The sequence below is a fragment of the Eschrichtius robustus genome, chromosome 16 (assembly GCF_028021215.1).
Source record: "Eschrichtius robustus isolate mEscRob2 chromosome 16, mEscRob2.pri, whole genome shotgun sequence".
NCBI lineage: Eukaryota > Metazoa > Chordata > Mammalia > Artiodactyla > Eschrichtiidae > Eschrichtius > Eschrichtius robustus.
In genome coordinates, this window is record NC_090839.1 from 89,596,447 (window position 1) to 89,699,489 (window position 103,043).

The 103,043-nt window shown below is 54.5% G+C and overlaps 3 protein-coding genes and 1 non-coding gene across 8 annotated transcripts; 3 read left to right on the plus strand and 1 right to left on the minus strand.

Annotated features, from left to right (window-relative positions):
- The first annotated feature begins 7,691 nt into the window (after positions 1-7,691).
- Positions 7,692-68,854, plus strand: RADIL (Rap associating with DIL domain). Of its 3 annotated transcripts, none has more exons than XM_068565504.1 (15): positions 7,692-7,790; positions 11,881-12,479; positions 44,078-44,325; positions 45,356-45,988; positions 47,998-48,035; positions 53,903-54,063; positions 58,045-58,157; positions 58,817-59,054; positions 59,742-59,914; positions 64,670-64,820; positions 65,806-65,978; positions 66,122-66,473; positions 67,493-67,632; positions 68,024-68,163; positions 68,656-68,854. In XM_068565504.1, exons 2-15 carry the CDS (start codon positions 11,945-11,947, stop codon positions 68,759-68,761), a joined length of 3,201 nt encoding a protein of 1,066 aa, XP_068421605.1. In that variant the 5' UTR covers positions 7,692-7,790; positions 11,881-11,944; the 3' UTR covers positions 68,762-68,854. The 3 variants fall into 3 exon arrangements, with proteins under 3 accessions (XP_068421605.1, XP_068421604.1, XP_068421606.1); XM_068565503.1 differs by having other exon boundaries at positions 7,707-7,790; positions 58,940-59,054; XM_068565505.1 differs by lacking the exon at positions 7,692-7,790 and adding an exon at positions 10,750-10,771.
- On the plus strand, positions 21,838-26,018 carry PAPOLB (poly(A) polymerase beta). The gene has a single exon (XM_068524821.1). The coding sequence runs from the start codon at positions 21,999-22,001 to the stop codon at positions 23,925-23,927; it is 1,929 nt and encodes a 642-aa protein (XP_068380922.1). The 5' UTR covers positions 21,838-21,998; the 3' UTR covers positions 23,928-26,018.
- LOC137750805 (U6 spliceosomal RNA) lies at positions 40,108-40,214 on the plus strand. The gene has a single exon (XR_011070588.1). It is a non-coding gene; the product is annotated as a U6 spliceosomal RNA (small nuclear RNA).
- Positions 68,855-68,870: 16 nt separating the features above from the next.
- Positions 68,871-92,439, minus strand: AP5Z1 (adaptor related protein complex 5 subunit zeta 1). Of its 3 annotated transcripts, XR_011076889.1 has the most exons (18): positions 92,318-92,439; positions 79,062-79,199; positions 78,784-78,970; positions 78,353-78,494; positions 78,102-78,214; positions 77,542-77,710; positions 77,114-77,254; positions 76,888-76,925; positions 76,641-76,803; positions 75,996-76,174; positions 75,003-75,145; positions 74,505-74,645; positions 73,886-73,997; positions 73,550-73,647; positions 73,006-73,129; positions 72,712-72,926; positions 70,043-70,538; positions 68,871-69,761 (listed from the first exon to the last, which is right to left on the minus strand). XR_011076889.1 is itself a non-coding variant. In XM_068565507.1 (17 exons), exons 1-17 carry the CDS (start codon positions 92,356-92,358, stop codon positions 70,517-70,519), a joined length of 2,166 nt encoding a protein of 721 aa, XP_068421608.1. In that variant the 5' UTR covers positions 92,359-92,439; the 3' UTR covers positions 68,871-70,516. The 3 variants fall into 3 exon arrangements, 2 of the variants coding, with proteins under 2 accessions (XP_068421608.1, XP_068421607.1); XM_068565507.1 differs by having other exon boundaries at positions 68,871-70,538; XM_068565506.1 differs by lacking the exons at positions 68,871-69,761; positions 70,043-70,538 and adding an exon at positions 71,861-72,471.
- Positions 92,440-103,043: the final 10,604 nt, after the last annotated feature.

Below are 103,043 nucleotides of genomic sequence, written 5' to 3' on the forward strand. Positions count from 1 at the left end.
AGATGCGTGCGGGTTGTGGAGGGGATGCTGCGGGATGCAGACGCCACCCTGTTTGACACTGTCAACCGCTGGTGGGAGGTGAGACGTCATTGAGGGCACCAGTGTGCTTTACATGCGTGCGGTGCCCTGGAGACCGAATGTTAGGTATTCAGGAACTTGGAAAGTCCTTAAACCATGGCTAGTGTGAGACTGGCCAGGGTGGGAATATTTACACCGTGGAAATCGGCAAAGGCTGCACATCAGAGCTTGACGTTTTTGGAAGCTGGTTTACCAGCGGGCTGCAGCCTTCACCCCATGTACGCTTTTCTGTGTTCCGTCCCCTCTTCATAATTAACAGGTCAGATACACACAGTTACCAACATGTGCTCCTTCTCATCCGTGTTCTCGTATATTTCTCCCCGTAAAACCTGGCAAGATTAAATTACTGTTTGCATATTACACGGGGAGACTGAGACTGCTCAGAGAGGTTAAGTAATTTGCCCAGGGCGGTCCAGCGGGGCAGGGCCTGGGATCCAGGTCGTGGTCCTTGGGTATTGCATCTTCTTCCTCCCATGGTGCTGGGCTGTTTTGCTCCCGAGGGCTGAGCTCTGGGGCAGCAGGTGAAGGCATCCTCTTAATGTCCTTCTGGGGCCTCGTTGCCACCAGGTTTCAAGAGGAATCTGCCTACTTCTGTGCAGGTGTAGATCCTGCTGCTTGTGAAGGCCTTTCTTGAGGGGGAAACAGGAGCTCTGATTGTCTTTCCTACTGACTTTTATATACCTATCGTGTCTACAGTGTTGAGATTGGCATTTGTGGCATGACTTTTAAAAACTGTCCTGCTGGTATTGGACCCTTTCTGTGGTTGTGAGATTGCCGTTTTTGTATTAACAAGATATTTGATAAACATTTGTATTAAGAAGAATAATCCTGCTGGTGAACGTGATTGTCTCCAGTGGAGTAGAAAGAACTTAAATAAATAAAAATTCAAGATGCCTCACGCTTGCCCAGTTGTCTTCTTAAAAGTAACATTGGTCAAATCTTTTTATAAAAGCAGCCACTGTTCATGTAGAAAACTTGGAATATTTAGAAAAGTATAAAGTAAAAACCCTGTATTAGCTGTCTATTGCTGTATAACAAATTATCCTAAAATACAGTCTTAAAAGAACAAATAATCATCAATGTCTCTCATGGCTTCTGTCAGTCAGGAATTCAGAATCTGGGCTTCAGCTGGAGCAGAGAGTCATCTGAAGGTGTATCCGCTCACGTGGTGGTTGATGCCGGGAGCCAACTATAGCCCTCACTGGGGAGGTTGGCCAAACACCCTGCTTTAAAACGTAGATTTTACTATTATTCAGGTATGGTGAGGCCAAAAGATCAGGAGATGACTGCCACTGAAAAGATAGTTTGTTACTCACAGATTCCCAAGAGAAGGGGGCCTGTGATACCAGGCAGGGCCACACAGGGAAGCACCAGGGTGGGTCAGGAGGCAGAGGGAGGGGGGAAAATGTGGGCCAGAGCCTTTATTGTGGTTTTCCTGGGAAGGAATGGGAGAGGTAGTGTAAGTAGTCTTGGTATTGGCTAGTTTGAATCATTTCAGTGGGCTCTGGGGCATAGGGGCTGTCCCTAGTCGTGTGGTACTTTTACTGGGGTGATGAGGACAGGGCATGCTAGCCTAGGGAATAAAAGTCCAATAGAGAAGGTGGGGAGGTGTGGTCTCCAGGTGGGTTGATTTGCATGTGAAAGGTGTGCTCACAGGTGAATTGCTTACTAGCTCTAGGGATGGTTTACCATCTCCACTCTGCAAGGGGCAGTCTCCCCATGGTCCAAAAGGCCCCAGATGTCAAAACACCAGAAGAAAAGACATACTTAATACACACCCACAAGCGTCTTCCTCACATGGCCTGGGCTTCCTTACAACATTGTGGCTGGGTCCCAAGAACGAGGCAGGTGGGAGACATAATGTCTTTTATGACCTAGCTTTGGAAGTTTGCATCGTCCATGCTGCCATGTTCTGTTGTTGGACACAGCCAAAAAGATCCTGCCAAGACCGAGGGGAGGGAAGGCAGACCTCCTGCCCACCGCCTGGTTCAGGAGAGTCCTGAGTAAGAAGACTGTGTGGGATGGGGTATGTACTGCTGTGGGTGTGTTGACGTGGCTATCTTTGGAAATTGCAATCAGCCACAAGCTCCATCGCCCAGAAATAATCACTGTGAATATTTCCTACTATCCTGCTTGACCACGTTTTTGAATGTGATATTACAAGGGAGGAATAATCTGTTGTTAATGAAATTTTGTGATCTTGGACAAGTCCCTTAGCCTCTCTTGGCTCCTGTTCCACGTCAGTGCAGACGATGGATTAAATTAGGGGCTCTCACACATTTCTTTCCTTGGGTACTAGAAAAAGATCTCCAGCTGGACCAAGCTCTTTCACCCCAAATTTGAAAAATGGCCACTTGTTCTCAATTCTCAGTTAAAAATAGAAGTTAATATGTAGTATTTTCTCCATCTTAATTATTTTTTGTAGACATACATCATAAGCCAAATGGTACCTTCTAAAACATGCTTCCAGGTAACAAATCAAGTAAACAATAAAAAAATTAATTTTCATGGAAATGTCAGACCCAACCAAGGGTCTGACATTTGGTTCTTCAACAATATGTTTTCTTGAGGCCATATTTGCTCGTATTTGTGATTTTGTGTTTATCACATGGTCATGTTTTTGGCTAATGAAATTAATCCTGATTCCTACATGGCTTGAAATATAACTTTTCAACATACTCCAGTCCCAAGAGCACGAGAAACTAGAACTGAATAGTTTCATAATCACTGGGGTAGATGATTTCTTAAATCCCACCCAGCCTAAAATTTTTAACAGTTAATTAAATGTGACTCAAGGTTCTTTACAACAGACCTGGCATTAAAAGGTAAAGTAACTTGACATGATCTATTTTAATGGTGTGGTCCTGGCAACCTACACGTTACTCTGTAGCTCTGGCACCCCACACTGAGCTAGGCTGGGACCCTCTGCTGCAGGGCTGGCACCTGGACAAAGGTCTCCTCAAGCAACAGAATACAAAGAAACTAAAAGGGACTAAAAATAACTGCAGGCATGCGCAAATGGGGCAAATTAGGAACAATGAGATACAAAAAGGCCACAAACCAACTGCCACTTCTGAGGTGACTGGAGCAAAAGCAGGGTCCTGTGCATGATCCCTGCACTGGGCACCACCAAGGGGGTGGGCAGACCCCCTAAGCCGCCCCTTCGGCCGCTCCTCTGCCCCTCCCCCAACCGTTACTTGCTTTCACTCCCTTGTGCTGCAGCCTGGCCTGAACTCCTCGTCTGGCCTCTTATCAATTTCTGTTGATGAAAGAGCCCAAGGACCCGGGTGGGTAACAATACAACTCTGAAGTCCTGGCATCCCATACGTTACCAGTGCCGGGAGGTACTCACTGTCAACTGGAAGTTGTTCAGCAGAGGATGTGGGATGAAAAATAACACTTGCAGAGCTTTTGGCTGATGAGCCTATGGGGAATGACCAGGCCCGAAGCACTGCTATTATGGGTAGTGATGCCGACATCACTGAGAATGAAACCTGAGCGTTAAACCGCTTGTTTCCAGCCCCTTCTAGGGATGGGGATATAACAGTCTCTGAAAGAAAGGCTGGGATCTAACGTCCTCCCTGTGCCTGCTGCCTCCTTCCCTTCTTCTCTCCTGGCCTCCGACAGCCCAGTCTCTCTGCCCCTGGACCGGCCATCCCGTGGGAACCTGCCCTTTGACCTTAACCAGATGCTTTTCCTTTGGGCTCATTTGGTTTTTTCCTAGATTGAGTCCCAGGACTCTTCCGCCCTCTGGTGGCCACAGAGGGCGGCTCAACACTCCATTTCTGTCCCATGGATTTCCAAAGATATTTAACCCCACAGTTCAAAAACTTGTTTTGCTCACCTGCCAGTGGGGCAGGTGCATGAATACAAAGATGAATAAAATTCAGTACTTGCCCTTGAGAAGCTTCCAGTTGAGGGAGGCGGTGAGAGGTTGAGATGGGTGGAAATCTATTCATTCCTTTGTTTATTCTTGTAACAAATATTTATGGAGCCCCTATTTGGTGCCAAGTGTAGCAGTAGACAGATGAGGCGCCTGCCTTTACAGAACTCAAATCCTAGCCTGTGTTAAATACACAGACAAATAGTGATAAAGGCCTGTGAATTAAACGAGACAGGTTATGAGACAGAGAATGGCCACAGGGGTGACCACCATGAGAATGGTCAGGAGACGATAGCGGAGATGGGTTTTCATGAGAGGAAAATGGCACCATGCCAACACAACGGGACAAGCATTTGGGGAAGAGGACACAGCAAGGGGAAAGGTTTCAGAGGAGGGAACGAGCTTAGAGTGTTCGAAAACAGAAGTTTGTCGTGCTGGGGCTCCGTGGTGGAGGGAGAGAGCAGGTGGAGTGGTCCGCAGGGGCCAGCTGGAGTAAGGGTAGCGATTAGAGGACTACAGCCCAAGGAAGAGCAACATCGGATCTGCATTTAAGGAACATGGTTCGTTATAGTGTGGACTTGGTTAATAAAAAGGTAAAAAATAAAAGTCTGTGGGAGCACAGAGGAGGGGCATGTAGCCAAGTCTGGGGGTCAGGCAGGCCTTTCTGGATAAGGGGTGTTCGTTTGTCTATTGCTGCATAACAAATTGCCCCAAAACTTAGTGGTGCAAGTCAGTAATAAACATTTATCATCTCACATAGTTTCTGAGGGTTGGGAATGTGGAAGCAGCTTTGCTGGGTGGTCCTGGCTGAGGGTCCCTCATTAGATGCAGTCAGGATGTTGGTCAGGGTTGCAGCCCTCTGAAGGTTTTGCTGGGGCTGGGGGACCTGCATCCAGGATGGCTCACGCCGACGGCAAGTTGGTGATGTCTGTTTGTGGGAGGCATTGGTTTTCTCACCACGTGGACTTCTCTAGGGCTGCTTGAGTGTCCTCCCAACATGACGGCTGGCTCCCTCTAGAGGGAATGGTCCAAGAGAGAGCAAGGGCAGAAGCCAAGTCTTTTTTTTTTTTAATTTATCAATTAATTAATTAATTTTTATTTTTGGCTGCGTTGGGTCTTCGTTGATGTGCGCGGGCTTTCTCTAGTCACAGCAAGTGGGGGCTACTCTTCGTTGCAGTGCGGGGGCTTCTCTTGTTGTGGAGCACGGGCTCTAGGTGCGCGGGCTTCAGTAGTTGTGGCACGTGGGCTCAGTAATTGTGGCTCGCGGGCTCTAGAGCGCAGGCTCAGTAGTTGTGGTGCACGGGCTTAGTGGCTTCGCGGCATGTGGGATCTTCGAACACGGGATCGAACCCGTGTCCCCTGCCTTGGCAGGCGGATTCTTAACCATTACGCCATCAGGGAAGCCCAGCCAAGTCTTTTATAATTTATAATGACACTGTCATTTTGACAACATCTTACTGTTTACACAGGTTAGCTCTGTTCAACCTGGGAGGGGACTACACCCAGGTGTGAAAACTAGAAGGTGTGAATCACTGTGGGCCACTTTGGAGGGGAGCAACTACATAAGTAACACCTAATCTGAGTCTTAAAGGATGAATAGAAATTAGCCAGGTGATGAAGATTGGTGTTAGGGGCTGAATTGTGTTTCCTTAAAGTCCGTACGTTGAAGCTCTAACCCCCAGCACCTCCGAATGTGACTGTATTTGGAGATGGGGCCTTTAAAGAAGTGATTAAGTTAAAATGAGGTCACTAGGGTGGGCCCTAATCCAGTCTGACTGGTGTCCTTATAAGAGGAGATTAGAACACAGACACACACATAGGAAAGGCTGTGTGAGGACGCAGGGAGAAGCTGACCGTCTACAAGCCAAGGAGAGAGGCCTCAGAAGAAATCAACCCTGCCGGCATCTTGATCTCGGACTTCTAGCCTCCAGAACCGTGAGAAAATAAATTTCCACCATTTAAGCCCCCAGTCTGTGTTATTTTGTTATGGCAGCCTTGGAAAAGGCGGAGGGGGTGGCCTGAGCAAAGATAGAGATGTGTGAAACAGCATAGTAAAAGCAAATAGTTGGCATCACTAGATCCTGAAGAGCAGGGGCCCGTGAATTTTTCTGTAAAGGGCCAGATAGTAAATATTTTAGGCTTTGGGGGCTGTAAAGTCTCTGTTGCATGAAAGCAGTTTAGACAATACGCAAACAAAAGGGTGTGGCTGTGTTCCAATAAAACTTTATTTACAGAAACAGCAGCTCAGATTTGGCCCACAGGTGGGAGTTTGCCAACCCCTGCTGAAGAGGGATGCTGGGAGGGGTGGGCTTTGGGACAGGATCATGGTGAGGAATGCCTTAGGAGGAAAACACAGGTTTAAACCGAGGCTCTCCTTCCAGCTCTGATGTTTGCCTGTTTGGGGTCAGAGTGGGGTAGGTTGTACATGTTTATGGGGAGTCCTGAAAGGATTTTTTTTAATCACACAGTCCAAGGCTCAATTCTTGGCTCTACCTCTAGCTGTTTGACCTCTCTGGGTGTAACAACATCTGCTTCACAAGAGTTGATGTGAGCTTTAGATGAGATGACCAATGTAAAGCCCCTGGCATAGAGTCTGGCATACAGTAGGTGGTCAATAAATGTCTGTTCCCTCCTCCCCACTTTCCCCTTCGCACATTTAGCGTCATTACCATATAACTTTATACCCCAATTGCTGTCAACAAAAAGATTCACTCTCAGGGTCAGAATTCAAGAATTCATCTTTTTATCCAAGGCCACGTGAATCCCCCAGGTCTAGACCATGAGCAGACAAAGGGAGCTGTCTGTGAGAAGCCTTTCTCCAAGGTGAAACCCCAGCCCGACGACCGGTGCCAAAGTGAGCTCTAAGGACACAAACTTCTTTTAAAACAAGTTACCCGAGGAGGGCCGTTGGGCCAGAGCCCCGGAGCTGTCCTGGCCCCGTTTTGCATCGTTTTAAGGAAAAGAGTGCCATGATCTGATTTGTCATTTAAAACGCTGGCTGCTGGGTGGGGGACAGATTGTAAGGGAGATGGAACCTGCCACCCTTGTCCTTTTTCTGTGTTTTGGATGTTCATATATGTCACAGCTCTGTACCGCCCCCTTCTCATCAGCGATTGCCTTACCCTGCTTCCTCTTTTCCTTGGCCTTGTCCGCCTAGGGACTAGAAGGTGGGGACAAAACAATTTGCCAGTCCCCGCCCCCAGCCTGAGGCTGGCACGTGGCCCCGGAGCTTAGCACTGGCCCCGCCCCCTGCATAGGCCCCGCCCCTTGAGCTGAAGCTTAGGGGTGCGCCGCACAGCCCCGCCTCTCCGCAGCCAACCCCGCCCTTCCCTGCCTTAAAGGCCACGCTCACACCCATTAATTGGTTGGCCGGTGGTGCAGGCGCTCAGCCCTACCCCTCATCAGCTCCGCCCCCTCTAGGCCCCGCCCCTTCCAGGCCTTGTGTACGTCCGTTGGGTGGCCGCAGGAGGAGCCAGGGCCCAGCCCTTTTCTTATCGCCCCGCCCACCCCGGTGGCCCCGCCCCCTCGAGGTCTCGTCCACGTCCATTGGGCCTGTAGCTCGTCCCTCGGAGGCCCCGCCCCTCCCCAAGGCCCCGCTCCATCTATTGGGTGGCCGCAGGAGGAGCCCGCGCTCTCCTCTTCCAGCCGCCGGCTCCGCCCAGCACGAGGCACCACCCACATAGGCCCCGCCCTCCCGAGGGCCCGCCTGGTCTTTTGGGCTGCCGGCAGGAGGCGCCGCGCCATGCGCCGGTCCGGAGCACGGGCTCCAGCTGACGGCGGGTGTGGGAGCCGCTCGGGGACGCGGCGGCGGCGGCGGGCTGTGTTGGAGGTGAGTGCGGGGTGCGAGAGGAGCGGCGGCGGCGGCGGAGGCGGGGGTCGCTCCGTGGCGTACGGGGCTCCCGGGCGCAGAGGCTGGCCGGGCGGGGAGGCCGCGGGCGCGCGCTGGGGCAGCTGGGCCCGCACGGGGCATTTCTCTGGCCACCCAGGCTCCGCTTGTCCGGCTGCCATGGAAACAGGCGGCTCTCCTGGTGGGGGGACCCGGGTGCGGCCTCGGGGGGCGGGTCCCACAGGCTGGCTACATGGGCGAGGGCGGCCCAGCCTGCGGGTTCCAGGGGGTCAGCTGCGGCCACCCCCCCTGCGACCCCTGGAGCCTGGCACCTCAACGGCGGGGTCCCCCGGGCCTCAGTCTCTCTGGCCCCCTTGGAGAGAGGTCTGCAGGTGGGCACAAGGCGCCGGAGTCCGTACGTTCCCTCCAGGGTTGGGGGGACATCCCCCGGCCCACAGCCTGTCCCGGTTTTCCTGTTCACACAGCAGCGCGTTCCCCACTCGTGTGCCAGCTGAAAGCATTGTCTCCCAGCTATTTCTGTACCACTTCCAGCCGCTCGACAAATAGTGCATCTAAGGAAACATGCAGAGCTGGGGCTCCTGGGGACCCCTGCAGAAGAAACTGGATTCTTTCCCATTAGGGACCCAGTCGCTGGGGCTCGGGAGGGGCTGCAGACCCAGACACTCGGGCTCCCAGCACCTGGTCAAGTGTTTGATTAATCTGAATTGCTGAAAAGAATTTTCCGAGTCCCCGCCCACCAGTGATTACAGGTGTCTCTGGTTAGTTACAGGTGTCTCCCGTTAGCACGGGCCACCTCTCCTTCATTCCAGAGAGGAGCCAGCCCTTAATCCCGCTGGCAGAAAAAGTCTGTCCTCTCTCAAGAGGCTAGCATGTCAGATTTAAGTCTGATTAAATTATTTTTGTATTTAAAAGCGTTGCTCTGACTGGAGTTGTCAAGATAGGATTTATGGCCAGTGGGGATAAAGCAGAGCCTGTGAATCTACCCTCTTCCCTTCCTGCCCTGGTGGAAATTCTAATGGATCCCACATTGCTGTGTTGGAATGGCCATGTCCCTCCACCCATTTGGTCAGCCCCACACTGACCTCACTCGCTGCTGTGACTTGAGCTTGTTTTCATCAGAAATCGGACTCTTCCTTGAGAACACGAGAAAAACATTCTCCAGGAGAAGCAACAGCAAGCGACCTACAGCCTTGGGCCCCTGTTTCTCGGAGTATTTGTGTGAAAGAGGAGAGAACTGAGCAGAAAAGGAAAAGGCAGGTCATGCTTCCGAAAAAACAGATCTGGTGACCCCGGGTGTGCTCCGCTCTGTAGGAAACTCCTGCACTCCTCTTGCCCTTTGCACAAACGCATCTGGCCCATTTTGACGGAGAGGCCGTACTCTGCATTTTGTGATTGTGGAGGAAGGGCACACGTGAGCAAGTGGCCACGCTCTGTGGTTACTCTCTGAAGATGGCCACAGAGGGAGTGACCGTGAGAAGAGAGCCTCCTGATAAAACTGATCAAGTAGATCAGGGTCTGTGTTTACTGGGACTTCTTTGGGCTTATGAAGCAGTTACTGGAAGGGAGTGAGTCACAGTCTGTCCTACATTTTCTACCCCCTTTTCGTGATGCCGCTAACTTTGCCCTAGAAAAGGAGGGAGTGGGCTCTCTTCCAAGGCCCTGGGAGGGGACCTAGCAGCTGTGTATTTGTAATTTTCTATTTCTTTGTTAATTAAAGCAGAATTGAATAAGCTTCAGACCTTACAGAACCTGTAAGGTTCACCCCTGGGTGCAAAACAGCATTTTACTTCTCCGTTGTATCTGAGGGCCTTTTAAATCCCCGTGTTTACTTCGTGACTTTTCTGGGAGTTGGGCTTCTGCTGAGACCTGGTTTTCTACTGTTTCCGCCGTTTTCCGCATTGTATTTGAATTTACACTCGGCATTATCTCCAAAGGCAGAGGTTTCCCAGCCAGACGCTGCCTGGTGGCAGGGGCTGCCCTGGGGGCCCCTGTGGGTTTGGCTCGGGACCGCCGGGGCTGTGCCTGACGTGAGCCAGGTGTCCGTGGAGGGGTCAGGTCCGCCGGGAATGCGTGGTGGCCAGAGGCACGTGCTGGAAATTTCTGAGGCGGGTTGTGTGACTTTCAGACGGCGCCGTGGTTTGAAGCTGCCGATGCGGTGTGCGAACCCAAGCCGTGTGCTTGTCATGTGAGGACTACTGGAAACGCTTCTGTTGTGAGTTCGGCCGGGGCCTTGGACTGGTCCAAGGGGGGAGCCACAAGCAGCCCTGGGCTCCGCAGCGTCTGACGGGGAGGCCTGTGCACTTTCCTCGGGGGAGGGGAAACGGCCTCCGGCTAGATACTCCTTTGTAGCTTGACTCCCCGAGCCCGGAGGCCCTCGTATGCTCCTCTGCTTAGGACACTTGGCTGCTCTCAGCAGGCTCAGGCTTCCAAAGGCTGGTCCACAGTAGAAGGCTCTGCGTGGTAAACGGTGAGCTGCCGGCTGCAGGCACAGGAGGAGTGCCGCCCACCCTCCCCCCACCGTGGGGCAGACCTTAGTGTTTGGAACCGAGTCTTTGGTGCGTGAAGTTGTCAGAGCATTTTGAAGAGTGCAGGGTTCGCCGAGGATGTCTGGTGGCTGGTTCCAGAGGAACTGAAGGGCGGGTCCGCTGCTCGTTCCCGACAGCCCTGGTGGGAGTGATGACGTCGCAGGTGTGACCGAGGCCCAGGGGCCAGCCGGGAAGAACCCAGTTCAGTGTCAGTGTCGAGGCTGGGCCACTTGCCCTGTTGGGTCCCTCGGGGTCGGGTCGGTCCTTTTCTTTGGGGGGCTCCCTAGACATTTTTCCCGCCCTGGGCAGTCCCCTCCCCTTCCCGAAAGCCTCTCCCAGTGCCTGTGACCACGAGTGAGTCAGAGCTAAAGAGAGGACCATAGCGGAGTTCAGTGCTGACGTTCGTCCATGGCAGGTGCCCAGAGCTGTTCTCACCAGGTCCTGGGCCACTCTTTCCAGAGCCTTCTAGAGAATGGACCTTTCTTCTTTGGTCTGTCTGACTGGAAGTGGGGCACAGAGTCGGGAGATGGGCGGTGTTCAGCCTCCACCAACTCGTTGTGAAGCCTTAGTTTTTGTGAAGCAGGACATCTTCCTTTTACTCTGCCCGCCTGCTCCCCCAGAGCTTTGGGTGGGGGGGATCTGATGAACTATCTCTCTGGAACCCTGCGCCTTTGGGGCACTAAGTGCACGAGAGTCATGACTTTATGACACACCTTGTTGTCCCAGAGCTGTTTTCTAATTTCCCCGGCAAGACTGCCTCTCCGGCCTGGCCAGTGCCCGAAAGCCAGGCTGGACACCGTGGGTGGACACATGCATTCCAGCCATGCCTCCACTGCTTCTGGAAGGGCCCTTTTGTGTGCATTGTGGTCATGTGTCCCTTCTAGTGCTGCCGTCCCAGGGAAGTGGCTCCTCCAAGCCAGGACCAATCATCCGGGAGCAGCGTCCTGGGGGGTTTGTGTTTTGAATGCCTGGTCGCTTACTGCCCTGCTCGTGTGGCTGCTACTTGGCCTGATTGCCTAGTTCCACTGCTGTTTGTGATGAATTTTCTGTAGCATAGGCTGTGGTGTGGGGGAGGTGGAGTTTAGGAAGACGGGGCTTTGTGCGCTCTGAGTTGTTTATAACTTTTCTCTGGGTGCAATGGGATAGGTGGGGGCTGACTCAGATGAGGCCGGGCAACCCCGCCGGGACTCTGCCCTGCGAGCACCACCCAGCCCCACCCTGGCCGGCCCAGTTTCTTGGCAGCTTGCTGCGCGGAGCGCGTGGTGCCCAGGCTTCTCGTGTCTTGCCTTTGGGTGACCTCACTGTGCTTCCTAGTAATGGCTTTCCTTGAAGGGCGTTTCAGCCCCTTCAAACCTGCTTTTTCCCCCGCGGTCCCGCCGGCTTCGGCTGTATCCTCACTGTTGGACCCGGCCGAGGTGCTGCGTCCGCGGCTTCTGCTGGGGCGCCGGGCCCTAGACGGCCGGTCCAGGCTGTTGATGTTCCCCTGAGCCTCGTGGGCTCCCGCTGCCCTGCTGGTCGATGGTAACCCGCCTTTCGTTTTCTCCCAGGACGCGGCCTCTTCCCTGCCGTTGGCCAGAGCCCTCGGTGCTCGTCCGTGAAGACGGGCCCACCATGTTCTATGGGACCCACTTCATCATGTCCCCACCCGCCAAGAGCAAGCTGAAGCGGCAGGGCCAGCTGCTGTCCAGCGTGCTGTCCCGGACGCTGAGCTACAAGTACCGTGACCTGGACGCCACCTGCTCCAGCCTGGGCACCGGCGACGACCCGGCCGAGCTCTCCACCCAGCTCTCGGCCCCTGGGGTCCTGAAGGTGTTCGGGGACAGCGTGTGCACGGGCACCCACTACAAGAGCGTCCTGGCCACCGGCACGTCCAGCGCCCGGGAGCTGGTGAAGGAGGCCCTGGAGCGCTACGCCCTGAGCCCCGAGCGCGCCGGCCAGTACGTGCTGTGCGACGTGGTGGGCCAGGCCGGCGACTCCGGGCGGCAGTGGCAGGCCGAGGGCTTCCGGGTGTTCGGCGACAACGAGAAGCCCCTCCTGATGCAGGAGTTATGGAAACCCCGAGAAGGCTTGTCCCGGAGGTTTGAGCTGAGAAAGAGGTCGGAGATGGAGGAGCTGGCAGCCAGGGACGTGGACACCGTGACGGCAGGTGAGGAGGGGCGAGGAGAAGGCGCGGGCGCCGTTCCGGGAAGTGCCGGGAAGGCGTGTTTGTCGGAGGAGGACAGTTGGCCTCTGCCCCGGCGGCGGCGTTTGGGGACTGACTCTTCTGCTTCCCCCTCTGCGGGGCTGTCTTGGCCGTGCGGTTTGTGTACACTGCAGGGCACCTGCTGGTGGTCCTTCCGTGCTCCTCATGGCGTCTTGCAGTGCCGTGGGGCGATTTCTCCTTTCGGTTGAAAATGACCGTCCAGGGGTCTGGCAAGCGTGTCATTGGCCGCAGAGAGGACCTTGTCCCCTGCAGGCGGCACATGCGGTACAGAAAGCCCCTCAGTGCCCGAGGCGCCGGGGCAATCTCAGGGGCAAGCGGATGCGAAGCCGGTGGGGGAAGCGGGTCTCCGGAGGTGCGGTGCGTTGGGGGGCGCACCGGGGCAGTGGAGGTCGTGCTGGGGGCAGCGCTGAGTCCCTGCCCTGGGCCGGGGTGCTCCAGGCCCTGCGGGCCACTGCTCTGCATCTGGCTTTTATTCACTTGGTGGAAAGACACTCATTATCTTAATAGGGAAGCGCCATAAAAAATGGGTTTTTTTCCAAATGCCCAAAGACTCTTAAGTGTATCTCAGGTCATACTTGACTTTTTCTTAGTTTGCTAGAGAAAATGGTGGCTTTACATGAGCAAGTGCACTGGTCTTACGTGTGGCTCAGAGCAGAGGACGTTCAGTGGCCTCAGGAGACTTGTCACTCGGTCTCGTGGTGCTGCGGGGTCGAGGGACTTGAGCCCTCGCTGACGTTTTGTGTGTGTCCCCAGGTGTCGTGAATGCTCATGTTCTCTGGTTCTCCTCTGGTGTGAAACCCACGTTGTGCCTTTAGGGTGTGAAGACGAGGTGTGGCACGCTGGGGCCTGACAGGGCCACTGCGGTTGGTGGTGGGCTCTCGGCGGCGCTTCTGGCCTCAGTCTCGTGATCTGGAGGATCCAGTGATCCCAGAGCTGGTGCAGTGGTGTGTGCAGAGCTCTCTGCTCGGCCGTGCGTCCTGACCGCCTCCTGCGTGCGGTTGTTCTGTGCGCTCACAGGCAGGGGTGGACCAAGGACGGGGTTGGGGGTCCCTCTGATGGGGGGGGTGGTGGAGTGTTTTATCACTGATGTGCAGAGTTGCAGGCATGGGGGATAAGGAAAAACTGACCAATGAGTAGCTGATGTTACTGGGTTGTTTTTTGTTTGTTCGGGTTTTTTTTTTAACTATTTAAAAAAAATTAATCTTTTTGAAGATAGTTGACTTACAATGTTGTGTTATTGTGTGTTTTTTTTAAATTTATTTATTTATTTTTATTTTTGGCTGTGTTGGGTCTTTGTTTCTGTGCAAGGGCTTTCTCTAGTTGCGGCAAGCGGGGGCCACTCTTCATAGCGGTGCGCGGGCCTCTCACTGTCGCGGCCTCTCTTGTTGCGGAGCACAGGCTCCAGACGCGCAGGCTCAGTAGTTGTGGCTCACGGGCCCAGTTGCTCTGCGGCATGTGGGATCTTCCCGGACCAGGGATTGAACCTGTGTCCCCTGCGTTGGCAGGCGGATTCTCAACCACTGCACCACCAGGGAAGCCCTGTGTTATTGTTTTTAACTCTCCTTGGACACGCGCCTGAACGCCCCGCCCACAGGCCCGGCTGCACGGGTTTGGATTTTGTCCTGACCCCGCCTCGCCGTGCTCCGGAGGCCGGGTCCCTTCCCCTCCTCGCTCTCGGAGCCCTGTAAGGGGCTGCGTCACGTGGGTGGAGAGGGCGAGCGTTCAGCTCTCCGTCACTGTCCTGCCCCGTGTTTTCTCTGCTGAACGGGGAGCAAAGAGCGCGTGGGCCAGGCCAGCCCTGCCTGTCCTGCAGGTCGCTGTGCCTCGGGTCCCGGGTGGGCCCTGGAAGGCCTGCTCTGTGTCACATGGGTGATCGCTCCGGCCGGGGGGTGGGGGGGAGCAGGGTGACCACGAGGCTGGCCGCCATCTGCGGGGAGCAGGGCTTTGTGCTCCTGTTCATAGACCCCTTTTAGACCTGTTCCTTTTACGTTCGTCCAGGCAGGAGAAGGCCTGCAGCGTATTCAACTTGGTGGTGGCTTTGCGAAACCTTTCAAAGAAAGAGTCTATTGAACCGGACAGGTCTCACTGACACACTTCTTTGGGCTGGAAGTGGGTTGTGTTACCTGCCTGGAGCAGGCTTCCCGGGCCCCAGGGAGTCGGCCTTCCTGGCCAGCCTCTGACTAGGGCGTGGCCTGGGTGCTCTGTGCCTCCTGGCCGTGCTGTCCCCTTCGCCAGCTACCGAGGCGCAGAGCCCGGTGCTGAGGACCCTGCAGTGGGGCCCGTCCCGTCCAGCCCTGCTCCACAGGTTGCGGGCGGAGCTTCTCCAGAGCCCGGGACCTTTGCATCAGGGTCTGTCTGGGGATCCTGATGATACAAGGATGCACACACGTGCTGTCCCACTCATGCACGTGAACACACACTCACGCTCTGCCTTGTTCCCCTGTGTAAGGAATCCAACGCGGCCCCTCCCGCTCTGCAGATGCCCGCTCATCTCCTAGCACACCCCCAAGGTCCCAGACCCCCTGCCTCCTCACGACGGTGGGAACCACAGAGAGATTTGAAGGAGGAGGAGTGAAGGGTGCTGGTGTCGGGTGGGTGCCAGCTGCCTTACGTTGATGATGAGACGGAACCTCCAGCCCCTCTGGCCGCTTTTCCCCCGGCGGCTTCTGCCCACGTTCCTGACACCTGTGGTCTTGTGTCCAGGGAAGGGGGCTCCTCACCTCCTGGGCGGCCTGTCTGCGATGAGCCCCAAATGCTGCTGGCGCCCCGGGCGGCCTGAGTGTCGCTGTGAGGTGGCACCGGCTGCGGGGAGCTCGGGGTCCACGGGGTGGGGGGTTTACTGTTGCGGAGGATGGGGACCCAGCGCAGAGCAGGCTCCAGGCACCCTGATTCCCTTCTTCTTTCCCCGAGGACACGTGATGTTGTCCCCGTTCCCCTGGCAAAGCGTGCAAAAGGAAGGGACCGCCTGTGCGGGCACGCGTGTGTGTGCGTGCACACGTGTGCGTGTGCGAGCACGCGTGCATGTGCGGGCACGCGTGCGCACGGGAACGAATGCCGGCCTCCCCAGGCTTCAGATTACTGAACAGTCACAGTGATCTTCTTCGTTCCCGGATCGTTCCCACGGCAGAAGACCCACCCCGTGCCAGTGAGCTGGGGCTCGCTCATTTCACGTTAAAAGCCCACTGCGAGCGTCCTCTAGGCTCTTGGGGCTGGGAGCCCACCGCAGGCCCCCTCGGGTGAACTGGGACACGCCCCAGCAGGGCAGGTGGCAGAAGCGGCTGTACCAGGCACTTCCCGAGGGCACTGAAGGAAGAATCCACCCGGTTCCCCTGAACGGTTTGGGCCATGGTTTTGCGCCCGAGGTAATGCGCTCAGGCATTTTGGCGTTTGTTTTCCATAAATATTGCCTTTCCCAGCTGCCAGCTTCTCAGTGATCTCCAGAGGATCAGAATGTCGTGAGTGAGCGAGCCCCGGGAGCCGGCGGCTGGCGTGGGCGGGGCTGCAGAGCCCTCGCGCGTGTTCCCAGAGGGCTGGCTTGTGGGGCCCGTGCCCCGAGCGGGCTCTGGGCTGGTGCCCAGAGATAACGACAGTAATCGCTTCTGCTCCCTCTGGGGAGGGAGGGCGGGCCATGTGGTTTTTGTCAGCGGCTGGGGAAGGGCGAGAGGGCAGGGTTTATTTGTGTTCCCAGGATGGAAGAGAGCTTGTAAACTGGATTCTCAGCCTCAGCCCCGTCGGCACTTTGGGCCAGCAGTTCCTCGCTGTAGGGGACCGCCCTGTGCCTTGTAGGGCGTTTAGCCGTGTCCCAGGCCCGGCCCGCTAGATGCATGCGGCACCCCTACCAGTCATGACAACCACAGCCGCCTCTGGGCCTTGCTGAGTGTCCTGGGGGCAAGCTCGCCCACGGGTGGGAACCACCGATTTGGACCCGGTGGCCTGGACTCTTTGGAGGAACTCAGTCTGTTGGCCACGCCCTGCGCCTCCCGTAGGGGCCGGTGGCCTTGTGCCCCGGGACCGTCAGCCCAGGCTGGCTCTCATGGGGGCGCCGTCTGAGGGACTTGGGTGCCTTGAGGAGGGGAAGTGCGAGCTTCTTTCTGTGCCGGTGGATGCGTTCCTGGGTGGCCTACCACGGCCCTCAGAGGCCGGCCTTTTTCCGATGCTGGAAGGCAGGGCCTCCTTGGCTCTGGGTGCCCTCTTCCGAGGAGACGAGCTTAGAGGGTTTATAAAAGCCGCCGAGGCTTGAGGTTCTCTCTGCAAGGACATTTCTGCATCAGCACTGGGCTTGTCACAAATTGCCCTTCAGTGTCTGTGTGGTCTGGCATACAGTAGGTGCTTGTTAAATGCCTGTTTAAGGGTGGATGCAAATTAGAAGAGCAAGCTCCTCTGTGAGTCTCGGCTGCTTCCGGGAGCATCCAAGACTCCAGGGATGGAATTGGTTTTCTTTGCGGGGGTGGGGGGATGGGGGAGGGCAGGTTGGGAGTGGCGTGCAGACGGCATGGCTGCCCACTAGTGCCGGTGGGGGCTTGAGTGAGGAGGAGCGCTGCTCTGGCGCCGACGGTGTGACCCACCAGCCTCCCTTCTCTTCCAAGGCCGGCTGGAGTGGTGGCGGCAGGTGTGTCGTCTGAGTGCCTGACTTTGGGGGTGTTTGCCGTCATCCACAGACGGGCAGATGGGCCTGAGCCCCGACTACACAGGGATGTTCAGGCGCCTCGCAAAGCCTCCGCTGTCTCCATCTGCTGGTTGTGCGCCGTGAATTCTGTCTCCTTGAGTCCCCCAACCTCTCTGTGCTGTTTTCTTTGGATGTTTTTCTCCTCCCGCCACGAATCTGATTTTCAATAACACTTACCTCAGGATGAACGAGGCGATCTGGATTCTTTTCTCCTTTTATTGAAGAGTAGCTGCCTGTTGAGTGAGACTTCCTCTGAGCATATTCTCAGTGATACCGTCGTTGAGGGGAATGTTTATTTTATGTAGTTTGGGGGAAACAAAACAATGCCCAACTTTTTCCATCAGTCTAAAACTAGAAAACTAATTGAACTTAAAAGACATTTTTGAGGACTTTCAATTCAAAGAGAACATAAAGTTGAATGGTTAGCTGCTAATAGCCAGTTTCATAAAAAAAAAAAAAAAAAAAAAAAAAATTCCTAGTTTTCAGTTTCACGTAGGAGCGCGGTGTCGGAAGGAGGCCTAGCAGCCCCGTTCTCCCGAGCCTGGTGTTGCCCACCTGGGGCCTGGCTGGCAGCACCCCGTCCTCGCTCGGGAGACTTCTGGCCAAGGAACCTCCGGACGCTCGGTGCTGAACACAGGGGGAGATCAGAACTGGCATAAAATGTTTGAAAGACACAAAACATAATAGGCATTGGCCAAAGTACGGCCAGGGTGGACATTGCAGGGAAGGAAAAGTCAAGTGGGATCCTTATTCCAAATGCATTAAAAACCTACAAGTCAGAGGTAAAGTTATACAGCCAAAAGAAAGATTTCATAAATAAGGCTTCAAAGGTGCAAACCGTAGGGGGAAGGGTAGATGAATTCGACTGTATCAAAGTTTAAGCTTTGTTTTTAACTAAGAACATTCTGTAGCTAAGATTTAGCTCTACCCATGGTGCTGTATGTAAATCCAGCTCCTTGCTTTTTCTTGAGACATAGTTTCCCATCACTTGCGTATACCCCATTATCCATTCTCCTAATCATGGGCTCTCAGGTTGCATCCAGCTCTTTCGTACTACAGACAAAGGCATGATGACCCTCTCGAGGGCCTGTGCAGAGTTCTCTGGGGGTCATCTCCAGGGAATGGAGTTTCTGGATTATAGATATGTCTGTTTCATTTCTTAGTAAGCACCGCGGGACAGCAGCTTCTCCAGAAAAGCTGCCACGACACTGGCATGCTTTCTTGTGTGGCCCTTCCACATCCTTAAGCATTGGGTATGAGCCCCCGACCCTCGAAAATCTCCCCTGGGAATATGTTAAAAATCAAAAGGAGCTGCAGGATAGTGAGGTGCTGGAGTCACGCAGCCAGAGAAACTCCCTGCAGCCGACTGACGCGAGCAGCGTGAACCGAGTCGTGAAATGATTTCCCCAGAGTCACAGTGTGTGGCTTTGAAACTGTCCCTCTACCTAAACTAAAACTCAAGAGATGGGTCTTTTGGATATTGATTAGCCAGTGATTTGAAGGTGAAAGAATTTTCTTTGTTGTGCTTATTCATTTATTTATTTGTCAGCAAATATTTGTTGAGTGCTACTATGGTAGGTAGTTGATCAGGTACTGATCAAGTATATAGCAGTTGACAAAACAAACAGATCTTGTTCTCATGGCTCTAAGGGTCTACAGTGGCAAATAAAGACAAAGAAACAATCACTCGAAAAACGGAGACTTACAAATTGTGATATGTTCTATGAAAGAAAAGTACAGGTGCTAATTTAGCAGGGAGGTTAGGGAAATTCTCTGTGAGGAGATGAAATTTAAGCCAATCTCAAAGTTGACAAAACTAAGCAGGTGAAGAGTAGTAGACAGTAAGTGGGGCAGGAAGAGCTTTCTGGGCAAAGGGAACAGCATTGTGCAAAGACCCAGAGATGAGAGAGAATGAAATAAATGCAGGGCACCGAAAGGCGATGTGGCTGGAGGGTGGGGGAAATTGTGGGAGGTGAAGCTGGAGAGATGGTCAGGGGTTGTTAGGTATTTTGGACTTTAGACTAATGAGAGGCCACTGAAGGGGTTAAATGAGAGGCCACTGAAGGGGTTAAAAGACCACTGTGGCTACTGGGTAAAAATATACTTCGAAAAGTCAGTAATAGATTAATTTATTGTAGGAGTCTAGGTGAAAATTGATGGTAGCTTGGATTAGAGTTATGAGGAAGCAGGTAGAGAGAAGTTGATGAATCCCAAATGTATTCTGGAGGTAGAATCATCAATATTTGTAAATGGACTAGATGTTGAAGATGAGAAAGAGGGGGGGGGGTCGTCAAGAATGACTCCCAGGTTTCTGATATGAGCAGTTGGGTAGATGGAGATGCCATTTACCAAAGTGGTGACTCCCAAGAGAGAAACAAGTTATCGAGGGAAGAGTAAGAGTTCTCTTTAGACTGTGTTAAGTTTGAGACATCCAAACGGAGGTGGTAGATGGGATGTCAGATGATATGGATCTGGAGCTCAGAAGAGTAAACTTACATTAAGCTGTTAATAGGTGATATTTTAAGCTGTGAAAATTGATAGATTGACCCGGTAGTAAATATATATACAATGAGAAGAGTTGAAGGCTTAATATGGAAACTGGAAGAACTCCAACTGTAGAGGCAAAGTAATGGAGGAGCAAATGAGACCAAGGGGAGGCCAGAGATGTACAAGACAACAAAAGAGTGTGGTGCCGTGGAGGCCAATGTGAGGCTACTGTAGGTCAGAAAAGGTGCAGGTCATTGGATTGAGCAAAATGGAGGTCACCAAATACCTTACTGATAGCTGTGCTGCTGGAATGTTAAGCATGCAAACCATGTTGAAATAGGTTGAGAAATTGGTACTGGCAATATGTGAGGTTAATTATCCTAGAAGATCTTTCTATATAAAGTACCTGGAAGTGCTGGCTGAACTATAACAATTCTCCTTTTAGATGCACAGCTGAGTATCCCCCCAAAGTAAAGTAATCCCTAAGGATGAAAAAACAAAACAAAACAAAATGAGGACCTTGAAACGTTAGAATCTTAGCTGATTATGAAGCTACAATTGCCCCACAGGCTCTTGCCAGTCTTTATAACCAAGAAATTTAAGTTTAATAGCTGTCCGAGAAAGAGACACAGAGCCTTGGGACCTTAGGAAGTAGAAAGTTGGGACTGAGACCCTCACATATATTGGGAAACTGTAAAGGGTGACACATTGAATGAGAAGACAGAATAGGAAGAATCTGCTACCTGGTAAAAGGAGATGACAAAGAGTTATTATCGCTCTTGACCTGGGCTCTGGGTGGGAAAAACTACTCTTTCCTAGAATTGAAAATCACCTTTCCTCTCAGGTGTTTGGGGTTCAAAATTGCACTACTTAAGTGATCTGGATAAGAAATTCAATTACTGTGTACATAATTTGATAGTGTACAAGGACATCAGATAGAAACAAAGTAAATCCTCTTTGGAAGGACATCTACACAGGCATCCCAAGCCTGGCCAGAGACGAGCTAACAATCCAAAATTACGAGACACTTGAAGTGATGCTTCTTGAAAAGAGTCAGTAGAAAACAAACTGTAGAATCAGATTCTCAAGAACTTAGGAATTGGAACCATTAGATATAAAATATTGAGTACGTATTTTTAAAATGTTTAATGAAATAAAAGGTAGAAAGAAAACAGGAAAGAACAGAATGTCATCCCAAAAGGCAAGGAAGATTTGGAAAAGAACAAGATAATGCTTTTAGTAATAAAAATGCAAGTTTGCAAATGGTTATTACTTCAACGATGGCTTAAACAGCAGACTAAATATAACTGAAGAGAATTAGAGAACGAGGTAGACCTGGCATCACGCAGACAGAAACATGGGTTGAGAGACACGGGAAACAGGATGAGAAGGTCTGTCCCATGTCCACGTGAAGAGGATCAAGAGAATGGGGTGAGGGCATACTCCACGGACATGCCTGAGAGTCATCCGGGAGCATGGGATGAAAAGCACCAGTCTTCCGAATCAGGAATCACAGTGCTGCCTCTGTAAGATAAACGAAAAGTTTACCCCTTGCTGCCTAGTGGTGATGCTGCAGGACACTTCAGAGATTTTTACAGTCGCCGAGAAGAAAAGACAGGCGAGCAGCAGCCTCCCCAGCCGGAACCGCAGAAACCAGAGGTCAGCCGGTGGGACCTTCAGAGCTGGAGAGAACAGGACCGAGAACCCAGAGTTGCGGTCCTGGCTGCCCCACCACCCAGGCGCCGGGCCACGGAGGATGCCACGGAGCTGCTTCCCACCAACGGACCCTGCCATAGAGGGATTCTGAAGGATGGGCCAGAGGGCAAAGGCCACCTGAAGATGCCACTGGAGAGGAAGGAGACCCGAGGTGTAGAGAATGGCGAGCAAGGAGTTGGACGGTAGGTCTGGGCAAACGTCTAAAACAGTTATAACAGGGCCGAACCCCGGGGCGCGGCCGTGCCCGCCCCCACCGGCCAGAAGCCGCGGCGGAGACCTGGAAACTACGGCCCCCATGATGCTCTGCGTGCGCGCGTGCGCCGTGGCATACGTGGCACGCGCGGCGCGTGGCGTGCGTGGCGCGCGGCGTGGCGTGCGTGGGCGTTCTAGAGCGCAGCAGCTAGGGCCCCGGCGCCATATTGGGGCTGAGGGGACGGCGGAGAGGCGCTTGAAGCGGCGGGAGCGGAGCGGGTGCGGGTCGGACCTGGGCTGGTAGGAGCCCCGCCCCTCCCGCCTCAGCGGACCATGACCCGGGCGGCGGCCGCGGAGGTCGCGGTGGCGGGGGACGCGGCGTGGCGGGGCCAGCGCTAGAGATGATGCCGTTTCCGGTGACCACCCCGGGATCACAACAGACCCCGCCGCCGCCCAAGCACTATGGCATCTCCTCCCCCATCAGTTTAGCACCCCCCAGGGAGACTGACTGCATACTTACCCAGAAATTAATTGAAACCCTGAAGCCCTTTGGGGTTTTTGAAGAGGAAGAGGAACTACAGCGCAGGATTTTAATTTTGGAGAAATTAAATAACCTGGTAAAGGAATGGATACGAGAAATCAGTGAAAGCAAGAGTCTTCCACAAGCTGTAATAGAAAACGTTGGCGGGAAAATCTTTACATTCGGTTCTTATAGATTAGGGGTGCATACGAAAGGTGCAGATATCGACGCGTTGTGCGTGGCACCAAGACATGTTGATCGAAGCGATTTTTTCACCTCCTTCTATGGTAAATTGAAACTACATGAAGAAGTAAAGGATTTAAGGGCTGTTGAAGAGGCATTTGTACCAGTTATCAAACTGTGTTTTGATGGGATAGAGATTGATATTTTGTTTGCAAGATTAGCACTGCAGACTATTCCAGAAGATTTGGACCTAAGAGATGACAGTCTGCTTAAAAATTTAGATATTAGGTGCATAAGAAGTCTTAATGGTTGCCGGGTAACTGATGAGATTTTACATCTAGTACCAGACATTGACAACTTCAGATTAACTCTGAGAGCCATCAAGTTGTGGGCCAAATGCCACAATATCTATTCCAATATATTAGGTTTCTTAGGAGGTGTTTCCTGGGCGATGCTAGTAGCAAGAACTTGCCAGCTTTATCCAAATGCGATAGCATCAACTCTTGTACGTAAATTTTTCTTGGTGTTTTCTGAATGGGAATGGCCAAATCCAGTGCTACTGAAAGAGCCTGAAGAACGGAATCTTAATTTGCCTGTCTGGGACCCAAGAGTAAATCCCAGCGATAGGTACCATCTCATGCCTATAATTACACCAGCGTACCCACAGCAGAACTCCACGTACAACGTGTCTGTTTCAACAAGGATGGTCATGATTGAGGAGTTTAAGCAAGGGCTTGCTATCACACATGAGATTTTGCTGAGTAAGGCAGAGTGGTGCAAACTTTTTGAAGCTCCCAGCTTCTTTCAAAAGTACAAGCATTATATTGTACTTCTAGCAAGCGCGCCAACAGAAAAACAACATCTAGAATGGGTGGGCTTGGTGGAATCAAAAATCCGAATCCTGGTTGGAAGCTTGGAGAAGAATGAATTTATTACACTGGCACATGTGAATCCTCAGTCGTTTCCAGCACCCAAGGAAAATCCTGACAGGGAAGGATTTCGTACAATGTGGGTGATTGGGTTAGTGTTAAAAAAGCCAGAAAACTCTGACGTTCTCAGTATTGATCTCACCTATGATATCCAGTCTTTCACAGATACAGTTTATAGGCAAGCGATAAATAGTAAGATGTTTGAGATGGATATGAAAATTGCTGCAATGCATTTGAGAAGAAAGGAACTCCATCAACTACTACCTAATCACGTGCTTCAGAAAAAGAAAACACACTCGATGGAAGGTGTCAGACTGACAGCTTTGGATGACGGCAGCCTCGACTTGTCTGTAGACAGTGAAGACAGCATGTCTGTGTCTTCACTTCCTGGCTCTATGAAGACTGGCCCAGTGACTGGCAGCGCTCAGGGCAGAAGCATTTCTGCCCCGGCTATGATGGCAGCATCTGTGACCGGCGTACAGGTTCCTGAAGTTTCCTTGCAACAAGCAAATCCCAGCGACAGCCCAGGGGGCACGTCCAGCGAAAGCATCCCTCAGACTGCCCCACAACCAACTATTTCTCCACCACTGAAGCCCATGGTCACCAGAGTTGTTTCCTCAACACGTCTGGTCAACCATCCACCCAGGCCTTCAGGGAGCGCAGCAGCAAACATAGCTAATCCTATCATAGGAGTCTAGAGGACATTGTCACGTCACAAAGAAGAAAGGACCAAGGAAACCAAAACAGAAGAGGACCGGTCTCATAAAGAGACAGGTGCGACTCAATTGGAAACTATTCAGACAGCAGCTTCTCTGTTGGCCTCATGGGGAACATCCAGTGAAGACCTTCCCAGTATCCCTGCTCTCCCTGCAAATCTTATTCCTATTATCAAGAATTCAGTAAAACAGATTGAACTGAGAAAAACAACCTCAAGGGTCCATAAACAGTATCTGCCAACTCAGCCTGCTGTCTTCAAATGCTAAAGGAGAAGAATGAAGGGTACCAAACTAGATATGGTTCAAAATAGCTTTGTTAGGCTTATTTGATGACTTCCTTTACTGGGCTAATCTTGATCAGAGGTCCAGGTTAGTATGTGAAGCCAGAAGTACTGTTAATTAATGTGTCAGATTATTTATGTGTCAGTCACAGTTAAACGCTATTTCAAAGGACTCCTGCCCTTAAAGAGGAAAAAGAGAAAAAAAACCCCTCCAGCTATGTTTGTACCCATGACTGACATCGGGACTGGATTGATGTTTGATGCATTGTTGGGGAAAGTTTGCAGTACAAACTGGTGTCAGAATTCCTTATGCTGTTGATGCACTTTATATTTTTATTAGACAGTAGAACAAATTTTAGATTTTTCAGCTTGATGAATTTCAGTTTTTTCCTGAAGAGTGTTCTTCATTATTAATCTTCAGATTGGTTACCATTGTGCAGTGGTGACTGTACTTCAGAAAAAGCATAAAGTACATCTAGCTCAGTCCCTGTGAGATAGCTGTAACCCTTTAAAATAGAAATGTCAACTCTTAGGGTATATATTTGGCATTGAAACAGTAATTAGTAAGTGTTTGGTTTTGATGGGACAGGATCAAGAAATGATTGGTTTTATCTGAAGAACTGTTTCAGAGTGCATACAATCAGCCATCAAACAGCAGATACTGTCTTGAGCTAACAAAGCTCCATTTTCTCTTGTCCTTAATCATTTGCCCTAAAAGAAAAAAAGCTTTTTGTGTCCCCTGCCCCCGCCGCCTTCTCTTTGCTTGTGTGCACAAGGTATGCTTGTATATCGTTTCACAGAAAACTCAGTATGCTAGTATTTTCTTAACCATGATTTGAAACCAACAGTCCTGTGGCCACATGGCTAATATTTTAGTAAAGCTTTACTAAAAGTAATTCCTGTGAAGCATGTTATCCATCTTGGATGGCCATTTGGTCTCCACATAAGAGAAGATTTGTATACTCCACAGAATACCTGCTTATAGTAAAGTTAATTTCTAATTTAAATGTGTAAGCAAAAAAGCATTTTCTCCAGAATTTTAAACCAATTTTTATTTGTAAATGACTTCCTAAAATTCATCAGTAAAATTTACATGTAGAAACATCAGAAATTTCTAGCAAGCACTTGACATCTAGTTAGCTTTCTACTCTTTTGTTTTATCCTGCAAAAGATTCGGAATAATAACCTTTCTTTAAAAAAAAAAGAGAGCTCATAATTAAGCAGCAGAACATTCATGTTTCTCAACAGTTGTAGGTGAATGAAAACTTAGTCTTTCCTAATCTGGACACAGCAAACCTAACAGGTTTTCCAAATAGCCTGATTCTGATTCTTCCTTTCTCCCAGCAGTGTTCCTTTCTACCACATGTGCGTTTTTCATGTTAAACTGCAGCTTCTTAAACCCTTTCCCTATCCTTTTAAATAATTTCCCCCAAAGTTGGAATATAGTCATTTCCGTTGTGGGCTGTGCAGTAATTGAGACTTTCTGTTCACCATGACTTTCTGACGCCTAATACACAGCGTTCCCACTACCTGTGCAGTCCCCTTCCACCACAATAAAATCAGGTGAAGTGTGTACAGTACCTGTGTATTTTGAATAGCTATTGTGTCATTGAAATTGCCAGGCACACAGTTAGTCTTGTCATTTTGTTCACACATCGGGGAAAAATTAGTTTATTAAATGTTTCGTGTAACTGTACTTGTTTTACCAAGCTGGAAAGTTGGAGCTTTTTAATTCTAGTTTTCGTTACCTGAATATCAGACTATTTTTTTCATACGGTGTGCGTAGTATCTCATGACTGGAGTTTGCTTTGTTTTATAGTATCTGTACTCCTTGTATTTTTCAAGCACTATTTTGAAAACAGATGATGTATTTCTCCATGAAAAAACACAATAAAAATAAACAAGAAAGAAGCAAGCAGAGGGGTTTAAATCTGACAATAACAGTTCAGATGTTCTTACTGTTGTTCTGGTGGGTAAAGTCACCGATGAACTTTTCGACTTGAAGTCTCGAATTCATGTTATAATAGGGAAAAAACATGAAAAGGTTAAAACTTCATATCAATGATGGTACAAAAAAAATGGACTTAAAAAATCTTAATCCAAAAGAAGGCAGGAAAGAGGTGGGGGGGGGGGAGGTGGGAAGCATAGAGAAAATGGTGTAGAAAGAAAATACAATCTAAGGTGGTGGAAATGAAACGAAATATATCTGTCACTATATACATAATAAATGGACTAAACTTCCTGAGTAAAATGTGGAGATTGTCAAGAGTCCATGGAAAAACTAAGTCCAGCTGTACGCTATTTTATTTACGAGAGACACACCCAAAATGTGAGACATAAAGAATGGAAAAAAGGCCAATGAAAAGCTGTTACAGTAACAATGTTATCCAAACATTTCAAAGCAAAAATAATTACCAAGGACAAAAGGGACCACTGCATTAATGAGAGAAGAAATAATGCAGCAGGAAAAGGGACCAATTTAATTTTTTTTGCACCTAGTACAATAACCTCAACATAAAATAAAGCAAAGATTAACAGAAATTGCCAAAAGTGTCATTGTCACAGAAGATTTTTAAACAACTCTTTTCATTAATTGATACTAAGCAGACAAAAAAGTAGAGGGGAAACAGTTTTGAACACAACAACAGTGCTTGGCAGACTTTTCCTGTAAAGGGCCGGATAGGAAATATTTTCAGCTTTGTGAGGCTATACAAACTCTGCCTTTGTAGAGTGAAAGCAGCCCTGGACAATATGTAAACAGATGGCCAGGGCTGGATTTGTCACCCATTCCCCCCAGCTGGCATTTGTCGTCCCTGATCTATTGGGCATTTGTTATAGAACCTTCCACTCAAACATTAGAAAATGCATGTTATTTTCAAGCACTTGGACATGTAAAAAAGAATAATAACCTCATGCTAGATCCAGAAAGTAAGACTCAACATAGTTCAAGTTATCTGATTCATAGAACATGTTCTCTGACTGCAGAACAGTAAGTTAGGAACAATGACAAACAGCATAGAGAGGAATTTCCTAAAGAAGACACAAAAAAGCTCACACCATGAAGAGACTGATGAACAGAATCTCTTAATTGTATCGAGTAATGAACAGTGAAAATTGAAAAACAGGCTGTAAGCAGGGAGATTTCATAATACATAAAACAAATGATTACTATCCAGGCTATATTGGGAAGAAGAAAAAGTCTATTTGAAAAGATGAAACAACCCAATAAACTGGCAAAAGAGATGCGTAGGTATTTCGCAGAAGAGGAACTAAGAATGGACAATAGACATGGAAAGATGCTCAATCTTGTTAGTGAGGAAAATAGGAATTAAGACCACAGAGCTATTTTTCTTTTACAAAAATGAAGCCTAACGATATTCAGGTTTGGCGAGGAGGAGGGGGAGTACACGCTGTCTGGTCCCTTCAGGAGAAGGTGGGTGTTGTCTAGTGTGGCCCACGTGCCCCCACCCTGTGCTCCATTCCTTCTGCCCTGGGGGCTCCACTCCCACGCTGGGGGGCACTGGTGGGTTTAACCTTACCAGTCTCTTTATCCCTTGAGGTGGCCAGAGTTTGTGGGCTACCGCTGCAGCCGTGTCCAGAGCCCTGCACACCCTCTAGTTTACCTCCAGCATGCCACAGGGATGTCATCATTTCCCGCATATGCCATGGTATCAGAAAAGTCAGGAAGCACTTTCCTAGAAAGACCGTCCCACGGGTCACCAGGAGACGAGTAGGGGAGTGTTTGTGGCAGCATTTTGTAATAGCCTGAAGCTCGAAATGACCCACATACCCCTAAACGGGGAGTGGAGAGAGAGTGTGTATTCATGCAGCAAACAACGTAAAGCTGTGAGATTAAATGGACCAAAGCTTCATGCATCGAGGTAGGTGTGTCTCATAATGTTGAGGGGAAAGAGACAATCACAGAAAAATACACAGTGTGGCACAATCTACATAAGGTTTTAAAAAAAGCAAAATAGGGCAGTATAATTTAGGGTGGCAAAAATGTGGGGTATAACTATAAAGGAAAAACAAGGGAATGTGAAATAAAATTCAGAATAGCAAGGGCGAGAGGTGGGGAGAAGCAGGGGAGGTGCAGCTGCAAGAATGCAGACTGGAAATGTTCTACTTTTTGCAGGTTGGGTGGTGGAGGAAATGGTGTTCATTTTATTATTAGTCTCAGTTGTAAATGCTTTCGTGTGTGTGTGAAGTATTTTGTAATCAAGAAACCAACATCAAAGTGATATCTTAAAGATTTCTTTATCGGTTAGAAATTGCATTTGGCCAGGTAACAATTACTGAACCCGATACAGGGTGATTTTCTTTCACATTACAGAGGGAGTAAGTTCAGGGCTGATGGGGGAGCTTTCCTGGTCCCCAGGGACCCAGGCTTCTGCACTTTCAGCCCCACCATTGTAGTCCATGCCTTCCATCCTCAAGATCACCTCAAGGTGCAGGATGTTGGCGGGGCCGCTGCCATCATAGCCATCATGTCTTCATTTCAGGCAGGAAGAATAGAAGGAAGGGGGGAAGGCCGAAGGTGTCCCTGCAGACTGTGTCCTCTTCCTATGGAGCTTTCCTGGAAGTCCCTAGAAGATGACATTCCCTCGTCTTTCACTGACTGGAACTTAGTCACAAGGCCCTGCCTACCTGTGAGGGAGACCGGAAGTTGTAGTTTCTATCAGCTGGTTACATGACCACCATTCCCCACCATTATGCGATGGGAGAAGGAGAGGATGGGTGTTGGAAGGCAATGGTAGAGCGAATTACACAGAACTTATACGTTTACACATTCAAATGCTCCCAAATAAGTCAGGATCAAAAAAGACACTTCAATGTGAATTAGAACTGAACAGTAATGAAAATGCAACTTGTGGGATGCAGCCAATGTGGTATTTAGAAGAGGAGGGTCATGGCTTTAAATGCTTACCCTAGAAAAGAATAAAGGCTGGCAGCTGATGAGCTGTGTGCCTACAGAACTAGGTTAAAAAGGATATAAATTCAGTGAGAGAAGAAAGGAAATAATACAGAGCAGAAAGTAGAGACAGAAAATAAACATGCAGTGCAGAGGATCAACAAAGTGAAGAGTAGGTTCTTTGAAAAGACTAATGAAATAGTCAAACTGGGAAGATTGTCGAGGAAAACTAAAGATGGTACACAAGCAATATTAGGAATTTAAAAGGGGTTATAGCTACAAATACAGTAGTTTTTTTTTTAAATTTTCATTTAAAGGATCTTATAGATAGCTTTATGGCAGTAAATTTGAAAACTTACACGAAATGGACAATCTCCTAGAAAAAGATAACCTACCCAGACTCACTGAAGGATAGAAAACCTGAATGGACTTATAACCTTGAAAAGAAATGGCATGAGTAGTTTGAAAATGTCCCCACCAAAACCAAAGTAAAATCACAAAAACATAAGACCTAGAAGGTTGTACAGGCCAATCTTACTGATATTCAGTGACAAGATGATTCCAATATTTTACATCAGACTATTCCAGAAAACAGAAAAGGAAGAAACATTTTTTACAACAAATCTCACCTTCATATCAAAACCAGAGAAAGGGAACATGATAAAGAAAAGTTATCAGCCAAATTCACTTATGAATGTTGATTATGAAAACTAAAACCAAACCAGAAATGTATATAAAAACCATCATGATCAAGTTTGATGAATCTCTGGAATGCCAAGATGATTTAACATGTGAGATGTCAGCTGGCATGTTGATGCTGGCTGTTGGCAGGAGGCCTCAGCTCTCTGAAGGGCTGACCGAGTGTCCTCAAAGCATGGCGGCTGACTTAACCCCAACACGTGATCTGAGAGAGCCAGGCACAAGCCGCAGGGTCTTTCATGACCTGACCATGGAAGTCACACCACCACTTCCACCATGTCCTTGTGATTAAACGGGCTCTATTCATGGTGGCAGGAGACTACAAAAGGGCTTGAAAAACAGGATATCACTAGGGACCATCTTGGAGACTGACTTCCTCATTGATCAACTGGAAAAATGGGTCCATTTTAATGTATTACAATGGAATACCATACAGCACTGAAAACGAATGAGCTGGAGATAACACATAGCAAGTGGGTGTGTTCATATCGTATGATACCGTTACATCAGTTTTTTAAAAAATTGCAAATTAAATATATTTTTCAGAGATATTTACTATGTATGTATATAATATCTTGGCCACACTTAATACATGGAAAAAAATATAAATATACACATGGGAATTATGACCCCAAATTGGCATAGCTGTTATTTCTGGATAGGAGAGAGAAAGCTCAGCCATATCTAGAATGTGCTTTATTTCTTCAGGCTGCAATGGGTGCATTATTTTGTTCTTCATACCCTTTTGGATGCCTGAAATGTTTCCTACTTATACAAAAGGGTGAATAGGAGAAAAGAGAGGAAGCCTGTGTGTAGACAACTTTCCCACAAAGTTTGGCTGACAAAGCAGAATTCAGTTCTTTGGGGTTGTAGGACTGAAATCTCCATGTTTTGTTTCCTTTCTTTTTCTTGCTAGCTGTGGACCAGAGCCCACTCTCAGCTCCTTTTCCTGTAGCCCCTCCCATCTGAGCAGGGGGAACCCCTTGTTGAGACCCTTTTCTTCTGTGACCAGCTGGAGAACACTCTCTGCTTTGGAGTCACTCACATGATTAGGTTGGGCCCACTGGATAATCTCTGTATCTTAAGATAAACTGCACAGTTACCTTAATTATACCGGCAAAATCTCTCTTGCCCATGTACTTAATCACGGGAGTAACCCCAGGGGCAGAGATCATGGGGTCACCTTAGAATTCTGCTCCCACCATGACCTTCCATAGTTTTTCTGTGCTCAGATGCTCCTGTACAGATCTATGTAAACATGTACACGTGCAGACTTTTAGTCAGTTTTTTTTAAACTTATTTTTTTTTAATTTCATTTTGTCTTTGGCTGCTTTGGGCCTTCGTTGCGGTGCGCGGGCTTCTCATTGTGGTGGCTTCTCTTGCTGCGGAGCACGGGCTCTAGGCGCGGGGGCTTCAGTAGTTGTGGTGTACGGGCTCAGTCGTTGCAGTGGGGAGGCTCTAGAGCGCAGGCTCAGTGGTTGTGGCCCACGGGCTTAGTTGCCCCGTGACATGTGGGATCTTCCCGCACCAGGGATTGAACCCGCGTCCCCTGCATTGGCAGGCGGATTCTTAACCACTGCGCCACCAGGGAAGTCCCAGTTATTATTATTTTAAAATGGGATCACATACTTAGTTTTCTGTATCTTTTCTTAACAAACTCCTTTTGAAAATCTCCCCACATCATCTGTTATCATTCTAATTCATTCATTCTAGGGCTTATGGAATATTCCATGGTGTGGTCAGAGCACTATGTGTATTTGGGGGTCATTAAGAACAATTTTGCAATACATATTCCTGTATATACCATATTTCACCACATAAAAGATGTTATTGATTGTAAGATCACCATACCTACTTACCACTAACATAAAAAATACTACAAGTTAAACTAGGACACAATGCCTTATTATTATTACTTGGGATTCTTAGTTTTGTACTTACCTAAAGAGCTCTGATAAACCTGAAGATTTATTTAAACACGGACTTTAATCTGTATTGGTTCTGTGCACATGCACACACAAAAAGATAAATAGCGAAATAAACTCAAAGTCTTCTTTTCGACTCGAGCTGTCACTGCACACTTCCACACAGCGCCCTTTTTTGTGCCCTCAAGAATATTGCTGATGCCGCATTTCTTGAAAGTGCTCCACTGTTATCCCTGGGATTTTCTCTCAAGCTGTTGGCCCAAAATTCTGCAAGTTTGCACGTGACAACCAGAACTCATTCATTCTTCAAATGGCCCTTAAATGACTGAAATGTTGCAGAATCTCGCCCCCCAGGAACAATAGCCGAGTTCTCACATGACAGCTGCTGCCTGGGACGCTCCACAAGAACGCAGGGATGCGTTCAAAGATGTTAAAAAGTGCAAAAAAGTGTGTCTAGGAATTGATGAAATACATACCATAAGTGCGTGCATTCATTCATTCGTTTGTTTAGAAGGCTGAGAAGTATGTACGTTTAAAAACTTACTTTCACCAGTTATATATACGTGCACAGTTACAGCGATACTTTCTCATTGCTGATGAGAAATAACAAAACAAAGCAAAAAAGCTGAAGCAGCAGGTCCCTGCACTAGCCTTCCCTCTTCCCAATTTGCCCTGCCCAGAGGGAACAGTTTCAGTTGTGAACTGTTCCTTATTTGGCATTTAATTCCACAACTTAAAGTAACACATTTATCCCACTACTGCTTGGTTTTTACTTTCTGAGGGTGATCTAGTGACTTCTTCCATGAAGATGAGAATTCAGCTCTGTTCGCCACCCCTTTTAAAATATCAGCTTCCCTCGCCCTGTCCTCTCAGGACAGTTGTAAATTTGTGTATATTAGTAATCAGTGTTTACATTTTTAGGACCAGAGACGGCTTTTTACAGCTGAGGCCTGGTGTACACAAAGATCACCTTTCCTTCAAGTCCAGCTTCCAGTTTCTTGGAAATTAATTATTGGTATTATTTTTTGCCCTTTTTCTTGGTACTTTTCACTAATTCAGCATTTCTCCATCCTCTGCCAGTATCTCTCTTCCAGATGCTCAGGTGTGTGGCTGGTTTTATCCAGGTTGGGCGCCTTCCGCCTGCTCAGGTCGGGCCGGCTGCTCTCGAGCCCGCTCTCAGCCGTCCTCGCCCTGGTGCCTCTGCAGAGGAGACCCTTGTCTCCGCTCCCTTTTCCCTGGTTCTCGCTTTACAACTGGTTGAGGTGGACCAACTCCTCCCGTGGCCTCCTGCGAAAGTGTCCATGAGAGGTGAAGTTGCTTAAAAGATCTTTGCTCCACCTTAATGCTCGATTAATAGCTTAGCTGGGCATAGAGCTTTAGATGAAAATCCTTTTCTCTCCTAGAACTTTGGAGGCCTCAGTCCATTCCTTTCAGCTCCCAGTGCCTCCGGGAGAGGCTGGGGCGTGTTGGGACGCTCACTCCTTTGGACATAATCTCTCTCTCCTCCCTCTGGAGACACAGGTAATTTCTTCACACTGCCTCATTCTGCAGACTCTCAGTGTGTGTCCTGGTTGGGGTGTGTTTGCACCCTTTCTGCTAGACTTTTTGTTTTTTTATGTAAAAAATTATGGTTGTATATGTTACCGTATTTGTTTATAACGTCCATATTCTCTTATCATATTAAGGTTATTAAAATTTGCTGTTTGCATATTTTGACCCCTTATGCGTTTTTTAGTTTTTGGCCGTGTTGGGTCTTTGTTGCAGTGCGCGGGGCTTCTCATTTGCGGTTTGGCTTCTTGTTGCGGAGTGTGGGCTCTAGGCACGCAGGCTTCAGTAGTTGTGGCACGTGGGCTCAGTAGTTGTGGCGCACGGGCTTCAGTAGTTGTGGCTCACGGGCTCTAGAGCACAGGCTCAGTAGTTGTGGAGCACAGGCTCAGTAGTTGTGGCGCACGGGCTTAGTTGCTCCGCGGCATGTGGGATCTTCCCGGACCAGGGTCGAACCCGTGTCCCCTGCATTGGCAGGTGGATTCTTAACCACTGTGCCACCAGGGAAGTCCCCCCTTATGCGTTTTTAACCTCTACTGTGTGTCAGACTTTTAAGCTAAAAACGCATGTTCTTCAGTTCTGAAAAATCACATCCCTCCTTGGATCATTCCTTCTGGTTCGTCTGTTATCCAGGTTCTGCGTCTCCTGGACTGACGTGTTTTCCGGATCTTTTCTCTCCTAGTTTCTCTTGTCTTCTTGCCCGGTTTTCAAAGCGGTTTCCATGGCTCTCTCTTCCAGCCTGCACAAGCGTAGGGGGTTCGCTGCAGGGCAGCGGGGCGTCGGGCAGCCGTGCGGGCGTCGGGCATCCTCGGGATGCAGCCTCCGGGGCAGGGAGGCTCCTCATTCTGGACGAGAGAGAGGAGGTGCTGACCTTCGCGACAAGGCTGGTTCTCCAGGTGGAGCCGGAGAGGAGCGTCGGCGGCCCCTCCCGTGTGGGTCCTTGAGGCGTGTGAGCAGGGGCGCCGGCTGGGCTGGTGTTCCTCAGTTTACCAGGATCCTCTCCAAGGGAGGGCTCGAGGCATCTCTGGGGAGTCAGACGGGGCCTTTGGTTTCAGCTAAAGAAAATTCCTCCTTCTGCCACACTGCTCTCTCGTTGGCATGGTTCTGGAAGGCTCTATTTCCATCTGTGACTGGCTAACAAATGACCTAAGCATTTTATCTCCTCAGTTACCCATTATCTTAATTAGGTTATTAGTTCCTTCTAGAGAGGGCTGCTCTTCCCTGATTAAGGCCCTAATTGGCAGGAGAAGGTCCAAGTTTTACCACGGAAATAATGCTCCTCGGTACTTGAAAATGTGACTTCCCCCCACTTAAGAAAATAAGACATATTCGTTATTGAAAATTTGGAAAATAAGAGAAAGTATTGGGCAGAGAGTAAAAATCACCTGTAAAGTCACCACCTAGAGAGAATTGCTTTTAACATTTTGGTGCCTTTCATTCTTTTCTTACTATTGCATTGTTTTTCTTACATAATTTAAATCAACCTATGTACATAGTTATATATTCTTTTTTTAACTTAATATACTTATTTACTCATATTGCAAACATCATATTTAATGCCAGTGAATGGGTGGTGTGCCTAACCATGTCTTTATTGGAATTTTAGAATGTTTCCCTTTTTTTTTTTTTCTATTTATGAGTAATGCTTATATAAACATCTTTGTACAGAAGTGTTTGATTCCTTTCTGATTATTTCTGTAGGATAGCAACTTAAAAGTGGAATTCATTCGTGGAGAGATGGAGACTTTTTAAATATAGATGTGTCCAGGTCTAATATGATGTAGTTGGCACTATCCCGCTGGCTATTTTTAAATTTGGGGTGGACCAGTGCCAGTTAACATTCCCACGGGCAGTTTCTGAGTGTGTCCGTCTCTCCTTATCCTCGCTGTCATGTGATTCCATCATTAAAGAATCTTTGCTGATTTGAAGGGAAAGCGTACCTCATTATTTAGCTTGCATTTCCTTTGGTCTTTGCGAGGTGGAGCAGATTTTGGAATGTTCACAAACATCTCTATTTGTCATCTGTCCCTGCTTCTCATTGCTTTCCTAATCTTTATTTTGAAATGCTTCAGGCACACAAGAAATAGATACAGCGTAGTGTAATGAACTGTTGGCGCACCCATGACCCAGCTTAAGAAATAAGATGTCACGGGTGGAGTACGGAGGGTGGGGAGGGGACGCAGTCCCCTTGGAGGTGTTCATGGCTCTCCTCCAGGCCCGTGGAGAGGAGGCTTGGGAAGCTTAGGACATCTGCATTTTGCCCGGGACTTGAACCCCTGGGCCACTGGCGGGAAGGCGGACGTCGGGCAGCTCCGTGGGTGGTGGGCAAGGATTTGTGCTGGGGGGACAGGGCCGGGTGGAAATGGAGCTGCAGAGCTGGCAGCGGGCAGTGGCCACTGGGGGCACCTCCTCCCGGCAGCATCCAACTTTCGGAGCGGCTGGTGTAGGCAGTGTCCTTATTGCTGGTTGGAACTCAGGGGCCACAGCAGCCTGTGGCCGCTTCCAGGCGGGAGAGCCCTTGACGGGGTGGGCAGGGGGCCTCCGGTCCCCGCCCGGCGTGTCCTCAGGGTGCCCTCCACCTGGGCAGGTATGGCGGCGGGTCGTGAGGCTGTGGACGGGTATGTAACTGTAGAAGGGACTGTGTGCAGGAAAGGGCAGAAGACCCACCTGCTTGGGTCAGTAGGTCGTTACCAAGCAAGCCGCCGACCGGAGCCTCGCTGCGGGCACATGGACTCCGGCGCGCTGTCCCCCTGGGGTCACCCTGAGCGCCACCCTCTCCCTCCCCCTCGGAAGGAACCACCATCCTGACTTGGTAATGACTGTTTTCTCAGTTTCCTTTTAGTGTTATCACCGGTGCATTTTTGCCTACGAGAGTTTCGCTTTGCCTGTTTTGAGTTATGCGGGTGGATTTACGTCTCCTTCGTGCTGTGCTTGTGGGGCTGACGCCCGTGCTGCTTGGAGCCGTGTCCCGCCACGTGGATGCAGTGATGCTGAGCGACTCTGCAGATGGGTCTGGGGATCGTGCTGCGCAGAGCATCCTGGTCCCTAAGCGTGCAAGTCCCTCGGGGCTGCACACCTGGTAGGGATATTGCTGGACACTGAGTGTGCATATTTCTACTTTACCTGGTGGGGTCAAACAGTCTCCTAGTTTACCATTCCACTGGAAACGTCAAGTGCCTGGTCTGCTCTTTTGCATTTTCTATTGTTTGGTCTTTTTCTTATTGATTTGTGGGCATTCTTTATTCTAGATTCTAGTCTTTTTTTTTTTTTAACATATTTTTAAAATTATTTATTTATTTTGGCTGTGCCGGTCTTAGTTGCGGCATTCGGGCTTCTTAGTTGCGGCATTCGGACTTCTTAGTTGCGGCATGCAAACTCTTAGTTGCAGCATGCATGCGGGATCTTGTTTCCCTACCAGGGATCGAACCTGGGCCCCCTGCATTGGGAGCGTGGAGTCTTACCCACTGGACCACCAGGGAAGTCCGTAGATTCTAGTCTTCTATCAGTAATACGTGTTTCCTCCCAGTCTGTGAGCTTGATTTTCTAAACTCTACTTATCGTGTCTTTTGATGAGTAAAATTGTTAATATAGTTGAATTTGTCGATTCTCTTCTTTATGGTTAATGCTTTTGATTCTGTTTTGGTTTTGTCTCGTATAAGAGACCCTTCCCTGCCTCTGAGGTTGTAGAGATAGTCCCTGCATTCTCTTACGAAAGCTTTATAGTTTTGCCTTTCACATTAGGGTCTTTAAAGCCTGACTTTTAAAATGGAAATAGAATTCACATAACACAAAATTAACAATTTTAAAGTGTATAATCCAGTGGCACTTAGTACCTGGCCGTGTCATTTTGGTCTTTTATTGTATCAATACGGTATATTACAGTGATTGACTGTTGTATGTTAGATCACTCTTGCATTCCTGGGATAAATCCCACTTGAACATGGTTTGCTACTATCTTGGAGACTTTTACATCTCTATACATAAGGGATATTGGTCGGTAGTTTTCTTGTGATGTCTCTCTTCTTTTTTTTATTGGACTTCATGAAACTGCGAATTGGTTTCTTCAGTCAGTTCTGGAAAATTCTCACTTATTTTCTTTTCAGATATTGCCTTTGCCCTCTTCTAGTAAGAAGAGGCTCTCCTCCGAGAGCCGTCTTTTTTTTTTTTTTCTTCTGGCCGCGCTGCGCGGCTTGTGGGATCTTAAGTCCCCAACCAGGGATTGAACCCGGGCCCTCAGCAGTAAAAGCGCTGAGTCCTAACCACTGGACTGCCAGGGAATTCCCCCAGAGCTGTCTTTAAACATGTGTGAGGCCTCTCACTCTCTCTTTTCTGTCTCCTAATGTCTTTCATATCTTCTTTTTTCTTCTTTTTTTGGTCACTTTGTACCACATCCTAGACATTTTAGACTTGTCTTTTAGTTCTCTGATTCTCTTTTCCGTTGTGTCTGATATGCTGCATAGTTTCCATTACTGTATTGTTTCATTTCTAGAAGTTCTAATTGGTTATTTGTCAAAGCTGATGCTATTGTTTATAATTTCCTGTTCTCTACATATATTTCAAGGCATGTTTTATCTCTTTAAACAGTGTAAGCATGATCTTATAATTTGTGTATGGTAATCTTAACATCTGATGTCCTCTTCTTTAAAAGGAAAATTTTCATTGAAAAATAGCGTACAGACAGAAGCATGCACACATTGTGAGGGTACAGCTCAACAAGCTTTCAGAAGATGGGTGCACCTGTGTGGCAAGAACTAGAACATTATCAGGACACCTGCAGCCTCCCTCACATCCCCTTCTGGTCCTTGGCCACTGAGCCAACTTCTCTGACTTCTAAAACCATAGTTCAGTTTTGGCTCTAAGTAAATTTCCTATAAATGGAATCATATTATTTGTACCTTTTTGTGTCTGGCTTTTTGTTTTTTTGTTTTTGTTGTGGTTTTTTTTGCTTATTCTTGCTTTTAGAGGAGTCCATTTATTACTATTGCCGTGCAGGATTCCATCATGTGAACGGACCACAGTTGATTTGGTCGTCCTGTTGTTGGTAGACACTTGGTGTTGCCAGTTTGGGCCCAGTAGGAGTGGTGCTACCGTGGGCATGTTCCTGTGCGCGTCCCGTGGCCCCACGTGTGTTCCCATCGTGTGTACGCCGAGGAGTGGGCTTGATGGTACAATATACATTTTTTTTTTAGAATTTTATTTGCCAATGGTAGGATCGATCCTAAAAAGCTAGGTAGCATATTCCCATGTCACTGCAGTCCCTTTGAAGGGTTTATTGCGAGAATGAAATGGAATTGAAGGCAAAATACTCAGAATAAAGCTGGCCATGTAGCAGACAGATGCTCACCAAATGATCCTTAGGTAGTTTGTCGTTGTTGTACATTTCAAATACAGAAAACTTCAAATTAACGTCAAGGATTGCTTGATTAACTTAGGGCTTCGTTCTACATCTTTTGCTGACCCGGAAAAGGGCATTCTAGTTTAAAAGGACTTGTTTAAGGCAGGTCTGACCTCCGAGTTTTGCAGAGTTTATGTTAGCAGCGCCTCTCCAGCTGTTATTAGGGATCACTAAAATAGTCTCAGTTCCCCCAATTTTAGCAAAATTCCCTAATGCGTGAACATTTGCCTCATCCGTCCCCGAAGAAAACCACATCTCTGAGTTCTCCTGCAGCCGTGGTAGTGGGTGTGAGCAACAGGGGCTTCTCCGAGTTGTAGACACTGTTTCAAACCCTCTGATCCTGGGAGAGAAGAGCAAACAGGGCCCGGAGGTAAAACCTACAGCTTGAATTTATTGTCCTGAACTTACTGACGTTCAGGAAAAGAGCTGTGCTGTTCTTTCCAGTGCTGTTCTGGAGCCCATGACGGGAGCTCTGATGACAAATGCCAGCTGCTTTCAGAATTAACGTCCACCCGCCACCCCCACCCCCCCCCCCACCCCCCCTGGTATCCAGGGTCCTTTCCTCTCTCCCCGCAGAGGGGACACCTGCACCGACACATAAAACACCGTGTGGCCTGGGGTGTCATTCCTCCACCTCTCCACCCCTGCCCGATGGCTGCCTGGCCCAGGAGCGTCTGATGGAGGGGATGAGGGACCGCAGATCCCTGCCCTGCAGAGCTAGCTGTTGGCAGGCTTGATTGCGGCGGCGGGAGCTGGGGCAGCTGCCGGGAGAGGGAAGCTCCGCGCTCCTTTCTTTAACCGCTTCCGTTGTGAAGGACGCCGCCGTCATCTGTGTCACGGTTACACCTCCTGCAGGTTAGGGCCCTTTCCCCAGTTCCCCTGTGAGAGACACACAGTCCAGGAGCGGGCAGGATGGGCCCTGAACGTCCAAGTCAGGGTCTGTGACTTAACTGTGAGCCTGTTAAGGGGCAGCAAGGGTTGTTTCAGAATCTCTCCTGGTTGTGTTATGCTCCTAAGATGTGGGAAAGTGGTCATTGTGCTTCTGGGTCTGGGGCCCAGTGTTGGGCGGTAAGGTGGTCCCATGTGTGTCCTGGGTGGTGGTGGGGGACACACAGAGGCCTCTCCAGGTTCTGGTTACCCAGACCCCTCCTTTTATTCCTCTGCTGGGTGTGCTTCTGCCTTTTCACCAGGGAACAGACACAGGCCCAGCTCTCAGATGTGGCGGGTCCAGGCCCAGACCACTGCAATGAAGCCGGCACGTCGGTAAAGAGAGTCCCAGGAACTTGTTGGTTTCCCAGTGCCTAGAAACGTGATGTTTACGCTCTACTGAAGTCTATGAAGGGTGCGATAGCATTCTGTCTAGAAAAACAATGTACATACCTTAATTTTAAACTACTTTATTACTGTGCTCGCTTCGGCAGCACATATACTAAAATTGGAACGATACAGAGAAGATTAGCATGGCCCCTGCGCAAGGATGACACGCAAATTCGTGAGGCGTTCCATATTTTTCCAATAAAGATGTTTAAAAAATAAATAAATAAATAAAAATGAAATACTTTATTACTAAAAAAAAAAGTCAAAATTACAATAGTAACATCAAAGATCATTGATCACAGATCACCATGACAAATATAATAATAACGACAAAATTTGAAATATTGCGAGAATGACCGGAGTGTGACGCAGAGACACAAAGTGAGCAAACGCTGTTGGAAGAAATGTGCCAATAGACTTGCTCAGCCAGGGTCGCCGCAGACCTTCAGTTTGTAGCACACCGTATCCGTGAAGCGCAGTAAGACGAGGTGTGCCTTATATAAGAGGGAAGAGGGGAGTCTCATGTCTGCCACCTTCCTGGGAACCGACAAACGTTTTATCTAGAGAAAAGAGTTAGAAATCCAAAACACAAATAAAAACGGTAGGTGCTCGAGTATGTTTTCCGAGCGCTCCGTGGGTTTCCCTTTCTCCCCCTGTGGGTTTTCTGTAGACAAGGCACTGGGGGAGGGGAGTGCTCTGGCAGCGGTTCCTATCCTAGCTGAGTTCCAGAACCTTCTGGGGAGCTTTTACAAAATACAGATTCCCGGGTGTCCCTCAGACCTGCAGGACCAGATAAACCTCTGACCTCGCTGACTCGGTCACCCCTAGCGTAGCGGGAAATGTCCAGGGCTGGGACATCCAGCCCAGCTCACGGGGAGGCGTGATCCAGAAATGGAGCGTGTCTTCTTCACCCAGTGGCAAGGTTGGGCGTTTTCCTCTAAGATGAGTAACTTGGCGTGTGAAATCACCGCCGTACAAGGCCTGGCCGCTCTCGTCACTTTATTCCGTCAGCGCCGCTCCCCCGTGGGCCAGGGCGTCTCCGTGCTGTGTCTGTTGCCGAATCTCCATCATGGTGGCGATGGAGGGGCCGTGGGGACGACCGTGCTCTGGACGCGGGCTCCACCGTGACGCCCAGATCCAGTGCGCAGAGCCTGGACCACGAGGCTGCGGGTCTGCCTGGACCGACCAGGCTGAGAACCCCAGGCCGCGCCCCGCAGGCCGCCGGCTTGTGGGTGACGCTGCCCACACGTCCCTCCGCTCGCCGCCCAGCCTCCGTCCCGGGCTCAGAGCCGGGCAGACGTGCCCTGGGTTTGCGCGGCGTTGGGCTGCGTGGATTGTGGGGGCGAAGCTGAAGTGGGATCAGACGCGGGGCAGCACCCGAAGCCACGACCCTCCTCAGGCAACTGGCCGAACGGTCTCCAGCGGCCTCATCAGGCCCCCCTCCCAGGCCCCCAGCCCACCTCGGGGCAGCCGCAGAGTCCTATACACGTGTGAGGACCTCAGAGCGTTTATGGGTTTTTGTTTTTTTTTTTAAATTTATTTATTTTTGGCTGTGTTGGGTCTTCGTTTCTGTGCGAGGGCTTTCTCTAGTTGTGGCAAGTGGGGGCCACTCTTCATCGCGGTGCGCGGGCCTCTCACTGTCGCGGCCTCTCTTGTTGCGGAGCACGGGCTCCAGACGCGCAGGCTCAGTAGCTGTGGCACACGGGCTTAGTTGCTCTGCGGCATGCGGGATCCTCCCAGACCAGGTCCCGAACCCGTGTCCCCTGCATGGGCAGGCAGATTCTCAACCACTGCGCCGCCAGGGAAGCCCTGTTCATGGTTTTTACTTTACACCTGAGTACTTGCCTTCCAGAGTTGACATAAACATTTTTAATGACATTTATTTAGAGTTTTAAAAAATAAAACGAGTAAAACATCACACAGAGTTATCCATAAAGTATGTCCTATCACGTGCAGTATGTGATATCACACGTGTTCTAGTAGCTCCAGTACGTTATGCAATGTACCTCCCCGGGCTCAGACCCCCACCTGTAAAACGGCCATTTCTTGAACTTACTGTGTGCCTTTTCTATCCGTTTTTCAAAACAGCTTTACGTGCACATACGTGCACCCCGTGAGCAGTATGCGGTGGGGTTTCATGTGCTCTTTTCAGCCTGTACACAGAGGTCTCACACCCCACCCACTGCTCCCCATCTGCCTTTCCACCCGCCACTGGGTGCAGGCTGGGCCCAGCTTTCCCTGCAGCATCTCTGCCCTGGGCGAGGATAGTCCCCGTGCAGGGTTACGTGGGGTTCAGGGGCCTTCCTTGCTCAGGCGTCCACACGTGTGAGGGTCCTCCTGGCTGTGCTGCCCGCAGGGTGTGCACGGATCTGTCGGCTGGACCTTGTGGGTTGCTCTACACACTGGCCGTGCTGGCGTTGGAGGTCCAGCGGCCCCGGCCTTGAGCTGCCGCCACCTCCCTCCCGACAGCCCTGGCCCTTCCACCCTGAGGGCCCGTGGATGAGCCCTGGGCGCTGTTCCAAACTCCCCAGGCGGCCCTGAGCGAGGGCGGGGTGAGAGCCCCTGCTTTAGCCTGGGAGGGGTCATCTGCCGGGGACGCGGGACCCCAGCTGGAGGAGTGGTGTCCAGTCGGCCGAGAGCGCGCGCCCACGCCCGTCTGCTGCTGGCCCTGGTCGCTCGGGCCTCGTCCAGGCCCTCTGGGGGCCCCCGGGAATCGAAGAGGAAAGGGTGACCTTCTGGGCTCTGCTGCTGCCTGGGAGCCCCAGCACTCGTGGAAGGTGGTTCTGAGGTGTGTCCTCTCCTGCAGCCCTGTCCTAGAGGGAGGAAAAGCCTGGGCTAGAGCGTCGTTTTGGACTGGTTTTTAAATGTCTTCTTTCAGGCAGGGCCCCCACTTGTGCCGTGGTGCCCCAGCCATGAGAGCAGGGTGTGGGACAGGTGAGGCTGGGGGCTGCCTCCCCGCCTGCCCCCACCTCTGTCCTCCATCCCTGCCTCCTGCCCTCGCCCTCCTCCTTCCCCTGACCCGTCCCTCTTCCCCCCACCCCTTCCCCCCGCCCCGCTGCCCTGCCTGACGGTCGCTGGCCCGGCTCTGCAGCAGGCGGGGAGCCGCGGGCGCCCGGCAAACGGCTCGCACTACGGCTGAGCGGCCTCCCTCCTGCAGCCCCGGCTCCCTGTGGGCTGCCGGGGACCAGGCTCCCTTCTCCTTCTGGAAGGCAGGTGGGTCTTCCCAGGCGCCCTCGGCCCCCGCTTGCCCACCTCACCTCCTCTGGCTTTGTCTGGTTTTGTTTGGAACGGTCATAGGAAGGGATGCTGCAGACAGAGGCTGTGCGGAGGGCGCTCGGCAGGGGGCTCAGCGAGGAAGGCCTGGGTCAGCCGGGGAACCGAGACGGTGACAGGAGACTGGCCCTCTTGAGTTCCATGTGGCTTCTCAGCTTTCACGTGGCATTAGTTTAAAAGAGCGCTTCCTACGTGTAGAAGGGTAAGGCTTTCGTGGGGTGTGCACGTGTGTGCACGTGTGCATGTGTGCTTGTGTGCATGCGTGTGCCTGGCCGTGTTGGAGGTGCCCCGGGAAGGAGCAGCCGTGTTCTGGATGGAGACCAGCCGGCCCTGTGGGCTGGAGTGACGTGGTGAGTTGACTGCTTCCTCCTTGTAAAACGGGGGGATGATGGACGGTTCTCATCTAATCAGCACACGCACGCACACGCACGCACACGCGGGCTGCCAGGACGGGGCAGGGGATGGGCAGGTTTTTGGGTCGACGTGGTACCCACGAAGCCCCCAGCACACTGACTCTGCGGGGGTTGAGGCTGCGGTGGGCTTGGCATCCCGCGGGGAGGCCGTGGTGCTGGCTGGTCTCGGGGCTGGGATGTACCACGGGCTCCTGTGGGGCGTCTGGGGCCTCGGACGGCCCCGGGGACGAGCCCCGGAGGAGCCACGGCCTTCCGAGGATGCAGTCTGTGGGCAGAGTCCCGCGGCCGCCTGCAGGCCTGCTTGACGGAGCCGCGACCCGTGTTAGGAGCGGCCTCGAGCCATCTGTTCACCCCTCGCTGCTTCTGCTGCAGGGATAAACGCCCAAGCCCGGAGACTGCAGCGGAGCCGCGCCAAGGGAACCCCAGCCCCGGCCGCGGGGGGAGCCTGGAGCCCGCCTCCGCCCCGGCTGCGCCGCACGGTCAGCGAGACCAGCCTGAGCTCGGCCACCGCCCCGCCACCCGCTGCCCGGGGCCCCGAGGAGCCCGGCCAGGACGCCATGCGCTGCTCCGTCTACGAGTCGCCCCACCTGCTGCTCCTGCAGGGCTACAGCCAGCAGCACGTGAGCGCCGCCCTGCTGGGCCCGAGGCACGGGGGGGACGGTGGCATGCAGGGCGTGCAGGAGGCTCTCGGCTAGACGCGCCCGCCCCTCTGGTCCTTACTGACACGTCAGCGGGGGGCTCGGGGGCTGGAGAAATGGGCTGGGGGGGAGAGCACCCCATTGGGTCCGCCCTAGACGCTGGAGGAGGGTGGCGGCTTCCCCGTCCTCTGCTTCCAGAACATTCTTTCGTCCAGGCTGCAGTGGGCGGCAGCAGGGCCTTGGGAGGGGGTCCCCCCAGCTCCTCACTGACTGATCCCAGCATGGGTCTTACCTGGTACTGGGTCCCCTTCCTGCCCGGCCTGGTGGGCCTCTGGGGAATGGCCCCCGTGGGCTGGGGCGCAGGCCTCCCGCGGCCTCGAGCATGTGCAGGGCGGCTTTCTCTGAGGAGTCCCCCAGGCCCCTGCCCCGCGCCAGCATTTTACACCACTTTTGTCGGAGGCCTCTTGGCCTGAAGGGTGTCGCCCTTGGCGACCCCGCCGCCCCCGCCCGTGCTGCCGCCCCGGGGAAGTCTGCTGTTCCTCCCGGCCTCTCGCGCACCCACGTGCCCCCCCCCCCCGCTCCCTTCCTGCTCCACCTTCCCCGCACACTGTGTGACCTCGTCAGGGCTCTGGGCTCAGGTCCTGGGAGGCATCTTGCCTCCCGGAGCCGGCGCCGCAGAGGGGGGGGCGCTTCCCCAGCGTGTCACTGTCACCTGGCGGAGCGGGCGGGCCTGGCGTGTCTGTAGACCAGTGTCCACGTCCAGGTCTGCCCTTGTCTGGCCTCTCACGTCTCGAAGCTGGAGCCCCCCCCCCCCACCCCGGGTATCTGGTGTGCCACCAAGGCTGCTCTGGGAGATGGGATGGGCGCCCAACGTGGGCAGGCTGGGGGCAGGCAGCGGGTCAGGAAGAGCTCCGGGGGGGCGGGGGGGTGTGCCGCCCAGGGCGGCTTAGGTACCGGGGATGGAACTGCCCGAGTGGTGTCCTGCCCCTGAGGTCTGGCGTCTGCCTTTCAGGACAGCCTGGTCTACGTGCTCAACCGGGAGCGGCACACGGTGGGCCAGAGGACCCCCTCCAGCAAGCCCAGCATCAGCCTCTCGGCGCCCGACATCCTGCCCCTGCACTGCACCATCCGCAGGCGCCAGCCGTCGGGCCGGGCGCAGGCGGTGGCACAGCTGGTCCTGGAGCCCATCCCCGGGGCGCCCGTCTCGGTCAACTTCTCGGAGGTGGGGGGCCGCGCCGTGGTGCTGCGCCACGGGGACCTGCTCTCCCTGGGCCTGTACTACCTGCTGCTGCTGAAGGACCCAGCGCAGGCCCAGCCCCTGCCCGCCCAGGCCCTGGCCCGCCTCCGGGCCGTGCCGGAGAGCTGTAGGATGTGCGGCGCCCCGCTCCGGGCCCGGGGCGCCTCGGTCTCCGCGAGGCCCGTCCACCCCCGGCCGCGGCCGCTGCACCTGGAGTTCGAGCCCGACGCGGAGGACGCGCTGCTGCAGCGGATCATGACGCTGGTCGAGCCGGGCGGCGACGACCACAAGCTGACCCCCGCCTTCCTCCTCTGCCTCTGCATTCAGCACTCGGCCACCCGCCTCGAGCCGGGCTCCTTCGGGCAGCTCCTGCTCAAGATGGCCAGGATGATCCGAGAGACGGTCTGGGTCAGTGGCGGGGCGGGGGCGGTTTGCTGCCGGTGGCCTCGGCCGGGAGAGGAGCGGGTGGGAGCTGCGGCCGCCTGGGTGGAGGGCGCGAGCTCCCCCGTGACCGAGACCAGGCTTTGTCACCGTCGGGCGGGCAGGATAGGCAGGGCCACCGAGGGAGCTGGGGTATCCGCTGAGGGTTCGGCTTCGTGAGCTCTGGTCCTGTGTCCTTCCCCACGGCCCAGCCCTGCTGGCGCCCAGGCGTCCTGGGAGCCCCGCGCTTTCTGCCGGGAGCAGGTCGAGCCCCTGCCGACACCCCACTGCAGAGCCCTTGTCAGGTGGGAGGGAGAGGTGGGTGCACAGGACCGGTCGATGCTGTACATTGAAACTTCCCCCAGGACGGTCTCTGGACCGCAGCACCACGCACGTCCGGGCAGAATTCCTTGCTGGGGGGCCGACCCCTGCACCCCAGGACGTTGGGTAGCATCCCTGGCCTCCCCCCTCCCCCCCACCGCCTGGCAGCACCCCTCCCCCACCCCTCACGGAAGCGGCTTCAGGCACTGCCAGATGTCCCCTGGGGCCAGAGCACCCGGCGGGCAGCCCCCCATCCTCTCCTGCCCCTCCAGAGGCTGGACTCCCTGGGGACCCAAAGGATGGCTGGTAGTTACATGCAGTCCTTCAGAGAGACCCCCTTAGTCGCGGCCATGCTCACCCTGAGGCAGACGTGGGAAAAGGAAACCAGTTGGCCGTGGAGACACTGGATAGGTTCCTCAGATTAAGGTCCGCACTTAAAACGTTTGAAACTTTTTAAAAGCAAAAGCCGTCCTGGCCTGCCACATCCAAGCGTTTGTGCCAGCGACCTGTGTGCATCGCGGGTATCTGAGCCGCGTCCCTCAGCGTCCCGAGTGGCATTTGGAGTGTGTGGTCGCTCCCCTCTGTGCAGCTGAAGTCCGTGCAGTGTGGACCGAGTGGCCTGACGCTTAGAAGCTCTCAATTTCACACGAATCACCGTCCTTTTCCGAGTCTGCTCTGTGCCACTTACTAGTAATTAGATGCTGTTGGACTTAATTCTCACAACCACCCTGATGGCGTAGGTGTGGTGTCCCACGTCACAGCTGAGAACACCGGGGCAAGGAGGGTGCTGGTGACTCCGGGCAGAGAACCGGATCCCCCCGAGCCTGAACGTCGTCCCTGGCTCCCCCGCCATGCACATGGGATCAGCCCTGCGAACCCCCTCCCCCGCCCCCGTGCAGGCTTGGAAACAGGCTCGTGGAGGTGGGACCCCCCTCACCCCAGGTCCCGGGCCCGGGTGTCCCCCGTACGGCTTCCCCTCTGGGGTGTGAGAAGCCTCGGCTCTGGTCTGTCTAGAGCCTTGAGGTTCATTTGTCTGTCTGTTTCTTGGGCATCAGCAGCTTCCTCTCCATCCCCCTGTGCTCACGTGTCTCGTCAACTCAGGCCAGCGTGAGCCTCTAAGAGAACACGTGAGGGAGTCGCAGTTAGGACCAGGCTTAGCCGGATAACATCACTAAAGCAAGAATGAGTTCTTGATTAAAAGGGACAGAAACTGTTGGCTAGACCTGAGTCTCTATGGGGACGTTTAAACATACTTGTATGCACTCAAGCCCACACGCATCTGCTCCGCGTTACTGGGGCTGACTTTTAAAAGTGCATCTATGAAGCTTAACCGTAAGAGTGTTGCTAGAACGTTCATTCTGACATTTGTCATACGTTTGACCCATCTTTACTGCTCCCTAAATGGCCGGCTGTTACGTGAGAGAGATGGCTGTGAAGTAGTGCTCTTGTAGGAAATGCGTGGATGGTACACAGTAACGGAATGCCAGGAGGTCAGATCAAATGGAAAACAGTCTTCCCAGCGTAGCTTGGAGCGAATCGCCCAGTACGGGACGCCCGGTGCAGTGACGCCATGTTTCGTGTAGACGAGAGCCTGTGTCAGTGGCGTCCTCGCTGCACGTTGCCTGTGCTGTCCTGCTTGTCTCATCTTTGCTTTTTTTTTCCCTTTATGATTGTAGGAGAAAACCAAAGAACTCGCCGAGAAACAGGCACACCTGTAAGTATGGCCCCGTCTTCGTACCCGCCCAGCAGGCCACTGGTTCCCCAGGAGCCAAGACCCAGCACCCCTCACCCTGCAGCCTCTGGGGTCAGCTCTGTGTCTTTGTCTCAGGGTGGCTGTTTCCACGTCTGTAGCCACCACCCCGGGCAGCTCTGTGTCGGGGAGGTCTCGCCAGAGCATCTGTGAGACGAGTGGGCACGACCCTCCGGGAAGCCTTCTCCTTGCCCTCCCGTAATTGCTGTGTTAACGCGAACCTGCTGCTTTGGGGAAATGGACGCCTCCCGGTGTAGAGGTGGGGCAGCGGGTCTCCGCTGTCCAGCGTCGGTTTTCATAGAAAGTACAGGTTCTACTCTTACGCGCCGCTGGGGGGACTTGAGGAAACCATTTGGCATTAACGGTAAAGACGTGCGTGTCCTGGGACACCCCCCGCCCGCCCTTGAGCGGACACCACGGAGAACCGCCTTCGCAGAAGGTGGCGGCGGCACCTGTGTTTGTGCTGCGGACCCCTAGCCACGGTGAAGGCGTGAAGGCCACGGCTGTCCGTCCCCTTGAAGGAACACGCACGTGTGGTGACAGCCCGAGCACAGGTTGCCTGTGGTCCCTGCCCGTCGTGGACGAAGGGCTCGCGCGGCCTTAAGTCATGCTGCGGTCCACGGGGTTTGCCTCATTTCTGTTTATGTGAGGATGACACGTGGAGAAGATACTCCGTTTATAAAGCACGTGTGTGCTGTCCGTGCCTGTGGGGTATCGTCCGCCCGTGGTCCTGTAAGCCAGCGGTCCCCAGCCTTTTCGGCAGCAGGGACTGGTTTCGTGGAAGACAGTTTCTCCATGGACGGGGCGGGGAGTGGGAAATGGTTCAGGTGGTGATGAGCGCGATGGGAAGCGGCAGGTGAAGCTTCGCTCGCTCGCCCGCCCGCCGCTCACCTCCTGCTGTGCGGCCCGGGGGGCGGGGGGCGGCGGCGGGGGGGGGATTGGGGACCCCTGCTGTGAGGGAGTCTGGAGGAAGCATCATTATCCCCTCCTTCGGAAGTCGGGAACTAGAGGCTCAGACGGCAGCCGGGGTCTGAGCAGGGAAGCTCCCGCCGGGCTGAGCTGAGCAGAGTCCCCGTGGCTCACGGATGTGCTCTGCTGGCTGCTGCCCTGCTCGAGGGTAGTGGGTAGCGGGGCGCTGTTACAGGCCAGGCCCTGGGGTGGGGGGCCCACGGAAGACAAACTACAGCTGGCCCGGCACGGAGGGACCAGCTGAGGCCTAGGTGGCTCGGAGGAGCCCTGCATCCTTCAGGTTCCGCGCGGGAGGGGAAGTCCGCGGGAGGGAGCTGGCCTCACCTGCGGCTTTGCTCCCGGATGGGACAGCCCCGTCCCCAGGGTGAGGCGGGCCTGGAGGTGAGGAGCCCTCAGGAGCAGCCGGCCCTCGCCCTCCGGAGCACATCCTCCCACCGGCGCCTGTCTGCTGGGGCCTTGGCCCTTAGACGGGAGGAACCAGGCCCTCCTTCAGCAGCTCCTTGTGTCATCAGGGCCTGAAAACAGCCCTGGGTCCATCCCAGCGAATGCTTTCGTTTTTTAAATTATGAATCACTTTCAAAATACAGAAGAGTACAGAATGTATCAGTTACCCCTGAACCCACACCTGAATTTAACATGATTCACATTTTGCCCCATTTGCTTCAGGTCTGTCTTGTGTGCTTCTTTTAAAATTGTAAGTGGCCGTTAACTCTTCCTGAACGCTTTTGCCGCGTCTGTGATCGTCACACATTTTCCCCTTGAATCTGTGAGTGTGGGTCCTACATCAGGAGGTTTACTGAACTGTGATTGGATTCCCCGGATCGAACCTCTCCTAACTATTGATTTTGTTATTAGCAAGGCGAGATGCGGTTTGTTGATACTTTAGGATTTTCCCATCTGAATTCATAAGTAAAATTGGCCTGTGAATTCACTTATTGTTTTGTATTGTCCTTGTCTGATTTTAATGGCAAGCTTCACAGAAATGAATTGGGCAGCCTTCTCTGCTTTCAGTTCTCTGAGTCGATTTGTCTGAGGTGAGGACTCTGGGCCGCGGAGGTTTCCTGGAAGCAGCCCAGAAAAGCGTCTGGGCGGTGCCTGTGTTTGCTGATTACATTTCTTTAATGTTTATGGTTTATTTAGTTTTCTGTTTCTTCCTGTGTTGATTTTGGTAAGTTTTGCTTTCCTAGGAAATTATCTATTGCCTGTGTTTTCAAAGTTATTGGAATAAAATTGTTCGTTATATTCTTGTAGGACTTCTTTCGTCTCTAATATATTTGTAGTGATATCGCCTTATTTAATTCCTGTTGTGTTCCTATTTTTTCTCTCCCCACCCCCTTTGATTTATCTTCCCAGGCATTTGTCTGTTATCATCTGTTTGAAAGAACCAATTTTGTTGTTTCTGTTTACTTTTTCTTTGATTTCTATTCCATTTACCTTATTTCCTTATCCTTGCATAATTTCTGTTTTAATTTCTTCTTTGACTCATGAATTGTTTTGAAAGTGTTTTGAAATTTTTTCATTTTTATATTTACTAACAGAAATGTATTCAATTTTATTTTCAGTAATCATATAATAATATATTAATAATAATAATTGATATAGAAGAGCAATAATTTCTCTTGTACAGGTGTCCCAGATGATTTTTATTTTTATTTAAAAAAATTTTTCGGCCGCACCACGCGTCATGAGGGATCAGTTCCCCGACCAGGGATCGAATCTGCGCCCCCTGCCGTGGAAGCGCAGAGTCTTTTAACCGCTGGACCACCAGGGAAGTCCCCCAGATGATCTTTTAAAAAATTTATATCAGAACGTCATTGACTTGATTTGGTTTATTTTTATTTATTTTACTGTGGTGAGAACACTTAACATGAAAGCTATGCTCTTAAACTTTTAAGCATGCAGTACAGTATCGTTACCTGTAGGTACCCTGTCGTACAGCAGGTCTCTAGTACTTGCAGGTACCCTGCATAATTGAGACTTCACGCTCATTGATGAGCACCTTCTCTTTTCTGCCCTCCTGCCCCCGCCGCCTGGTAACCACCACTCTCCTCGCCGATTCTGTGAGTTTGACTATTTTGGGTCTCTCGTGTAAGTGGAATCACACAGCATGTGTCCTTCTGTGATTGGCTTATTTCACTGAGCGTCATGTCTTCAGGGTTCATCCGTGTTGTTGCATATTGCAGGATTTCCTTCTTTATTTAATGCTGGATAATGTTCCATTGTGTTGCAAACCAGATTTTCTTTATCCGTTCATCCGTCAGCAGACCTTTAGTTTGAGTCTGCATCTTGGGTATCATGACTAGTGCTGCAGTGAACACTGGGGCGCTACTATTTCCCGGAGATCCTGATTGCAATTCTTTTGGATAAACACCAAGAAGTGGAATTGCCAGATCATAAGGTAGTTCTATTTTTAGTTTTTTGAGGAACCTCCATGCTGTTTTACACAGTGGCTGCACCAGTTTGCATTCCTACCAGCACTGCATGCGGGTTCTGATTCTTCCACATCCTCACCAATACTTGTTGACTCTGGTCTTTTTCATGAAGCCATTCTGACAGGTGTGGGGTGGTAGCTCCTTGTGATTTTGACTTGCATTTCCCTGATGATTAGGTATGTTGAGGACCTTATCCTGCTCCTCTGGCTGGCTGTCTACTTTGGAGACATATCTATTCCAGTCTTCAGCGCATTTTTAATAGGGTTATTAGTGGTTTGTTTGGTATTTTTTGGGTTTTTTTTTTTTTTTTTTTTTTTGGCTTTTGAGTTGTAGGAGTTCCTTATATGTATTGGGAAATTCACCCCTTATCTGACATGTGGTTTGCAAGTGTTTTCTCCCATTCCGTAGGTTGCCTTCTTATTCTGTTAATGGTTTCCTTTGCTGCACAGAAGCCTTTCTGTTTGATGTGACCCCACTTGTCTACTTGTGTTTTTATTGCCTGTGCCTTTGGTGTCATGTCCCTGAAATCATCATCCCTACTCGGTGCTTGCCTGGACGGGTGGGCCACGCCGCTGCGCCTTGTTTGTGCCCCACGGTACGGCAGGGCTGGCCGGTGGCACGTCCTCAGCGCTGACCTCGCTGGGACCCAACACCAAAGCTCCACTTGGCAGTAGCTGGTGGATTGTTTTTCCGTGGAGACCTGTCTGTCCCGTTGAGTTCTGGGTGGAATTGAGAAGGGCAATAAATGTTGAAAACAAAATGGAGCTAGGCTGGGACGAGCAGATTCATCCTTTTTTGACGACATAAAGCTCTTCGTGCGTGCATGTGTGTGTGTAATTCAACCAGCGAGGAGAACGGACGAGAGGAACAAGATAAGCAGTGAAAACAAGGAGACGCGTCTGAAGCCCTTCCCTCCCCAGGAGCAGGACAGAGGGAGGTCATGTTGTCTGTGGACAAAAGTGAAGTTACGTCAGAGAGAACAACAAACTTCAGGCGCAAGGAGAACGTGGGAAAGGGAGCCCGAGGCCCGTGGGGCACGGAGGAGGCTGAGGCTGCAGCCCTCCCGACGCTTCCTCGCCAGCCCTGCCCCTGATATGCCCCTCGGCTTTTCCCATGGGCCTGATCGCCAGGACCCCCGGCACGATGGTCACTGCGACAGCCGGAGTCCCTGAGCTGCTCCGGGCGCCGGCAAGCCCTCCAGGCAGGACGAAGCGCCTAGGGACAGCACCGTCCTCGCACGATGCCCGCAGACACCTGCCTTGCCCCCCGGAATCCGCCAGTAAGAGGCACAGCCCAGCGTCACCCCCAGACAGACCGAGTTACCTCTGGGTGGTTTGATTTGCTTGTCAGTGGATCTCTGCTCACCTGTCAGAGCGCCTGGCAGGTGTGGTCAGGGACCCTCCGGTGCGAGGATGCTCTCAGAATGCACAGCCCACCGACGGGCTTGCTGCCGGGATGAGGAACCGTGCCGGAGAGACACGGCCTTCAGATGGAGGAATCGCCCGGAGCTCTGCTCGCCGCACCCGCCCCTCGGCCTCCCCAGGAGGCTGGTGAGGACGGCGCGGTGGCTTCTGTCACATTGCGGGCGACTCGGACCCCAGGTCCTGGATGCTGGCGGCTGGGGCCCGGGAGACGCGGGAGGAGGGGATTGAGATGGGCGGAGCTGACCTCACAGGCTGCCATCGACGGAGGCAGGCGGCCCCCACGTGCCCAGTGTCCCCTGGAAAGGGAGTGCCACGGGCCCTCTACCCCAGGCGGCCGTCCCCCGGGGTGGGATGGGATTGGAGGGCCGGGAAGGGCCTAGCTCCGTGCCGGCGCCTGGGAGCTCCTCCTGCCTCGCTCCCCGCGGGACACGAGCGCCTCTGCCCGCCGCCCGGCCCCTGCCTCAGACACGGCCAGGCAGCCTCCGTGAGTGGGGCCGTCTGTGGGTTTTCTAACGGTATCTCTGAGTCTTCCAGTAACACCCACGATCCCTGCCTCCGCCCTCGTCTTCCGCCTCCTGCCGTGATGACGTAGCACTCAGCTGCCCTTGTCCGATCGCCACCCCAAGCAGTTGCGCCTCTGCTTGTTTTCTCTGTTAGTTACGTTCCTAACTCAAGACGCGCCCCCTGCCCCCCGTCTCTCTTGCTCTTGAGTACGAGGGGCAATTCCTGTTGCTTGTCCGAATGGTCATAGCCGCTCTGTTCTCTGATTCTCAAAGAGAAGATGTGAAAAGAAGCCATTTACCAGAGTCCTTTTCCAGCGTGGCCTCTGGCGGTCCTTCCCGTGAGGGTTCGTAGGCGATGTGCCTCTCACAGGTTATGGATCTGAATCCAGTTCCCAGCCTGATGCCGGCAGGCTGACAAATCGTAGTGGTTTTTTGGAGCGTGCACTGCTCTCACGCACGGAGAGCGGCGGGTTCGGCGTGACTCGTGGTCTCTGTCTTGGCAGCCAGGAGCCCCTCTCCACAGCCAGCTTCACCATGGAGGGCCTGGTTCCAGACCTGCAGCACATCCTCTTCTGGATGTCCAACTCGGTCGAGCTTCTGTACTTTATCCAGCAGAAGTGCCCACTCTACATGCAGAGCCTGGAGGAGGAGCTGGACGCCACAGGTATGGCCGTGCCGCTGCTCCCAGGTGGTGAGCGTCCCCGGGCCATCCCAGGGGAGAGGTGGCCCCCAGAGCAGAGGTGGGTGTGTGTCGGGGGCGCTCCCCCGAGAGGGAGGTGACCTGCTGGTCGGGTTAACCCGGTGCCTCTCATCCGTGACGCGTCGGCGCTCTCCATCCCCGTCATTTCACGCAGCCCCACTGTGTTCCTCCTGGGGAGGCCCGGGAGACACAGGCCACTCACTGCATTCTGTCAGCCCTTGGCCGCCAGCCGCTCCAGAACGCACCACAATCGCAGAAAGGAGGCGCGTTGCTCGTGAGAGTTACAAGACTTTGTGACGCGTGTTGACTTCAGAGACTAAAACGTAGTGGCACTAAACGTGCCTCGTAGAGCTGATACAACGCAGCGTAAAGCGCTGAAAAACGCTCAGTGAGAGAGTGACTCTGACTGGGGCGGTCTAGGAGGGCTTCATGGAGAAGGTGGCGTTCGGCCAGGCCCTGAGGGGGTGTGAGATGTCAGCTGGTGTGTGTCTGATGGGGCCGTGGCGGGTCCTGGCACTGAGCTGGGACGGAGCAAAGGCGCTGCCGCGCAGCAGGACCAGGTGTGGCGGCCGGGGACCAGGGGCTCCGTTTCACCCCGCGCGGCCTCGCTCTGCCCTGCGAGGACAGAGCCGCCCGCTTCACTCCCTCCTGTCTGGGCCTTGCCGGAGCTGAGGGGTTCCCGAGCGGGTGTGCGGTCCCGCCCTGGGGGCCTGGCTGCCTCGGGGAGCCGTGGGGAAGCCGGGCGGCAGGACGGGCACGGCCGTGTCTCCCGGGACACGGGCTCACAGTCAACCTGAGGCCCTGGGCCCTGCTGGTCCCCCTGATGCCGACCGGCTAGGTTCCTAGGGGAGGGGCTCGTGGTGGCCGCCGGCGAGGGGGCTGGTCTGCCCGGGGCCGGCTGTCCCACTCTGCGCTCAGTTGGCCACCGGGGAGCCGGCTGCGGAGACGGGTTGGTGGGGCCGAGGCCCTGGGGCGTCCCGGCCAGACCTGGGGAGACGGGGTCTGCCTACCTTCCTCTCGTCAGTTGTGGTTTCTGAGTCTTTTCTCCCCCCGACTTCCCAGGGAAGGGGCGGTGGGGACTGTCTTGGGCTCCCAGGGCCGGGGAGTCTGGGCCTCCGTGGATACGTGGCAGAAGCAGTGGCTCCTCCGTGTCCCAGTGGTCATTCGTTGCAGGCCCGCTGGCCTGTCGCTCCATCCCTTGTCCCCCTGGGGCGGACATTGTGAACACCGTCCAGTAGACGCCCAAGGTGGGGCAGCTGCTCTCTGTCACCGAGCCTGGGTTGGAGGCAGACTGTCACCCACCTTTCCCCCGAGCGTGACGCGAGGACTACACCTCCCGAGTCTCGGTCGCCAGCCCGCCTCACTCTGCCCAGCAGCCCGGGCCCACCCCGCGCTTGGTGCTGCTGGAACCCAGCACCTGCAGAGCTGCTGCCTCTCCCTGCGAGGCTTCCTGTCACCTCTCTCCCCAGACCCTGCTGAGCTCCTTTCGGGGGGTGGGCCTCCAGCCGCCCAGGACCGAGGCCGCAGCGCTCAGCGGGCTCTGAGTGGAGGGGACTCTTGTGCACGTGGCGTCGGCCGGCGAGCACCCGGCCTCCGGCTGGTCCTTCCGTGCGGAAGCCAGGAGGCCGGCACAGGTCGGGAGACGGCACCCCGTCACCCCGACTTCGGGCACGGTGCTCACAGGCGAGTCCCGCCGGTGCCCCTCCTTGTCTGGACGTATTTCAGACACTGTGTTGAGGGTCTGCAGGCCTGGGGTTAGCGTGTCCTTCACAGGGACCCTGAGTCAGGCTGATTTTCATGAAAAAGCCTGCTGGGGGGCTCTGCTCTTAGGAAGATGTTCTTGGTCCGAGGCCCAGATGTCGTGTGGCCCAGTCGACATCGGGAGACTGAGCATGTGGACGGCTGGGGTCCCTCCTCTGCCCGCCCCGGGGACCGCAAGGGCTGGGGAAGCCACAGCAGGGCCTGAGCGTCCCGGAAACAATGTCCGGGTCGGTGCAGGCTCTGTTGAGCTCAGAGGAAAAAACCATCAACCAGCGGGCGAAGGAAAGGTCAGAGCTGGCGTGTTTGGCCTCCTGACCTTCAGCAGGAAATATCTGTGGGAAGAATTCTAAAAACAGAGATGTCATGTCCTGAAAACTGGAAAAAGAGCTTTTTCTTCCCCAAACAACCTTTTCTGTCTGAAGCTCTTAGCCAGGAAGCCCATTCACATGGGAAGATAAAAGATAAGCCCATCAGGGGGTGCTGTTTATTTTATTCATTTTAAATTCTCCTGTAAGGCTTTGAGGCTCTGCCTCAGCGCCTGCAGCCGTGGGGTCCCAGGGGGCGGTCCTCAGTCCCGGGGCCTCGGGAGGGAGGGGGGACGAGGCCCGGGTCCTCTGACAGGCGCGTGTGGGCGTCAGCTGAGTCGGGAACCCCAGCAGAGCCTGCGCTGCGGCTAGGAGGGTTTCAGGGGGTTTCTGCGGCGTCCGCTGGGAGCCGCCCCGTGGTTGTGTTCTGTGGGTCCCCAGCCTCCTCCCTCTGTCCGTCCCCTCCTCCCTCTGTCTGTCCCCTCCTCCCTCTCTCCAGAGCCCCCGGGCCCACGTGAGGGGTGTAGGTCTGCCTTCTCAGACAAGCTGGCGCCGTCAGAGCCTGCGGCCCCTCCAGTCACCCGACTGGCTTCTCCCCCAAACCCCAGGGAGGCTGCAGGGAGCGGCCAGACCCTGCCGGGCTCCCAAATGAGACCCTGCAGGCCAGGCTCTGGGAAGGACCCTGGGGAGGCCCCGCAGGCCTCTGGCTTCCTGGTCGGGAGGGTTCTGGGGTGTGAGCCCTGGGGGGTCAGGGAGCCCCGAGCCCTTGATGGGGCATCCTGGCGCCTGCAGGGCGGGTCTCTGACGGATGCGCACGCCGTTTCCGTTGGCCCGGTAGCCGGGCGGCCCCGTCCCTGTGCTCCTGGGAGGCCCAGCTTAGCGCTCAGGGCGATTCCCGGCCTCCCTTCCTCCCTCCCTGAAAGGAGGTTCCCAGGCGTGGGGCCCACTCTGTGCATTAAGCAAAAGGCCGCACGGGACGGGCAGTGCAGGAAAGCCCTGCTGCCGGCCTTCCGTCCTCGTCAAGAGAAGCGAGGGGCTGAGCGAGCGAAGGACGGAGGCGGGCGGCCCGTCCGGTCCCTCCCCAAGTGCCACTGGGGCCGCTGGCACCAGGCACCTCATGCCTCCCGAGTTCGGGAAGGCCCCTCGGGATGGCCCCTCCCTGTTGGGCCTCTGGTCTTGGGGACCCTGTGGCCAGCCTGGCCTCTTGGCCGTACAGGAGCCCCACCCAGGGGGAGGGAGTCACCTGGTGTCGCTCACACCCCCCAGTCCCAGCCGCAGCCGCAGCCGCAGCCCCCTGGCCGCTGCCCAGCCTGGGAGGCCCATCCCCCGGCCTGTTGTCCTGAGTGCCCGTCCCCCGAGGTGCTGAGCGCCCGGGGTCTCCGCTCTGTGTCTGAGACACGGCAGCGTCTTCCCTGGGGGGCGCTAGTGGGGGGGAACGGGGCACGAGGGCCATCTGGGCTTCTCGGGAAAGTGTCGTGACAGTCTCCTTAGGACCTCTGGCCAGGTGTCCCTTGACCTGTGTCCCAAGTGAGAAGTGCCCTGTGGGCCAGGATCTGCCATCGCTGGGCACTTGGTCCTGACCGTATCCGGAAGCTACTAGCACGCGAGTGTCTGCTGTGCTTGGTATCGAGTCCGTGTCCCTGGGTTTGGAAGCTCGGGGCCAGGGGTCCTGGCCACCTCAGCCAGCACCCCGGGACCTCTGGGCCCGGGGGCCCCGTGGCTTTGGTTTGTCACATTTTCCAAACCCAAGAGGAGGGTGCTGGGCGGAGCCCTCAGGAGGCGTCAGGTGGGGGGTTTGAAGTCGCGGCGGTTCCAGAAGGTTCCTGCCCGAGTCCCGCCTCCCCCGGCCCTGCAGTGACGGCGCCACGTCCCCCCGCAGGCTCGAAGGAATCCCTGTTCTCCTGCACCCTCACGGCCAGCGAGGAGGCCATGGCAGTGCTGGAGGAGGTCGTCCTGTACGCCTTCCAGCAGTGCGTGTACTACGTCTCCAAGGTACGGCCTCTGCGTGCGCGTTCTCCCGGGGGACCTGAGTGCCGGCCCGGCCGCCTCTGCCCGCCCGGACCCCGGCCTCGGGCCCTGTCCCTCCTCACCCGCTGTTGCTCTCGTCGAGCGAGTCCTCTGCCCCAGCGCGGGGCCGGCGAGCGAGAGAGACGGGGCCGGCTGCTCTGGGGAGGCGACTCGGACGGCGGCACAGCCGTGCGGTGGTGCCGGCTGCCGTGGCCCTTGGCTCCCCTGCCCGCACCGTCCCGCACGCTGGTGGGGGCAGCCGTGCGGCCACATCTCGGGACTCAGAGCCGAGCAGGGCACCACGGGGCTCTGCCATGTCCTTGGGTCAGCGGGCCGTTGTTTGGCGGCTCACCTGCTCCCCTCTGTCCAGTAAAACCCTTCTGATAAAATAAGAAGAGGGCGAAGCCCCTGCCCTCAGGGCCCTCTGGGTGCCATCCGGCCCCTTTGCCGGAGCCCCTGCAGCCCGTGTCATCTGCGCCTTCGCTGGGAGCTTTACTGGCCCCCCGTCCCCCCCGCGGCTCCCGGTGGGGAGCCCGGCGCTCACACGTGGGTCGCTGACACATGTGGTCTGGCCGAGGCAGGAGCTGGACGGGTCAGGCCCGGGGCCCCTGCCCACAGCAGCCGGTGTTTTCCTCTCGCCCCAGTCCCTGTACGTGTGCCTCCCGGCCCTGCTGGAATGCCCCCCCTTCCAGTTGGAGTGCCGCGAGAGCTGGTGCTCGGCCCCTCGGCTGCCCGAGGAGCTGCACCGCATCGTGTCCGTCTACCAGGCCACCCTGGACCTCCTGCGGCCGCTGCAGGTGCACCCCGAGATCGCCGCCCAGGTGCTGGCCTACCTCTTCTTCTTCTCCGGCACGCTGCTCTTCAACCAGCTCCTGGACAAGGGTGAGGGTCAGGGGGTGGACAGCCCACAGGGCCGCTGAGCGTGTCCTCCCGGAGGCCGGCGGGCTGAGCCGTCCTGCTCCGTGGGGTCTGGGCGGGTGCCGCGGGGGGACGACGTGCTGCAGAGCCTGTCCCCGGGGGAGCGGGAGCCGCCCGTCCGCGTCTACACAGGGCCCCTCCGGCCTCTCCTGGTTCATTTCATCCCCACGTGGCCTAGGGCCCCCGTGAGCGAGGAGGCAGCAGGCTCAAGGAAGTGACGTGGCCTTTGACCCTGCCTCACTGCCACCCAGATCTCCTCCATCGCCCTGCCCAGCGCTCAGGGCCGAGGCAGTGCTGGGGCGCGGGGCAGGGAGAGCGGGGCCAGCCCACAGCACGTGCGAAGCCTGGACCACGGCCCTCTGCACTTGGGGTCGCGTGGCTGTCACCGCCCCTCCCTGCCCTGCCACCTTCACCTCCCACCTCCATACCCACCCACCCATGCCCAGAGAGGGGTCTGGAAGCAGGTAGTTGTCTTAGAAACTGACGTAAGGTCTTCCGTCTGTCCAGAGGCCTGGGGGGGGGGCGCGGGAGGAGGACAGGGCTGGGGCCCAGCCGGGCCTGGCTCCCTCGGGGGCGGGCGGGCGGGCGGGCAGCATACCTGCCCTGCGAGGGCTGCCCGACATCATCCTCCTTCCCTCCCTCCATTCCCAGGGCCCTCTCTGAGTTGCTTCCACTGGCCCAGAGGCGTCCAGGCCTGCGCCCGCCTGCAGCAGCTCCTGGAGTGGACAAGGAGTGCCGGCTTTGGCGAGGCTGGAGAGCGCTTCTTCCGGAAGCTTTCCTGCACGCTCAACCTGCTGGCCACGCCCAGTGCCCAGCTCGTCCAGGTGGGAGGGGTGCAGAGGGTGGGGGGCAGCGGGCGCAGCGAGGATGGGGCGGTGCCCTGGGTGGTCACCCTGGGGTCAGCAGCTTGCAGACCAGGAGGGGCTCAGTGGGCTTGCAGTGGCTTAGTCCACAGCTGTTCCCACCTGCAGGCAGGATAACGGCCCCAGGATGTCTGTGTCTAGTCTCTGACCTGCGGCTGTGGCCACAGGGGGCCCTGCTGATGTGGGGAGGTCACCCCCGGGCACCTGGTGGCCCCGTTTAAGCACACGAGTCCTTAAAACTGGGAAGATATTTGCAAACGATGCGACCAACAAGGGCTTAATTTCCAAAATCTACAAACAACTCATACAGCTCGATATCACAATACAAAAATGGGCAAAAGACCTAAACAGACATTTCTCCAAAGAAGACGTACAGATGGCCATAAGGCACATGAAAAGATGCTCAACATTGCTGATTATCAGAGAAATGCAAATTGAAACTTCAGTGAGGTATCACCTCACACCGGTTGGAATGGCCATCATTAAAAAGCCTACAAATAAGAAACGCTGGAGATGGCGTGGACAGAAGGGAACCCTCCTACACTGTTGGTGGGGATGTAAACTGTACAGCCACTATGGAGAAGAGTATGGAGGTTCCTCAAAAAACTAAGGCTAGAGCTACCATATGATCCAGCAATCCCACTCCTGGGCATATACCCAGAGAAAACTCTAATTCAAAAAGACATATGCACCCCAATGTTTATAGAAGCACTATTTTCAATAGCCAAGACATGGAAGCAACCTAAATGTCCATCGACAGAGGAATGGATAAGGAAGATGTGGTACATATATGCAGTGGAATACTACTCAGCCATAAAAAAGAATGAAATAATGCCATTTGCAGCAGTACGGATGGATCTAGAGATTGTCACACTAAGTGAAGTAAGTCAGAAAGAGAAAGACAAATACCATATGATATGACTTCTGTGTGAAATCTAAAAATATGAAACAAATGAATTTATTTACAAAACAGAAACAGACTCACAGGCATAGAAAACAAACTTATGGTTACCAGAGGGGAAAGGGCGGGGAAGAGATAAATTAGGAATTTGGGATTAACAGATACAAACTACTATACATAAAACAGGTAAACAACAAGGTCCTACTGTACAGCACAGGGAACTATATTCAATATCCCATGATAAACCATAATGGAAAAGAATCTGAAGGAGGATCATACGTATAAAAAATCACTTTATACCAGTAACTAACAGAACGTTGTAAATCAACTATACTTCAATAAAAGAAAAAAGAGGGACGCAGAAGAGTGGGTCAGAGAGACAGGAAAGAACGAAGCAGAGGGTTGGCTCTGAAGGTGGAGGACGGGGCCACGGGGCAAGGGGTACAGCGGCCTCCAGGAGTTGGGAATGGCCCGCGGCTGGAGGCCAGCACAGGAACGGGACCTCAGTCCTACAACCCCAGGGAAGCGGATCCTGCCCTGGAGCCGCCAGAAGGAACACAGCCCTGCAACTCTTGATTCTAGCCCGTACGACCTGTGCTGGACGTCCGACCCCCAGAACTGTACGACTGCACTCGTGTTGATCTCACTGCCACCTTCATGGTCATTTGTTATAACAGCAGCAGGAAACAAAGACACCAGCTCACCCGCCTCCCTCACCTGCTGTATGACATGGTTGTCACAGGTAATCAGTGAGACCAAGCTACCCAGGCCCTTTCCTGCCTGGCAGCGACACGGAACCCGCCCAGGTGATGGCCAGCGTGTTTGCAGGGCGGCCCCATGGACTCCACTTCCCACGCCCTGGGGAGCTGCTCCGTGTTTGAACCACGTAGGGGACCGGCTGCCCTGTCCGCCTCCAGGTGAGATCCCAGCCGACGTGAGCGTAGCCAGGAAGCCCCACATGGCAGTGACGGCATCCGCAGCCACGGCCACCACGGGCAGCCGCGAGCCACTGCGTGGAGCTCAGACTTGGGCAGAGCATCCGCCTGCGGAGGGGAAGACGAGATGGGGTCGCCCCTGGGGCGCTGCTGTGCACACTGCTCTTGCCCTGGGCCTGGCGCACAGGCGTGCGCCCTGGTGAACAGTTACCACAGGGGTCCCCAACCCCCAGGCCACGGACCAGTACCAGTCTGTGGCCTGACAGCACCCGGGCCGCACAGCAGGAGGTGAGCGGTGGGTGAGCGAGTGAAACTCCATCTGTATTTACAGCCGCTCCCCATTGCTCGCGTTACCACCTGAGCTCCGCCTCCTGTCAGACCAGCGGCGGCATCAGATTCTCATAGGAGCGCGAACCCTACTGTGAACTGCGCGTGCGAGGGATCTCGGTGGCGCACTCCTTACGAGAATCTGATGCCTGATGATCTGAGGTGGCGCTGCTAGCGCTGGGGAGCGGCTGCAAATGCAGATCGTTGTCAGCAGAGAGGTGTGACTGCCCAGAGACCATCATAAATCAACTGCTTGCAGACTCCTATCAAAACCCTATCAGTGAGTGGCACATGAAAATAAGCTCAGGGCTCCCACTGATTCTGCATTATGGTGAGTTGTGTATTTCCTCATATATCACCATGTAATAATAGTAGAAATAAAGTGCACAATAAATGTAATGCGCTTGAATCATCCCAAAACCATCCTCCCCGCCAACGGCCAGTCCGTGGAAAAATTGTCTTCCACGAAACCGGTCCCTGGTGCCAGAAAGGCTGGGGACCGCTGAGTTACCAAGCTGGGTGCTTCGAGTTTGCCTGGTTTTCTGTGGTTTTCCGTGGTGTTTGTACTTCAGTACAAAACGCACAGCAAGGAAGGAGCGGCGTGGCACTGGCCGCTCGGCTGCGCCTCTCCCTGCACAGCTCGGGGCTGCCCGCTTCTTCCTCTGGCAGGAGACTGGGGTCTATTCCTAGAGCATTTAAGACTGAGGGTCTCCAGGCTGGGACACGGGATCTCATCCTGAAGGAGGGGGCATCCCGGCAGCAGAGCGCCCATCGCGTGCTGGAGCCCCGTGGTCTCGCCCACCAGGCCCGGGCCTGTGCCCTCCAAGCAGAGGGCGGCCAGCTTGGCAGGACTGGCGGACAGCGACAGCCCAGGGCAGGACGGAGGGTGCTGACACTGGGCCTCCACAGCCACCCAGCCAGGAGAGGGAGAGGGAGGCAGGGAGTGAGGCAAAGAGGCCTCAGGCCATAGTTTGCCTCCCTCAAAATGGACCATTCAGGGAGAAGGAACTTACTTGAAAAACCATTTATATCCTCAAAGATAAGGGAAGATATAGTATCCATAACATAATAACAGGATGCTATAAATAAGAGAACAAAGAGAATTCTTGGAAGTTAAAACTACGACAGCAGAGATGAAAAGTTCAATAGCAGGGTTGGACGATAAAGTCCGGGAAATCACCCAGAAAGCAGAGCCAGCAAGACGGAAGAACAGGTGTTCGCTCTTGCTGGGTGACTGCTCAGCGCCGTCGGGGAACCCGCCGACAGCAGCCTCGGAGGAGCACAGACGTGGCGAAGCGTGGCTTCTAGGAGGAAAGTCAAAACCACCTCCGGGCAGACGAGGCTGTCCTGCGCTGGCATGTGCTCGGGGTGGCGGTGTCAGGAAGAGGCCGCTCCTCCCCCCTCCCCCACGTAGCTTAGGATGCTGTCTGTCCCTTCAGTGTAGATACTCGATAACCACCGCCCAGGCCTCTTGATGTGGGCAGTAAAATCAAACGTGGGAGAAACAGAGAGGAAGGAAGAAAGAAGGAAATTAAGGGACCGGTCAAGTGAGGCCCCACATCCGAGCAGCATGAGGTCGGAGAGGGCAGAGCAAACAGGGAGTAAAGATAAACCAAGACAGTTCCCAGCCCGCTCGACCCGAGTGTCCAGACTGCAGGTGCAGCCGGTGGGTGAAAAGCACAGTGGCTGAAACAGACCTGCACTGAGACCCGCTCGCAGGATTGCAGAGACGCCGCTGAGCTTCCAGAGAAGGAGAGCAGCTCGGGTCCTGGAGGTCAGCGGTCAGGATGGTTTCCGACTTCTCAGGAGCGAATGCGGGAGCTGCCTCCCAAATTCCCTACGAGGCCGACTCCAGCCTGGGGTCCTGATGGCGGGGACCGTGGCCTGAGGACGCTCTCCCACGCCAGGCCCCCAACGTCCCCCTGGCACAGGCCTCCCTGGGGAGCTCCTCCAGAGCAGAAGGAAAGGGTTCCAGGAAGCAAGACGGACGGAGACGGTTCACTCAGTGACCTGAGTGCACCTTCTCCTACGGCTGCCGTTTGTCTTCTTCCAGGGCGCCGTCCCTGCACCCGGCTCCCAAGCCAGTCTCGTGTGGCACCTAATGCTACAGTTGTGCCTTCATGCAGGTCTTTGACCTGCTTGATTTCTTTCACACGGTACGAGGCAGGGGTCCTATTTCACGGCCCCCTAACCTCCCAGTAGTCTTCCCCCATTTCTCAGCCCCTCGAGGTGCTGTGACCGGGCTTGCTCGGTGGGCAGGGCACCCGGCGCAGTGCCTGCTGGCCTCTCCTGGGAATGCCCCACCACCACCTGACCCGGCTCTCACCCTGGACGTCCACAGGCATGGGGTGAGCTGCCCTCTGCACCGGCCTTGACCTTGGCCTCGCTGACCTCGCTGTCCCGCTCAGACGCCCCAGGGCGGAGCGTGTGCTGGCGTGGGGAGCCCTGGGCCCCTGCCCCCCCCCGGAGCTCCCAGAAGGCAGGCCCTCCCGGGGGGGGGGGGGGGCGGGCTGGGCCCCCGGCCTTTGACCAGGAGCTCCTCCTTGTCAGCAGATGAGCTGGGCGAACCTGCGGGCCGCGTTCCCTGCCCTGAGCCCCGCGCAGCTGCACCGCCTGCTGACCCAGTACCAGCTGGCCTCGGCCATGGGCCCCATGAGCGCCTGGGAGCCGGGTGCCCAGGACAGCCCCGCAGCCTTCAAGTCAGGTGAGGCCTCTCCTCCGGGTGGAGCTCGGAACTCGGGCGTGGCCCGTGGGCTCCTTGACCCCCAGGTCCCTGGGTCCCCAGGTGGGGGACAGGGCAGGACACCCGAGGAGGAAGACGGCCCAGGGTGGAGGCTCCCCTTTGCCCCCAGTCTCTTGGTTCAGGTCAGAGGTCCCCACTGCCCCTCACGGGGCCTCGCCGGCTGCACGGCCACCAGGAAGAGAGCAGGGTCTCCACACCGGGCGCCATGGCACAGCCCATCGGGAAACGGTGCTGAGCACGCTTGCCCTGTGTGTATCACGTGTGGAGACAGACAGACATACGTGTGTGTGTGGTTTTTTATGAGTTAGTCGTGTATCTCCTCATTAGCAGTATGTACATTATAACGCAAGCAAAAACGGAAAGTAAAGGACGGGGGAAGATCCAGATAGAAGTAGGGCTTCGACGCCTGGTCACCTGGGGCTTGGACCCTGGGCGCTGTCCCCCGCCCCATTTACTGGTTCACGTCCAAGGCCTTCCGCGGAGGGAGGGGGCTCTGTGCTGGGCGCCGGGAGCGAGGTGGGGGCTGCCGTCTTCCCTCCGTCTGGAAGGCGCGTGTGTCCTCGTGCGGAGGCCAGCACGTAGGCAGGCTGTGCCCAGCCCGGTGACACGTGCGCGGTGCAGGCAGCGTGGCCGTGGGGGCCCCGGCAGGAGCAGGTGGCGGCCTGGGGTGCCGGCCTCTGGGCCGAGTGAGCTGGGCTCCAGGCGTGGGTGTGCGGTGGGCCCGGGGGAGCCGGGGGCCGCAGGCGGGGCGGGCGTGGAGCCCAAGTGCCGAATGGTGGCGCCGGGGCTTCATCCCGGGTGCTCGCTGGGACTCCGGAGGCGTGAGAGCGCCGTACGGGCTTGTGCGGCCCCTCCCGTGTCCCCGGGGTCCCACGGCATCAGGCGGGGGGGGGGTGGCCGGGCAGCTGCCTCCGGGCCGGGGGTCACGCCGCCCTCGCCCCCGCAGAGGAGGTCCTGGAGTCCTACGAAAACCCCCCACCCATCGTTTTGCCGAGCGAGGGCTTCCAGGTGGATCTGGAGGCCGACTGCCTGGACGACAGCCTCCACCAGCACCTCCTGTACATCCGCCACTTCCTGTGGAGCCTGCGGGGCAGGCCCGCCCGGCCAGAGTGTCTCCAGGTACCCGGGTGGGCGCGGCAGCAGGGGCTCCCGTGGCCCTGGGAGTTGGCGGTGCTCCCGAGGCCGCGGAGGCTTGGGGGCCCCCTCTGTCCTCCCAGCACGTTGGGCTGCTCGGTGCTGAGTTCTGTCCCCCCCTCCCCCAGGGCCCGCACCACACCAGCCCCGAGGGCCACCCTGAGGACCAGAGCTGCACCCTGGCTTCCAGGGACCCCGGCAGGGGAGCCCATGAGGCCGGCCCGGAGCGCCCTCCTCCTTCCATGGGGGACCCCCAGGCACAGGGCCCTCTGGGAAGGCTGCCAGGCCGCGTGAGCCGCGGGGGGCCCCAGGCCGGGGACCCACATGGGGACCCCTCATGCCTGCTCACGCCCCCCGGCACCCCGCTCAACCTGGAGCCCGCTGTCCCCGACTGGCCAGAAGCCAGCAGTGCCTGCGGGGAAGCGCTTCCGGAAGGGAGGAGGAACGGGCCGAGCGGCCCGAGGTGCGCAGCCCCGGAAGGTGAGCCCCGAGCCAGGCCCGCGCCCGCACCCCAGTCCTGGCCCTGCTGGCGCCTGGGCAGCTGCCTCGGGGTCCTTCCCCTGTGGGGTCCTGGTGTCGCGTCTAGCCCGGACTGTCAGAGTTGCCCACGAACGCCTGTCGCCCTGGACACAGGACAGGCTCCTGGGGCAGCTGGGGAGGGCACCGCGTGGCTCAGGCCCGGGCAGCTGGGGACCCGGAGAGTCACTCCGCCCAGGGGAGAGGAAGGATGTCTCCAGGACGTGTGTTGAGCCCCAGAGCCGATGCGAGGCCAGCAGGATCGGGGTGGGCGCAGAGGGGGGAGCCGGAGCCCTGGGCGTCCTGTGGGCAGTGTGGGCACTGGGCTGGCCGGGCTGGAGGGCAACGAATGGCAAGCATCCTCCAGCCCCGCCCGGCCCCCGCGAGTCCTCAGTGCTCTTGCCGAGCTTAGAGGGTGCCCTGAGGGCAGGGGTCACTGGGACCGAGCTGGGCCTGAGGCAGGACACCTCTCAGCGACCTGGGTGGCGCCCCGGGAGGGCACCACGACTGACCTCGTGGGGACAGAGAGGGCGCAGGACCCTCAGGGTGGGGAGCAGCAGGGCCCAGCTGAAAAGAGCCCCAGCTCCAGAGGGGGCCCTGGGAGCAGGGGCCGACACTCGGAGGGACAGACGTGGGGTCACCACTGAGAAGTGTGGTGGGAGAGGGCAGGGGGAGGGAAAGCAGAGCCTCCTTCTCAACCTTCTGGAAGCAACCGGCTTCTGAGAGGGGCCGGTGTCCCGGGGCAGCACAGGGTGCCCTGACCCCCATCGCCCTGATGGTGGTCCGGGTCTTGCTGTTCCCCTTCTGCCCAGACGGGCATCTTACTGGACCTTTGTGAGCACGTGTCCCTTTGGAGCAGCCAAGCCAGGATGTCCCTGGGTCCGGACTCCTGGGCAGGCGCAGGCCCCCGGGGCAGAGTCTGGACAGAGGACTGAGCCGCCGGCCCCTTACCTTACCCTGCCGCACCTTTCTCGCCTGCCCAGGAGACTGTGCGGCCCCGGCGGCCGAGCCCCCTCTGGCCGCCTCCAGCCACAGCTCCAGCACGGACGACTTCTGCTACGTGTTCGCGGTGGAGCTAGAGCGAGGCCCCTCTGGGCTGGGCATGGGCCTGATCGATGGCATGGTGAGTGATCCGCCCCGCCGCTTCCTGCAGGCCCCCAGGCTCCTCCTCTTTCCCAGAGACGGGCCCACAGCTGGGGTGGTCACAGGCAGGTGGCGGGCGGAGGCCCACGGCCCTGGGGACCAGGGGCTGGTGGGGGCGTCTCCTGGGATTTGTGGGAAGGGAAAGGACCTGAGCAGCAGCTGCTTCCACCGCCTGCACCCTCAGGCCTCGGGGCCTCTGTCCTGGGCCTGCGGGGACTCTGATGGCGTCCAGCGCTGTCCTTGAAGACACACTGATGACCACACAGTGAGCCCCACCGGGCCAGGCCGGGGGAGGGGCGGAGGTGGCCCCGCCTGGAGACCCCTGGGTGTGAGGGGCCCACGGAGCCCTGAGGCTTCCGCTTCTCCCCCAGCACACACCCCTGGGCGCCCCAGGGCTCTACATCCAGACCCTGCTCCCGGGGAGCCCCGCAGCGTCCGACGGGCGGCTGTCGCTGGGAGACCGCATCCTGGAGGTGAACGGCAGCAGCCTGGTGGGCGTCAACTACCTGAGGTACCGCGCCCTGACCCCCCCACGCGCCCTGCCCCCCCACGCGCCCTGCCCCCACACGCGCCCTGCCCCCCCCACGCGCCCTGCCCCCACGCGCCCTGGCCCCCACCCCTCAGCCTGTGGGAGGCCACGTCCACCCTTGGGACGTTGGAGCTGAGTAAATGGAGGCACAGCCTGGCTCCCCACGGCCACCTCCCGCCCTTCCCTTCATTGGCCCTCCGATGACACGCCAGTCCCCGCAGGGGCTCAGGCACCTTGGGATGGGGCGGGCTCTGGACCAGGCCGCAAGAGCGCAGGCTCCGTGATCCCAGAGCTCCGTCCCAGCTCGGGGGGCTCAGGGTTACTGACTGTTAACTGTCCACTTGGGGTGACGGCTGGGGGGTGGGGGGTTGGGTCGCCCCCCGGCACCTCCAGGAGGCTCTGCCCGCCGGACCGGCAGTGAATCCTCACCCGGAGGGCTCTTCTGCACCGTCCCCATCCCTTCTCTGCTTTCAGAGCCGTGGATCTGATCCGACACGGGGGAAAGAAGGTGCGGTTTCTGGTTGCCAAGTCAGACGTGGAAACGGCCAAGAAGATCCGCTTCCGCACGCCCCCGCCCTAGGCGCCGTGCAGGGGCGGCCCGGGCACCTACACCTGCGGCTCCCAGGTTACGGCCCCTTCTGCCAGGCTGTTCGGTGTGGTGCGTCACCCACAGGACACTAGCCGCAGTCCCTAGTGTACACTTTATTTTATTGATACGACAGATAACGCTAAGTTGTGATGCTTGTTACAGAGCCTTTATGTTTGAAAATTTGAATGTTAAAGTATAGATTCAATAAACTATCTTTCGTATTGTAGAGGGTGGCGAGGCGTGGAGTCTGGGTGGGCACCGTGCTGGCCCCCTAGAGGGGCTGCCGGAGGTGGGGCGGTGCCCTCCGAGGAACAGCTCCCTCCCTGCCAGCGCGGGAGAGCCTGGGGGCACACGGGGCGCGCTGGGGTGCCGGGATGGCTCTGACTCGCTCCTCGCCTGCCCTCCACCCTGCCCGCAAACAAGGAGCAGCGAGGGAGACGCGGACAGCCCCCAGCCGCCAAGGGAAAGGGCCAGAGCCGCCCCCCATCAGAGGGGGCTGCACCCTCGGTGATGCCACACTCAGCACGGTCCCAAAGAAGGGGTCTAGAACCCCGCAGAAGGTTATAAAGTGAGAGTCTTGACCCACTGTGGGTATCCAGGCTTCCTTCCCCGGACTCACACACCTCCTGATGTCCTCTTTGGTCACTAAAGCCACGGCTGGGCCCTAATACCAGGCTGGCCGGTCCCAGGCTCTCAGTCTGCGGCCCGGCTGGTGTCCACCTGGTGGCCGTTGCTTCACCCTGGTGGGAGGCGCCTCCTGCACCAGCCGCTGACCGGGCGCGGGCACCTCCCGGCTGGGTGTCTTTGGCAGGTTCGGCCGTGTCCGCCTCCCTGGGCTCTGGGCTGGGGTCCTCCTCTTTGACAGGAACAGAGACTCTGGGGACGAGAGGGTCCCGGCCAGGCAGCTGCAGACACACCCCTTACGTGGAAAGGGGTCTCGTGGAGGGACCAGCGGCCGGAAGGTGTGTCCCAGGCACTGGGCCTCGGGCAGCTGTGGGCGCAGAAGAGAGTGCAGATGGGGGCCCGGCCCTGCGGGCGCTCGGTACCAGGTGTCCGGATTCCACCTGCCCTGAAGCAGTTCCCAAAACGCTGGATGAAATGTACTTTAAAAAGTCAGTTAAACTGTGCAGTTGAACCCCCCCAAATTCCGAAAGCCCTAAACTGAAATGAGGGCACAAGTTCAGGGAGGCTGGCCGCTGACCCGAGGCCTGCCGAGCACCACCCCACCCCCGCCCCCCGCCGAGTTGCGTGGCCATGGGGGACTCCGCGTACCGCAGAGTCCCCGCAGGGAAGGGCTGGGGCCCCGGGGAAGACCTCCGAGCTCCGCTTCTCGCTGGCAGGGAGCGGGTGCTGAGGGCCCTCCGAGCACTCTGCAGGGAAGGACACACTTCATTCCCGGGACGTTCTTTGAGGTCAGCATCTGTGATTATCCCCATTTTGCAGACGAGGAAAGTGGAGCACAGGGGGACTGTCATTTTCTACGTCAGTCGGCCAGCGCCATGAATGCGGTGAGGACAACCCGACCTGACCCCACCTCTGGAAGCAGCCACTCTCGTCCGCCCTCGGCGCGGCTGCAGTGGGCGCCCGGCCCAGGTGAGTGCGCCCTGCTCGCGCGCCATCCTCCGGGCCGCAGCCCTGCCCGTGTCCTCACGGCCTCCGAGGCCCCGGCGGCTCTGCCGCTGCGGCTGACACGCCTGGGACAGCCCGGCCCCGCCGGATTTGAACTCGGGTCGTTGGACTGGACTTTCAGCCACCACAGAAGTCTACCCTGCAAAGACAATGGTAAGGGAACGTTTCTAGAGCGGCCTTGGCTCTGTGTGAAGCAGGGTAAAAAAGTCCCCTCAAAATCCGTATTCTAAAACTGGTTCGTAGGCACGTTTGAGAGTCAACCTTGCAATAGCTGAACGAACGACGTGAAAAAACTGAAAGCTGAGCATTAATTGGCATCTTGGCAAATTGAAAAAAAAGCATTTTCTCTAGGTGTCACATCCTCAACCCTGGCCTCCCTGGACCCAAGTCCGGAGGGCCGGGTGGGCCGGGCCAGCAGCGCGTGCGGGCGAAGGGCGTCGCCGGAGCTCGCAGGGCTGGGTTGGTCCCATCCCGGGAGGGTCAGGTGCCCCACGGCTCTGTTCCGCGCACCACCTGTCGCTTCTCGGAAAGCATCCTGGGGCCGGGACGCCGGCCAGGGGCGTCCGCCCCTGAGGCGCCCACCCGGCCCCCCTCAGCCTCCTCGGCGGCGGGCGTTTCTTAGGGCGTCCGGGGGCGTAAAACCGGCCGGGGGCGGAGCCTGGGGGCGTGGCTAGGAGCGTGGCCGGAGTTGGGGCGTGGCGGAGCCCGGGGGCGTGGCTAGGAGCAGGCCTGGACGTGGGGCGCGGCGGGGCGCGGCGGAGCGCGGCGGAGCGGGCGGGCTGGGACTTTCGGAGCAGCAGCGCCGCCTGGTGGCCGAGCCCCGCCAGGTGCCCGGGGAACTGGGGCACAGCCCTGGGGGCTGGTTCACAAGCGGGGCGGGGCCTGACTTGAACGGGACAGCGGTAGAAAGCGCTCGACAGGAGGGGGTTATGTGTCTTGCCCCACCACACCCGGCGTGTCTCCCCCACTTGGTGTAAGAGCAAGGCGCACCCGGACTTGCTCCCAGTAAGGCTTCTGGCGGCAGGTATCGTGGTCACTGGGAGCACTCTGCTGGGTGGGTGCCCTGCCCTTCCTCCTGCTCGTAGGAGGCTGCAGGTCTGCAAAGGTGACAGCACCTCCAGCCCACCCAGCAGGGGCCCCAGAGCCCCAGCCTTATCGTCCTCAACTTACTCAGGAGCGGGAAAAGGTCTAAAAAATGTCACTGACCAAACCCATTTTCCCCGGTGGCAGCTGCCACCTCGGGGAGGTTGACACTGCTTCCTTTCTGACTGCACGTGTTAGTGATCTGTGGTTTCTGGACCATCTGAGACATGGGCTGAACGGGGCCCGGCCCTGACACGTGGGGACTAGGTGGGAAGGAACAGCCCCAGGGGAAGGCCCCCCCCCCACCGCCCGCCCGCCCGCCCGCCCAGCAGCACTGCGTCCGTCCCCCGGACGCCGCAGCAGCTGCGGGGCTGCCTGTGGGGCTCCCTGCTTCCTGGGTGGAGGGAAACAGAACAGACCCCGCCTCGTTCACACAGGCATTTTGCAAAGGAGATTTATTTTCGCCGTCTCTCTTCTTGCCCCCAAACAAGGACCAGCAAGACACAAACCAAGCAGCTTCCACCCCGTCCCAAGATGGGCTGAAGCCGAGAATCAGTGCTGTGTCACCACACAGCTCACTGTGGCCACGAGAGAAAGGGGTTAAGATAAAGACAGAGGCCAAAGGCTGAGACTGTGACAGCCTCCCTGACCACTGAAGCCACGGCTGGTAATACCAGGCTCCCAACCCGCAGCCCGGCCCGGCATCTACCTGGTCCCTTCACCCTGGCAGGAGGCCCGCCTCCCTCTCCACCAGCCGGCTGACCGTGCGCAGGACCAGGGGCAGGGCCGTGTTGGTGTCACGGTGATAGCGGGGCTCGGACACCTCCACGCTGGGCGTGAACACGAACTGGGCCACGCTGGGCATCTTCAGCAGGTTCAGCAGCTCGGTGGCCCGCGTGCGGACGGCTCCCGCGTCCTCCTCACCGGGCATGGAGCCCCTGGCTGGGCTCTGGGCCAGGCTCCTCATCTTTGACAGGAGCAGGGAGACCCTGGGGACGAGGGGGTCCTAGCCCGTCAGCTGCAGGCGCACCCCTCACGAGGGCAGGGGCGTCGTGGAGGGACCAGCTGCCAGGAGCACCCAGCTAGCGCGGTTTTAGCCGGGAGAGGTGAGGCGGCAGTGCTGACACAGCCCCCGCCACGTGCATCCAACCAGAAGGCCTGTGCGGCTCTGGGGGACGGAACAACCTCCAAAGCCGTTCCCTTTCCCTCTACCCACCGGGAACTGGTACCTGGGAATCAGGTCTTGGCTCCGGGAGGCCAGCTTGGTCAGTGTGGTCATGAGCACGGTGATGACCTGCGGAGGACACTTGGGAAGGGTGGTGGAGGGCCGCGACTGGGTGACCTCGAAGAGCAGGGCCTCCAGGGCTTCGAAAAAGTTGTTGATCTGCTCCACGGTGCACCGCCGGTCCCAGGACACCGACAGGTACTCGCCGATGGCCCACACCTGGGTGGGGGACAGCGCTTCAGCCCTGTGACAGGCCGCACGTCAGGCGCGGGCCGGGGCGGGGCAGCGGCTGCCTTACCACGGACGTGAGCACGTGCCCGCCGCCGCGGGGGCCGCCCACAAACTCCAGCAGCTCCTTCGCATGCTCGACCACCAGCGGGGGATGCAGCTTGCACAAGGCCGGGAACTGGGAGCTCAGCACCCTGCCAGAGAGGACACGCGGGCTGTGCTCGCCCCGCACCGACCCGAGCCCCACGGCCCGTCCCGAGAAGACCTGGGCGGTGGCGGGAAGCCCCCAAGCACCAGGTGGAGGTAAAGGCAGTCCCGGCCCCGCCAGGAACCTCTTGCCCCGCCGGGGAGGAGGCTGGGCTGGAGCGGGGTGAGCCCGCGTGAACTGGGCCTTCAGCAAGGGGGACAGACGCTCTGGAAGGCTCCATGGAAGAGGGGCTTGGGTGGGCAGGGAGGGGTCCGTGCAGTGGCCTAGGAAGTGCCGAGGCTGCGGCGGGGTCTGTGGCAGCTGCGGAACCGTAGCCGTGAGGGGTGGAGAGCACAGGGTCAGCGAACCCGTCCAGGGCTGGGCCGTGGAGCCACAGGAGGGGCAAAGCCTGCCACGAGGGACCCACCTGTGCACACCGGCTTCGTACCCCGGGGCCTGGTAAAGCGAGTCACTTCGCTCCAGGAGCAGCAGTGCCAGCTCGCTGGCCAGGGCCCCGTCAGCAATCTGGGGGGGGGGGAGAGAGAGAGAGAGAGAGACTGCGTCCCACCCCCAGGGAACACCTCTGCTCCGGACCCGGCTGGCTGCTGCCCTGGGGGCTTCTCTCGGCCCCAGTTCTGGTGTGAGCAGCCCTGTCTGCTGTGACGGACCGGCCCCTGGGCCACCGAGGAAGCTGGGGCCCTGTGGGTCCTGGCTCCGGCCGGCCCTCTGCTGCAGGGACAGAGGCCCCAGGAAGCGGGCTCACCTGTGTCACCGCCGAGAAGAACGCCCAGAGCAGGGTGGGCACGGCCTCGGCGCACTGGACCACCCGGGCACAGCCGGCCAGGGGCTGCAGCAGCCGGTAGAGCGGCGTCAACCTGGGGACACACGGCCCGGCCCTGAGCACACGCCTGGTCCCCGTCCGCCCGGGGACCCGGCTCTGGGAGCGCCTGCTCTGCCCTCATCAGAGGCCACCCTGCGCATCTCCTAATCCACAGCCTGCTCCCTCCGCGGCCAGCCCTGCTCCCGTGGCACACGGAGGGCGGGAGTGCGGCTGGGGGCAGGAGGCCGTGGTCCAGTCCTGGCCCTCCCGCCCCTAGGATGTGCTAAGCCTCCCTTTCCCCACCTGTGGAAAGGAGTCAGCACAGCGCCTACCCAACAAGGAGACAAGGACGGGATCGGGAAACTGAACAAGCAGACCGCAAGCCAGGTGCCCAGGAAGCGCTTGGCCACGTGGCCAGCGCCTGTTGGGTGGGGGTCACCAGAGCTGTCTCTCCAGGTCAGAAGGCACCAGGCCTGGGGCGGATGCCAGGGCCCAGCCTCAAGGCCTCAGGGAGCTCTCGTGTCCCGCGTGGGGCCTGGGGACGCCCGGCAGCGAGCCCTACCTCTCCACGGTCCCGCTGGCCTGGGCACGCAGCAGGTGCTGGAAGAGACCCTGGGCCTGCGAGTCCCGGAAGGCCTCCAGGCAGCCGGGGGCCCTGATGGAGACGTCCCAGGGCGGCCTCTCGGATGCGGCCTGCAGCGACCTGTGAGCAGAGAGACTCCCGAGGCTGGGCTCGGATGTGGGCTCTGGCCCAGGCCAGCCGAAGCTGGACTCGACCCCTGCCCTCGCGGTACCCACTGGCCAGGGAGAGACTAGAGTGGACGTCACCGTAACATCACGGTGCCCTGACCCAGCCAGGAGCTGCAGGATGACCCGAAAAGGCCTGGGGGCCGGGCGCCTGGGAGGCTGCACGGCTGAGTGAAAGACAGGCTGGGCTCCGGGGCTGCCGTCAGGGGGCGGCGAAGAGGTGCAGAGAGACGCTCTGCTTGGGAGAGAGCAGGAGCGGCCGGGGGCAAGGAGGGGCGGGGACAGGGCAGACGCGGTCAGAACAGGGGCCCACCTGAGCTGCAGGTCCAAGGCTGCGGTCAGACAAGGCAGGTCCAGCAGCAGGTGAAGCATCTCCACGGCCGTCCCTGCATCGACCAGGGACGGGAGGAGCGCCACAAAGTCGGAGGTGAGGGGCGGGCTGTTCCAAGCCAGGAACTGCGGGGACAAGCAGGGCAGCTCAAGCGGGCGCCCGGAGGGCGTGACGCCAGCCCTGCCACCTCCTCCTCTTTCATTGTGACCCACGAGTTGGAAAATATGCCCTTCAACTTTCTTCCCCCCTATTCTTTTTGCTTCTGCGCTCACTTTTGTACCAACCATCAAATCACTTTCTATTTATCATCGTTTATTTTCCTGATTAAAGAAGAACTAAGTCTCTGATTTTAGAAACGCCACGCAGTGACACGCCAATCACAAAAGACACATCAGGGCTTCCCTGGTGGCGCAGTGGTTGAGAATCCGCCTGCCAGTGCAGGGGACACAGGTTCGAGCCCTGGTCTGGGAAGATCCCACATGCCGTGGAGCAACTAAGCCTACGTGCCACAACTACTGAGCCAGCACTTAGAGCCTGTGAACCACAACTACTGAGCCCGCGTGCCACAACTACCGAAGCCCACATGCCTAGAGCTGTGCTCCGCAACGAGAAGCCACCGCAATGAGAAGCCCGCGCACCCCAACAAAGAACAGCCCCTGCTCGCCGCAACTAGAGAAAGTCCGCGCGCAGCAACGAAGACCCAACGCAGCCAAATACATATAAAAAAAACCCAAAACCCATCAAAGACAAAGGTGCCAAATGGCTGAACACACCCGGCAACGCCCCCCAGTGAAGAGATGCTAACCTGAACCAATCCTGCGAGCTCAACCACCTAGCCAGGCCCGACCTCGCCTTCCCGAGGGCACAGGCACGGGCGCCCCACCCCCCTCAGCCCATGCCAGGACACTGCCCCAGGGGCCCTGCACACCCCAGGCCCCCAAGCCCCTGCTCTGGCTCATGGATGACCGAGCGTGCCTTGAAGAGGTTGGGGAAGCTTGTCCTGAGAACGCCAAGGTTTCTGCCGAACAGAGGCAGGCTGTCCCTGCAGAACTGGACGAACTCGAAGGCCAGCATCGGGCTGTGGAAATGTTCAGCGGGGATCCTGGTGAAGAGGTGCTGGTAGACGGCTTCTGCGTCCACTGCGGCCGCCTCCCCTGAAAGGCAGCGGGCTCCGTCAGGGCAGAAGGCCTCGGGTGCTGGCGGGGGCCCCCCGAGCCTCGGGCCAAGCCTCCAGGGCCACACGTGTCTGCGGGACACCAAAGGCAGACGTGTCCGCCCTTCACAAGCACGAGAAGAGGCAGCTGAGCCGGATCCGGCTCTTCCCAGGTGTCTCTGGCCACAGACCCACCCTCTGGTTACGCTGACGGGGATCGTTCCTTGGAAGGGGCTGGTTTCACGGCACCTTCCAGGAAACTCTCGTGGCAAAGAGTGTTCACGATCAACACAGAGTTGGTAACGTTTTCATTTGCTACTTAAATCCATTTAAAAGTTCCCACCATCGAAGTGCTCACCGCTCACCAGAGCAGTGCTGCTCTACGGACGAAGGGAGGGGAGCAGCGTGCAGGGGAAAGCCGCCCGCCCCGCGCGCGGGCCCGCTCCCGCGGGAGGGCGGAGGCTCACCGTGGTGCAGGAAGAACTGGGCCACGGGCAGCAGCGCCCGCACCCAGGCTGGGTCCCCACGCAGGCGCGTGTGCAGGGCCTTCAGGCAGGAGAGGGTGCGGTACAGGAAGGAGGGGTCCTGCCGGCAGAGCACGTCCAGCACCAGCACGGCCTCCACCAGACACTGCGGGGACCCGAGGAGGCAGCTCAGATGGAGCTGAGCAAGCGAACGAGCGCGCGCCCGCCCGCCCGCCCGCCGGGCACTCACTGCTTTCTGCAGGTCTGAGTCTGCCTTCCTCAGGGCTCCTGGGGGAGGGAAGAAAGCCACCTGGTCTCTGCGTCCCCATCAGAACAGCCGAACAAGAAGGTGCCCTGTGTTCTGGAAGCTCAAGGAGAGGCCGGGCAGCCCAGAGCTGGGAGCGACCCCAGCGCAGACGCGAGGTGGGGACCGAGCGCCGTGGGCCGCGGACGGGCAGGGTGGCCCCGGGACTCACGCCGGTTACTCTGCTCGAGCAGGCGCTGGCAGTACTCGAAGGCCTTCTCCCGCAGCCACTCCTGGGGCGGCAGCAGGTGGCTGGCGGTGGACGTGGCCGAGAGCACGGACCGGGTGGAGCCTTCCAGCTCCGACTTGTCGTCTGGAAGGGAGAACGAGGGCTCAGCAGGACAGAGCAGGGCCATCCGCAGGGCGCGAGGAGGGCTGCTGCGCCCTGTCCCGCCTGCTGCCACCCCAACGGGACACGGTGGTGTGGATGAGCCCGGACTGTCTAACGGCTAGTGGGCTTGCAGAGGAGGAGTTGGGAGAAGCTGTCTGAACGGTCCTGTCGACACCTGGCTTCTCAGCACGTCTGGGAAAGGCCTTCTGGAGACCACGGGGCTCAGCCAATGTCGCCCAGGGGCCCACCACGTCCTGCCTGCGTCCTACCTGCATCCGGGGCACCGGAGCCCCCAGGCTCGCTGTCCAGCAGCCAGGCCCGCAGCATGGAGAAGGCCTGCACGTTCAGCCACTGGTCCTCCGTGAAGCGCTGGCCCGTGGACAGCACGGTGAAGAAGTCCGTGGCCACTGCCCCGTCCACCTCGGTGACAGGGCCCAGCTGCAGGAGGCAAGGAACGTCAGCCGGCGCTGCGGGGCCCGGGAAGGGCCGAGAACACGCGGCCTGGGGCGCGAGCCACTGCCCTGGCCGTCCACGCTCCTCCGGGACCACGGGCACCCTGCCCCCCCCCCCCCCAGGGTGCATGAATGCAGGCACTTGAGCTGAAAACACGGCCCTCGGTCAAATGCGATCCCTGCCCGCATATTCCGGGCCTCAACCCACAGAGCGCGTCACAGGCTCGGGGCTGTGACCCAAAGCGCCCCCGCATGCCCGAGTGGAGCGAGGAGAGAGCGCTCGTTCTGGAACCGGGGAGGAGGCATGGGCGGCAGCCTGAAGGCCAGGCCGGCTGAGGCGGCCCGGGGACAGGGAGCCCCGAGTCCCCCAGCCTCACCTGCCGGGCTCTGGGCGTGGAGAAGAAGCCCCCGGAGGAGTGGGCGACCCCCTGCTGGACGCTGGCGTAGCGGAGCCAGTCCCCCAGCCGCTTGCTGAGCGCCCTGGTCTGCTCTGTGCAGGGCGGGGGCGACACCGTAGGAACCGAGTTAAGTCCCGCAGGCTCGGGCTGCCTGGGCTGCCGCAGGTCTTCCTAGGAACCGGCAGCAGCCCCAGCGGCCCCTCGCCCCCGGTGGCGGGGTGTGTGCAGACCTTCGTGGAGGGCGTCCGGGGCCAGGCTGGTGACCTTGGACACGACAGGGAGGAGGTGCCTCAGGCTGGGCCCCTCGGGCTGCCGGCTCTCCAGGACCTTGAGGACGCGCTGGCCCAAGCTCCTGACCTGCTGCTGGTCACCCTGCAAACCCCACAGCAGAACATGTTCCTGTGCGTCACAAACGCCACCCGGGTCAGGCGTCCGGAACGTCACAAGGGCAGCCCCGGCCCTGCGGCCTGAATCAGCCTCACAGCCCTGGCTCATCCCCCCACGTGGAATGGGGGCGGAGGGGGGAGGCGCCCAGGCAGCGCCGAGGGCTGCTGGGTGACAGGGGCCCAGCCGAGCCCGCCCGCCCCACGGGGAGCACGTGGCCCGCTGGTTCACTGAGGCCCCAGGGCCACCAAGGGCAGGGTGGCGGCAGTCACGTTACCTGGGCCAAGAGCACAGAGGCCACGAGGCCCAGCTGCCGCGTGTTCTGGATGTGGTCGCAGGAGAGGCTCAGGCTGTCGGAGGGTGACATCTCTCTCAGGACAGCGGCGCAGAGGAGCTGGAGCTGCTCGGGGCAGGTGGGCGAGCAGAGGGTGGTCTGCAGCAGCGCCACGCAAGGCTTCTCCAGCCTGGGGGGAGGGGGCGCGTCACCCCTCGGGGATGGGCCGGGGCAGGCAGCGCCCCCCTGCCCCGCCATGCCCCAGGGACACGTGCGCGCACCTCCTGCTGTATTTTGTGGCCGAGACGATGAGGAAGAGCCTCCGCAGGGCGTCCAGGGCGTCGGGACCCCAGTCCTCCTTCCGCAGCAGCGCACAGACCCGGGTACAGAGCTTCCCCAGCTCCTCGTCCCTGATCTCCCTAAACAAAGACGACAGCGTCGGCAACCCGGCAACAAGGGACCCGGAAACGCCGCCCTGAGCTGTGACAGGACGGCTCTCGGGCTGGGGACCGTCCCTGCTGAGCAGAGGACAACCCAGGTGTCGTGGAGGAAGGCAGTTCCAGCAGCACCAGGCCTCTTGTGACGAACCCGCTGACCGGGTACCTGACCTGGGTCCTTGGCCCCCCCACCGGCCAGGCGGGGGACCCTCACTCTAGCAGTTACTACAGCAAACCTCCACGCATTCAGATTGTTATTCCAGGACCAGAAACACAAACCGATTGGTTTAGGAGTCAAAAGTAAGGGGGATTTAGTCTGAAACCAGTTGCTTTTCAAAAGATTCCTTCAGTGAACCTTTAACTTCTGGGAACAACAATTAAAAATGAAAGGTCAAATATTATGACACATTAATACTTAATTTAAAAATTTATCTATTGAGCATTTATAACAGGTAAGATGCTGAACCAAGTCTCAGAACGGAAGCCTGGTTCTGGGCTTACTCCAGCCCAAAAGGCAAGAAAAAGCAACATGGCCACAAGTCACCGCGCTGGGAGCTTCTGGGGGGCTCTTGGCAGGGCTCCCTACACAGCTGGGCCCCCGCCGCGTGTCCCCGCCCCCAAAAGCCATGACTGAAGACCACCAAGTCCACTCTGCTCGAGCTCGGGGTCTGAAATTCTGACCTGAGAGAGACGGCACATCCCCAGGCTGTGGGGCTGAGGAGAAGGTCCGAGAACCACGTGGGCTGGGGGTCCCGGGCGGCGGCTTGGGTTTCCTGTTCTTACCTGAAGGCTGGCAGACAAATCCCAATGGCTTCCCCACCACGCCTCGCCTCCCACCCCCGTTTCCATTTTTTCACTTAAGCCAGCCAGAGTGGGATTCAGCCACCTACAAACACAAGCAAAGGCGCATGTAGGACGAGGAGGAGGAGACAGAGTTGAGAGGCCGGGTCCAGGTCTGCTTCTCACCGGGGTGACGACTAACGGAGAAGCTGCCAGCCCGTCTCGCAATTATAACTGAAACTCTTTCCCAGAACGGTGGTGCCCCTCACCCGTACCCCAGATTAGTCCCTTCCAATGTATTCTCCAAATCGCAGGATTCTTTCTAAAAGGCAGTCTGCCTACACCCTTCAGTAGCTCCCCACTGCTTTCAGACCCGAACTCCCAGGTGCTAGCAACGCTCACAAGGCCGTCTCGTCCTGTTTCTCCTGCTTCCGCCCCTGGCACGGACCCTCTGCCTGAAACGCTCTTGACTGCTTCCCTCGCTGGCTGACGCGTCACACACTCTGAGCTTCTGTTTAGTTGTCTTGTCCTTCAGGAAAGCCCCCCTGGCCTTGCTGCTCCCCCACCCCTTACCCAAGTCCCACTTTCTTCACCTATTCTGCAGTTCACAAGTCATGCTTCTGATAACCTTCCCCAGCCTTGCTTTCCATCTCTGAAAAATACAGAGAGAAACTAAAATTTACTCCAAATCCTAACTCCCAAACTTTAGTAATTTGTTTTAAAGTGCCACCAAAAATCACCGGCTTAATTAAAGAAAAATAGTGAAAACTAGTAAGACTCAACTGATAGTTATTAACTTTCCTCAAATCCCAACAGAGAGGAATTCCCACCCACCAGAGACAGAAAGACAGAGAAATAGGAATTAAATAGTGAGGGCTATTCCTCCTGCCTTTCAGCCTATACATTTATGACCTTGAATAGAAGATGAGCTGGGTGTTCTGAGTGGGTCTCAGTTCTTACGTGTCCCCTGGCAAGAACTCTAGGCTAAGCATGTCGCATGCTGAGTGAGATGCTAGCATTTAAAGATAATCTGTTTTCAGGGAGAGGAGATCAAGATGGCAGAGTAGGACGCAGAGCTCACCTCCCACCACAAACACATAAAAAATACGTCCACACTGAAAACAAACTGGAGACTGGCAGAAACACTCCCGTGCAACCAAGGCTGTGAGAAAGATCCGTACGGACTTGGGGAGGAGGAGCGATCGGTTGGGACTTGTGCCCCTAGTAGGGGACACAGAAGAGGAGGGGAGTACTCGGGCTCAGAGACCTTACTGGGGAGGTAAGGGGTTCGAACCACATACTGGGTGTCCCAGCCTCAGGGTCCGACACCAGGAAGATGAGTTCCCTTGGCTGGTTTGAAAACCAGTGGGACTAACAGCAGGGCTGTAAGAAACCTCGACTCCATTCATGAAGCATGGGCGCAGGCTTGCTTACTCCTGAAATAAGGCAGAGGAAGCAGACTGAAACTGCCCAGGGCTCTGGCTGGTTTCCCGTGATCACCCCAGCACGCGCCCCAGCCCCAGCCCGAGCTGAGCACCTGCTCCAGCCCCTCTTGCTCCAGCACTGCTTCCCCTTTGGGGGCAAAGACGCCACTGCTGGGAGCGGGGAGAGCGCACACTTGGAACAGAACCAGCTTGGACCCGACCCTCAGGACAGCTGCTCCAGCAAATCGGGACCCACCCTGATTGATAGGGCAGTGATGGCCACTGAACAGACGAGAAGCTCCAGCTCGCACCTGGCTCTGGCTCCAGCCCCTTTACGTCTCCAGCCACACCTCCTACCGAGGCGACAGCTGCCAGCACACCCTGGAAGAAGATGTGACCCCTGCTCACTGCAGCTCCTGCTCCCCCACCAAAGCCAGTGGGCACATGCATACTGTACAGGGACGCTCCCACACGAGGACACCCCTTCGAGACCACGACAGGTGACTCACCTAATTTCACAGAGACAGAAAAAGCCAAGCAAAATGAGAAGACAGAGGAATTTGTTTCAAATGAAAGATCAAGAAAAAAAAAAAAAACAGAAAAAAACAACCAATGGAACAGAGATAAATAATTTACCGGATAAACAGTTGAAAGCATTAGTAATAAGAATGCTACTTGAACTAGGGAAAAGAATAGATAAACATGGGACTTCCCTGGTGGCGCAGTGGTTAAGAATCCGCCTGCCAGTGCAGGGGATACGGGTTCGAGCCCTGGTCCAGGAAGATCCCACATGCAGCAGAGCAGCTAAGCCCGTGTGCCACAACTACTGAGCCTGCGCTCTAGAGCCCGCGTGCCACAACTACTGAAGCCCACGCGCCTAGAGCCCATGCTGCACAAGAGAAGCCGCCGCAAAGAGAAGCCTGTGCACCGCAACGAAGAGTAGCTCCCCTCGCTGCAACTAGAGAGCCTGTGCGCAGCAACGAAGACCCAATGCAGCCATAAATAAATAAATAAAATTAAATAAACAAACAAACAAACAAATAAATGGGTCCACCTGCCAATGCAGGGGACACAGGTTCGAGCCCTGGTCCGGGAAGATCCCACATGCCATGGAGCAACTAAGCCTGTGTGCCACAGCTACTGAGCCTGTGCTCTAGAGCCCACGAACCATAACTACTGAGCCCACCTGCCAAAACTACTGAAGTTCGCGTGCCTAGAGCCTGTGCTCCACAACAAGAGAAACCACTGCAATGAGAAGCCCACGCGCTGCAAAGATGAGTAGCCCCCGCTCGCCGCAACTAGAGAAAGCCTGCACACAGCAACAAAGACCCAACGCAGCCAAAATAAAACTTTTTTTTAAAAAGAGCAATGAGACTAAATCCATGCTTACCTACAATTTCTCACCTTTGATATTAAAAACAAAAAAAAGAATAGATAAACAGTGAGAATTTTAACAAGGAACTAGAACATATAAAAAAATAATTGGAGCAGAAGAATACAATGATTGAAATGAAAAACATACTGGAAGGAATTAATAGCAGACTAGGTGATACAGAAGAACACACAAGTGATCTGGAAGACAGAATAATGGAAATCATCCAATCAGGACAGCAAAAAGAAAAACACATTAGGGCTTTCCTGGTGGTGCAGTGGTTAAGAATCCGCCTGCCAATGCAGGGGACACGGGTTCGAGCCCTGGTCCAGGAAGGTCCCACACGCCACAGAGCAACTAAGCCTGTGCGCCACAATTACTGAGCCTGCGCTCTAGAGCCCGCGAGCCACAACTACTGAGCCTGTGTGCCACAACTACTGAAGTCCACGTGCCTAGGGCCCGTGCTCCGCAACAAGAGAAGCCACCGCAATGAGAAGCCCGCGCACCACAACAAAGAGTAGACCCCGCTCGCCGCAACTAGAGAAAGCCCGCGTGCAGCAACGAAGACCCAACACAACCAAAAATAAATAAATAAAAAATAAACTAAAAAAAGAAAAAACACATTAAAAAAAATGAGGACAGTTTAAGACATCTCTGGGGCATCGTCACGTGTACTAACATTCACATATAAGGGTCCCAGCAGGAGAAGAAAAGAGTCAAAAATGTATTTGATGAAATTATGACTGAAAACTTCCTGTGCCTAAAGAAGGAAACAGATATCCAGGTACAGGAAGCAAAGAGAGCCCCAAACAAGATGAACCCAAAGAGACCCATGCCAAGACATACCATAATTTAAAAATGGCAAAAGTTAAAAAGGGAATTCTAAAGGCAGCAAGAGAAAAACAATCACATACAAGGGAACCCCGATCAGGCTATCAGTGGATTTTTCTGCAGAAACTTTTCAGAGCAGAAGGGAGTGTCGTGAGATATATTTAAAGGGCTGAAAGGAAAAACCTACAATCTAGGATACTCTACCCAGCAATGTTATCATTCAGAATTAAAGGAGAGAGAAAGAACTTCTCAGACAAGCAAAAAACTAAAAGAGTTCATCAGTACTACACTGACCCTAAGAGTTAAAGGATCTCCTTTATGTGGAAAAGGCTAGAACAAGAATTTACAGAAAAAGAAAAAGTCCCACCAGTAAAGGCAAATATATAGTAAAGGCTGTGGGTCAACTAATTAAATAAACTAGTACAAAGGTCACCATATATGAACCCCATGGTAACCACAAATCAAACTCGATATTGTGAAAATGACTCTACTACCCAAAGCAATCTACAGGTTCAACTCAATCCCTGTCAAGTTACCAATGGGATTTTTCACAGAACTAGAACAAGAAATTTTACAATTTGTATGGAAACACAAAAGACCCCAAATACCCAAAGCAATCTTGAGAAAGAAAAACGGAGCTGGAGGAATCAGACTCGCTGACTTCAGACTATACTACAAAGCTACAGTAATCAAGACAGTATGGTACTGGCACAAAAACAGAAATACGGATCAGTAGAACAGGATAGAAAGCCCAGAGATAAACCCACACACATATGGTCACCTTATCTTTGACAAGGGAGGCAAGAATATACAGAGGAGAAAAAACAGCCTCTTCAATAAGTGGTGCTGGGAAAACTGGACAGCTACATATAAAAGAATGAAATTAGAACACTCCCTAACAAACACCATACACAAAAATAAACTCAAAATGGATTAAAGACCTAAACGTAAGGCCAGACACTATAAAACTCTCAGAGGAAAACATAGGCAGGACACCCTATGACATAAATCACAGCAATATCCTTTCTCACCCACCTCCTAGAATAATGGAAATAAAAACAAAAATAAACAAATGGGACCTAATGAAACATAAAAGCTTTTGCACAGCAAAGGAAACCATAAACAAGACAAAAAGGCAACCCTCAGAATAGGAGAAAATATTTGCAAATGAAGCAACTGACAAAGGATTAATCTCCAAAATATACAAGCAGCTCATGCAGCTCAATATAAAAAAAACAAACCCAATCCAAAAATGGGCAGAAGACCTAAATAGACATTTTTCCAAAGAAGACATACAGATGGCCAACAAATACGTAAAAGGATGCTCAACATCACTAATCATTAGAGAAATGCAAATCAAAACCACAATGAGGTATCACCTCACACTGGTCAGAATGGCCATGATCAAAAATCTAGAAACAATAAATGCTGGAGAGGGTGTGGAGAAAAGGGAACCCTCCTGCACAGTTGGTGGGAATGTAAATTGATACAGCCACTATGGAGAACAGTATGGCGGTTCCTTAAAAAACTAAAACAGAATTACCATATGACCCAGCAATCCCACTACTGGGCATATACCCTGAGAAAACCATAATTCAAAGAGTCATGTACCAAAATGTTCATTGCAGCTCTGTTTACAATAGCCAGGACATGGAAGCAACCTAGGTGTCCATCGAGAGATGAATGGATAAAGAAGATGTGGCACATACATACAATGGAATATTACTCAGCCATAAAAAGAAACGAAATTGAGTTATTTGTAGTGAGGTGGATGGACCCAGAGTCTGTCATACAGAGTGAAGTAAGTCAGAAAGAGAAAAACAAATACCATATGCTAACGCATATATGTGGAAACTAAAAAAGCACTAATGATGAACCTAGTGGCAGGGCAGGAATAAAAACGCAGATGTACGGAACGGACTTGAGGACATTGTGGGGAAGGGGAAACTGGGATGAAGTGAGAGAGTAACACTGACATATATACAGTACCAAATGTAAAATGAATGGCTAGTGGGAAGCTGCTGAATAGAACAGGGAGATCAACTCGATGCTTTGTGACCACCTAGAGGGGTGGGATAGGGAGGGTGGGAGGGAGGCTCAAGAGGGAAGGGATATGGGGATATATGTATACACATGGTTGATTCACTTTGTTGTACACAGACACAACACTGTGAAGCAATTATACTCCAATAAAGATGTGAAAAAAACAAAACAAAAAACAAACCCTCAAGGTAAGAAAGAAAAAGAAGAACGGAGAAGAACTATAAAAACCGACTAGAAAACAAGCAACAACATGGCAATAAGTACATACCCATCAATAGTCACCTTAAATATCAATGGACTAAACACTCCAATCAAAAGACATAAGGTAAGAGGGAAGAGATATGGGAACATATGTATATGTATAACTGATTCACTTTGTTATAAAGCAGAAACTAACACACCATTGTAAAGCAATTATACTCCAATAAAGATGTGAAAAAAATAAATAAATAAAGATGCTATGATGATCCATGTAAAAAAAAGTTAAAAAATAAAAATCCCACCCAGTTCTCTCAAAAAAAATAAAAAAAATAAAAAAGACATAAGGTGACTGATTGGATAATAAAACAAGACCCATCTATATGCTGCTTAAAAGAGAATCACTTCAGAACTAAAGACACACACAGACTGAAAGCAAGGGGATGGGAAAAGATACTTCATGTAAATAGAAACAAGAAAGCTGGGGCAGCAATACTCATATTAGACAAAGTAGACTTTAAAACAAAGTCTGTAACAAAAGCCAAAGAAGGGCATTATGTAATGATAAAGATAATAGGGGACTTTAACACCCCACTTACATCAATGGACAGATCACCCAGACATAAAGTCAGTAAGGAAACAGTAGTCTTAAATGACACATTAGACCAGTTGGACTCAATTCAACTGGGCATCAGTATCTACAGGACATTGCATCCAAAAACAGCAGAATACACATTCTTTTTAAGTGCACATGGAATGTTCTCCAGGATAGATCACATGCTAGACCACAAAACAAGTCTCAACAAATTTAAGAGAATAGAAATTATACCCAGCATTTTTTCTGACCACAACTATACGAAACTAGAAATCAATTACAGGAAGAAAAATGGGGTAAACACAAACATGTAGAGACTCAACAACATGGTACTAAAAACCAATGGGTCAATAAAAGAAATCAAAGAGGAAATAAAAATACCTCAAGACAAATGAAAATAAAAACACATTCCCAGGCTTCCCTGGTGGCGCAGTGGTTGAGAATCTGCCTGCCAATGCAGGGGACACGGGTTCGAGCCCTGGTCTGGGAAGATCCCACATGCCACGGAGCAACTGGGCCCGTGAGCCACAACTACTGAGCCTGCACGTCTGGAGCCTGTGCTCTGCAACAAGAGAGGCCGCGATAGTGAGAGGCCCGCGCACCACAATGAAGAGTGGCTGGCCCCCACTCGCCGCAACTAGAGAAAGCCCTCGCACAGAAACGAAGACCCAACACAGCCAAAAATAAATAAATAAAAATAAATAAATAAAAAGTTATTAAAAAAAAAACCACCACATTCCCAAATCTATGGGATGCAGCAAAAAAAATTCTAAGAGGGAAGTTTATAGCAATACAGGCGTACCTCAAGAAACAAGAAAAATCTCAAACATCCTAACTACCTACCATCTAAAGGAATTAGAAAAAGAAGAAGAAACAAAGCCCAAAGTCAGCAGAAGGAAGGAAATAATAAAGATCAGAGAAGAAACAAAATAGAGACCAAAAAAAAAAAAAAACAATAGAAAAGACCAATGAAACCACAAGAGCTGGTTTGTTTGTTTATTTGTTTGTTTTTTTAAATTTTTATTTATTTATTTTTGGCTGTGTTGGGTCTTCACTGCTGCATGCGGGCTTTCTCCAGCTGCTGTGAGCCGGGGCTACTCTTCGTGGTGGTGTGCGGGCTTCTCATTGCGGTGGCTTCTCTTGTTGCGGAGCACAGGCTCTAGGTGCACGGGCTTCAGTAGTTGTGGCATGCGGGCTCAGTAGTTGTGGCTTGTGGGCTCTAGAGCGCAGGCTCAGTAGTGGCACACGGGCTTAGTTGCTCCGTGGCATGTGGGATCTTCCCGGACCAGGGCTCGAACCTGTGTCCCCTGCATTGGCAGGAGGACTCTTAACCACTGCGCCACCAGGGAAGTCCCCGAGAGCTGTTTTTTAAAAATATAAAATTGGTAAGCCTTTAGTCAGGCTGATCAATAAAAAAAAGAGGATCCAAATAAAATAAGATACGAAAGAGGAGAAATTAAAACTGATATCGCAGAGATACAAAAAACCATAAGAAAATACTACCAACAGTTATATGCCAACAAATTTGACAATCCAGAAGAAACTGCTACATTTCTAGAGACATACAAGTCCAAGACTGAATCAAGAAGAAATAGACAACCTGAACAGACCTATCACTAGTAGTGAAATTGAATTAGTAATTAAAAAATCTCCCTGGGCTTCCCTGGTGGCACAGTGGTTAAGAATCCGCCTGACAATGCAGGGGACACAGGTTCAAGCCCTGGTCCGGGAAGATCCCACATGCCGCGGAGCAACTAAGCCCATGTGTCACAACTGCTGAGCCTGCACTCTGGAGCCTGAGAGCCACAACTACTGAAGCCCGCGCGCCTAGAGCCCGTGCTCTGCAGCAAGAGAAGCCACCACAATGAGAAGCCCGCACACCACAACGAAGTGTAGCCCCCGCTCACCGCAACTAGAGAGAGCCCGCGCACAGCGATGAAGACCCAACTCAGCCAAAAATAAATAAATAAATTTATAAAAAAACCAAAAAACAAAACTCCCAGTGAACAAAAGTCCAGGACTGGACAGCTTCACGAGGGAATTCTACCAGACATATAAAGAAGAGATAATACCCATCCTTTTCAAACTATTCCAAATAATTGAAGAGGACAGAACACTCCCAAATTCATTCTATGAGGCCACAATTACCTTGATACCAAAACAAGACAAAGACACTACAAAAAAAAGAAAATTACAGGCCAATATATTTGATGAATATAGACGCAAAAATCCTCAACAGAACATTAGCAAACCAAATTCAACAATAAAAAAAAAAGATCATAGGTAATTCCCTGGAGGTCCAGTTGTTAGGACTTTGCATTTTCACTGCTGAGGGCGAGGGCTCAATCCCTGGTCAGGGAACTAAGATCCTGCAAGCCGTTCAGCACAGTCAAAAAAAAAAAAAAAAAAAATCATACACCATGATCAAGTGGGATTTATTCCAGGGTCACAAGGATGGTTCAATATCTGTGAATCAATCAGTGTTAAGACACCACATTAACAAAAGAAAGGATAAAATTCACATGATCATCTCAACATATGCAGAGAAAGAATTTGACAAAGTTCAACATCCATTCATGATAAAAATTCTCATCAAAGTTGGTATAGAGGGAACATCCCTCAACATAATAAAGGCCATTTATGACAAACCCACAGCTAACATCATACTCAACAGTGAAAAGCTAAAAGCTTTTCCTCTAATATCAGGAACAAGACAAGGATGCCCACTCTCACCACTTCTATTTAACACACTATTGGAAGTCCTAGCCACAGCAATCAGACTAGAAAAATAAAAGGCATAAAACTTGGAAGGGAAGTAAAACTGTCACTATTTGCAGATGACATGATACCATATATAGAAAACCCTAAAGTTTCCACCAGAAAACTATTAGAATAAATAAATTCGGTAAAGTTGCAGGATACAAGATAAATATTCAGAAACCTGTTGTTTTTCTATATGTTAGTAAAGAACTATCAGAAAGAGAAAGCAAGAAAACAATCCTGTTAAAATCATGTCAAAAAGAATAAAATATACCTAGGAATAAGCTTAACATAAGAGGTGAAAGACCTATACTCTGAAAACTATAAATCACTGATAGAGGAAACTGAAGATGATACAAAGAAATGGAAAGATATCCTATGTCCATGAATTGGAAGAATTAATATTGTTAAAATCTCCATACTACCCAAAGCAATCTACAGATTTAATGCAATCCCTATCAAAATACCCATGACATTTTTCACAGAACTAGAACAAATAATCCTAAAATTTACATGGAACTACAAAAGACCATGAATAGCCAAAGCAATCTTGAAAAAAAAGGACAAAGCTGGAGAGAGGTATCATGTTCCCTGATTTCAGACTATACTCTACTACAAAACTACAGTAATCAAAACAGTATGGTACTGGCACAAAAACACACACATAGATCAATGGGACAGAAAAGAGAGCCCAGAAATAAACCCACACACTTACAGTCAATTAATTTATGACAAAGGAGGCAAGAATACATACATACACACACACACAATGAGGAAAAGACAGTCTCTTCAATAAGTGGTGCTGGTAAAACTGGACAGCTACATGTAAAAGAAAGAAATTGGAACATTCTCTAACATCATATAAAAGTAAACTCAAAATGGATTAAAGACCTAGATGTAAGATCGGAAACCATAAAACTCCTAGAAGAAAACACAGGCAGAACACTCTTTGACATAAATCACGGCAATATTTTTTTTTGGATCTGTCTCCTAAGGCAAAGGAAGCAAAAGCAAAAATAAACAAATAGGACCTAATTAAACTTAAAAGCTTTTGCATAGCAAAGGAACCCTACCGAATGGGAGAAAATTTTTTCAAGTGATATGACTGATAAGGGATTAATATCCAAAATATATAAACAGCTCACACAACTCAATATAAAAAAAAACTCAATTAAAAAATGGGCATAAGACCTGAATAGACATTTTTCCAGAGAAGACATACAGATGGCCAATAGGCACATTAAGAGATGCTCAACACAGCTAACTGTCAGAGAAATACAAATCAAAGCCACAGTGAGATAACACCTCACACCTGTCAGAATGGCTATCATCAAAAAGACCACAATAACAAATGTCAGTGAGAATGTGGAGAAAAGACAACCCTAGTTCACTGCTGGTGGGAACGTAAATTGGTGCAGTCACTATGGAAAACTGTGAAGTTCCTCAGAACACTAAAAATTAAACTACCATGCCATCCAGCAACTCCAATCCCAGGTACATAACCTAAGAAAACAAAAACACTAATTTGAAAAGGTACATGCACCCCAATATTCACAGCATTATTTACAATAGCCAAGATATGGAAGCAACCTAAGTGTCCATCAACAGATGAATGGATAAAGAAGACGTGATTATATATAGATATACACATACAATGAAATATTACTCAGCCATAAAAAAAAAAAGTGAAATTCTGCCATTTGCAACAGCATGGATGAACCTGGACAATACTATGCGTAGTGAAATGAGTCAGACAGAGAAAGACAAATACTGTATGTTATCATTTATAATGCAGAATCTAAAAAATGGAATTAATGAATACAACAAAACAGAAACAGACTTATAGAGCACATACTAGTGGTTATCAGTGGAGAGTGGGAATTGGGGAGGGGCAAGATAGGCGTAGGGGTTTAAAAGGTACAAACTATGTATTAAACAAGCTACAGATATATTGTATAGCACAGGGAATATAGCCAATATTTTAGAATAATTTTAAGTGGAGTATAATATATAAAAATATTGAATCACTATGTTGTACACCTGAAACAAATACTGTAAATCAACTATACTTCAATTTTTGAAAAAAGATATCTATTTTTCTTTAATACAGCTCTCGTAAATTCAAGTGAACTTGAATTGGAATACTGGAACTTGAATATTGGAATATCCGTCCAAGATTAAAAGAAATACAGACTTTTTTGGACTTGGTGGGGAGACAGTGCTACAAATCCTCAAAACACTTGCTTTACAGACTTTCAAGGGTTATTCTAGCCATATCAAACGTTTAACCCTGTTTACAGCCTTCAGAAACTAATATGCATTCAAGATCTTGCTTCCCTAAGATCAGAGGAGCCTCAACCAGCCTAATCTTTCCCACCAACTAACTGGTCCAGCTCCGAATCCAGTTTTTTTTTTTTTTTTTTTTTTTTTTTAAAACCATGGTTCTGGCCGCATTTTCTTCTCTTAAAGTAGCATCAAGTCTTACACTGTCTGATAGACTATGGGGTTTGAGTCCGAGCTTACATCTGCTTTCTCCCATGAGTGGCTAGTTGGTGAGGAAAGGGCTACCGACTTAGTGAGAGTCCAGACCCAGCTCGGGGTCCTAAGACGCTGGGTAATTTCTCAATACATCCAATGCATCCACAAGAGAGCGGATCTTTCTATATAACAAAATCCTCCATACCTCCCCAAAGCCCTCGCAAGGTATCGAACTCATGGGCTTTGCACAGGGCTCGCCATGGCTCAATCAAACAGGCTCTCCAGCGTCTTTGCAGCTCTCTTGACCCTGAAGCAACTGACAGCTCTGGACCCCACTTCCTGCCAGACGTGGGGTCCGCACCCGCCAAGCCTTCGGCCAAACCATCAGCAGGGTCCCACCCCACTTCATTTCCACTCATCCTTCAGAGCGCTCTCAGGAGCCGCCTCCTCCGGGGACCAGCTCGACCCTCCTCGGACCTCCTCACCCCGTGCCTGGCCGCGTGGCCTCCCCGACCTCAGTCTCTAAAGTGGGTTCAAAGGGGGCTCCTTCGAGTCGCCGCGCGCGGGCCCGGCTCTGAGACCCACCACCAAGTGACCGAAGGGAAAAGCTCGGGCGCACCTGGCCTGGAGGAGCAGACTCTCCGCCCCCGTCGTGAACATCCTGCTGCCGCCGCCGCCGCCGCCGCCGCCGCCGCCGCCGCCGCCGCAGTCCGGAGAGCAGCCCTCACACTCCGCACGCTGGCGACTCCGGGAGAAAAGCCCGCAGCAACGCCGGCTTCCGGGTCGCGTCACGTGCAGCGTCCCGTGGCGCATCACGTGAGCAGGGCGCACAGGCCGCCGACCAATGGGCTTTGACGGAGCGTCTCAGCCGGGGGCGGGGCCGGCAGCGCGAGGGCCGCCGGTCAGGGCCGGCTTTGGGTCGCGTTCCGGCACTTTGGACCGCGGGAATCCGGGACCAGGAGACCCCGGAACCTCCGCACCCCGGAACCATGGTACCCGGCACCCCGGTGCAGCTCCGGGCGCTGGGCGCCCGGGAGCCGCTAGGAGCGGCCTGTCACCGCTGGGCCTCAGCCCGTCGCCCCAGTTCTAGGTTCTGTTCCGTGAACACAGTCCGCTCCGCCGCCTGCAGGTCCCGTGTTCAGTGCGGCCTGAAAAATACTACACAGACTGCGGTCGTGGGCCGGGTCCGTGTCCTGCAGTTTGCAAGGAACGGCTGCAGCTCTCAGAAGTTCTTTTTTAAAGCTCCCGTTTCATTTTGCACTCAGCGTAGGCTGTACCTGCTGCTTTAAAAAATCTTATTCAATCCCCACCATAATCACAGACTATCGGTATCTCGTTTTACAGATAAGGCAACATGCTCAGAGAGGGAAGGTCAATTTCTAGTAATTCTGAGCGGTGTGTTGGCCACGGTATTTCCAGCCTGCAGACTGCGCGGGGACACAGGGCGGTCCTCTGGGCAGCGACAGTCCAGCGTGATAAATGCTGTCACAGCCTAAGACAGGAGGAATACTTCGGGAGGGACAGGTGCCTAAGATGAGCCCAGAGGGTGTCAGACCAAGGGGTGGGAGGGGAAGGCCTAGGCGAAGGTCCTGAAGGCAGCACGAAGGCCTGCTTCCTGTGGCTTACGTGCACCTCAGGGGAAACCTGCTGTTTGGCAGGAGAGTAGAGAATGGACTGGGGGGCCGTGGGGTGGGTGGGTGGAGAGAAGGGGCTGGTGCAGGAGAGGGAGGGAGGTTCCCTGAGCTAGGTAAGGGCCACGTGAATGGAGACGTAGGCTGATTCAGTAACCGTTCAGGGGGGATTTGTAGCACCTGGTAACATGGATTTGGGTGAGAGGAAGAACAGGGAAAAACCAAGGGCAACAGCAGGTTTCTGCTTATGGGGTGGCGCCATTCACTCGACCTGGGGGCAGGAGAGGATGAGGAGGTTTGTGGAGTCATTCATTCAAGGAACAAGCAATGCCTGAGTCCCTGTGCTGTATGCGTAGTGTTTTAGGTTCTGGGGAATGGGGACCGCGAGAGGCCAAGTCCCTGCCCTCATGGAATTTACAGCCAACAAAAACGATCATTATCAAATATACACTCACACACGTAAGCCTAGTAGTGAAATGCTCTGAAAGGGTCATAAAGCAGAGTAAGAGAAGAGGGTTGAGGGAAAGTTGGATGTTCTTTGGATAGGGAGGGTCAGGGAGGCCTGGGAGGGATGAGCAGTGGGGAAGACCCAGAATGGAGGGGCGGGGGCGGGGGCGGGGGCGGGCTCAGCACTCTTCTGCTGGAATTCCGGCCTCCGGACGGTGAGATGCCCTTACAGCGCCCAGGTGGAGATGTTGCGGGTGACTGGTGCTGAGGGTGAAGAGCCGGGAGCCAGTGGGAGCGGGTGAGGCGGTGAGAACGCATCTGCCCCGAGAGCGCATGGAGCGAGGCGGGCGCCCCCCACCCCCACCCCCGAGAGCCCCGAAGAGCCCCAGGGTGAAGAGGAAGGGAACTGGCCTGGTTACAGGCCGTCCTCCTGGGAAGCCTGCTGAGCACCGTACCTCGGCCATCTCACCTAACGTGGCCGTCTCACCCTGAGGGAGCGTTATTGTTACCATGTGAAGGATGAGCTGGCTGAAGCTAAAGGACTGGCTGAGGGCCCTCGTACGTGTAGGCGGAGGAGGGCTCGGAACCAGCACCTGGACCCCAGGTCAACGCCTGTAGCCGCTCTGCCCGCTGCCTGCTGAGCAGTGGCCGGCGAAGCGGGAGTCCCAGGTGCTGCAGGGAGGCCTGAGCGAGGGCAGCGCGGACTCCGTGCACCTGGCGTCCCTCGGAGGCCCGTCTGGAGATGGAAAGCAGGTGTCTCATTAGGAGATTCAACATAAAGAATTGCAACCAGGTGGGGAAGAACGGAAGGGGCACACGGAGCGGCAGCTGCTCCTAATGCCCGGGGAACAAGGGGAAGAGGGTGGAGTGGTGAGAGCCTAGGGCCGGGACGAGGGGTCCCGCAGAGCTGAAACTGACCTGGGAGGAGGCCCCCATGGGCTGGGACAACCCACCGCGGTCAGCTGCTGTTGCCAGGACGTTTCCTGGAGCTGAAGAAAGCCGCGGAGAACGGGAAGCAGCCTCCGGCCTTCCGGGCCCCGCCAAGGCCCCGCGTCAGGCCGCCGGGCTGGGAGGAGCCGGCAGAGCGGAGATGGGCTTGCAGAGGCCCAGCCCTGGAATCATGAAACGGCACAGAAAGTTGGGTCTGAAGCTACCAGACAGACAGTAGCTTAATAACGACACGTGGTTTTGGTGGGAATTTGCCGGTTTACTTGAGCGTGGCCTACAAATCAAATCCGAACGTAACTGCCTTTGGACCTACAAAATGTGAGACTTGGAAGGGAGTTCAAATACCAGTTTCACAGCCACACACACACAAAAAGTTTATTAAAGTAAAACATATATAAAGCACACAAATCTTAAATGAACTCAGTGATGTCTTACATTCCTAAAACTCAGTGGTATGCTGGTAAACCTCTAACTGGCTCTGCTGCGGGTGTGGGGAGGCTGATTTGTAGTGTTTGATCATTTCCGTGGTGTGAACACTCCCACAGTGGCGGACTTCAAGCTGCCGACGTGCTGTCACTGGACGCTTGGGAGCAGATACACGGCAAGCAGCGCCCCATTGGACAGTCTGTTCACCACGCAGGCCCAATCCACGCGAACAACCTCGAGAGCTTCGGTAATAGTAAAATAATAGTAAGCTGTGAATTGAGTATTTATTACCTTGGGTCTTAATGTAATTTTTCACGTTATTAAGTTTATGTAACTAAAATTTAAAAAATGGCTTTGGTGAACAGCTCTCAGAATTCCTGAAAATTGGACATGCAGCTCTCGCAAGCTGGCGCCAGCACACGCTGCTGTAAACCTGAGCGGCCACGGCCAGGATTCAGGATTCAGGACGCCTCCCCCTCCCCGCTGGCTCCCCGTACCCCACAGTCCACACCCACTCCCCTCCCCAGAGGCAGCCGCTAGCCTCGCTCTCATCACCAGAGATCAGGTTTGCCTCCTTTTACACTTCATACAAATGGAACCCACAGCACTGCATTTTGCCTTCACGGTGATGCCGTGAGGCTCATCTGTGTTGTAGGATGACAGCAGCTCTTACTGCCGTGTACTAATCAGTGTGTGACTGTATGAGTTTACCACAACTTCTCCATTCTACTCTTGACGAATATTTGTTTTGTTTCCAAATTTCAGCTGCGATGCACAAGCTGGCTTTTGGTGGGGATATGCACTCACTTGTCTTTGGTACTCACCCAGGTTCATAGGGCAGCTTAGCTTTCATTGAGAACTATGTGCTCTCACACACTCACACACACACCCCAAGTGATATTACCAAGGGTAATACTTGACTATTTCTTACAAAATGTACATTTGTGTAAAATGCTATTTTAAGGTCTTACTAGTGAGAAATGATTGTCTTAATCAAAAACAAACTTAGAAAACTTAAACGGGGCTTCCCTGGTGGCGCAGTGGTTGAGAATCTGCCTGCCAATGCAGGGGACACGGGTTCGAGCCCTGGTCTGGGAGGATCCCACATGCCGCGGAGCAACTGGGCCCGTGAGCCACAACTACTGAGCCTGCGCGTCTGGAGCCCGTGCTCCGCAACGAGAGAGGCCGCGATGGTGAGAGGCCCGCGCACCGCGATGAAGAGTGGCCCCCGCTTGCCACAACTAGAGAAAGCCCTCGTAGAGAAACAAAGACCCAACACAGCCATAAATAAAATAAATTAAAAAAAAAAAAAAAAAAAAAAACTTAGTTAAAAAAATGCTAATTAGGGACTTCCCTGGTAGCGCAGTGGTTAAGAATCCGCCTGCCAATGCAGGGGACACAGGTTCGAGCCCTGGTCCGGGAAGATCCCACACGCCACGGAGCAACTAAGCCTGCGAGCCACAACTACTGAACCTGCGCTCTAGAGCCCGCGAGCCACAGCTACTGAAACCCACACGCCTAGAGCCCGTGCTCCACAACGAGAAGCCACCACAATGAGAAGCCTGCACACCGCAACGAAGAGTATCCCCCCGCTTGCCGCAACTAGAGAAAGCCCGCGTGCAGCAACGAAGACCCAACGCAGCCAAAAATAAAGAAAGAAAGAAATGAGGAAATTGTAAAAAAAAAAAAAAAAAGCTAATTAGCCAATGTAGCTCCTAAAACTCATTATTCTCACTCTTGCTTGCTCTCTAGCTAAAATCCTAACCTGTGATTAATCTGTTACTGTTGTACGAAGGCTTCAGCTGGAGCGGTGATGGAGCACCAGAGGGAGGAAGAGAAGTGCTCAAACCTTAGCACCGTGGACCACTGTGAAATCTGAAAAAGGCACGTTATCAGCTGAACGAGGGGATGAGTCCCACGCACAAACAGAGGGAACCTTGAAGATGATGGATTTGTGACAAACCCCGGGTCAGAGCCAGTCTGCGGCACAAACGCCCAAGCGCCCCCTTCCGGTGACTGTCAATCCAGCAGCACCACGAAGAGAGCAGGCGGCGATTTCCCCGCAGCTGAGGGGGCGGAGCTGCCGCTCCCAAGACCACACAGAGCCCGGTGTCGTTTCTTTAATATATAATTTTATTTCTGGTTATAGAAACAAATGCTAAGAGGAGAAACAAAACTTCCCCATCCACATACAACAATTTAATAGATAAAAGAACAGTTAAAATAAATGAGAAACAAAAAGTAGAAATTTTAAACTTTGTTATAGCTTTAAAACATTAACGTCTGGTACAATTAGAAATCACATTCAGATCTCAAACTTTAAAAAAAAAAAAAAAAAAAAAAGTATGGCTCCTTATTAAAAAAATACTGTATCCCATTTGAAATGAAAACGCAGGCCGGCCCAGCTGCGGTGGGCCCCGCCCCGTCCTCTCGTCCCCGTGACGGGGTTTGTGCCGACCCTCCTGGGTGTCCCACAGGCCCCATCACACTCACAGGTGGTGAAACACGGCCACGTGACGTGACCTCAGCTTCCCATCCAGCGCTCTGGGACCTAATTCACTCTACAGGATACCACCACTTTTTAAAGCACTGATGATTAAACATATTGTGAAAAATACTCTAGACAGCCACCATTAAAAAAACAAAAAAACCACTCACACACAAGACACGCCCCTAACAGCACCCGCCCCCCCCAAATGATCTTTACAGGAGAATTCTCAGTCAGATAAGAAGGAACAATCCGTGCTGGGGCTGGGTTTAACCCTCCCCCACGTGCGCCAAGCTGCCCAAGGTCAGGGTCTGAGTGTAAGCCACGAGCAGGGACACACTTTCTTCTTTCCTCCCGGATCCCCGTCCTGAGCTAGAAATCGAGCCAGGTCAGTTCTGGGCTACCAGGTATTGAGAAAGCCCTTCCTGAAAGGAAGCTGGGAGGGGAGGAGGTAAGGGCCGAACTTAAAAGTGATGGAGTTTTAAATCCTATTTTTTACTTATTAAAAAAATTTTTTTGGACCAGTTAACCCAGAAATTTAGAGGCTAAGATCCTAAGAGGCCACAGGTGTAGTTCAATCCCCTTTAGGCCAGTTAACTTCATGCACAAAAAATCCATTTCAGAGTCACAGGCCTCCTTCCAGCTCAGCCAATACGTTCAGAATTTGGGGACAGGTCACAGCGCTCCTCGTGGCTCTGGGCAACAGCTCAGAGGAACAAGTCCTATTACTGCGGGTAAGAAAACCTTTACACAGGAAGCACAGAATCTTTTTAAAGTGTCAGACCACTGGAACGTTAACCCCGGGGGGGGGGGTTGCAGGTCTAAATGGCCATGTCCCTCTCGGGTCTGGCCTCCCCTGCACTTTTTACTGTTTCTGACACAGAGTAAACCACCAATAAATATCTGGACGAATCAAATGAGCCAACGATTCCGGAAAAGATTCTCAAATAAAAGAATAATGAACTAGAATTCTTCCAATTCTATCTTGACTCTTAAAATAACTGGGTTTGGGCAAAAAGGCGAGAGTAGTTTGGAGACCTCTCACGTCTCCCTTGGAAGCGAAAGGGAGACTAAAACCCGGAGGCATAAACTGAAGACACCCTGGCTCATCCGGCCGGGGGTGCGGGCCCCGTGCAGCCAGCTTTTGTCACGTCAGCCCAGGTAGAGAAGCGTGTCTGCTTTGTCTTCTCTCGACCTCTTCCCAATCGCTACCAGCAATGATAAGCAGGTACAAGGAATGAATGAAATCCTCTGAGTGGGGCTCCTCCCTGGAGAGAAAGAAAGAAGCCTAGAAACAAAGTGACTGCTGCCTTCACTCTTCTAAAGCACTGAGCAGCGAAAACCGTTAGGGAAAGGAAAAGACACCGAGGATCCTGAGGCCCGCTCGCCCGAAGGAGAGCTCTTCATTCCAGCCCCGCGTGAAAACACAGCACAAGCGCCCTGCTCCTGGTCCGCGGTCAGTCCGCAGGAGGCCTCCCGTCAGCGGGCGGCAGGGTCACCGTGCTGCTCAGGGCGGGAACAGGGACAGTTTCCCCGACAGATCGGACCTCCCACAGCGGCTGCTCAGACACCCACTCGGATGTGATGGGGACACGGGGGTCTCGGCACACCTAGAGGCACGAACCTTTCCAACCTCTGTCCTCTGCTGAGTCGCCCTGTGTCCCCGGGGCAGGCGGGGGGGGGGGGGGGGGGCGCGACGGTGGTGCAGCAGGACGCGGTCTGATGGCAGGAGGGGACCGTCCCTGCGGAGGCAGGGCTGAGCTGCGGCCTGAGCCCGGCTGGGAGGCCTTCCGCAGAGACGCCCCCGACAGCCCGGCGGTGCTGGGGGCACGACAACGCGGCAAGTGACCGTCCTTTCTTTGCAGCGTAAGAGCAAAACTACTTTCCCTAAACACACTTGGCAGACGGCCCGTTTTCTATTTCCGTTTGGAGGAAATGCTGGTGGTGTGTCACACACCCCGCACTGCAGAGCGGCTGTGACTCCGGGGCTGGACAGAGTGGGCGGCCGCTCTCCGCAGAGACCCTCACAGTCGGACAAGGTCACCCGAGGGGCCGCGTGATTACCGATGGCCGAGGACACCTGCAGGCGTTGGGCCCAGACCTGCCGCCCTTGGACCCAGAGGGAGCAGCTTCTGGTAGTAAAAGAAAATGCGAGAGAGAAGCGGGGCCCCGGCAGGAAGGGCGGGTACACACGCAATGGCGAGAGCTGTGTCCTGAGCATTTTGAACCCTAACGTGGGAAACAAGGCCTCGAGAAAGGAACCTGTGAGACGAGAGTAGTTTCTAAAACACGGGGAAGCAACCTGAGGACCACGCTGAGAAACCACTGCTGTGCCCACCGCACCCCAGCCCCGGGCCTCCCTCCCTCCCTCCCTCCCTCCCTCTCGGGCCCTCCCACCTTTACAGCAGCACGTGTGAACGGTTTAAATGGTGCTTTTATGAAACACCATGGTCTCTGGCAGAGGTATCACGAGGGCAGCTTCGAGCAGCCGTGGAGAAGCCACTTTCACTGTCAGCCACGCGGGGACGGGGGGGGGGGGGGGGGCCTCGGTTTAGCAACTCTGGCCATTTCTACTTGCAGAGCCTCATGATCATTTTGGGTAACTTATTCTAGAACAAGCCACGCACTGTTTACTCGGCACTGAAGCAAGGGGCGGCCGCATGGTCCGTGGCGCCCGAAGCCCGTTCCCGGGGGCACGACAGTCCCTCATCCCAGATGAAGCCATCCCAGGGCAGAGCAGAACCTGAGGCTTCTGGAGAAAAACAGCTCATTCCCCTGCATCAACTGTACGTTAAGTCTAACCCCCTAAAAGCCCCGCGAACAAACCCCTCTTCTCTAACATGCTCTCACATTTGGTCTGTTCTTTGTCTGCATAAAGGAAGAAACTGACCAAAGTAAAAAGCCAAACAAAACAGTCTTTCTCCTCCTTCTGAACTCCAAGCGGCCAAAGAAAGGGGTTTCTGTCTACAGAGATCTCACAACACGCCCGAGGAGATGCACAACTCACTCTGAATGGTCCACGCAGAGCTACCTTTAGAGGAGGTAAGCGCATTAGCTGAACGATGTCTGCGACCTTGAACTAGTCCTTCGCCAGGGCCAGTGAGGTCCAGAAAAGGGGCCAGGCAGCCCGGGGGCCCCCCACAAACCCATTCCCTTCCAGCTTGAGAATCACCGATGAGCGTTTAGCAACTCAGGAATCCACTTTCACCAAACTCCCACAAACAGCAAGCCCCAAACATGAACCAACCAGGCCCCGGGAGGGAGACCGAGGGCCCCCCTGCAGCGAGCGAGTCAGAGACGACGGCGTCCGGCCTAGGGACCCCCCCCCCCCACCCCCCGCAACAAGCACGACTCTGATCTCACGGGAAATGCAGGCTGTGTACCCTTTACGGACCTAAGAAGTGAAGCTGGATAGACTGACCACTGATCACAGGTTCTGCCCTCGACAGCGCTGTGTGACTGGGAGCTTCGCGTGCAGAGAAAGCTGCAGATGGCGGACGAGGGACCCTCGGCGTCCACTCCGGGGCAGCTGATGAGCTCCTAGGTGCAGCCCTTCCCACTTCCGACGCTGGACCCAACTGTCTTGGGGGAGATGCTCAACTGCTTAAGAGCAGTGATTTTCGTGACTTCCTTCCTGTGCAGAGAGCGTGTTTTCCTGTATCTGGCACTGGTAAAGGTGATGACTCGTCCAGCACAGCCGGACAGGTGGACCCAGGTACCCGGATAGAGAGGGAGCCACTGTGACAACAGGGGCCCAAGTGCCCTGCCCCGAGCCGCACCCGCCTGGCGCGAATTCCAGCCCCTGGGTGCCCTGAGGCTGCAGTGACACGAGCCATCAGGCCAGGTCGACTTACTTGCGCTTATTTTCCCAGCCTCGGCTGGGTCAGCCCACGTGCCACACCCATGCTTGCGGGCGGCGGCGGTGGGTCATGGCTGCCAGGCCCCGAGGGCGGGGGTTCCCCTGGTCACTCGGGCCTGGCGCTCTTGCTCCCGTGGGCGGGCTTGGCGGGGGGAAGGGGCGTGGAACCATCTGAGGACATCGGCGATCCTGCTGGCCGCCACGTGCGTCTTCCTTGGGGAGCTGGCCACTCCTGGGCCTCCTGGCTACCAGCCCCAGGGCAAGTGCTGGCGGGAGCCACGCATGCCATCTGGTCAGGTGACCAAAGGCCCATCCGGAAGCACACCGTGAACCTGGAGTGGCAGGTCCCCCGAGGCCGGGCTCCACAGGGTCCCTTCTTCTCCTTCCCAGAAGGAGCTAAAAAGGCACAAGCTCTCCACGTGGCAGAGTGTCACCGAAGGATACCCTGTCCTGTCTCCCTTCCGGTTCCAGTCACCCCCCCCTCCACGCCCTTCTCCCTGAACCACGGCCAGAATAAACAGTGGGGTCGCCGCTGGTAACAGACAGAAACCAAAGAACCTCAGGAGTCAGGAAAGCGCAGGGTCAGGGCCAGACTGGCCAGACCAGGCAGCGAGGCCCGGAGCTGAGGGCGTCCCGTGGCCTCAGCTGTCCTGGGCACCTGTCCTCCGTGGGTGGCGCCAGCTCTCCCGAGGAGGCGAGCCTGTGGCATCGAGGACAGCCCGTGGGCAAAAAGCCCCTGCGGGAGGCCTGCGCGGCCCCGGGACCGAGCAGCAACGAAGGGGAAGGAAGCGATGGCCGCCCCGGAGCCCTGGCCGAGGACCCACAGGGGCCAGGCCACCGGTGTCGGGGCGACCGCCTCGGCCTCACTCGCTCTCACACTCGACCACACACACACCAGACGAGGCCAAAGACAGTCCACGCGACACAACACAGAACGTCAGCGGGGCGTGAGTGCCTCTCACCACCGGGCGGGAACAGGGCCGAGGCGCCACCCCCCTCCCCGTCTTGGCCGCGTCACAGGAGAAATCCTTCCCACGTGGGGTTCAGTGCCGCGGGTGCCGGACCAGGCGTTTCCCGGGCCGGGCGTGCGGGGACAACCGCGACAGCGAGAGCACCTGGCCACGCCTGGCCCTGCGGCGGCGCTGCCGTCGGGGCACTGATGCGGACGACGGCGCGTCGTAAGGGAGGAACCGTTTCCGCCGGGGCCCCCGGAGCTCGTGCGGAAGGGCCGACGCGGGGCGCCAGGCCAAGTTTAAAGCCACTTTTCACAGAGACGTGCTTAACATTTCCTGAGAACGTTCTCCCAGAGAGGCTGAAGGACCGCAGGCTCCCCCTGCTCTGCTCACGTCTCCGGGGGGCGCAGGGGGTCCCACCGAGCCGGCGAGAGCTGCGGGCCGAGCCCAGGGCCTCTGGCGCTGCGGGCAGCAGACACGGTTCCGATGGGAAATGCCAGGCAGGCTGTCGGGCGGTGAAGACACTGGAACCTGGTGGATAAAGCCTGGCGAGCGGCCGCGTGGCAGCCGGCCATCAGAGCCACAGGGAAACG

Coding starts and splice junctions, on each gene's coding strand:
- RADIL (XM_068565504.1), top strand. CDS start 11,945: ATGTTCTATGGGACCCACTTCATCATGTCCCCACCCGCCAAGAGCAAG. Junction 12,480..44,077: donor CGTGGACACCGTGACGGCAG/GTGAGGAGGGGC, acceptor CTTCTGCTGCAG/GGATAAACGCCCAAGCCCGG. Junction 68,164..68,655: donor GTGGGCGTCAACTACCTGAG/GTACCGCGCCCT, acceptor CTCTGCTTTCAG/AGCCGTGGATCTGATCCGAC.
- PAPOLB (XM_068524821.1), top strand. CDS start 21,999: ATGATGCCGTTTCCGGTGACCACCCCGGGATCACAACAGACCCCGCCG.
- AP5Z1 (XM_068565506.1), bottom strand. CDS start 92,358: ATGTTCACGACGGGGGCGGAGAGTCTGCTCCTCCAGGCCAG. Junction 79,200..92,317: donor AGTCTGCTCCTCCAGGCCAG/GTGCGCCCGAGC, acceptor GTCTTTGTTTAG/GGAGATCAGGGACGAGGAGC. Junction 77,711..78,101: donor CCACGCCCAGAGCCCGGCAG/GTGAGGCTGGGG, acceptor TGCCTCCTGCAG/CTGGGCCCTGTCACCGAGGT.